The sequence below is a fragment of the Oncorhynchus keta genome, chromosome 25 (genome assembly GCF_023373465.1).
Source record: "Oncorhynchus keta strain PuntledgeMale-10-30-2019 chromosome 25, Oket_V2, whole genome shotgun sequence".
NCBI lineage: Eukaryota > Metazoa > Chordata > Actinopteri > Salmoniformes > Salmonidae > Oncorhynchus > Oncorhynchus keta.
In genome coordinates this window covers 7,113,306-7,221,512 of record NC_068445.1, presented here as the reverse complement: position 1 = coordinate 7,221,512, position 108,207 = coordinate 7,113,306, and the positions used below count along the sequence as shown (strand labels likewise).

Below are 108,207 nucleotides of genomic sequence, written 5' to 3'. Positions count from 1 at the left end.
AATCCAATCGGTTAATTGGACTTTTGCAACCGTTACTGAAATGGTTGTTCCTGTTAAGTCTTGTGGGTTACCTTTTAGTCTAATCAACCCAGTCATTCATTCTAAATGCAGGTTGTGTGTAAGGCAACATTTAGAATATCTCAACTCGGGCTGGATTCCAATAGGAATTACACATCACTTTGCAAGCCAGCATAAAGTGACCTGCAGGGCTGATGTGGCCTGTAAACTTGTGATGTTATGGTTGATACCAGAGCTCAGAGGCATGCGTCAAAATTGCTAACGCCTTGATCACACCGACAGTGTCGTTGCACAAAAAGGTACGCAGCATCATCTGGATATGTGTAACAAAAGTTAAACATTTTACCTTCTGCTACCATTTCTGTCTTTGCATACAATTGGACTCATACTTCGATAAATCAAACGTACGCGCCACACAGAACGCACAGCAGCAAGCCAAATGCAATGTCTCATTGGAAATGAATGTACTTCTGGTGTACCAAAATGCAAGGGCGCTGTCGGTGTGATCGAGGCATTACGTCGAAGAAGCGTGTATCAGAAGTACGTCAATGACGTCCGACGCTTCATTTGATCACGTGCTTCTTCAAACCATGTTTTGCACTGATTGGTTCAGGCGCTTAAGAGTCCAAGCTGCTATTGGACAACGTACTTAAATCTAGTTAGGATTTTGTACAAAAAGGTAGTGTAGGGAACTATGGAAATTCAGGGATGTGACGGTATAAGGTCAGATCCAGTTGAAGGCAAACTATTTTGAAAATTGTTTTATGCGAAACACATTCAGCACTGTTGTTCATTTTTTTTTTTTTTAGTCTTAAACTGGGTAGTTCAAGCCCTGAATGCTGACTGGCTAACAGCCGTGGTATATCAGACCGTATACCACAGATATGACAACATTTTTACTGCTCTAATTACATTGCTAACCAGTTTATAATAGCAATAAGGCACCTGGGGAGTTTGTAGTATATGGACAATACGCCACGGCTAAGGGCTGTGCCTAAGAACTTCCCTTAGTCGTGGTATATTGGCCAAACACCACACCCCCTTGTGCCTTATCGCTTAATTAAGCATCCCAAATAATGCCATCGATATACATTTTTGAAAAATAGGTAACTTGAAGGCAAAAAGGGAAGCATGATGCGAACTTGGTTACAGGCTACTAAAGACAATTTACCACTGCACCACAGAGTTTTGATTAAAACAGTGGATATTTTTATTTTTAAAATCACACTGCCATATTGCTGGTCAGATGTTTCCCGTCACTCTTTTAGGAAAAAACTATGCCTTACGAAATACTTGTATTGTTCTAAATTTCTTTAGGATCTCACTTGAAGGCTACAAGACTGAAAATGGATACAGTTATGGGTAGTAACTACACTTCACCCAAAAGGCAAGGCACACTGGGAAATATGCAAATAAGGCTTTACACAAAGCAGTGTGTGAACCTATACAGACACTGGACCAGTTTTAAATGCAACGTTCTAGTTCTCAAACTGATCCCTGGTTTGTGATCGTGGTAGAAAATACACAGAACAATACACAGGATTAATCAGAAAACATTTAATTACCTTATATTACATTGTTGTTACAGAGTATAGCTTAATGTATAAGAGACCTCCTACTTTGAGGAAATGCAACACGTAAACTAGGCTTATCAGACGGTTGAAGAAAGACATTCTAGAAGTTATACAAGCAAAAAACAGGATACATTTACATAATTTAAGTATATTATATTGAAAAATAAATAACATCGGAAACACCAGTACACAAGAACCCTAATACATGTAGAAACAGCACCATTTCACAAGAACTTCAGTTGTGATTATTCCCTAAAGCTACATCGAAGACATACCCAAACTTTGTGTTTACAGTTTGAAACATTATTGCAAACAGCACACAGTGGAGGTATTCCGCATTGTACAAGTATAAATGACCCCAAAACAGGCACCTTATGAGGCCAATAAATATATATATATTCTATATACTGTATTCATTGAAGGCATTAAATGGTAAGTTATTTTACGTTTCACTGATCCAAAGACTAGCAGTAAGACAAACGGCATACTAATGCATATAATTGAGTATTATAACCAAGTACTACCAAACAAGGAGACATTCAGAAGGTGAAATACACATCAGTGCTTAGTCAGGGCTTCACTTCACAAGCAGGATTATAAACTGGGTGGGCCGAGCCCTGAATGCTGATTGGCTGACAGCCGTGGTATATCAGTCTGTATACCACGGGTATGACAAAACCTTTATTTGTGCTGCTCTAATTACATTCGTAACTAGTTTATAATAGCAATAAGGCACCTGGGGGTTTGTGATATAGGGCCAATATACCACGGCTAAGGGCTGTGTCCAGGCACTCCAAGTTGCGTCGTGCTTAAGAACAGCCCTTAGCCCTGGTATATTGGCAATGTGTCACACCTCAGGCCTTATTGCTTAAAAATACTTCTCACACCTTTCACTACGACTATACTGTGCTGTGTGAACCATTCTACATTCTGTATTGGGAATCTTTCTCATGAAAGGAAATAGGAGGCAGGAGAAAGCACTGACCGAACTGACTGTTCTATTTAATTTGCTAACCATGTGGAAGCAGTCTTGCTAAAAAAAGTCTGGTCTTTTAAAATAGAGTTGGTGTGTCTCCATATATTGCCATAAAATAGCATTCCCTGCCACACACACAGTGTTCTCACGTCATGATCATCTCTACCTTTGCATTCCCATAGAAAAAAATAAAATAATCGCTGTCGGGACACTCGTTAATGTTAATCAGCATTATGGAGATTTTTGATTTCTTGTCCAGAATACAGACACTTCTATTGATACTGTAGTTTGTAATACAACATATTCATTACAAAATGTCAAAGGATCCCCCAAGCACGTTCAAACGTTAGAATCTAAGATGTTTCAAAAAGACATCAAGAAACACCTTGCCAGCAAATTGTTTGCTTTTTAGCTTAGAGAGTCATTTAAGAAAGGTAGCCTATAAACAAGTAAACAGTCCCATACATGCTTTCAGATGTAAATACATACACGTCCTGAAAAAGTCACCAAAAATTTCAGATTGAGATACTTCTTAAATCACAGTTTTCCAAATAGAAAAGGCACTTTATATTTCTCTCACAGTTATATACTGTATCTCACAAATTGAGTTCTACACTGAACAGAAATATGAAAGCAAAATGCAACAATTTCAAAGATTTGACTCAGTTATAAGTCAATAGAAATAAATAAATTAGGCCATAATCGACAGAATTCACAGGACTGGGCAGGGGTGCAGCCATGGGTGGGCCTGGGAGGGCATAGGCCCACCCACTGTGGAGCCAGGCCCAGCCAATCAGAATGAGTTTTATTACAGAAAGAAATACTTCTCCCTCCGCCCAGTGGCATATAAATGTACCAGAAAGCTTCCAAAATTGTGCAATCCTAGGCATGTGAGCCCTTGATCAGTGTGATTAGGAAAAGACTTACGAAGACGTCCTACAAAACAATTAATCGACGAGAAAGTCCGGCATGTAGATTTCCGATGGATCCGCCCGCCCCTTATCAGAAGTCATATTCAGCAGCACACTGCGCGAGATACTCCTCGTATAGTTTTCCCTGTTGAAATAAGTTGAGAATGGAATACAGATGATATGTACCCAGTAGCGCATTTCATGCCTCAGAAATATATCTAAATCGACACACTTGATATACACAACTTCTTCGACCGAATTGCCGAATGAGAATTATTGCAATGAAATCGCACCTTCTTGGCTTTGACGACATCCTGGACGTAATCGCTGTACTCTGTGAGGCTTCTCTTCTCCTTCTTCGTAAGAGTCCTATTCCCTTGGCTGAGGACACAATCACATGACAACGGCTGTCAATCAAAGTGGGAAATGTTTTCCATGGGGGGGGACTGGAGTAAGAAATGGATTAGTGTGTGTTTTTTGTGCGTGAGTAAAAGAGAGAAACAGTGATTCTGCTTACCGGGCAAAGTACTTGGCAAGACAAAAGAAAAAGTAGCAGAGTACACCAAATATGATCACAAACAATATCTGGAAATCCTCTGGTATCCAGGTCCACAGAAAGACAACTACACCCTGTTGAGACGAGCATAACAACAGCAGTATTTAGAACAGTATTTTGAGGCAAACGGGATATTATTCTTATTCTGAGTCTTGGTTGGTCATGCTCATTAGAGCTGCGTCGTAATGCATCTACAGGAGTGCCTAGGGAAGAGGGGCTAGGGGGCGATTTGAAATTCAGAGTCTGAATGTTCGAGTCAGGGGTTAGGAGTCAGAGGTTACCTACCATGGAGAGCCCAAGGGCTTTGGCCAGCCCATCTCCCAGCAGCTCCTGCAGCTCCTCTGGAGTCAGGGTGTTGACGACGAAGCTGAGGAGGAAAAGGCACGGGAGTAGGATGCCCAGTGCCCCACACAGGAAGGAGTGCAGACGGACACTGCTGTTGAAACTCACGTCCGCCCTGCAGGAACACAGACAGAGGCCCAGGGGTTAATGGAGCTTTGAGAGGAATAGCCTGGTCCCCTATTTTTGGGGTTCAGTGCCTTGCTCAAGGTTACAAGGGTAGAATGACACCAGCAGCTCTCCAGTGACCAGTTCAAGCCCTACTTTTCCGTCACCCGGCCCGGGACTTGAACGAGCAACCTTTCGGTTACTGGTCCACCTCTCAAACCGCTAGGATACCTACTGTTTCCTTCTCTTACCTGTCCTGGGACAATTTGCTGTCGATTGTGGAGGAGATGAGGTCACAGTCCTTCTCCAGCTGGTCCAGTGTCTTCTGGACGGCCTGGTTGATGGTCTTCTCTATCGTCTGACACACTCCGTCGATCTGGTTCACACACCGGCTCGGCTGGACAACAGGACAGAGGAATAAGCAGCCAACCTCTTGGTCACACAACATCCTCCTCCATAAAGTACACAATGCATTTTGATCACTTCTGATGTTTATTTACTGTATGTGTTTTGGAGTTTTGAGAAGAAAAGACTGGAAAGTTTGGCCTCCCTCTCTAAGCAGTAATTCATTGGTGCAGGACAAATGCAAAAATCCACCGACCATCCATCGCACAGCCTGACGGCCATTGATTACCGGATGAGGGAGCGATTACTCAGGTCTGAAGCTGCTAAAGGTGGCTGATCAGGCCTGGTGGTTTATAACCCCTAGTCCCACTGAGACGGAATGTAACTCTCCCAGCTGTCATAACACAAGTGATTCATCCTGTTCTCAGCGATCCACAGTCATCAGATCTCCTGATCAGGAGGATTTACCTTCCACAGCAAGAGTGCCTTAAATCCAGACCTAACCAAACTACGTTCAACAGCTGAAGATCGATTACAGGGAGTAGGCTACACTTGACGGAAATGCTCTGAAACAACTTCCATAGCCTCCCTCCAGAGGACAGTGTCATGGGTTTACTATTTTAATAAAACTTTTTTATTTATTCTCATCCCATCCACATGGTTTCAAAATATAATTATTTTGCACATAAAAGCCTCATATATATCCTACTTGCCCTATTAATTATCAGTTCAGTAGAAATGTATAAAAAAAAAAAAAAACCTGGTAAAGTAGTAGCTAAAAAGGAAATCTTCAGCTTTACCACTACTTGATTGACTTTGTCAAATTAACTGTGAGGCAAGCTAAACGGGGCAGAGGGCGGTAAGGGCCTAAATATCCTGTGAAAAAACACCAAGACATTTTGTTCTCATTGTACATACACATTGAAATATCAGGAAATGCTTTGAGAATACTTTTCAACCTACATTTGTGACTTTGTGCAGAGTTTTATATTGAACGAGGTCTCTATATCGAACGAAGTCTCTGAGACAGACTTGTCTAGCCTTAGTCCGTGGTGTCTTACCTTCTGGGGGTTAGGGATGTATATGGTGGGCATCTCAAAGCCACACTTGTTCAGCCCCGGTCGGCGACACAGTTCCTGAACTATCTGCATCATGACACGCTGTTCATGGGAAAACAACAAAATGAAAACTCAAATCAAATCACATTTATTTATATAGCCCTTCTTTCACCAGCTGATATCTCATAGTGCTGTACAGAAACCCAGCCTAAAACCCCAAACAGCAAGCAATGCAGGCGTAGAAGCACGGTGGCTAGGAAAAACTCCCTAGAAAGGCCAAAACCTGGGAAGAAACCTAGAGAGGAACCAGGCTATGAGGAGCGGCCTGTCCTCTTCTGGCTGTGCCGGGTGGAGATTATAACAGAACATGGCCAAGACGTTCGAATGTTCATAAATGACCAGCATGGTCAAATAATAATAATCACAGTAGTTGTCGAGGGTGCAGCAAGTCAGCACCTCAGGAGTAAATGTCAGTTGGCTTTTCATAGTCAATCATTAAGAGTATCTCTACCGCTCCTGCTGTCTCTAGAGAGTTGAAAACAGCAGGTCTGGGACAGGTAGCACGTCCGGTGAACAGGGTAGGATTCCATAGCCGCAGGCAGAACAGTTGAAACTGGAGCAGCAGTACGGCCAAAACAAAAGGTATTCTAGAGAGATTTCATGTATGCAATATTCTAAGTTTGGAAAGTAACATGTGCTATAACACATATTATAAGCTGGTTGGTTTGAGCCCTGAATGCTGCTTGGCTGACAGCCGTGGAATACAGTGCATTCGGAAAGTATTCAGACCCCTTGACTTTTTACACATTTTGGTACGTTGCAGCCTTATTCTAAAATTGATTAAATCGTTTTTCCCCCCCTCATCAATCTACACACCCCATGATGACAAGGCAAAAACTGAAATATCAGACTTCCTTTACTCAGCACTTTGTTGAAGCACCTTTGGCAGCGATTACAGTCTCAAGTCTTCTTGGGTATGACGCTACAAGCTTGGCACACCTGTATTTGGGGAGTTTGTCCCATTCTTCTCAGCAAATCTTGTCAAGCGCTGTCAGGTTGGATGGGGAGTGTTGCTGCACAGCTGTTTTCAGGTCTCTCCAGAAAATGTTTGATCCGGTTCAAGTTCGAGCACAGCCTGGGCCACTCAAAAACATTCAGAGACTTCTCCTGAAGCCACTCCTGCGTTGTCTTGGCTGTGTGCTTAGGGTCATTGTTCTGTTGGAAGGTGAACCTTCACCCCAGTCTGAGGTCCTGAGTGCTCTGGAGCAGGTTTTCATTAAGGATCTCTCTTTCCCTCGATCCTGACTAGTCTCCCAGTCCCTCCCGCTGAAAAACATCTCCACAGCATGAAGCTGTGACCACCATGCTTCACCGTAGGGATGGTGCCAGGTTTCCTCCAGACGTGACACTTGGCATTCAAAGAGTTCAATATTGGTTTCATCAGACCAGAAAATCTTGTTTCTCAGAGTCCTTCAGGTGCCTTTTAGCAAACTCCAAACGGGCTGTCATGTGTCTTTTATTGAGGAGTGGCTTCCGTCTTGCCAATTGGTGGAGTGTTGCAGAGATGGTTGTCCTTCTGGAAGGTTCTCCAAAGAGGAACTCTGGAGCTTTGTCAGAGTGACCATCATGCTCTTGGTCACCTCCCGACTAAGGCCCTTCTCCCCCAATTACTCAGCTTGGCCGGGCAGCCAGCTCTAGAAAGAGTTTTGGTAGTTCAAAACGTTCTCCATTTAAGAATGATGGAGGCCACTGTATTCTTGGGGACCTTCAATGCTGCAGAAATGTTTTGGTACCCTTCCCCAGATCTGTGCCTCGACACAATCTTGTCTCGGGGCTCTACGTTCCTTGGACATCATGGCTTGGTTTTTGCTCTGACATGCACTGTCAACTGTGGGACCTTATATAGTCAAGTTTGTGCCTTTCCAAATCCTGTCCAATCAATTGAATTTACCACAGGTGGACTCCAATCAAGTTGTAGAAACATCTCAAGAATGATCAATGGAAACCGGATGCACCTGAGCTCAAATTTAGAGTCTCATAGCAAACGGTCTGAATACTTATGTATCTTTTTTATTTTTAAATCCTCATTGTGGGGTATTGTGTGTCGATTGATGAGGATTTTAAAAGAATGTAATCCATTTAAGAATAAGCCTGTAACGTAACAAAATGTGGAAAGGGGGGAGGGGTCTGAACACTTTTTGAATGCACTGTATCAGATTGTATGCTACGGGTATGACAAAACATTTATTTTTACTGCTTTAATTACATTGGTAACCAGTTTATAATAGCAATAAGGCACCTCAGGGATTTGTGAATATGGCCAATATATGGCCAATATATCATGGCTATCATGGCTAAGGACTGTATATAGTATTGTATATAGACTGCCCATTTTTTTCTACTGTGTTATTGACTTGCTAATTGTTTACTCCATGTGTAACTCTGTTGTCTGTTCACACTGCTATGCTTTATCTTGGCCAGGTCGCAGTTGCAAATGAGAACTTGTTCTCAACTAGCCTACCTGGTTAAATAAAGGTGAAATAAAAAAATAAAATAAAACTGTGACATAGGCAGAGTGCCTGGACACAGCCCTTAGCCGTTGTATATTGGCCATATACCACACCTCCTCGGGCCTTATTGCTTAATTATTATGTGATAAAAATAGTAGATGTAATTAAAATTGCCAAGTTAAATGAAATTGTTATACCATACAGCAACTTCCATAACGTGCTTCAAAATCTAATCCATTCTGAACCAACAAGCATAAACCAACACACATTGTTCTCCACAGACATCGATCCAGTCACTGCATGGACAGCAGAGGGATCTAGATGGAGGTTAAATGGAAAGTACATCGTCAAAGAGTAACTGACCTGTCTGTCCGTCTCCCTCCCGGCTTCATCTGCCTTGCTGAGGTAGAAGCGCAGCTTGTCCGCAACCTTATCGCTCAGCTTCTCCACAATGTTGAGCGTGCGCTTGCACAGCGCCTGGCCCATAGGGTCGAAGAACACAAAGACCAAGTCCGCCTGCTCCCCTGGAAAGAGGGACCCCCAAGTAGAATGCGTTTATAAAAAGATACAATCAAATCCGCCCAAAAGAATATTTGTCACATGCCCCCGAATACAACTGGTGTGTAGACTTTACTGTGAAATGCTTGCTTACGAGCCCTTCCCAACATTGCAGTTTAGAAATAGCGACACAAGAGGAATAAAATACACAAAAATGTAGCTATATACAGGGAGTAGCAGTACCAGATCAATGTGCAGGGGTAGGAGATATGAGGTCGATATGTACATGAAGGCAGGGTAAAGTGACTAGGCATCAGAGTGATTACAAAAGATCCTCTTTGTGCTATCCCATCCTCCCCCACGCACCAACATACCAGAATGATTACACAAGGTGATGCAGTCCTGCCTATGTGACGGGATCAGGGTGTGTGCGTGGGTGAGAATGTGTGCGTTAGCTGCATATCAAGCCACACCAGCGAAGGGAATGAGTCATACCAAACGAGGTGATCGCGCGGTTGACATCAAAGGGATAGACCATGTCCCCATCCACCAGGCCCGGTGTGTCCACGAACGTCACCAGACTAAACTTCTTCTGCTTGGAGGTGGAGATCTCAGCCGACAGATAGTCCGTAACACCTACAACACACACCGACAAAGTCAGCCGGACCCAATTTGCTCCCGGTCCCTCCCACCTTGGCCCGAACCCTTTAACTTGATCAGATCTGTAAGGTCTGGATAGGTGTAAGCAGTGTAATGGTGGAGCTTCCACCATATTGCTTCTGCCTTCCATATCTGCAAACATTGAATGGGCCAAGAGGAAGAGGTAAGGAGTGAATTGGGACTGTCTGTGTGCATACAGTGCCTTCAGAAAGTATTCCTACCGTATTCATACCCTTTGACATATTCCACATTTTGTTGGGTTACAGCCTGAATTCAAAATTGATTAAATATATTTTTTTCCCTCAGCCATCTACACACAATACCCCATAATGACAAACTGAAAACATTTGTTAAATTTTTTTTATGTTTGCAAATTAAATACAGAAATATCTCATTTACATAATTATTCACTGTGTCAATACTTTGTAGAAGCATCTTTGGCAGCGATTACAGCTGAGTCCTTCTGGGTAAGTCTCTAAGAGCTTTCCACACGTGGATTGTGCAACATTTGTCCATTATTCTTTTAAAAATTCTTCAAGCTCTGTCAAAATGGTTGTTGATCATTGCTGGACAACCATTTTCAGGTCTTGCCATAGATTTTCCAAGTAGATTTAAGTCAAAAATGTAACTCGGCCACAGGAACATTCACCGTCTTCTTGGAAAGCAACTCCAGTGTAGATTTGGCCTTATGTTTCAGGTTATTGTCCTGCTGAGAGGTGAATTCATCTCCTCGTGTCTGGTGGAAAGCAGACAACCAGGTTTTCCTCTAATATTTTGCCTGTGTTTAGCTCCTTTCCGTTTCTTTTTAATCCTGAAAAACTCCCCAGTCCTTAATGATTACAAGCATACCCATAATATGATGCAGCCACCACTTTGCTTGAAAATATGTAGAGTGGTACTCAATAATGGTTTGTATTGGATTTGCCCCAAACATAACACTTCGTATTCTAGACTAAAAGTGAATTGCTTTGCAGTATTACTTTAGTGCCTTGTTGCAAACAGGATGCATGTTCTAGAGTCTTTTTTAAAATTCTGCACAGGCTTCTTTCTTTTCACTCAGACAATTAGGCTAATATTGTGGCATAACTACAATGCTGTTGATCCATTCTCAGTTTTCTATCACAGCCATTAAACTCTCAACTGTTTTAATGTCACCGTTGGTATGGTGAAAAGCCCTTAACGGTTTCCTTCCTCTCCGGCAACTGAGTTAGGAAGGACACCTGTATCTTTATAGTGACTGGGTGTATTGAGACACTCATTTTAATTATTAACTTCACCATGCTCAAATGGATATCCAATGTCTGCTTTTCATTTTTTACCCATCTACCAATGGGTGCTCTTCTTTGCGAGGCATTGGAAAACCTCTCTGGTCTTTGCGGTTGAATCTGTGTTTGAAATTCACTACTTGACTGATGGACCTTACAGATAATTGTATGTGTAGGGTAGAGAGAAGAGGTAGTCATTCAAAAATCATGTTAAACACTATTATTGCACACAGAGTGAGTCCATGCAACTTATTATGTGACTTGTTAAGCACATTTTTACTCCTAACTTATTTAGGCTTGCCAATAACAATGGGGTTGAACACTTATTGACTCAAGACATTTCAGCTTTTCATTTGTAATTAAGTTGTTTAGAAAAAATGTAAAACATGATTCCACTTTGACATGATGTGGTATTGTGTGTAGACCAGTGACATTATTTGTGTAGACCAGTGACAAAAAAATCATCTAAATGTAATTCATTTTCAATTCAGGATGTAACATAATAAAATGTGGAAAAGGTCAAAGGGTATGAATACTTTCTGAAGGCGCTGTAAAGGAGGCTGGACTAAAGTATGGCCCTTCTGGAGAACTTGTGGGTGATAAATAAGAAGTGGAGTCCCGTTGAAGGCTGTCGGCACCAAAATCTGTTTTATTTGTTGCCCATAAACTTCAGTGCGGTCAATACTTGGAAAGCTGAGGACGATGCCCGCAGCGCTAGTCTGCAAGAATGCAAGGACGGTCTATTCTACATTTCTCTAAGATTTTGCATACGCCTGCAGACAATTATGATGAAACATTTGTAAACAATTTCAATAACATTTTGATTGGATCCAGAGCAAGTAGTACAGTGCAGTAGGCTACTTCACTAAAAACCCTCTACTCAGACAAAAACAAAACACGGCCTCAGATCAACCCTCAATTTGACTCGTAAGGTCTGAATTATGCCTTTACCATCCCCTTCTGTAGAGGTCTGTAGTCATAGTTACCCACAACAGCTCTTCAACTGGCAGCTTTACAGAGGGGAGTGAGACATAAAGCTAGCCAGTGAAGAACGACTGTGAAGCAACGCACAGTGGGGGTTACATGACACACACACAAACACACCATGCACTGCAGCTATGACTGACCCTCCCCCTCCCCCAACCCCTTCCCTCTCAGAATCAGAACAGGATGACTGTTGAGAGACACATACCCACCTTCCTCCCCCACTTGGGATGACACTGGGGCTTTATCATTGCGAGAGGCAGGTGTTACCAGCCAGTACAAATCACAGCCTTGTGCTGCTCTTGCTGTTGGTGCACATTAGCATTCCCAACATTCTCCTATATCAACGCGGCTGCTCGCTCCCCTAATGCGTCAATCTCCCTAGCGGCTCGAGACGAGATGAGACGTCTCCATAGATTTCCACCCACACGGCCCCGTCTCCAATCACAACACAACCAAGACTCAAGGACAAGGTCCCTTTCACGGCACAACAGAGGGGCATGTCAAACACAGTTAATGAGGTCCAGCACCCATTACTGCGCTCCAGTTGGGTTCGGTTCTAAGCCATTAAGGGTGCAGCGCAGACTCCTGTGCCTGTCCCTATAGGGGTTGACAGACAGAAGACAACTTGTGCTTTTACCATTGTCATTATGCAAGAAGAACATCTAAAAATAGCCAAATCAAATAGATTAGATACAGACATGCTGCCCCAGTATGGGATAGATTCCTTCATTGCAAGAGCCCCCCCCGGCATATCCGGTGCACCAGGATAAGGTCAAAGGCTGCAAGACAACGTGACCCTGCGGGGCAGCACAGGGCAGGGGGGTGTTTATATCAAGTGTCTCGAAGTAGAAGTGCCGATTTAGGATCAGTTTTGCCTTTTAGGTCACAATTAATACAATGGTAGGGACAGGGGGCGCTGATCTAGTTTTGATACATATGGCTCCAGAGCCGCCTGTGTTAAACCCAATCCAGGCAAACTCAAGCACTGTAGTATAGTATACCCGACCAGAGTTGGAACAAACTGACGGCTGTCAAAACGGATAACTTGACATGCCATTTTGATGCTGTACATCAAATTTGAGATCTAAACATGTAACCTCTTGACAAGACTTTGATTAAAGACTGTTGTTCCAAGACTGTGGAAATGACACTAAACATATTACTTGATTAAACACCTGTTTCTCAAGAGCAAGAGCACACACTCTTGTGCTGACAAGAGTATCAAGCAAATAGAGCAATTAGACTTGAAAGACAGTGTAAACCAGCAAACAAATGGCAATAATCACACGGAGGACAGATTTCGATGAGTCATCCTCCACCGCTTAATAACATCTCAACATGTCGTTGGAGTACGGCGTTGGTGTCGGTGGTGATGTGGACATAAATAGCTAGCTGTATCCAGAACAGATCCATCATGATTCTCCAGCGCCTCAGCGGGCGGCCTGTGGCTCCTCAGTCAGTGGCAGTGGCTGCTGCTGGTGCCTTGGCTAATCCATCTCTCACGGCTGTGACATTTCTCAGCTGCTCCTCCTCCTGTCCTTCTGACTCCACCGCACTGCCGTAGACGGGGCGTGTGACTCACAGCTCCATACAGTGCAGTGTGCACTCTGCACCCGGTGAACCCCACCCCCCTCTCTCAGTGTACACGTCTCGCTGTCAATGTGGAGACACACTGAATCCGCACTGCACAGGCCCTCCCCTGGGCTTAGACACCTTGGACACACCCACCAAGACCGTATCTACATTCATGTTGCCAGCTACCTTGTAGCCATCAAATTGGAGCTCCAACCTACTGCAGCTACTCAACAGGCACGTTTCCTAAGATGACAGCACGACTTTGTCTGATGGTCCTATGTAATCCCAGTCTCATCTCCACCTCCCCGAGATATAAATGACAGTGAGAAGCAACCTCACAGAGTGTGCAGCACAGATGAAGTGTTAAACCACACTGACGTCCCAAATGGCACCCTATATAGTGCACTACTTCTGACCAGGGCCCCATAGGGCTCTGGTCAAAAGTCGTTCGCTATATAGGGAACGGGGCTCTCGTCAAAAGTAGTGTGCACTATTATAGACATCGGAGACGCAACCAGACTATGATGACTCAGAATTGAGCGTTAGTCATCAAGACACACCACCTATAAGCTCTAGCTCCTATCAGACAGACACACCTTGTGGAGGGAACCAAGCAGCAGTATGTTTGAACCAAGACTTCAGTAAGAAATCAATGCATTCCAAGTAGATTTGATGCAATGTTCTGATACCGTGGACAAAGTCACTTGGATCAGATTTACAACTTTAAGAAAAAAAGGTCCAATGCAGCCATTTTTATCTCAATTTCAAATCATTTCTGGGTAACAATTACTGTGATTGTTTTCAATTAAAAGTGTAAAATATTATTTTAAAATGACTTCTTAGCAAAAAATGGCATTTCTCAAGCAACAATTGTGCTAGGACTATCTGGGAGTGCTCTGAGAGAGGGGCCTAATTGGAGGAGCCAAATGGGAGGGACGTGTCACCTGAAAACTATCTGTTGTTTGTTATTGGTCTGTTAAAAAATTATTTTCAAACAGCTCTTATATTAAAAGTTCATTATCATTATTTTCACAATTTCATAGAATCATTCCATCCTCAGTGTGAAAACATATATAAAACACAGGAAAATCATGTTTTTGACTGCACTGCCCTTTTAAGCCTATACACCAGCGAAAAGTTTGCATTAATTCAATTAAAACAGTTTAGCGTGAAATGTATGTTCTTCTGTATTTACTAACATGTGTGTGCTTTAGTCCTCCCTGAACAGAATAGATGAAAACTTAAGTAGCAAAATCTGCTCCAGACTAAACACTTTTCGGTGCACCAAAATGTGCCTCTACCATAAGAATAATGGACAGAAAAACACATACGTGCCATTAAGTTACAGGTGTGCAGACTCTCCTGCCGCTGTGAAAACGACAATGAGTTCAAAATAGGAAGACAGCATAAAAAACAACAACTGTGAAATAGGCAGAATATAAAGCTGTGGAAGTTAGACGGCAATCCATTTTACGCCGTAATTACTCACGCAAGAGATAAACATAAAATTGTGCCACAAAACGGACTCGTAAACCAGGCACACTGGAAAGGATTTCCAACGACAGGGGAAACCCTACCTTTAAACTCCAGGAGTGGTCGGAAATGGGGGTAGAGATGGAGCGTGGCATTTCCCTGTGGAAGATTAAAAGCAGATAGTGAGAGAGGTGGTAGGAAGAGACAGAAAATGTCTAGCTACGTATAGACTTGTCGGGAGCCCAGCTGGTCAGAAAGATGTCTTCCTCCTGGAGTAGCCAGGCGAGGCGATATTCTTGGTCTCAATGCCAGGGGCTTTGCTGCAGCTCGCGCATGGCTTTAAGCCCTTCCTGTATATAAAGCAGATAATCCTTACAGTCCTTCTCTATAATTACATTATTCATCTTCGTCTCCTTCACCAAGGTAGGGGAGGGAGAGAGAGAAAGAAAGAGAGAAGCTTGTTGCCTAGCCTGATGATACTGCAAATATGCCAATCGCTCTCTCTGCTCTCTCTCTCTCTCTCTCTCTGCATGCAGCCCAGGCACTCTGGGGATGGAGCAGCATGCAGAGTGAGCCATCACCACTGTACTACCATTACATTTACACAGGCATACATGCATCGCTTAAGCAAGCAAGAAAAGTGGCCTCTCATTGTAAAACTACACAGAGTTAAAATGATGTCAAAACTAGATTGAATGCGTGAAGCATTATCTGCGTGTTACATGGTACCTGCACGCTTGGTTTTTAAAACTAACCTAAATCACACGAGCGCAATTTCACTGCAGTGACATTATTCAAGTCATAAAATGAAAGTTTGTTCGATTTTTTTTCAGACCTCAAAAGTAGAGTAATATATCAAGATGCAACCACGTCCCAATGTAATATATCATATGTAATTCAGCAGAAGCTTTTATCCAAAACGACTTACATTCATTTATACGTGAATACAGTGCTCTCCATAATTATTGGGATAGTGAAGCATCATCCATATCGGGGGGGAAATTACATCACTTTTAATACATAGTCAACCCCATTTTAGGGGACCAAAGGTATTGGGACAAATTCACTTATGTGTATTAAAGTAGTCAAAAGTTTAGTATTTGGTCCCATATTCCTAGCACACAATGAATACATCAAGCTTGTTAACCTATAAGCTTGTTGGATGAATTTGCTGTTTGTTTTGGTTGTGTTTTAGATTATTTTGTGCCCAATAGAAACGAATTGATAAAAATACACCTTATGGAACAGCGGGGACTGTGAAGAGACACACACAAAGTACAGAAACATTGTATACGCACACAAGCGCTAGCACACGCACATACATTGTAGTAGGGTGGTATTATACATTTTGTATTGTAGATATGTAGTGATGTAATAATGTTATATGATGTGCTGTTTTATATTTTGTTTTATATGTAAATGTAAGTGCCTTAATGTGTTTGGACCCCAGAAAGAGTAGCTGCTGCCTTGGCAACAGCTAATGGGGATCCCTAATTAATACAAATACAAAAGTCAATAAATACAAATGGTAAATAATGTAGTGTAATTTTCAAGTCACCTTTATTGTAAATAAGAATATAATAGAATATAAGTCCTGAATTAATTGTGAATAACGATAATGAGAAAGTTAAGACACACAAATATCATACACCCAAAAATGCTAACCTCCCCTGTTATTGTTATGGTGAGTGGTTAGCATTTCTTAACTTTGACATGTCATTATTCACGATTAATTCAGGACTATCCGTAATCATGGTAGCATCCACATCGATGTAGAAGTGTTAAGAAACATATTCTATTCTTATTTACAATAGAAAAGGGAATCCAAAACACAATACATTATTTACCATTCATTTCTATTGGGCACAAAATAGTCTGAAACACAACCAAAACAAACAGCCAATATATCCAACAAGTGTGTAGAGTTTCAAGCTTGGTGTTATCATTACATGCTAGGAATGAGACCAAATACTAAACATTTGACTACTTTAATATATACCGTATAGGTTCATTTGTACTAATACTTTTGGTCCCCTAAAACAGGGGGACTATGTACAAAAAGTGCTGTAATGTCATTTATAAAACGGTTCACCCGGTATGGATGAAAATACTCTCAAATTAAAGCTGACAGTCTTTAACCTCATAGTCATTATATCATTTATACTTGAAAGTGCTGCAGTACAGAGTCAAAACAACAACAAGTGTGTCACTGTCTCAATACTTACGGAGGGCACTGTACATCAACGTGTAGATCCAGCTATATGCCTAAATCCCAAATGAGTGTAAAACGCTGTAAAGATTTCCTGAATATGTACCAGCGGTGACCAACAACAGGCTCCAGTGATCATAGTTATGGCTGCAATGAATGAGATTCATGGCGCCAGCGACAGTAAACCATTGGTAAGCAATTATTAGCATACCACAAGGCTTACTGTTATGGTATTCAATCGCCACTGGCTGAATACGAAGCAAGTTGTTTACGACATGGTTAAAAGAGCTTTGAGAGACATTCACGGCAGCGGTGGCGTGGTGCTACGAACTTACCGTCAGCGATTCTCTTTTGCGACCACTTGTTATAAACGTAAATCCCTGCGTTTCTATGGCAACGCCTGTTTTCTGTATATGTTCTTCCACATACCTGAAATGGCAGCAAGTGAAATTGAGTCAACAATTGTGTGAAATGCACTGCACATTGACAAATTCCACCACTAGGGATTTAAAATATATATATATATTTAAATCACAGAATCAAACTTGACAGTTATTATTAATTTCAAATGTATGTGTGACTATGAGATTCATGATATCCTTTAGGATACAGTGTGATAATGAAAACGTTACACAAAGCAAATGCAAAACAAAAACATAAATCTTTACATGTCATATTCATTAAAACAGACTCATACATCTACATTCTTAGATATTTCACATCACTAAATTGCTAGATTCCTTTCTTTCCATTAGGAAAGGGTCTCGGGTAAATAAATCACTGGATTGTTAGACCACAACGTCTAGGCTCATGCTGTATCTTGAGGCACCTCCAATCCATGTCCCTGTGTGGACATTCGTCAGCCACATTTTAACAAACATATTTGCCTCTTCCTTTCTCTTGCCCTCTTTCCTTCCTTCCTACACTCGACTCGGCTCTTGATTTGTGGCCTAGCCTATGCCGATCCTTAGCAGTGATACTAGGGAGCTATATTACCAATTAATAAACGAGCTTTTTCCAGCAGAGTGGTTCCCCATTATCATCACAATGATCTTCTTCCGTGGAGGAAGGAGCCGGAGACCCAGTCGGCTTGCTATCTTCACCAGCCCTGAACACACACAAACATACACAGGTCAGACGGCTTTCCTTTCTTTCGGACACTACCGTTTCAGTATGGGTCAGGCAAGCCGTGCTATCAAATCTAATCAAATTTGATTTGCCACATGCTTCTCTGACAACAGGTGTAGACTAACAGTGAAATGCTTACTTATTATGGGTCCTTTTCCAACAATGTTTTTCTAAGACCCCTTTTTCCATCTTTATCCAGATATCACAACATTTACTTATGCCACATTTTAAAGATGTTTTAATTTTTTAAATGGTTGAAAAATGTATCTATGCCTTCATTTCCCCAAATTGAACATATGATGTTATCTAGCTCAGGGAATAGGCCATGAACATAGAGTAGGCCCTAGGCCCTGAGAGCATGATCTGGCCAACAAACTGCAGTGGTGTAAAGTATTTAAGTAAAAATACTTCAAAGTACTACTTACATTGTTTTTAAGGGTATCTGTACTTTACTATTTATATTTTTGCCAACTATTACTTCACTATATTCCTAAAGAAAATAATGTACTTTTAACTCTATACATTTTCCTTGACAACCAACAGTACTCGTTACATTTTGACAGGAAAATGGTCCAATTAACACACTTAACGGTCATCCCTACTGCCTTTAATCTGGCGGATTCAATAAACACAAACGCTTAATTTGTAAATTATGTCTGCGTGTTGGATTGTGCCCCTGGCTATTTGCCAATAAATAAATACAATGAAAATGATGCCGTCTGGTTTGCTTAATATAAGGAATTTGAAATGGTTTATGCTTTTACTTTTGATACTTAAGTACATTTTAGCAATTCCATTTACGTTTGACACTTAAGTGTATTTAAAACCAAATACTTAGACTTTACTCAAGTAGTGTTTTACTGGGTGACTTTCACTTTTACTCGAGTCATTTTCTATTGAGGTATCTTTTACTCAAGTATGACAAATGAGTACGTTTTCCACCACTTGACAAACTGTAGGCTATATTTCTTATTTCAAATATGACAAGACCAATATTGTATTTCTTTTTAAATGCCAAATACACACCCAAACACTTGGTTAAAGACCTGGTTAAACCAACAATACAAAGAAGTTTGCCACTGTTAAAGACCCTGTTTGTTTGGGGTGTTTGAAATATTAGTGGATAGTGACAGACAGACAACGCTTGATGATCAGAGTAGAATATTCGAGCACGTGTAAACACAGGCATTAACTTTTAAATTAATTGCTACTTTGTTGAACAGCAGGCATGGCGAATATGCACGTTATATTGATCATATAGGCTATGTGTGTAGAAATAGCTTGCTATTTACCGTTTTCGCTGTCGATATATAAATTGTGGCATTCTCTCAAGATTCGTTCACTGGGTGTGGTGATCGCGGATTCCAGAGGGTTTGCCACAGAACGGGGCTTTCTACCGCCCGACATGACAGTTGTAGAACTACCTTCCACCATCTTTAAAATGACAGGGGGAACGTTTATGGTGATGCACAGTGTCTATGATTTGCTCACAGATAGAGCCATTTGCGTTTTATATGAGGTTACGGCTGGATTGAATACAGTTGTCAAATTGACGTCTAAAGTAGATTTGTTTTGTGCGGATTTGAGCTAACTCAACAGTTTTCCAAATAATAATTGAATTATCCTAACCTGCTACGTTAATTATCCTAACCTGCTGCATAAATTCGAACCGACTACGTAAAAAATATATTCTGTGCGAATCTGACATAAACCGTATCCCATCTAGGCTTGACAGCGCCGCCCTGAGACTAAAATATAGAAGTACAGCTCAAAAGAACAAGGAGGCCTATGTCAGTAGCACTGTTTACAGTAGTATTAATTTAGTAGACTATACATCACATAATATAAGTAAATAGAAGGGTCTCTTTTGTCTACAAATTGGGTAAGAATTTAGGCATTTTGACATTCCAAGTCCAATATGTTTGTGTAAACTTGTAAGGTTAGGCTACTATACAGTGGGGCAAAAAAATATTTAGTCAGCCACCAATTGTGCCAGTTCTCCCACTTAAAAAGATGAGTGCGGCCTGTAATTTTCATTATAGGTACACTTCAACTATGACAGACAAAATGAGAAAAGAAATCCAGAAAATCACATTGTAGGATTTTTAATTAATTTATTTGCAAATTATGGTGGAAAATAAGTATTTGGTCAATAACAAAGTTTATCTCAATACTTAAGTCTTCACAAGGTTTTCACACACTGTTGCTGGTATTTTGGCCTATTCCTCCATGCAGATCTCCTCTAGAGCAGTGATGTTTTGGGGCTGTTGCTGGGCAACACGGACTTTCAACTCCCTCCAAAGATTTTCTATGGGGTTGAGATCTGGAGAATGGCTAGGCCACTCCAAGACCTTGAAATGCTTCTTACGAAGCCACTCCTTCGTTGCCCGGGAGGTGTGTTTGGGATCATTGTCATGCTGAAAGACCCAGCCACGTTTCATCTTTAATGCCCTTGCTGATGGAAGGAGGTTTCCACTCAAAATCTCACGATAGATGGCCCCATTCATTCTTTCCTTTACACGGATCAGTCGTCCTGGTGCCTTTGCAGAAAAACAGCCCCAAAGCATGATGTTTCCACCCCCATGCTTCACAGTAGGTATGGTGTTCTTTGGATGCAACTCAGCATTCTTTGTCCTCCAAACACGACGAGTTGAGTTTTTAACCAAAAAGGTATATTTTGGTTTCATCTGACCATATGACATTCTCCCAATCTTCTTCTGGATCATCCAAATGCTCTCTAGCAAACTTCAGACGACACTGGACATGTAGTTGCTTAAGCAGGGGGCACGTCTGGCACTGCAGGATTTGAGTCACTGGCGGCGTAGTGTGTTACTGATGGTAGGCTTTGTTACTTTGGTCTCAGCTCTCTGCAGGTCATTCACTAGGCCCCCCTGTGTGGTTCTGGGATTTTTGCTCACCGTTCTTGTGATCATTTTGACCCCACGCGGTGAGATCTTGCATGGAGCCCCAGATCGAGGGAGATCATCAGTGGTCTTGTATGTCTTTCATTTCCTAATAATTGCTCCCACAGTTGATTTCTTCAAACCAAGCTGCTTACCTATTGCAGATTCAGTCTTCCCAGCCTGGTGCAGATCTACAATTTTGTTTATGGTGTCCTTTGACAGCTCTTTGATCTTGGCCAAAGTGGAGTTTGGAGTGTGACTGTTTGAGGTTGTGGACAGGTGTCTTTTATACTGATAACAAGTTCAAACAGGTGCCATTAATACAGGTAACGAGTGGAGGACAGAGGAGCCTCTTAAAGAAGAAGTTACAGGTCTGTGAGAGCCAGAAATCTTGCTTGTTTGTAGGTGACCAAATACTTATTTTTCACCAGAATTTGCTAATTAATTAATTAAAAATCCTACAATGTGATTTTCTGGATTTTCTTTCTCATTTTGTCTGTCATAGTTGAAGTGTACCTATTATGAAAATTACAGGCCCCTCTCATCTTTTTAAGTGGGAGAACTTGCACAATTGGTGGCTGACTAAATACTTTTTTGCCCCACTGTATACTGTAGGTCTAGTGAAAGGTTTGTAGTCCCTAGGGCTAGCTAGGCTCTATAGGCTATAGTCAATAAACTGAAGAAAGAGGTTTCAGTTTTTTTCCATTGTGAAAATTAATGTAGAAATGGAAATCATTGAAATTATAGCAAAGGCATGTAGCCTATCCGGAAACAGTGGAATGACCATCCTGCTGACCAAGAAGGGGCTTATGAGCTTTTCTGGTCACTTGACTTCACAAACAATGAGGTCTTTATAATCAAAAAGGAAAATTGCCACACTGATGACCATAAAATAGGTCAAATCCAATAACTCAATATACCTCTTCTTTGTTTTTGTGCATGGTTTTCAAGTAGGACCTGGGCTATACCTTTGAAATTGCACCTTTCATAGGCCTACTGATAGCACAGAGTAGCCTAAAGGAATGCTGTCAAGTGTTCATCAAACACCTTCATACAAGTGATAATAACACAGCCTAGGCTACAATGGAATCATCACACCTACAACTAGTATGGGTGTGACCAGACCATAAATAGCCTAGGTTTAATCCATAAGTAGGCTGCAGTTGCTTTACTTGAATAAATAGTGCCTTTTTAGTTGTTGGGCTCAATGAACGAAATTCAAAATGGATAGCAATGAAGTGTCTGCAGATTTAAAGAAAGAGGTAGGCCTTTTATTCATGAGAAATGTAAAAATAGCCTACTGCTTGATGAAGATATCCGCACAAAATGTATTATCTGTAACCGATGTGTGATAGAGAAATGTGTTTCATGGCATATTTAATAGTTACTGTGTCTAAAGAGTGCAGAGTTTCCCACTCGTAAAAAAGAGAGAAGTCTGTAATGCAATGTTATGCTCCGACGAGGGTACACTGGGTCATCCAAGGAACAACTGATCAATTGTATTATCCTCACCATATTTATGGGGCAACCCGACCACATCCTCGAAAGGCACTCCACTTGAGGATGAGTGGTCTACATTAGCCTTTGAGAGAGCAACTTTTGCACTTAGCCTTTGGCTAGACAGAAAAACCTGTGTACAGTCTGAAGTTGGACATACTGTAAGATAAAAACAAAAAGCAGGACTCAAAATGACTAAAGGAGATACGGAATATCAATTTTTGCTGGAAGGCAGCAAAGAAACAAAAGAGAAAATTAAGGTATGCATAATAATAATAATAATAATGAAGAAAAAGAAGTGTTACTGCTATATTAGTAATAATAACAACAGTAATAACACATGTATTGTTATTATTATTATTGGTGTTGTTGTTATTATTATTATCATTAGTGTGAATTATAAGTTATATTTAATCAATGATAAATAATAAATACATGTATTATAATGCATATCTTGTTTTAAACTTACCAAGCCCACTGTTTTTGGTGTCCTTCACCTGCAAACAGGGACTCCAATAATTACAAAGTTATTTAAAGAGACCAATAGCCTATTTCATTGTCTACACTTGGCTATTGTGATTATTAACCTAAGCTAAAATATATTTGATATGTATTTGTGCCTCATTTGAACGTCTAACAGGTATCTAATAGCAAAATATGACCGTGATTGGGCTACACCCGTGAGAGTTGTCCTTTTTCTGTTCAATGCTGAAAGTTGAAAAGCACAGCACAGAATCAGAACATATCATCTGATGCTCAACCACCAATTATGTGTGTTATTGGTTTCAGCGTCCGAACAAATCCCTTCTACTGGCAGTTTGTGCAGCTTGCATTGGAGGAACCTTTCAATATGGTTATAATATTTCAATCATCAATGCCCCCACCAAGGTAAGACATTATGGTCAATATGTGTCTACTTTAAAAAAAAAAAAGGGGGGTCTGAAGTTGCTACATCCACTTTGAGACTTAATTAAGGATATGGACCTACTTATTCCTTAAGAATGTAACTTGTAAATGCCCCCTAGTTCAACTGCTGTACCCCGTCACAACCCAAAATGTGAGATTTTATTCCAATGTTTGTAAACAAAGTAAATGTAAACACTGTATAGCCTTAAAACATGGTTTAAACTATCATCTGTATGTCGTGGATGGTCAGCCGTTGCATCAATAGCTCTGTCTATGAATTTGAGCTTGGTTACATTTATCCAGACCCCTCCCTCAGCTTTTTACTGAAACAGTGGAGGTTTATTACATTTTGTCATTGTTTCAATCGCAGATTGCTCCTTTAAGTTTAATACACTTAGATGGCTAAATAGAACATGTTTTGGTGTTATTGAATTCATGAGAAGGTGATACTGACATTGGATAATCATTTGTAGTCTGTCCTCATTGAACCATGTCTGTGTGTTCAGAAAACAGTCGGTCTAAGCAGTCACACACAGCCCTGGAGGCTCCATGTAAATCTTAGGGCACATTTACAAGGGAATCATGACAACAGCAAAAAATAACACTCACAAGCATGTAACATGTAACCCTTTTGAGTAAAAAGAGATGAATTCTACCATGTCATTTCAGTATTGTGCAACTGCTGTGTGTTGGTACATTTCTCAAACACATTCAGAGGTATAATACGTTCTTAAGTCATGCAAATTACAATTCCATTTCAGCTGTGAGCAGTGCATCTGCTTTTCAAGGCTATGTTGAGTTAGGGGTGCTTTTTCTCCAGTCTGTGCAGAATTTCATCAACCAAACCTGGCTGGAGCGCTATGATGAGGACATCTCAGAGCAATACCTCACTCTCCTGTGGTCCAACATCGTGTCCATTTTCACAATAGGAGGATTCATTGGAGCAACTATAGGTGGAACACTGGCCATTCGATTTGGGAGGTATAAAGAAGTGTTTCGTTAATAGTGGCTTGAATCCTCATTTGGATATTTGTGTTTACACATAGGCTATTACTGTTTTGGCAATAGCCATTAGACTGCATGCATTTTTTCCCCCGCCAAACAAGGCACTTTCAATACAAGTTTAATTAACGGCAATTATTCTGTGTCAAAGAAAGGGGACACTAATGATGAACAACGCATTTGCCTTACTGGCTGCTCTGTTGATGGGCCTGAGTTTCCCCACTGGATTATTTGAACTGCTCATCGTTGGACGATTTTTCACAGGAGTAAATGCTGGTAAATATGTTAGTCAAGGGAAGTGTTGACATCAGCAGTTTGCAGTCTTTATTTCATAGCTGGATGTGTTGAAAAATGTATATTTATTGAAGGTTTTGTCTTGTCTGTAAGTTAATGTGCCACACTTTGTTCTAATAATATGCTGATTGCCAGGTATCGGCATATGCGTTCAGCCACTGTATCTGGGGGAAATCGCCCCAAGGGCACTTCGTGGTGCCATGGCAATGGGGACTTCTATTTTCATCACCGGGGGCATCCTTACTGGACAGGTGATTGGGCTTAAGTAAGTTTAGATCATCCTGGACTATTGCCTACTAACTTCCAGAGTACTTTGAAATGAAGACTGCGCATAACGTCTTGTGTGCGTTCCTATAATGAGTGTCTATGATCCTGCAGGGAGCTCCTCGGTAAAGAAGAACACTGGCCCATCCTGCTCTCCACCACCTGTATCCCAGCGTTCCTGCAGCTCCTCATACTGCCCTGGTTCCCAGAGAGCCCTCGCTACCTGTTGATCGACAGAGGGGATGACGTTGGATGTAGAAAAGGTATGTTCCAATCTCATGTCAAAATATCTACCATAATATCTACTACATAAGGACTGACAACAGTCATCGTGCTGAAAACTATTGGGACAGAAAACAGTTGTTTTAGAGAAAAACCAGGATCCAAGTCTGCAAACCGAAATCGTAACGTAACCTACGATCATTCATCTAAAAAAAGAGAGCCGACCTGTGTCACTCCGTACCTGAACATTGATTTGACATGATGGAAAGTTTGGAGGGGGTGATGATTCTTCCTTTATCTGAGGTCAGAAGGGTCGGGAAACATAAATTATACAAATCTTTCCCCTTGAGAGACATACTGGGTCAAGCACATGACTGCAGTGCATACTGTAACAGCAAGTTACACTGCGAATAGGCAATGTCTCTCATTAGTCACACAATCCTTGCTAATCAAATAAATACCTCTGTGTATCCCACTGTGTCTGTCTGGTTTGGTTTTGTTACGCTGGCTGGGTGAACTCCTGTTATGAGTGTGAGGGATAATAAATGAAGCGTGGAGTGGAAAGAGACCATGTGAGCTGTGTCTTGTGTTTCCTGTGGACAGCGATGAAGCAACTCCACGGCACAGATAATTTTGATCGCGAGCGGGAGGACATGGAGAGGGAGAGGGTCAGCGCCATTGGCATTAAACCCAAGAAGCCCTGGCAGCTGTTCATGGACCGCAGCCTCCGCTGGCAAGTCCTCACCATCATCCTGCTCAACGCTGCCCAGCAGCTCAACGGCATCAACGCTGTATGTTAGCAACAGACCACATTTCCACACATGACCCTATGTCCCCTCGGGGGTGCAACGTTTATCAGTATGAACTCAAATCAGAAGAAGTTGGTTTAAATGTACAATATTCCATTCACAGAACTCTCATGTTAAATGAATATACATGCAGGACATACAGATTGTTATAGGGCATACACAGTGGCGGATCTAGCTTGTATGGCTCCCTGGGCGACCTTTTATTCTCTGTTCTGAGCGTACTAGACAACCAGTTCTTTTAGCCTTTAGCCGCACCCTTATCCTACTCCTCCTCTGTTCCTTGGGTGATGTGTAGGTTAATCCAGGCCCTGCGGTGCCTAGCTCCACTTCCATTCCCCAGGTGCTCTCATTTGTTGACTTCTGTAACTGTAAAAGCCTTGGTTTCATGCATGTTAACATTAGAAGCTTCCTCCCTAAGTTTGTTTTATTCACTGCCCTAGCACACTCTGCCAACCCGGATGTCCTAGCCGTGTCTGAATCCTGGTTTAGGAAGACCACAAAAAACCCTGAACTTTCCATCCCTAACTATAACATTTTCTGACAAGATAGAACTGCCAAAGGGGGCGAAGTTGCAATCTACTGCAGGGATAACCTGCAGAGTTCTGTCTTACTATCCAGGTCTCTGCCCAAACAATTTGAGCTTCTACTTTTAAAAGTCCACCTCTCCAGAAACAAGTCTCTTACCGTTGCCGCTTGCTATAGACCACCTGCCCCCAGCTGTGCCCTGGACACCATATATGAATTGATTGCCCCCCATCTATCTTCAGAGCTCGTGCTGTTGGGTGACCTAAACTAGGACATGCTTAACACTCCGACCATCTTACAATCTAAGCTTGATGCTCTCAATCTCACACAAATTATCAATGAACCCACCAGGTACAACCCCAAATCTGTAAACACGGGCACCCTCATAGATATCATCCTAACCAACCTGCCCTCCAAATACACCCCTGCTGTCTTCAACCAGGATCTCAGCGATCACTGCCTCATTGCATGTGTCCGTAATGGGTCTGCGGACAAGCAAACACTCCCTAAAACACTTCAGCGAGCAGGCCTTTCTAATCAACCTGGCCCGGGTATCCTGGAAGGATATAGACCTCATTCCGTCAGTAGAGGATGCCTGGTTATTATTTAAAAGTGCTTTCCTCACCATCTTAAATAAGCATGCCTCATTCAAAAAATGTAGAACCAGGAACAGATATAGCCCTTGTTTCACTCCAGACCTGACTGCCCTTGACTAGCACAAAAACATCCTGTGGCGTACTGCAGTAGCAACGAATAGCCCCCGAGATATGCAACTTTTCAGGGAAGTTAGGAACCAATATACACAGGCAGTTAGGAAAGCAAAGGCTAGCTTTATCAAACAGAAATTTGCATCCTGAGGCACTAACTCCAAAAATGTATGGGACACTAAAGTCCATGGAGAATAAGAGCACCTCCTCCCAGCTGCCCACTGAGGCTAGGAAACACTGTCACTAACGATAAATCCGTGATAATTGAGAATTTCAATAAGCATTTTTCCACGGCTGGCCATGCTTTCCACCTGGCTACCCCTACCCCGGTCAACAGCCCTGCACCACTCACTGCAACTTGCCCAAGCCTCCCCAATTTCTCCTTCACCCAAATCCGTTCAGCTGATGTTCTGATAGAGCTGCAAAATCTGGACCCCTACAAATCAGCAGGGCTAGACAATCTGGACCCTCTCTTCCTAAAATTATAAGCCGAAATTGTTGCAATCCCTATTACTAGCTTGTTCAACCTCTCTTTTGTATTGTCTGAGATCCCCAAAGATTGGAAAGCTGCCACGGTCATCCCCCTCTACAAAGGGGGAGACCTTCTAGACCCAACCTGCTACAGACCTATATCTATCCTACTCTGCCTTTCTAAGGTCTTCGAAAGCAGACAGTTCACCGACCATTTAGAATCCCACTGTACCTTCTCCTCTATGCAATCTGGTTTCCGAGCTGGTCATGGGTGAACCTCAGCCACGCTCAAGGTCCTAAACGATATCATAACCACCAAGAGACAATACTGTGCAGCTGTATTCATCGACCTGGCCAAGGCTTTCGACTCTGTCAATTACCACATTCTTATCGGCAGACTCAACAGCCTTGGTTTCTCAAATGACTGCCTCGCCTGGTTCACCAACTACCTCTCTGACAGAGTTCAGTGTGTCAAATCGGAGGGCCTGTTGTCCGGACCTCTGGCAGTCTCTATGGGGGTGCCACAGGGTTCAATTCTCAGACCAACTCTTTTCTCTGTATACATCAATGATGTCGCTCTCGCTGCTGGTGATTCTCTGATCCACCTCTACGCAGACAACACCACTCTTTATACTTCTGGCCCTTCTTTGGACATTGTGTTAACTAACCTCCAAACAAGCTTCAATGCCATACAACTCTCCTTCCGTGGCCTCCAACTGCTCTTAAATGCAAGCAAAACTAAATGCATGCTCTTCAACCGATCGCTGCCCACACCTACCCAGCCATCCAGCATCACTACTCTGGACGGTTCTGACTTAGAATATGTAGACAACTACAAATATCTAGGTGTCTGGTTAGACTGTAAACTCTCCCTCCAGACTCACATTAAGCATCTCCAATCCAAAATTAAATCTAGAACCAGCTTCCTATTTCACAACAAAGCATCCTTCACTCATGCTGCCAAACATACCCTCGTAAAACTGACCATCCTACCGATCCTCAACTTCGGCGATGTCATTTACAAAATAGCCTCCAACACTCTACTCAGTAAATTGGATGTAGTCTATCACAGTGCCATCCGTATTGTCACCAAAGCCCCATATACTACCCACCACTGCGACCTGTATGCTCTCGTTCTCTGGCCCTTGCTTCATATCCGTCACCAAACCCACTGGCTCCAGGTCATCTATAAGTCGTTGCTAGGTAAAGCCCTGTCTTATCTCAGCTCACTGGTCACCATAGCAGCACCCAACCGCAGCACGCGCTCCAGCAGGTATAATTCCCTGGTCACCCCCAAAGCCAATTCCTCCTTCGGCCACCTTTCCTTCCAGTTCTCTGCTGCCAATGACTGGAACGAACTGCAAAAATCATTGAAGCTGGAGACATATGTCTAGCTGTCTAGCTTTAAGCACCAGCTGTCAGAGCAGCTCACAGATCACTGCACCTGTACATAGCCAATCCATCACCATAGTGCTTCGACACCTGCATTGCTTGCTGCTGGGGTTTTAGGCTGGGTTTCTGTACAGCACTTTGAGATATCAGCTGATGTAAGAAGGTCTATAAAATACATTTGATTTGATATTGTTATATATTTCATTTATTTTGCTCCTTTGCGCCCCAGTACCGCTACTTGCACACTCATCTTCTGCACATCTATCACCCCAGTGTTTCATTTGCCATACTGTAATAATTTTGCCACTATGGCCTATTTATTGCCTCACTCATCTCATTTGCACACACTGTATATAGACTTTCTCTATTCTATTATTGACTGTATGTTTGTTTATTCCATGTGTAACTCTGTGTTGTTGTTTGTCGCGCTGATTTGCTTTATCTTGGCCAGGTCACAGTTGTAAATGAGAATCTCAACTAGGCTACCTGGTTAAATATAGGTGAAATTAAATAAATAAATACAATTTAAAAAGTTGGTTAGGACATCTACTTTGTGCATGACACACAAAGTAGATTATGACACACAAAGTAGATTATTTCACTTAATTTTTTCACATCATTCATTCTATCACAATTCCAGTGGGTCAGAAGTTTACATACACTAAGTTGACTGTGACTTTAAACTGCTTGGAAAATTCCAGAAAATTATGTCATGGCTTTAGAAGCTTCTGATAGGCTAATTGACATCATTTGAGTCAATTGGAGGAGTATATGTGTATATATTTCAAAGCCTACCTTCAATCTCAGTGCCTCTTTGCTTGAAATCATGGGGAAATCAAAAGAAATCAGCCAAGACCTCAGAAAAAAATTGTAGACCTCCACAAGTCTGGTTCATCCTTAGGAGCAATTTCCAAATGCCTGAAGGTACCACGTTCATCTGTATAAACAATAGTACGCAAGTATAAACACCATTGGACCACGCAGCCATCATACCGCTCAGGAAGGAGACACGTTCTGTCTCCTAGAGATGAACGTACTTTGGTGCGAAAAGTGCAAATGAATCTTAGAACAACAGCAAAGGACCTTGTGAAGATGCTGGAGGAAACAGGTACAAAAGTATCTATATCCACAGTAAAATGAGTCCTATATCGACATAACCTGATAGGCTGCTCAGCAAGGAAGAAACCACTGCTCCAAAACGGCCATAAAAAAACAGGCTATGGTGTGCAACTGCACATGTGGACAAAGATCATGATCTTTGGTGAAATGTCCTCTGGTCTGATGAAACAAAAATAGAAGAGTTTGGCCATAATGATCATCGCTATGTTTGGAGGAAAAAGGGGGAGGCTTGCAAGCCGAAGAATACCATCCCAACCGTGAAGCACGGCGGTGGCAGCATCATGTTGTGGTGGTGCTTTGCTGCAGGAGGGACTGGTGCACTTCACGAAATAGATAGCATCATGAGGAATGGAAAATGATGTGGATATATTGAAGAAACATCTCAAGACATCAGTCAGGAAGTTAAAGCTTGATCGCAAATGGGTCTTCCAAATGGACAATGACCCCAAGCGTACTTCCAAAGCTGTGGCAAAATGGCTTAAGGACAACAAAGTCAAGGTATTGGAGTGGCCATCACAAAGCCCTGACCTCAATCCTATAGAAAATTTGTGGGCAGAACTGAAAAAGCGTGTGCGAGCAAGGAGGCCTACAAACCTGATTCAGTTACACCAGCTCTGTCAAGAGGAATGGGCCAAAAATCACCCAACTTATTGTGGGAAATTGTGGAAGGCTACCCGAAACATTTGACCCAAGTTAAACAATTTAAAGGCAATGCTACAAAATACTAATTGACTGTATGTAAACTTCTGACCCGCTGGGAATGTGATGAAAGACATAAAAGCTGATTTTTTTTTTCTCTCTACTATTATTCTGACATTTCACATTCTTAATATAAAGTGGTGATCCTAACTGACCTAAAACAGGGACTTTTTACTAGAATTAAATGTCAGGAATTGTGAAAAACTGAGTTTAAATGTATTTGGCTAAGGTGTATGTAAACTTCCGACTTCAACTGTGGTATGATATGGTATACACCAGGTATAGGCAACTGGCTGCCGCCCCCCTTTTGTAGGCTTGCGGATCAACTCCCCCAACAAAATTTTACTTAGGGCCCCAAAAGGCTAGGGCTCGTTCTGACTGCATGATGAGTTCAGATTTCAGCTCACCCCCATCAAAGTTATCCATCCCTGTTATACACTATAGGGTATAGTGTGAAGGACCGGTGTTTAATTTGTTTTCTATCACTCTCTCTTGCAGATTTATTTTTATACAGATTATGTGTTTGAGGAGGCCGGAATTCCAGATGTCAACATACCCTACGTAACTGTGGGCACAGGAGCCTGTGAATGCCTCACTGCCCTTACCTGTGTGAGTGTCAACTATTGGTCATAGTACATACAGTACCATTCAACAGTAGGTCGTTTTTCATAGTTTTTCTTTATTTTTACTATTTTCTACATTGTGTTATCATAGTGAAGACATCAAAACTATGAAATAACACATATGGAATCATGTAGTAACCCAAAAAGTGTTAAACAAATCAAAATATATTTGGGATTTTAGATTCTTCAAAGTAGCCACCTTTTGCCTTGATGACAGCTTTGCACACTCTTTGCATTCTCTCAACCAGCTTGATTGAGGTATTCACCTGGAATGCTTTTCCAACAGTCTTGAAGGAGTTCCCACATGCTGAGCACTTGTTGGCTGCTTTTCATTCACTCTGCGGTCCAACTCATCCCAAACCATCTCAATTGGGTTGAGGTTGGGTGATTGTGGAAGCCAGATCATCTGATGCAGCACTCCATCACTCTCCTTCTTGGTCAAATAGCCCTTACACAGCCTGGAGGTGTGTTTGGGTCATTGTCCTGTTGAAAAACAAATGATAGTCCAACTAAGCTCAAACCAGATTGGATGGTGTAACGCTGCAGAATGCTGTGGTAGCCTTGCTGGTTTTGTGTGCCTTGAATTCTAAATAAATCACAGACAGTGTCACCTGCAAAGCACCCCCACACCATCACACCTCCTCCTCCATGCTTCATGGTGGAAGCACACATGCAGAGATCATCCGTTCACCTACTTTGCGTCTCAGAAAGACACAGAAGTTGGAACCAAAAAATCTCAAATTTGGACTCATCAGACCAAAGGACAAATTTCCACCGGTCTAATGTCCATTGCTTGTGTTTCTTGGCCCGAGCAAGTCTCTACTTATTATTGGTGTCCTTTAGTACTGGTTTCTTTGCAGAAAGTCAACCATGAAGGCCTGATTCACGCAGTCTCCACTGAACAGTTGATGTTGAGATGTGTCTGTTACTTGAACTCTGTGAAGCATTTATTTGGGCTGCAATTTCAGAGGCTGGTAACTCTACTGAACTTATCCTCTGGGTCTTCCTTTCCTGTGGTGGTCCGCATGAGAGCCGGTTTCATCATAGTGCTTGATGGTTTTTGCACTTGAAGAAACTTTCAAAGGATTTGACATTTTTCAGATTGATTGACCTTCATGTCTTAAAGTAATGATGGACTGTTGTTTCACTTTGCTTATTTGAGCTGTTCTTGCTACAATATGGACTTGGTCTGTTACCAAATAGGGCTAACTTCTGTATACCACCCCTACCTTGTCACAACTGATTGGCTCAAACGCATTACTTAATTCACTTTTAAACCAGCACACCTGTTAATTTAAATGCATTCCAGGTGACTACTTGTCACATATACTGTCACTCATGCTCATGATGGCGCACACCTGTCACCATCGTTACACTCACCAGCGCGTCATCAGACTCACCTGGACTCGATCACCTCCTTGATTACCTTCCCTACATATGTCACTCCCTTTGGTTCCTTCCCCAGGCGTTATTATTTCAGTTTCATGTCTGTGTGCTCTTCGTGTTTCTTGTTTTGTATTATGTTCCATTTATTAAATATTCACTCCCTGTAATTGCTTCGCGACTCTCAGCGCACTCGTTACACTACCTCATGAAGCTGGTTGAGAGAATGTCAAGTGTGCAAAGCTGTCATCAAGGCAAAGGGTGTCTACTTTGAAGAGTTTCAAATATAACATATATTTAGATTTGTTTAACACTTTTTTTGGTTATTACATGATTCCATATGTGTTATTTCATAGTTTTGATGTCTTCACTACTATTCTACAACGTAGAAAATAGTCAAAATAAAGAAGAATCCTGGAATGAGTAGGTGTGTCAACTTTTGACTGGTACTGTATATTTCCAAGTATTTAGTAGCATGCATGGAGTCCATCGTAGAGCGGAAATGTCATACAACCCCATGCCTCTTTGCATGGATTTATGAGTCTTTTAGAATCTTCGTTTAATGACTGATCGCTAATTTCATCATGTTATGCTGGTATGACAGTATTGTTCTCATTGAATGCTCTGCTATGATTTACGTTACTATTCATTGAGTGGATTAACATATTTAAGATGTGTTGACTACAGCTGTAGGATCTTAAATCCTGCAGCAACAGGAAATGTGAATTATGTGGATTTATAATTAATGGACATTTTTGTAGGAGTTGATACATATTTAGTAAGGGAAAATCAAGTTTGAAATTGTAAAGTCGAAATTACCACCTTCAGAAGCCTTTTTAACCCTGAAATACACTACGTTTTAAAAATCCTGCATTAAAGGAAAATTCTCTTGCAACAGGTTAATCAAATTAATATCCTACATCTGTAGGTTATTTTAACTCCGATCTTATATTTCTCCACGATCTTATTCTTCTGCTGGTATGCCATATGAGATGCTGTGTCTTTCAGGGCATGCTGATCGAAACTCTGGGACGAAAAGTGCTTATCATCGGAGGGTACACCCTAATGGCTTTCTGGTGCATTTGCTTCACTCTGACCCTCACCTTCCAAGTAAAGTATCTTTGCTCTAACAATTCCATTTCAGTCTCTTATTAATCAGAATAGGAGACCTGTGTTGCACTTAAGTTATGGTTGATTAAACCAACCCTTAAAAAGGTCCAATGTCGCCATTTGTATCTCAATATCAAATCATTTCTGGGTAACAAGCCCCAGTGCAGTCAAAAATGTGATTTTCCTGTGTTTTATATATATTTCCACACCATGAGGTTGGAATAATACGGTGACATTTGAAAAATGAGGATAATGAATGTCCTTTTGGTGTAAGAGTCGTTTGAAAAGACCGCCTGAAATGTTAGGCTGTTTTGGCAGGATGGAGTTTAGGCCTGGTCACATCACCCGGCAGTAAATTAGTTAATAGACCAATAAAAAAGAAAGTTCAAAACCTCTCTGCCAATAACAGATAGTTTTCAGTTTTCCACTCCACACTCTCAGACAGTCCTAGCAAAATTCTTGCTTTAGAAATTGCTCTATGCTAAGAAGCTATTTTTTTTTCTTTTTGACAATTGCAATTGAAAACAATCACAGTAAGGTACTTAATTGTTACCCATAAATGATTTGATATTGAGATAAAAATGGCTGCACTGGGCCTTTGGCTGGCCACTTTGGGAACACTAGTTTTCTATGATCGAATTGTTGTCTTCTTTCGTTGAACGCAGGGAGCAGGCGTATGGATGCCTTATCTTAGCATGGGATGCGTCTTTGCTTTCATACTCAGCTTTGGCTTGGGGCCAGGTAACCGACAGAACTTACTTATCGCTCATTTATGCCATTATTGCCAAACTTTGTGTGATCTGGCAACAATATTATTATCTGATTATAAATGTATTTGAAACTAACACTATACCTTCGCTTTGTCCTTGGAGGTGGGGTGACAAACATCTTGACCACAGAGTTATTCACACAAACCAGTCGGCCTGCCGCGTACATGATCGGAGGGTCCGTGAACTGGCTCAGCTTCTTCGTCATTGGCATGGTGTTTCCATTTATTGTGGTAGGTTCCAAGTGTTTACATCCGTGGTACTTAACCTTTAAATGAAGGAGTATGGTTAGTGTCGCAGCGGTCTAAGGCACTGCATCTCAGTGCAAGAGGCGTCACTACAGTCCCTGGTTCGAATGACTTAAATGTAATGTAATGCAGGCTGTATCACACCCGGCCATGATTAGGAGTCCCATAGGGCGGCGCACTATTGGCCCAGCGTCATCCGGGTATGGCCAGGGTAGGCTGTCATTGTAAATAAGAATTTGTTCTTAACTGACTTGCCTAGTTAAATAAAGGTTAAATAAAAAATAAAAATAAATTGTGTAACAGTAGGTTATACAATACTAGAGTAGTTTGATCCGTACTGTCGATTGATATAAAATTAGGAGAGATGGCTGTTTTGAGAGCTGGTTCTAGATGGGTTTGGTCTGCTCTTTTACCTCCACAGACTAAGTTGCAGCAGTACTGTTTCCTGGTGTTCTTGGTGATATCTGTCTTGGTGGCTGTATACATATTCCTGGTAGTCCCTGAGACCAAGAACAAAACCTTCCTGGAGATCCATACCGAGTTCCAGTCCGGAGATAAGAGGAAGGCTTCAAAAGCAGATGACGGCCCAAGGACAACATTGTTGTCAACCCCTCTGTGAAACACAGCTCCAGTGTTTGCTGAAAGGACTTGTCAAACCTGTACCACATTACTTATTATTCAACAACTGGCAGTGCTATGAATATCTCATTGTCATATTGATACAAAGTTCCAGAATGTGTGTTCTTTGTCAGGGATTGTGAAGTGTAGACATTATAGTAATTGGAACACAGGAAACAACTAAATGAACTAGGTACTGTTAAAGGGATACTCTGGGATGTTGGCAATGAGGCCGTTTATCTACTTCCCCAGAGTCAGATGAACTCGGGGGTACCATTTTTATGTGTCTGTGTGCAGTTTAACAGAAATTGCTAACTAGTGCTAGCGTAATTGCTAAATAACGTTAGCGCAATGACTTAATGTCTATGGGTATCTGCTAGCAGATACCATAGACTTACATACATTATGCTAATCCAGACATTATGCTAATCTGACTCTGGGGAAGTAGATAAAAGGTCTCAAAGCCAAAATCCTTAAGTATCCCTTTAATGTTGCTGATAAGTCCAAATCAATGATTTATATACAGTGGGGCAAAAAAGTATTTAGTTAGCCACCAATTGTGCAAGTTCTCCCACTTAAAAAGATGAGAGAGGCCTGTAATTGTCATCATAGGTACACTTCAACTATGACAGACAAAATGAGAAAAGAAATCCAGAATATCACATTGTAGGATTTTTTATGAATTTATTTGCAAATTATGGTGGAAAATAAGTATTTGGTCACCTACAAACAAGCAAGATTTCTGGCTCTCACAGACCTGTAACTTCTTCTTTAAGAGGCTCCTCTGTCCTCCACTCGTTACCTGTATTAGTGGCACCTGTTTGAACTTGTTATCAGTATAAAATACACCTGTCCACAACCTCAAACAGTCACACTCCAAACTCCACTATGGCCAAGACAAAAGAGCTGTCAAAGGACACCAGAAACAAAATTGTAGACCTGCACCAGGCTGGGAAGACTGAATCTGCAATAGGTAAGCAGCTTGGTTTGAAGAAATCAACTGTGGCAGCAATTATTAGTAAATGGAAGACATACAAGACCACTGATAATCTCCCTCGATCTGGGGCTCCACGCAAGATCTCACCCCGTGGGGTCAAAATTATCACAAGAATGGTGAGTAAAAATCCCAGAACCACACAGGGGGACCTAGTGAATGACCTGCAGAGAGCTGGGACCAAAGTAACAAAGCCTACCATCAGTAACACACTACGCCGCCAGGGACTCAAATCCTGCAGTGCCAGACGTGTCCCCCTGCTTAAGCCAGTATATGTCCAGGCCCGTCTGAAGTTTGCTAGAGAGCATTTGGATGATCCAGAAGAAGATTGGGAGAATGTCATATGGTCAGATGAAACCAAAATATACCTTTTTGGTAAAAACTCAACTTGTCGTGTTTGGAGGACAAAGAATGCTGAGTTGCATCCAAAGAACACCATACCTACGGTGAACCATGGGGGTGGAAACATCATGCTTTGGGGCTGTTTTTCTGCAAAGGGACCAGGACGACTGATCCGTGTAAAGGAAAGAATGAATGGGGCCATCTATCGTGAGATTTTGAGTGAAAACCTCCTTCCATCAGCAAGGGCATTGAAGATGAAACGTGGCTGGGTCTTTCAGCATGACAATGATCCCAAACACACCGCCCGGGAAACGAAGGAGTGGCTTCGTAAGAAGCATTTCGAGGTCCTGGAGTCTCCAGATCTCAACCCCATAGAAAATCTTTGGAGGGAGTTGAAAGTCCGTGTTGCCCAGCAACAGCCCCAAAACATCACTGCTCTAGAGGAGATCTGCATGGAGGAATGGGCCAAAATACCAGCAAAAGTATGTGAAAACCTTGTGAAGACTTACAGAAAACGTTTGACCTCTGTCATTGCCAACAAAGGGTATATAACAAAGTATTGAGAAACTTTTGTTGTTGACCAAATACTTATTTTCCACCATAATTTGCAAATAAATTCATAAAAAATCCTACAATGTGATTTTCCTGGATTTTTTTTCTTCTCATTTTGTCTGTCATAGTTGAAGTCTACCTATGATGAAAATGACAGGCCTCTATCATCTTTTTAAGTGGGAGAACTTGCACAATTGGTGGCTGACTAAATACTTTTTTGCCCCACTGTATGCATGAGATTTACATTTGACATTTTATTTATTTAGTGGACACTCTTGTTCAGAGAGACTTACAGTTAGTGTATTTTCCTCAATAATGTAGCTATCAGCAAAGTCAGAGCTAGTAAGGGGGGAAAAAGTAAAGTGTAAGTATTTGTTCACAAAAGGCTGTTTTTGGGGGGGGGGGGTGTCGGGGTGAGAGGGTCGGTGCTGTAGGATTATTTAAGATATTCTTCGAAGAGGTAGGGTTTTAGATGTTTTCTAAAGACAGAGACTCTGCTGTCATAGCTTCAGGGGGAAGCTGGCCCACCTTTGGGGTGCCAAGACAGAGAAGAGTAGAATGGCCTTGTAGTGGATGCGAGCTTCGACTGGAAGCCAGTGGAGTCTGCGGAGGAAGTTGAACACCAGGCGGGCTGCAGCGTTCTGGATAAGTTGCAGGGGTTTGATGGCACAAGCAGGGAGCCAACCAACAGCTAGTTGCAGTAGTCCAGATGGGAGATGACAAGTGCCTGGATTAGGACCTGCGCCACTTCCTGTGTGAAGTAGGGTCGTACTCTATGGCCGTTATAGAGCATGAATCTACAGGAGTGAGTCACTGCTTTGATGTTTGCAGAGAACGAAAGGGTGTTGTCCAGTGTCCCGCCAAGGTTCTTTGCACTCTTGGAGGGAGTCAACCGTGATTGGAGAGGACTTGGAGCGGGCAGGCCATCCCCGGGAGGAAGAGCAGCTCCATCTTGTCGAGGTTGAGCTTGAGGTGGTGGGCCAACATTCAAACTGAGATATCGGCCAGGCTTGCAGAGATGCGTGTCGCCACCTGGGTGTCATGAGAAGGAGAGTAGTAGCTCAGTGTCATCTGCATAGCAATGATAGAGAGACCATTTGAGGATATGACAGAGCCAAGTTACTTAGTTTATAGTGAGAAAAGGAAAGGGCCTAGAACCGAGTCCTTTGGACACCAGTCGTGAGAGTGTGGTGCAGACACAGATCCTCTCCACGTGGTTGGAGCGGCCATTCGGGTAGGATGCAATTCAAGAGTGTGCAGAGCCTGAGACATCCAGACCTGAGACGGTGGAGAGGAGGATCTGAAGGCAGCAGATAGATCTAGGAGGATGAGAACAGAGGAGAGAGTCAGCTTTGGCAGTGCGGAGAGCCTTCGTGACACAGAGATCAGCAGTCTCAGTTGAGTGACCTGTCTTGAAGCCTGACTGGTTAGGGTCAACAAGATCGTTCTGAGAGAGATAGTGAGAGTTGGTCAGAGACAGCACGCTAAAGTGTTTAGTAAAGAAAAGATAGAAGGGATACTGATCTGTAGTTTTTGACATCCAATGAGTTGAGTGTTGGTTTCTTGAGGAGGGGAGCGACTCGAGTCATTTTCAAGTCAAAGGGGATACAGCCAGTGGTCAGGGATGAGTTGATCAGGGAAGTGAGGAATGGGAAAAGGTCTCCAGGGATGGGGTCAAGCGGGCAGGTTGTTGGGCGGTGAAGGGAGGAAAGAAAGTGGTCAAGGTGTAGGGTAGCTCTATATGTGTGGGACCATTGGACTCAATAGGCTGAGTAAATGAGGAGTGGATGTCGTCAACCTTCTTTTCAAAGTGGTTAACAAAGTCGTCCGCAGAGAGGGAGGAAGAAGGGGGAGGGGTGGAGGATTAAGGAGGGAGGAGAAGGTGGAAGGTAGTTTCCCCTAGTGTTAGAGGCAAAAGCTTGAAATTTAGAGTGATAGAAAGTGGCTTTCGCAGCGGGTACAGAGGAAGAGAAGGTAGAAAAGAGGGAATGAAAGGATGATAGGTTTAATTTCCCTCCATTTCTGCTCAGCTGCCCATAGCCCTGTTCTATAAGCTCGCAATGAGTTACTCAGTTACTCATCCTCTCTTTCCTTCCTCGAATAACTCTGAAGATGAACTCGGCAGAACCATCTTAGTTTTGCGACGTGACCACCGCTGACACAACCATCGCTGTCACACCCGCCACTGACACGACTGCCGCTGAGGAAACAAATGACTAATAGGGGACGCTGTTTTGAAGCCAACTCCATCTTGGCACTCCCCCACCATTGTATAAAATATTTTAGAGGCTATATAAATGCATTTATTAATGTTTACATTTGTTTTTGCCATGTTTATTCTATTAGGCCCAGTAGTCGAAAACGTGATTTTCCTGTGTTTTACATATTTTTCCACACTATGATGTTCGAATAACTCAGGGTAAAGAGGAAGGAAAATGCCATAACGGGTATAGATACAAATAAAATAAGATACTACAGAAATTGAGGGATCCATTTTATATTGAAAACACAGATGGAAGATATATATTCCATGTGAATCTACACTGATTGAAGTGGATTTAACAAGTGACATCAATAAGGGATCATAGACTGACCAGGTGAAAGCTATGTCATGTTTAATGTTTTGTAAACAGGGTAGCCTAGTGGTTAGAGCTTTGGACTAGTAACCGGAAGGTTGTGAGTTCAAACCCCTGAGCTGACAAGGTACAAATCGGTCGTTCTACCCCTGAACCCACTGTTACTAGGCCGTCATTGAAAATAAGAATGTGTTCTTAACTGACTTGCCTGGTTAAATAATGGTAAAATTTAAAACAAGAAACCTAATATATTCATTCCTTGTCAATTAAAACAAGTAACTGATTCAGTCTGTGTTTGCTGCTATATATACAGACATTTGCAACGCTTTGATCTCAACTGATATCTCACAAACTAATGGCCAATTTTCGTAAAAGTACATTCTGAGAATGAGCCCCGTCCTGTTCATGCATACCTATTGCACTGACAAAAGTCAACCTGCGAGTACGTCACAGCTAAAGATGGTAAAGCACAAGCTGAATGACTACCAGTCGGCCATGTGCCCGGAAACTAGGTCGTTCCTGGAAAAAACTTAGTTCTCATTTAGAAGCCTAGTAAATCACGCCTTTGTAATATTCGCATGGCGTTATCGCGTAAATTCATTATCTAGGTTAAAGTAAATATACAATTTTAACTCGCGGTGTATAACTTTAAGAATGTTGTTGTTTTTACAGCCATAATGTAAACTTTAAAAAACGGAGCATGAACTACAAACATTTACTTACAAAATAGATTTTAAGCGTTCTTTTATACTAGAAAAAATGTCTTAAACCCTAAGCTAAAATGTAAAAAGAATTGTGGGTAATCTGCCGCTCGACCATCCATTGATCACGCCCAGCACGACTTTTGTTTTGACTCAGTTGGTGACTATGTAGCCTAAAGACCGTTCTCAAAGCAACAGAATATTGTGCTGGTAGCACGATCGTGGCTGTTTATTTTCAAAACAAGAGTCCCCTGCAAAGACACACTAAATTGGGAATATCTATTTTTTTGCAGTCTAGTGCAGTAGAACTGTTTTTGAACAGCCCTCAACCACCTTTGAAAAATATATAATTTGACGTATTTTATTGTATATTGGATTATTCAGGGGAATCATCCACCTCTGGCCTGCTCGCCTCCCTACCACTGAGGAAGTACAGTTCCCGCTCAGCCCAGTCAAAACTGTTCGCTGCTCTGGCTCCCCAATGGTGGAACACACTCCCTCACGACGCCAGGACAGCGGAGTCAATCACCACCTTCCGGAGACACCTGAAACCCCACCTCTTTAAGGAATACCTAGGATAGGATAAAGTAATCCTTCTCACCCCCCTTAAAAGATTTAGATGCACTATTGTAAAGTGGCTGTTCCACTGGATGTCATAAGGTGAATGCACCAATTTGTAAGTCGCTCTGGATAAGAGCGTCTGCTAAATGACTTAAATGTAAATGTAAATGTAAATTATTTATACAATCATTTATTTTGAAAGTTTACACATACTGATATGTTGAAAGCTACTGTGTAGACTACACAGAGTTTACAAAACATTAAACATGACATAGACTGACCAGGTGAATCCAGGTGAAAGCTATGATCCCTTATTGATGTCACTTGTTAAATCCACTTTAATCAGTGTAGATGAAAGGGAGGAGACAGGATAAAAAGGGATTTTAAGTCTTGAGACAATTGAGACATGGATTATGTATGTGTGCCATGTGTAGGGGTTTAATGGCCATTCAGAGGGTGAATGGGCAAGACAAAATATTTAAGTGCCTTTGAGGTATGGTAGTAGATGCCAGGTGCACCGGTTTGTGTCAAATACTGCAACGCTGCTGAGTTTTTCATACTCAACAGTTTCCCGTGTGCATCAAGAATGGTCCACCACCCAAACATCCAGCCAACGTGACACAACTGTCGGAAGCAGTCTTATCCAGAGCGACTTACAAATTGGTGCATTCACCTTATGACATCCAGTGGAACAGCCACTTTACAATAGTGCATCTAAATCTTTTAAGGGGGGTGAGAAGGATTACTTTATCCTATCCTAGGTATTCCTTAAAGAGGTGGGGTTTCAGGTGTCTCCGGAAGGTGGTGATTGACTCCGCTGTCCTGGCGTCGTGAGGGAGTTTGTTCCACCATTGGGGGCCAGAGCAGCGAACAGTTTTGACTGGGCTGAGCGGGAACTGTACTTCCTCAGTGGTAGGGAGGATGAGCAGGCCAGAGGTGGATGAACGCAGTGCCCTTGTTTGGGTGTAGGGCCTGATCAGAGCCTGGAGGTACTGAGGTGCCGTTCCCCTCACAGCTCCGTTGTTAATATCAAGCACCATGGTCTTGTAGCGGATGCGAGCTTCAACTGGAAGCCAGTGGAGAGAGCGGAGGAGCGGGGTTTGACGTGAGAGAACTTGGGAAGGTTGAACACCAGACGGGCTGCGGCGTTCTGGATGAGTTGTAGGGGTTTAATGGCACAGGCAGGGAGCCCAGCCAACAGCGAAATAGCAGTAATCCAGACGGGAGATGACAAGTGCCTGGATTAGGACCTGCGCCACTTCCTGTGTGAGGCAGGGTTTGAAGAACAAATACTCTGCGGATGTTGTAGAGCATGAACCTACAGGAACTGGCCACCGCCTTGATGTTAGTTGAGAATATCGACAGGGTGTTGTCCAGGATCACGCCAAGGTTCTTAGCGCTCTGGGAGGAGGACACAATGGAGTTGTCAACCGTGATGGCGAGATCATGGAACGGGCAGTCCTTCCCGGGAGGAAGAGCAGCTCCGTCTTGCCGAGGTTCAGCTTGAGGTGGTGATCCGTCATCCACACTGATGACTGAATGTCTGCCAGACATGCAGAGATGCGATTCGCCACCTGGTCATCAGAAGGGGAAGGAGAAGATTAATTGTGTGTCGTCTGCATAGCAATGATAGGAGAGACCATGTGAGGTTATGAAAATTCAGAGCCAAGTGACTTGGTGTATAGCGAGAATAGGAGAGGGCCTAGAACAGAGCCCTGGGGACACCAGTGGTGAGAGCGCGTGGTGAGGAGACAGATTCTCGCCACGCCACCTGGTAGGAGCGACCTGTCAGGTAGGATAGCAAAATCAATATTTTCGTGGGCCGTGCTGGAGATGCCCAACTCGGAGAGGGTGGAGAGGAGGATCTGATGGTTCACAGTATCGAAGGCAGCCGATAGGTCTAGAAGGATGAGAGCAAAGGAGAGAGAGTTAGCTTTAGCAGTGCGGAGCGCCTCCGTGATACAGAGAAGAGCAGTCTCAGTTGAATGACTAGTCTTGAAACCTGACTGATTTGGATCAAGAAGGTCATTCTGAGAGAGATAGCGGGAGAGCTGGCCAAGGACGGCACGTTCAAGGGTTTTGGAGAGAAAAGAAAGAAGGGATACTGGTCTGTAGTTGTTGACATCGGAGGGATCGAGTGTAGATTTTTTCAGAAGGGGTGCAACTTTCGCTCTCTTGAAGACGGAAGGGACGTAGCCAGCGGTCAGGGATGAGTTGATGAGCGAGGTGAGGTAAGGGAGAAGGTCTCCGGAAATGGTCTGGAAAAGAGAGGAGGGGATAGGGTCAAGCGGGCAGGTTGTTGGGCGGCCGGCCGTCACAAGACGCGAGATTTCATCTGGAGAGAGAGGGGAGAAAGAGGTCAGAGCACAGGGTAGGGCAGTGTGAGCAGAACCAGCGGTGTCGTTTGACTTAGCAAATGAGGATCGGATGTCGTCGACCTTCTTTTCAAAATGGTTGACGAAGTCATCTGCAGAGAGGGGAGGAGGGGGGAGGAGGATTCAGGAGGGAGGAGAAGGTGGCAAAGAGCTTCCTAGGGTTAGAGGCAGATGCTTGGAATTTAGAGTGGTAGAAAGTGGCTTTAGCAGCAGAGACAGAGGAGGAAAATGTAGAGAGGAGGGAGTGAAAGGATGCCAGGTCCGCAGGGAGGCGAGTATTCCTCCATTTCCGCTCGGCTGCCCGGAGCCCTGTTCTGTGAGCTCGCAATGAGTCGTCGAGCCACGGAGCGGGAGGGGAGGACCGAGCCGGCCTGGAGGATAGGGGACATAGAGAGTCAAAGGATGCAGAAAGGGAGGAGAGGAGGGTTGAGGAGGCAGAATCAGGAGATAGGTTGGAGAAGGTTTGAGCAGAGGGAAGAGATGATAGGATGGAAGAGGAGAGAGTAGCGGGGGAGAGAGAGCGAAGGTTGGGACGGCGCGATACCATCCGAGTAGGGGCAGTGTGGGAAGTGTTGGATGAGAGCGAGAGGGAAAAGGATACAAGGTAGTGGTCGGAGACTTGGAGGGAGTTGCAATGAGGTTAGTGGAAGAACAGCATCTAGTAAAGATGAGGTCGAGCGTATTGCCTGCCTTGTGAGTAGGGGGGAAGGTGAGAGGGTGAGGTCAAAGAGGAGAGGAGTGGAAAGAAGGAGGCAGAGAGGAATGAGTCAAAGGTAGACGTGGGGAGGTTAAAGTCGCCCAGAACTGTGAGAGGTGAGCCGTCCTCAGGAAAGGAGCTTATCAAGGCATCAAGCTCATTGATGAACTCTCCGAGGGGACCTGGAGGGCGATAAATGATAAGGATGTTAAGCTTGAAAGGGCTGGTAACTGTGACAGCATGAAATTCAAAGGAGGCGATAGACAGATGGGTAAGGGGAGAAAGAGAGAATGACCACTTGGGAGAGATGAAGATCCCGGTGCCACCACCCCGCTGACCAGAGAACACGTGGGCGGACGAAGAGAGAGCAGTAGGAGTAGCAGTGTTATCTGTGGTGATCCATGTTTCAGTCAGTGCCAAGAAGTCGAGGGACTGGAGGGAGGCATAGGCTGAGATGAACTCTGCCTTGTTGGCCGCAGATTGGCAGTTCCAGAGGCTACCGGAGACCTGGAACTCCACGTGGGTCGTGCGCGCTGGGACCACCAGATTAGGGTGGCCGCGGCCACGCGGTGTGGAGCGTTTGTATGGAGTCCAGGTCCTGACGAATTGAGGCTGTTCTGGGGGGAAAAGGGGGTGCAACTCAATACTAGGAATGTGTCCTTAATGTTTTGTACACTCAGTGTATATTTAAAGAAATACACTTTAATCAAATACTAATATTTGTTATTGGAATTGCTCAATAGAGTCTGCAAAACTTAAATGAGTCAATTGTGCTGGGCAACAGGTTTAATACAGAGTACTGGTGACTCCTAACTCCACCCACTCCATTTACTGCAATGCAATACACGGTATATGGGATACTTGTTGGCTTGTAGAGAGACATTGTTTCTCCCTGTCTCAGCTAAAGTAAGGTGGGAAATACTCAGTAGGGTCTTTACTAACCAAATATGGTTCGTTTTGGAGGGGGACACATATTTGTTTAGTAGAGACCCTACTGAGTATTTCCCACCTTACTTTAACTGAGACAGGAAGAACAGTTCTTTCTACAAGCCAGTATGTATCCCATGTACAGTCTATTACAGTGCATTGCATTGGGAGCTATGGACGGGCAGAGTGAAAAGCCAGCAGCACGCCGTGCGACACAGTCCCCATCCAAAACTAACCATATTTGGTTAGTAGAGACCCAACGGAGTATTTTCCACCCCACTTTAGCTGAGACAGGTAGAAAAGCTACAGCCCAATATTCTGGACATTTTTACATGACACTCTTATCCAGAGCGACTTACAAGACCAATTAGCGTTAAGTGCCTTACTCAAGGGCACAGCGACAGATGTTGTACCCAGTCGGCTTGGGGACTCGGACCAGCAACCTTTTGGTTACTGGCCTAACGCTCTTAACCGCTAGGCTGCCTGCCGCCACATTTTTTATTTGTTTTCATAAATTACTTCTTGCATTTTCATGTTGACACAATTAAAGTGGCCATTGATTAAAATTCAATACAATTTGAATTAGTTATCCACATGGCAATGGTTTCAAACGGGGGCTTTTACTTGGAAGGTTTCGTCATTATCCTACAAAGTGACAATTTGTGCTGCTGGCAAAATACTAGTAGTCTACAGTGCCTAGCGAACGTTGGCAAGCAATACAAATACGTTTATCATGGCTGGTAGAAAGGCCGTAGAACTAGAAGTGTATTTAGATTTATTGTCTCAACCATGTAGAGCAATACATATATTTCTTAACTGCAATAAAATTCCACACAAGGTGAAAACAGTTGCAATACGAAAAGGTGAGTTTCAAGCGGGCTAGGCGAACGTTAGCTAACGTTTAACGTTAGTTACCAACATAATCTAGCTAACGTTAAACATGCAATCAATATATGTATCGTTTTGGTTGCTACTAAAGCAAGATTGTTAATGTTAATTGGAAATGCATATATAGGTTTGATATATTGATAAAGAGACTGAGCGCGACATTGTTTAAAAAGTTAAATGTATCTGCTCTGTCCTGCATTGAACTTAGACCTACTGTACCTTGAACTTTGTCCTACTCTGCACAGCAAAATGCGTGTTTTCTGTTGATAGTTGTCGCGAATGTGTACTAGCTAGCTAACTATCTATTCATTCTATTTATATGTCAAAAGTGGATTAAAGGGCACGCTCATTACACAGGTGCACCTTGTGCTGGGACAATAACAGACCACTTTACAATGTTTAGGTTTTGTCACACAACACAATGCCACATGTGTCTCAAGTTGAAAGAACATGCAATTGGCATGCTTAATGCAGAAATGTCCACCAAAGCTGTTGCCAGAGAATTGAATGTTAATTTCTCTACTATAAACTGCATCCGTCATTTTAGAGAATTTGGCAGTACGTCTAACCCGCCTCACAGACCATGTGTAACAACACCAGCCCAGGACCTCCACATCCGGCTTCTTAAAAACGTTGAAATTGTTGCATATTGCATTTATTTTTGTTCAATATTGCTCCATGCATAAACCAATACCTCAAAGAAATGTAATTAACATACTGTATATCAATACCTTTGTTTATATATAGGGGAGAATAGGACACCAGAGTATACAAAACTCAATCCCATGCAGAAGGTCCCTGTGATGGTCGACAATGACTTTGTTCTGACTGAGAGGTAACACTCTTCATTCACTCTGTAGTTTAACATTTTTTGTTGAAAATGAAAATAAATAAAAGGGGCATTTCCCCTCCCTCATCTTGTTACAGTGATGCCATATTAAAATACCTGGCCACCAAATATGATGTCCCAGGTAACTGGTACCCACGCCACCCAGAGAGGAGGGCGAGAGTGGATGAATACACAGCCTGGCACCATACCAACACCCGGCCACATGCGGCCAAGGTCTTTCTCATGGAGGTACGGCTTGCTCATGGAGCACTACTGTCACTTGGCAGGTGAAATATAGTCTAGCCCCACAGCCATCTTTTTGCAGGGTGTTACACATTTATGCAATATAATTGTACTGTTATGGAACATGTCATATCTCATGTTCTGTGGTTGTTGTTGATGGCACGCATCACTGCTTTGTGCTGTAGGTTTTACTGCCCCATATGACAGGGCAGCCAGCAGACCCACTGAAGGTGGAGCGGGCGTTGGCAGACCTGAGTGACACTCTGGAGAAGCTGGAGAACATGTTCCTCAAGAGACAGCCCTTCCTCTGTGGAGATGACATCAGCCTGGCTGACCTGCTGGCCATGTGTGAACTCATGCAGGTGAGGAGCAGTGGGTTAACTGGTCTATCAGAGCTTAGCCACTGGGTGAACCAGCCACCTCTGCTGAGAAAATGGTCCTACAATGTAGTCAGGAATATGTCAAATCTCACGACTGTCTGTTCGACCACTTACAATACATTTTGATGTATGGGTTGCTACCCATTTCAGCCTACTAAATGAATTGACTGCTTTGTTCTCAGCCCCTAGGTGGCGGCAGAGACATCCTGAAGGATCGTCCCAAGCTGTTGAGCTGGAAAAGTCGTGTCCAGTCTGCGCTGGGTGATTCCTTTGGCAAGGCACACACAGTGCTGTACAGTCTCCGGGACAGGTCCAAAGCAAAGCTATGAAATAATCTCAATATGATTTGATATAAAAGCTTGCACGATGCTTGAAAGCAACACTACTACCAGATGTCTTTACTGATTATGTTTGTGCTGTCCATGTTGACCTCGAGATTGTTTATAGGCTCAATGGGAGAGTGATCCGTGCCTTACATTAACCTCTGTGTGATATGCTACAAAATTACTAGCTAGATGGTTCAGCATTATGAACCTTGATCTGGAGTGGAGATGTTGAAGAGAGTAAGATAATATAAAATATTATCTAGAAGAGTAATATATTTTCAATGACATACAACTGCCTAGAATGAATGGATGCATAACAATAAAAACCAGTGGAAAATGTTTGTTTATTCAACAGTAGCTGTACAAAGACAATTATTTACAAAACAGGAGGACATTTCCAGTAGACATTGCTTAGTATGTGCCCACAAGTTGGAAATCAACATGTACACTGAACAAAAATATAAAACGCAACATGTAAAGTGTTGGTCCCATGTTTCATGAGCTGAAATAAAAGATCCCAGAAATGTTCCATACGTACAAAAATATTATTTCCCTCAAATGTGTTGATAATCCATCCACCTGACAGTTGTGGCATATCAAGAAGCTGATTAAACAGCATGATCATTACACAGGTGTACCTTGTTCTGGGGACAATAAAAGGCCACTCCAAAATGTGCAGTTGTCACACAACACAATGCTGTTGAGGGAGCGCGCAATTAGCATGGTGACTGCAGGAATGTATACCAGAGCTGTTGCCAGAGAATTGAATACGAATTTCTCTACCAAAAGCCACCTCCGTTTTAGACAATTTAGCAGTACGTCCAACCGGCCTCACAAACGCAGACCACGTGTATGGCGTCGTCTGGGCGAGCAGTTGTGAACAGTGCCCCATGGTGGCGGTGGGGTTATGGTATGTGCAGACATAAGCTACAGACAACAAACAAAATAAAATTGTATCGATAGCAATTTGAATGCACAGAGACACTGTGACGAGATCCTGAGGTCCATATTTCTAAAGGTATCTGTGACCAACCTCTATTCCCAGTCATGTGAAATCCATAGATTAGAACCTCATTTCAATTGACTGATTTCCTTATATGAACTGTAACTCAGTAAAATCAAATGGTTGCGTTTATATTTGTGTCCAGTGTATAGTAACGTTAATCAAGTAAATTTCAGATGATTGCACCATGATGTAATGGAAACGGCAGCTATAGATGACATCTTTTTATCTGTTTCGACATTTCTCGAACTTGATGGAAAAGTTGTTTTCGAATAAATGACGATTGCCGAATTTGGAAGCTCCACTTCACATTTAATTCTAAACGCCTACTGCTTGCTCAATCTGTTTTTCAACTATAAAAATAATGTTTCTTTGCAGGACAATTGTCTGTACTTTCAAGAAAGCCTGAATTGCTTCGCCTTGCTATTCTGGTTAGCTGGATGCAAGTTTCACCATGGTGATATGTTGGCACATGAGAATTATTAAAATATGTCAATTCCTGCATTCTATCCATGCTGGCCTTTGTGGGCTACCTGAGACATAAAACATATAGGTGGGAGGGCATACAGGCTGTGGCCAATTTATTAATGGAAACACTTCAACCACCTCATTTTTATTATAAACGTATGTGTAACCATTACATATAGCTGTTTCTATAGTCAAAAGAGTTCAATGAAAACGCACCGCAGCAGGCAATTGCCGCATCTATTTTTCTATTCAAACGTTCTAAAATCATTTGACAAGTTAATGGAAATGTAGCTATAGAAGTGTGATAAAATACAATATACCGGTAGATTTCCAGGGGGCCAAATTGCCGGTGGAAAACTACCTGGGGGGGGGGTCTCATGTTGCCTCTGTGGATGGGCCTGGTCTCCTCTTTGCCGGCTGCTGCTCGTCATCATCTTCTCTTGACCTCTTTGTAGTTGAAGCCTAAAGTAACAAGAGACATAGTTCAATTTTGTTAGCAACACCCCTCTCTCTCTCTCTGTGTGTGTGTGTTCTAGTCCTACACGGAATCACCAAGAACTTTGTTAAATCAGCTGTGTCAGTGCAGGGCTACAACAAAAATATGAACTGTCTAGTGGTCCCCCAGGAGAGGGATGGGAAACACTGCTGCAGTAGAATGACATTGTTTCTCACTACTGTGGTGTCTACGGAGTCTGCTGTGGCATCAGCTGCTGTGGCATCTCCGGAGTCCTTGGGGTACATGATGCATTCAGCAGTCTCCTTCATGGCCTCATCCTGAGACGGACATTGATGGGACCAGAGATTATTCACTGTTGCCACTTACAACACTGCCTAGCCCCAAATACCCCTCCATCCAGTAAAGGTACCGCCTTGATGGCAGTAGGACCAGGCAATGAGAGACGGCAATAAAGCTCTTACCATCAGCCAGGGATGGTGTAAAGCCTCCTCAATGGTGAGGCGGGCATTGGGGTCCACTACAAGCAGCCTCTTCACGACGTCTTTCGCTAGACATGATTGGATAAGTAAAATAACTATTGGGACAGCATTTAAGGAATTATCAATACGACTGTAGTAAAGTACCCAAAGTTCTTTCCCAACCTGAGACAGGAAGAATCTGTTTTCGAATTTCTATGTGCTCTAACACACATGACAGAGTCAAACAGGATTGACAGTAGTCTCTTACCATCATCCGAGATGCCGTCCCATTTGGATGGAATAAATGTATAAATTCCCTGCGTGATCTGATCCCTGACTGACAAACCAGTTTGTGCATTAGGGTGGAACGGGGGATAGCCTGCCAAGCTGTGAGGAAGACAGGAAGTAAGCTCCAGTTTAATAAATTATGTGAATCTGTGAACAGGAAAACCTTGCGTGCTGTTGAAAAGTAATCTTGGCCCAAGTTATTTGCAAATTAATTGAAATAATTGCATTACAATTCCTTTTAAATGTTGACAGAAACAAGTTACATGGCACTTCCTACTAGTCAGAGCACGCAGCACTGTCGTTTATGTTACCCTGCCATCAGTAGTATGGATCCCTACCACACAAACAGGACGACCCCTAAACTCCAGGCGTCTACGGCTCTGCTGTAGCCCACGGTGACTGCGTCGGTGAACACCTCAGGTGCAAGGTATGTGGGTGTTCCACAAAGGGTCCTCATCAGGGCAGACTCCTCCAGTATCTTGGACTGATTAAAGTCTGTGATCTGTCACATAGAGAGAGAGAGAGAGAGGCCTGTCACTCTTCAACCAAGCTTTCATTCCCCCCCACTTCAGGAAGACAATGAGTTTCCAGGTGGATAACTATCTACCCTCACTTACACTTCATCTACCACGTTCAATTATTGTGGGAAAATTACCCACATGATGACTTGACAAATCTTACCTTGATGACACAAACATCATCCTGAGACGAAAGCAGCACATTTTCAGGTTTGAGGTCTCTGTGGATGATGCCATTGTTGTGAAGATACTAGTGGAAGGAATGTGAAATAAACCAGCATAAGGAAGCAGTGTAAAACTACTCAAGTGACAGTAACTATCTCCAGTATAAAACAAGATAGTTATGGCGTATTTTGACATCACAGCAGAGCCTATTTAATAAAGCCTACCACTCTTCTAGAAATTCAAATTGAAAAAAAAAAAAATAGGAGAAATACATCAATCCACCCACCTCTACTGCTTTCAACATCTGGTAGAAATAGAGCTTGGCAATTGACTCCTCTATCTGGTTCTTGCTTTTGACCCTGTCAAAGAGTTCCCCACCCTCCATGCTGAAACACATACATGCGGTCAGTTGAAACAGAATAAATCGAAGGGGAAAGGAAATACGATGCTTTGTGAAAATTGTACTTCTGAGATAGATGGGCTACAGAAAATATTACACGCAATGTAATGATACTGGTTTGCCATTGATACAAATATATATAAAAAGTGTCGGCTTGAATTAAATACTAAACTCACAGCTCTAAAACAATGTAGTATGAGTCGTCTGTTTGGAAGAAGTCTTCTGTTTTGATCAGACATGGCTGGAATAGACAGGAGGAAAAAGTTACACAGAAACATTGCAGGCAAATACTACAGGTGTTTTTGATACATAGTGGTTGAATTTTCTTTTTTTAAAGTGTTATGACTGTGGCTTTGTCCAGTAGAAAACACAAGTTGAAAATGACTACTTTTATGGTACTTGACTACCCCCCAAAAAAAAAACATTTACTAGGCTCCTTTCCTTGGGAGTCAGTACAGCATAATACAGTATAGATGTACACTGAGTGTAAAAAACATTATGAAGACCTTCCTAATATTGAGTTGCACCCCACCTTTTGCCCTCAGAACAGCCTCAATTCGTCAGGGCGTATACTCTACAAGATGTCGTTCCACAGGGATGTTGGCCCATGTTGACTCCAATGCTTTCCACAGTTGTGTCAATTTGGCTGGATGTCCTTTGGGTGGTGGACCATTCTCGATACACACAAGAAACTGTTGACGGTGAAAAACCCAGCAGCGTTGCAGTTCTTGACACTTACTACCATACCCCGTTCAAGAGCACTTAAATATTTTGTCTCGCCTATTTACCCTCCGAATGGCACACGTACACAATCCACGTCTCAAGGCTTAAAATTAAAAATCCTTCCCTAACCCGTCTCCTCCATCGACACTGATTGAAGTGGATTTAACAGGCGACACCAAGGGATCAAGGCATTCACCTGGATTTACCTGATCAGTCATGAAAAGAGCAGGTGCTCATAATGTTTGGTACAACTCAGTGTATAAACAGGCTATTAAAAATGACAATGATTACTTACTTACATGGTCTATCCTTTGGAGGATCTGGATCTCTCGTTCCGCATTCCGTGTGGCAGTCTAGAATTGCACAAAGAAGAGTTCCTTTTATTGCAGTAACATTCATCAACTAGAAAACGGGGAAAATGGCAAAAAGACTTACGCCGACAGATGCTGGGAAGTCCTTCTTGTTGATGGTCTTCACAGCCACCTTTTTGCAAGTGGCCCTCTCAAAGGCCAGCTTCACTTCCCCGCACACACCACTGGTACAACAACTCGTTATCAGCCACGTTTACACACATTGATCATACTAGAATGTCACTCTGTAATTCAAAACGAAAATCTGGATTTTTGCAGAAAATACACAAGTTCAAATGAATCAAAATGCTCACTTACGCTCCAATCTTTCTGGTAATCAGGTATTTCTCACTGAACTCTTTGGGGAGGTTGGACTGTTCATCCGCCATGAGATCAATGAACACAAACACTAATGAGGGAAGAAACTATCAATCTCATGGATTGTAAATGCAAAAACTAAAACCGGCATCACCAAGAAGGGAATGATGCTGCTCTATACTTAATGTTGAGAGCGACAGGGAATAAATATAGTGGAATGCTAAGACTTTTGAGTATCAGTGACCTAAAACAGAATTGACTTGAAAATAAAAAAAAAACTCTGTAACAAGGTTACCTTTATGGCGTTCCTCAGCTAGGGACAGCACCGCATTGTTTGCTAGAGGCAAAGTTTTTCCTTTCCCAAGAATTGTACCGTCAACAAACGTGCCATTGCCGCTGTTGTCAAAGACATAGACAATGTTCTGCTCCTGCAAGGTAACGATCTGACCGTCATCACTTGAGCAAACATTGGGAACAAAACTATTTTACTACTGTTAAACAAAACATGAAATACATCATTTTGTCAAATGAATAGACCTACTCGGAATATTCGGAAGTGTTTTTTGCTGTACGTAGCAAATCTGGGCGATTTCTTCAGTATGGGGTCATCAAAGCAATAGTTACATTTACTGTCCCGGCCAAACCAAGTGTCGTCCTCAACACAGTCTGAAAAAAAAATGTCAAACACCATCACTTCAATAGAGAAGAGAATACACAGATGCTAATGCTGCTAGTTGAGAAATACAAAGAATCTCACACAAACAAAGCAAACTGCACACAGGCGCACACAGTTCCCACATGGACCGCGTTCAGCAGGACACAACGTTGTTCAATTGAACGGAAACAGTGCTGTTCTAGAATGACCAGTTGAAGAACATTTTTGATGACGGCGGCTCAGAGGGCGATTTTGTACAGTGTGCTGCAGCAGTAGTTTGACATTTCAAAAATGGTCACACCCATATTGAGCAGATCCCACCCCGCCACACCCAAACGGGATCAAAGATACCTCAGAATGTTGAGGAATGGTGCGCACCGTGGTGGGAAAACATTTTGTTCAGTACAAACTGTAGCAAAACGTTCAATAACTAAAACGTGCCTCTGTATTCACTGCCTAAAGTAGCGACGGAATTGTAGCGCGATATGCGACGGCTCCATATCTGGGTTGACAGCTTAGCTAATAGAAAAAAAACACTGCTACATGTTGTTTTTTTTATTTTTTTTACCAAGTCTTGTTGATACACTTCTCTTCTAAATCAATAACTAAGAAAGTATCTTAGAAATGTCCGTGTCCAGTTGCAAGTGGTTCTTCAAAAAAACAGAGAAAATTCAGAAAGATTTTAAAATCCATGTTTTTGTATCGAGTGAAAAATGGCATGTGTGTGTGACGCACGGTCATCTACTTCTACACGTTGGCCGCATAGAACCGACTAGCGCAAAGATGCTGGGAAACGCTAGATGTGCAGCGGCTAACCTCCTCGCACAGTACAAAAACATGAATTTTTACAGCTTCCAGAATTTTCCCGTTTTTTTGTTTGTTGGTAAAAACCACCTGTAACTAGACACAGACATTCATAAGATACACCTTTCTTCTGAATCAAAATGAAGAAAGTATTTCCAAGACCAGGTTAGTTGAAAAATGTGGAGCAGCATTTTCCAGAAGCTAAGCCATAACGCCAGATAGATATGGAGCCATCACATATCGTTTTACAATTCCATAGCTAATCCTGAAGGTAAGGCTGGCACAATCACTGTATAACCGACGGTTATGGATGAAGACCTTAATGAAAATGAACAGTCATAATGGCGTTAAAAAAAAATTGCCAGCCGAACATTTGTGCAGTTGAGTCCGTTTCTGCTGTAACATGGACTCTACAACGTGATCAAACCTAGTTGCCCCTTGCTGAAACCATAGAATTAGGAATTAGAATGGATCTCTATGGCTGAAACAGCAAGGTGTCGTAACAAACAGTCTTCGGTTTCCTTGGGCTACGCCCCCATCCCTACTGCTGCAGTAGCACATACAGTCAGGAGCAGAGCAGAGGCGAAAATGTGCGTCTATTCTTTTGGCTATTCAAACGATTAAAACGGTGACCCCGATCATTTGGCTGACCCAATATCGGTCATCCAAAATTCCATGACTGTCACAGGATACCTTCAGTTTGGGCTATCTACCCAGAAAACCAGGGCATGTCTTGTGGTTGCACTCACCGTGGGCTCTGAAGCCTCTCTGCATAGGCAGCAGGCGACCCCATGGCTGTGGCTCAGGCTCTTCTGGTATGGAGCCAAGATCCCGAACAGGGATGGTGTCCACTGAGCTGACAGTGCCTGACCCAGAGGAGGAGCTGGAGCCACTCTGGGACTGAGTCTGGGACTGAGTCTGAGGCTGCGACTGTGTCTGGCTGCCAGCATCTGGCTTCTCCTGGGACATGGTCAATATTTCTCCTCAGTCTGAGTCTATTAAAGTAAATAATAACACATCATTCAGGTTATCATGACATCTTTCAATTTTCCACATCCGTAAACTAAGCAAAGTCCTCATGTATAACTTGCATCGGAGAATCCTAGCCCCCCCGTGCATTATGAATATGAATGAAAGATTGATTGATTGATATGAATGATCTGCCCATGTATTCATCATGCGGCAGGGTAGCCTAGTGGTTAGAGCGTTGGACTACAGGCAGTTAATCCACTGTTCCTAGGCCGTCATTGAAAATAAGAATTTGTTCTTAACTGACTTGCCTTGTTAAATAAAGGTCAAATAAAATTTCAGAAACGCACTGAGTCTGGAAAATCCATAATCGTGGCAACTCTTGTAGCTAGCCAGAATATTCTAACCCTATGCCACTGTCCTCCAAATTGTACCTTTATCCAAACTGATACATAGAGAATAATACTTTTTTTTTTTTTTAAACCTTTATTTAACTAGGCAAGCAAGTTAAGAACAAATTCTTATTTTCAATGACGGCCTAGGAATAGTGGGTTAACTGCCTTGTTCAGGGGCAGAACTACATATTTTTTACCTTGTCAGCTCGGGGATTTGATCTTGCAACCTTTCGTTTGAGCGTTGGACTAGTAACCGAAAGGTTGCAAGATCAAATCCCCGAGCTGACAAGGTAAAAAAAAATCTAAATAAAAATAAAATCGCTCTCGGCTACCTGCCGCCCCAGATAGATATTTCTAGTTTTTACAGAAAAGAGTGTCCTTTTTGTCCTCATGCCAGCTAGTAGCCACCACAACCATCTTGGAATGGCAGTTTCAGCCAGTCAGCTCCTTTGTTGTTCAAGGTGACATGCCATTCCATAATGGCTGCTGTGGCTACTGTTAGCTAGCTTGAAGATGATAAAGGTCAGTTTTCCAGAAAAACTAGCAGTATTTCAATCTTCTCTACGTATCAGTTTGGATAAAGGTCCAACTGGGAGTACATTGGCATATCCAACCCCTGCATTGAAATACATTTTCCGAAAATATCTCGCACCAGCTCTGTAATGTCTTACTCATAACCATGATGGCGTTCAGACCTCAGTAGTGCAGCTAAGTGTAAACAAGCATAAAGGAAGGGTCAGAATCTTCTGGCTACCTAGCTAGCTGTGTGTAATTCATTCAACATGCTCCATCTATTTACAAATACGTCTATCGTTTCTTGCCAACAGTGCGTAGTGTTATTGACTAACCTGTCATGCGAGTTAACTGTATTTTTATCCTCACCAAGCCCAAATAAAACAAATCAAAATCAGTTTCACAAGTGCCCTAATAATTTCCGTTGTAGTTAGCTAGCTAGTCTAGCTAGCACGACGGCGAAATTAAGTGGTTGTTTACTAACCGAATAAAGGTGACGACTCGCCGACCATGACGTGTGCAACTGATCAGGGCAATATTTTAAACATGTATGAGAATGACAATTTAATCAAATACACTTTTACACTTACCGGGATTTCGAATGAATCGCGGCACGTGTAAAATTTGCCGGGAAATCGGATCGACTCCTGGGAAATGTTGTTTATTTTCCCTAAAACGTCATCTGAATCGTACCCAGTGAGAAGTTTAGGATTGTCCACGTGATTTTCAGCAGCTAGCAAACCTTTGGCGCATCGACGCACACAGCTGACGAACAACAACCACATCTAAAATATGTCATTTTGATCAATTATCTTTGGTATGACAAGTCATTTCGTCTACATCCAGTAATTTGCTAGTACATTATTTCATTGTTTTCAGCAAGCTAGCTAGGTAACGTAAACGGTCCGTGTTAGCTAGCTAACAACGCGTTAGCCGCTGAAGTTAGCTGACAACCGCTCATACCATTACCGATTGACTGGTTCACCGTCAACATGGCAAAGCATAAAACCTCTGAAAAAAACAATACAATCGAAGTTGGTAAGTTGTTACTTCCACAGCAAATCCATCTGTCCAATATTCAGTTCTAGGTTATAGACTAGCTATATCTAGCTGATCCAGTATTCAAATGACATGATGCATGCAACCATAGACATAGGCTACTTGATATTCACATCATTGGATGCAAAAACACACATCTCATCATCTACCTGAGACAGGGGCACATCTGTTCAGCACCATCGAAGAGTGATCAGCAAGTGATGGTGCAATGGTTCATTCATTTGTGTTACAAGTGTCTAGTGCTGGGTTTGGCATGGTTGGTACCAGGATCAGAGTTATTTCTGCTGGCATGGTGTTGGAGGGCCATTAGTGAGGCACTCTTACCTCTGGTCTAAGAACTCCATGACCCAGGCACCCTGCCCTGGCACAGTGCTGCCCTTTAGTGAGACAATCTGGATTTACAAATTCCATGGCACTTGTTGTTGGAGTAGGATGGGGTATTGGCCCCTACACATCCACAACAAATTCCAACTCGTGTATTTCTCCAATAATGTCAGCCAGACAGTTTGAAAATAACTATCATCCAAATATTTACCGACATGTCTTATTTCATAGATGAAGTCAGAGAAGATGGAGAGGAGATGAATCCTTTCTCCTTCAAAGAGTTCATCCGCAGTAAAAACCAGTACCCAGATATGAAAGGGGATCCAGATGAGAAGAATTACTCAACGCGAAAGGTGCTGAACATTTAAAATGAACCAGTCTTGCATTAAACCCCAGAGATTAACTGTTACAAAGCCTATGCATGAAATGAGGTGTTATGTCCTTGGGAAAAGTCACAGCATGATATACAAGGCCTGGTCAGACTGTTAAGAATATTACTTTTGGTGGAATTTTGGTGTGAATGTGACTTACCTTACTGCTGCTTATTGTGTTGTAGAAGGCATATGGGAGCACATTCCTGGCAGAGGGGGCATATACTGCCCCGAAGAGCTTCGATCAAGACTTCCAGGGTCAGTTTTACATGGACCACACACCGTTTCCTCAATTTCTGGAAAATGACACTAAGGAGGAGTGGGCTGGGAGTTACCAGCCATCAGCCATTGAGGAGGCACATGAGTTTGGACTGTGTGGCACTGCAGCAGCAGACAGCAGCACGTACTCTGGTCAGTCCTCCCTGTGCACAGAGGAAGAAGAGGAGACTTCATCCTCCCTATGGCAGGTGGATGAAGAATTCTCACCAGAGGCACATCAGTCCAAACGGGCCCCAGTGAATTATGAGGGAGATGACGAGACATCAATGGCAGAGCTCACCTACAAGACCAAGAAGAGTAGTACCGAGAATGGCAATAGGGATCAACAAAAGGTCATTTTCCTCTCTCAAGGCTTTGCTTACAGATGTGTGATTGGATATCACGTGGGATTAGTCACAAGTCCTTTATTTTGATTATTTCTGTTTCTCTTTTTAAGCTGAGGGAGGAAAATGCGCAGCTCAGGAAGCACATTAAAGATCTTGTGAAAAAGTCTGAGTATGATGATCGAAGGTAGGTGGATAGAATTGCCAGTTGATATGGTCTGCAGAGTACAGACCTACCCGGTGCATGAGCAGTGTTGAAGGGACGGTGTTAAAGCCTATATTATGTTATGGCATGGGAGTAATGCTTTGAATATTACTTTTTAGATGTACATTTAAGATGTCAACTGTACACATACAGTCTAAAGTTTGGACACACCTACTCATTCCAGGGATTTTCTTTATTTGTACTATTTTCTACATTGTAGAATAATAGTGGAGACATCAAAACTATGAAATAACACATGGAAACATGTCAAACAAATCAACATATTTTATATTTGAGTTTCTTCAAAGTAGCTACCCTTTGCCTTGATGACAGCTTTTACACTCTTGGCATTCTCTCAACCAGCTTCATGAGGTAGTCACCTGGAATGCATTTTAATTAACAGGTTTGCCTTGTTAATTTGTTGAATTTCTTTCCTTAGTGCATTTGAACCAATCAGTTGTGTTGTGACAAGGTAGTGGTGGTATACAGAAGATAGCCCTATTTGGTAAAAGATCAAGTCCATATTATGGCAAGCACAGCCCAAATAAGCAAAGAGAAACGTCGGTCCATCATTACTTTAAGACATGAAGGTCAGTTGATATGGAAAATTTCAATAACTGAGTGCAGTCACAAATAAGTGCAGTCACAAAAACCATAAAGCGCTATGATGAAACTGGCTCTCATGAGGACCGCCACAGGAAAGGAAGACTCAGAAATCCCAGACCTCAGAAATTGCAGCCCAAATAAAAGCTTCAGATACATCTCAACATCACCTCTTCAGAGGAGACTACGTGAATCAGGCCTTCATGGTCAAATTGCTGCAAAGAAACGACTACTAAAGGACACCAATAAGAAGAAAATACGTGCTTGGGCCAAGAGACACGAGCTATGGACATTAGAAATCTGTCCTTTGGTCTGATGAGTCCAAATTTGAGATTTTTGGTTCCAACAGCCGTGTCTTCGTGAGACGCAGAGTAGGTGAACGGATGATCGCCGCATGTGTGGTTCCCACCATGAAGCCTGGAGTAGGAGGTGTGGGGGTGCTTTGCTGGTGACACCATCCCATCTGGTTTGGGCTTAGTGGGACTATCATTTCTTTTTTCACAGGACAATGACCCAAAACACACTTCCAGGCTGTGTAAGGGCTATTTGACCAAGAAGGAGAGTGATGAGTGCTGCATCAGATGACCTGGCCTCCACCATCACCTGACCCCCACCCAATTGAGATGGTTTGGGATGAGTTGGACCGCAGCGTGAAGGAAAAGCAGCCAACAAGTGCTCAGCATGTGGGAACTCCTTCAAGACTGTTGAAAATCATTCCAGGTGAAGCTGGTTGAGAGAATGCCAAGCGTGTGCAAAGTTGTCATCAAGGCAAGGGGTGGCTACTTTAAAGAATCTAAAATATAAACTATATTTTGATTTAACACTTTTTTGGAGGGGGTTACTACATGATTCCATATGTGTTATTTCATCGTTTTGATGTCTTCACTTTTATTCTACAATGTAGAAAATTGTTTTAAAAAGTTAAGAATAACCCTTGAGTGTTTAGGTGTGTCCAAACCTTTGACTGGTACCGTATGTTAATGCTGTTTAAAGAGTGTTTAACCTATGCTCATCGTCATGTCTCTCTGACTGCCCCATAGAATTCGCCACGTCACAGATGAGTTGCACAAGAGAAGAGTGCAGGAGGAGAGGGAGGCTCAGGCTTTAGAGACCATGGTCCACTCCGTCGAGCAGAACCTGCAGTTAATGACCGTGCGCACCTGTCCCTTTCTCCTAGTTCATCCGTTCGATAAAGATGAAGAATAATTTTTGTTCACTGATTATCTGAAATGTGTCTCAATAGGATTTCAAGCAAATTGTCATGATCGGTTACTAAACAAAAGTGTGTTGAGATATGAAGTCTTAATTCATGATTTTGACCTTTTTCTTCTTGACAGAAACGAGCAGTTAAGGCTGAAAACATTGTATCAAAACTCAAACAGGAGCTGCATCAATTACAGGTTTGACCTTTACTGGTGTTGCTGGCGTTACTGGGATGGTGAGCTTCAGTGACATATGATTGCATAATGTGACCCTCTTTATATTGCAGGGCCAAGTAGAGGGGTACCGGTATGAAAATGAGAGACTTCGAGCCGGAGAGACAGCTGCCTTAAATACAATGAAACATAATGCGCAAGTGGCCTCAGAGTACCTCAACAAAGCAGCACTCAATGCAGAGACTTCCATCAAGTGAGTTCTCTCTCCCATAGTGTCATCTACATACAGGCGGGATAAAAACAGTCCCTCATATTGATTGTGTGGGTATTGGGTAATGTGCAATTTCATAGTGTTTTCTACATAACCCCTAATTAAACATTGTGGTATTTGCTCCAAGTTCAGGCTATCCGTTTGATTCTGTCCACAGGCAATTACTTACAAGTGCAGAGAGTCTTTGTCTAGTATCTCAACTGCTGCAGTCCATCGACAACCTATCTGAGATTCATAATGAAGGCTGATGGCGTTTAAAGGACACTAGAGATTTCAGATCTAGTACCATCCAGCAACAAGGAACTGGAAAGCAATTATGGTGTGATCACTCAAACAATAATTTTAAGTTGTGGTGGGTGCACTGATTTGTGACCCCCCCAAAAAAAAAAAAATAGTGCACATCTTTTTTTTACTTGTACATCATAAAATGTTTAGTTTTAAATCACTTTAACAGGTGATTTGAAAACAATATATACTAACAGATGTATTTACCACTGAGGCAAATATGACTCAAATATTGTGATTTAATAAACATGTGACTAGATATCCTTCAAAGTTGGTAATTTTTATTTTGTGAGCATTTTACACTGCATTTGTTCCACAAACTTTGCTTGAACATAGCCATTCTATGCGATCAGAGATCGTTTGTAGCTAGCTCAATTACTGGCCAAGTTTTCCGACCTCTGATCCCCTTTTAATGTATTTGTATTTCATCCAGTTTTTCCTGAGACTGTCTGAAAGTCTGGTTAGCAATGAGCGTATTTGCGATGAGTGACTTTGATACAGAATCCCTACGAGGTCCGGATCCTGCTGGTTAGAGTTGAATACTGCTGCTCTAAACCATCTCTGGTATCATGTATTATTTTAACCACTGGAGGGAGGCAGAGAGCAAAACAAGAAAAGGTCATACATCTCAATCCTCGATCTTATTACTGTAGCTCTGTGACCCCCACCCCCAACACATAATATATGCCATTTAGCAGACGCTTTTATCCAAAGCGACTTACAGTCATGTGTGCATACATTCTACGTATGGGTGGTCCCGGGGATTGAACCCACTTCCCTGGCGTTACAAGCGCCATGCTCTACCAACTGAGCTACAGAAGGACCACGTATACAGAGGAGGCTGGTGGGAGGAGCTATAGGAGGACAGGCTCATTGTAATGGCTGGAATGGTATCAAATCTCCACCCACCAGCCTCCTCTGGTGATTTCTTCCCATTTCCACCCCTGAATACAACTATATCAATTTGGTTAGCTTATGACTGAACTGTGCATTGAAATCTTGGTAGGTTAGTCTTGCTATGGAATCGCCTATAACCCATGTTACCCAGTAAGTTAGCCTACCCACGTTACCATTTATTGTATATTCGTAAAAAGTAGCCCAAGAATAAGAACTTACAGATTTTGTAGCCTACTATGGACGGCACAACACCTTGTTTTGTTTTGCCCACATTTGACTTAAAGCTACAATGCTTATTTCAGCCAAAGGGCACGGGAGCCCCAGCACACTTTTTTGTTTTTTTGCTGTAACAGGAATTGGACTGCGCTTGAGAGGGCCGCTGTCCTCTGCACTGTGGTGCTGAAAGTCAGATCGTGAAATTCTGATTCAGTCGCTGTCCGGTAGAATGGTGCTGAATCTCTGATCGTGGCTATTTGTTGTTGCATCTAACTTTTAAGCATAGTCCTGTGACAAAGTCACCACACAGGTCTTCAAAATAGTGCATGGACATGGATGAAGACAGAATGTACAAAATGGTGAGTGAGGAATAGCAGAAGTCTTTAAAAAAAAATCAATGACCAAGTTTAACTTTTAAGAATAGGTTGACTTGCGAGTGATGAAGGAAATATTGTCACATAGGCCTAACTGTGTAGAACCAGTTATTGGGCCTATGCCTACAACAGGTTGAGTTGTTACAACATTAGTAGGCTAATTTAATGGGACATGGTTGCATGCATGCAAGTTCCTGTCAAGGGCCACTATTGTCCACTATGACAATGTCCACTATGACATCAATCATTATGATGTCAAGGTCAACATGGGCTTATCCTTAGGCTACTTTGGTTTCTGCCGTTCAGACCCTCTGCTGTGTCCACGGTATATACAGCACATGTTTAGCTGGACTAGCACTAGCACACATCTGCACTTGTTGGTTTTGTTTTATAAACGTGATTTAATGTCAGACGAAAAAGAAGGTAGGTCTATTTTGGCAGCTTGGAGTTCGTGTTTTCAACAAAAATGGTCTACAATGTCTACAAACATTGTAAAAAAAAAGCTTCATTTTGTATAGGCTATGATGATGATTGTAACAACACTTGATTATAACAGGACTTGGAAGATAGTCACCAGGAGAAACAGATGGAGAAGGAGGTAAAGTAAAAAGAGCCAGTTGCTCAGCTTAAAATAAGAGAAGAAGGAGAAGTCTGGGAAGGTAAGATTGGTTTTCTGGTCATTTGGATTATTTGCTAGGTTTTAATCTATCTGTCTATGGATTTGCTAAATAATGGGCTGCTTTGACTTGATGTTACTCTGTTTAGTATGATTAGTGTGCCATTTCTTATGCAGATTCAGTATTTCAATCAAAACCACTTAAAAGTCACACAATCAATTCAAAGGAAGATTCATTTGATAAAAGGGCAGGTGGCTTTCATTAATGCAATTAATATCCTATTTTAGCCAATGACAAAAATGTCAAATTGATTTGGTCTAGTAGTAGTGAGAGTATTGAGATCATGGTTAACTTTGTATAGGTATTTGGATTAGACCTCAGTCATTTTGCTTGTTGACCTTTAGGTCCCCATGTAGTGTTCTGTTCATCCAGAGCTCAGTCTTCAGATCAATACCAAAACAGAGTGACAGTAAATTTAACTCTTAGAGGAGGAATTACGCAAGAGTCAAAATCTTTCAGTACTATGCATTCTATATACAACCTGGCTCATCACGACAAAACAACGGAACATGTTTACTTTTGTTTTCTTTATCAGGCAGTGGAAGGTGATTTAAGAGGGCATGAGAGATCGGGTAAGTTTATCTGTGATAATTTCATAGAAAGTTGGACAAAGTGTATCACGTTGATTACTAAGCACTTGACACCACAATCTCTCAAAAATAAATATGTTTTATATTGAAACAGATGACCAAAGTACACCTTACCAAAATGGGATAGCGAACATGGTTTCCCATATGGTGATTGAGATCCTCATTACCTTGCACACATATTAAAGATTGACGCCGCTAAGCAAGCGGCATCAAGGGCTATCTTTTTGGATCAGAGTGCTGCACCATTACAAGCATTCAGGAACGTGTGGTGAGGTTTAATGAAGAAGGTCTACCAAAGAGGCTTGGCAATGAAAAGTCTCTGTGCAGTCAAGGGATCAAGACTCCCCACTCCTCATCCACTCACTTGAAGCAGTCACGCATGGTGACGTTTAATGACAAAGCTCTACCCACAAGGCCTAGCAGTGGAAAGTTTCTGTGCAGCCAAGAGATCAAGACTCCCTACTCCTCATCCACTGAATTTGAACAGAGCTTGGTGTTGATCCGCGAACACAGTTACCACAGCAAAGCATTGAGGAAGGGCAGCAGTGGCAGACATTATTTTAGCTCCCGCACACCCACCCTACATTCTTCTTCTAGAAGGGACTGTATGTTCACCAACCACACCTCGACGGTGTGCCTGACCCAAATGGGCGGCAGGTAACCTAATGGTTAGAGCGTTGGGCCAGTAATCGAAAGGTAAAAATCTGTCGTTCTGCCCCTGAGCAGAACAGTTAACCCACTGTTCCCCGGGCGCTGAAGACGTGGATGTTGATTAGAGCAGCCCCCTGCACCTCTCTGATTCAGAGGGGTTGGGTTAAATGCAGAAGACACATTTCAGTTGAAGGCATTCAGTTGTACAACTGACTAGGTATCCCCCTTTCCCCAGTACTCCATTCAGGTTAACTTTTTCACACATTACACAGCATTTGACAGTTAAGGTTACAAAGCGAAGAAACTAAAATGTTTATTGTAAAAAATGCAGACACCACATACACCGAGTATACCAAACATTAGGAACACCTTCCTAATATTGAGTTGCACCTCCCCTTTTGCCTTCAGCACAGCCTCAAATCATCGGGGCATGGACTCTACAAGGTGTCAAAAGCATTCTACAGGGATGCTGGCCCATGTGGACTTTCCACAGTTGTGTCAACTTTACTAGATGTCCTTTGGGTGGTGGACCATTCTTGATAAACACTGGAAACTGTTGAGTGTGAAGAACCCAGCAGCGTTGCAGTTGTTGACACAAACCGGTGTGTCTGGCACCTACCATACCCCGTTCAAAGGCACTTAAATATTTTGTCTTGCCCTTTTACCCTCTGAATGGCACACAATCCATGTCTCAATTGTCTCAAGACTTAAAAATCCTTCTTTAACCTGTCTCTTCCTCTTCATCTACACTGACTGAAGGGGATTTAACACATAACATCAATAAGGGATCATAGCTTTCACCTGGTCACTCAATGTCATGGAGAGAACAGGTGTTCTTAATGTTTTGTACACGCAGTGTATAAACACTTGAGAACAAACTATTACATATTGGTTAGATAATGAAGTATTGGTTAATTCAAAGTAGCAATTGTTAGAGAGATCAATATGTAAACATCAGACAAGACTGATCAAGTTCCCAGACCTCGTTGCAGAGGGTACATGGAGGAGAGGCTCCCCTGGCAAATCCTTTGAATGCCCTCTTTGGGATCGCCGAGGACACAATTCTTCAGGCACTGGGTGATCAATCCAGCTCTTCTGGCTCACCTGGATTGTCCAGGACTGTGGACAGCGATGTCGTGGGTCAGGTTAACTGACCCTGTTCCAGCTCAGGTAAATCAAGCCCTGTGTGTTGTGACACTGGGAGGCGATATGCCATACAAGCCACTGAAAAGATGGCGTCTGTTGTCTCTGCGGCAGTTTGAAGTCACTGGCCAGACTGCACCTCAAACCAAGATCACTGCAGCTAAAGAGGATAGGGACATTGAGGCCTGCCTTGCACCATTGACAGGGGAAGTCATTGCTGCCATTTTGGACTCAGGAGAATTCCAGGGAAGAGAGCAAGGAACAATGGATGAGTTTCATGATTCACACACAAATTTATTTTAGCATCAAGGGATTGTGTTGGTGGTCTTAATCTGGTAGACTCTGCATCAGAGAAAAACATCTTCGAAAAGAGACAGTATCCTCTGGCAGCATGGTGAGTCTAAACATGCTCATACCTTCACCCTCTGACACAAGGATTGGATGTCTTTTATATAAGGGCACAAGGCGAGACCCAGATGCAGACACAGGAGGCAGATGGTTAGAGTCCAAGATGTTTATTAATAATCCAAAAGAGGTAGGCAAGAGAATGGTCGTGGACAGGCAAAAGGTCAAAACCAGTTCAGAGGTACAGAATGGCAGGCAGGCTCGAGGTCATGTCAGGCAAAATGGTCAGGCAGGCGGGAATGCAGTCCAGAAAAACAGGCAAAAGTCAAAACCGGGAGGACTAGTAAAAGCGAATAGAAACGCAGGCGCACAGGGAAAAACAGGCTGGTTGACTTGAACATACAAGACAAACTGGCACAGAGCGGCAGGAAACACAGCGATAAATACACTGGGGAAAATAAGTGACACCTGGGGGGGGGTGGAGATAATCACAAGGACAGGTGAAACAGATCAGGACGTGACAGTGTAATGTCAACCATTAAGAAACTAGTGTTGACCTGAAGTCAGAAGCCAGTGAAGCAATTATCGAGGTGTAGCAGATGTCTACCTGCACAAATTTCTGCGTGCACACCTGAGCCTCCTACAAGTAATCTGGCCAGTCAAACAAATATGCCAGCTATGCTAGAGGAACATTTAACTACTACAGTTAATGTGGGTTCTGAAGCCTCTGACATTCCTTTGTGCGATACACTTCATATGGCTCACAATCAGTTTTTACAAGAGTGAAATCTCTACCCTTAGGCTTGCTAAAAGGTCACAGAATATGCTGAGGGAATTTACTCTCAACTTTTGGCCACCACAAGCAGAGATCTTCATGATTTTCCATCCAGAGCATCAAGCCGCTGTAGCTCAAGTTTCACTACCTCTCAAGCGACTGTTCTTGATGGTAGTAGCTCTCTAGTGTCTGGCAGTTTCTCGCAGATTTACAATAATACCGTGATCTGTTCACAAGGGCGATCTGTCACACACACATAAAAACGTATCTGGGACCTCTAGTCCCAAAATGGAGGCCGAACACCATGGAAAACTGACTTTCCCAGCTGAAGTTCTTACAGTTAAAATGGCTGACAACATCCTTGACAGAGAGGCATTTGTCATAGCCACTGGGTCTGAGGAGCAGGCCTGGAGTGATTCCACGTCTCCACAGGCAGTGAAACAAGGCAAAGGGAGGTTCAGATTTCTATCAAAGATCACCACTTTCAGAATCAACCTCAAGGTACACCAGACATGCTTCTGGTTTAAGTTTCATTATTAAGTATTGTTGAAGGTAGGCCTATTTGTTATCTTGCTCCACACTATGAAACGTATCAAACTTTGTACTAGTTTTCAATGAACAACCCTTTGAATTGTTGTTGAAAAAGTTATGGTGTTTTAAGCATTCCATTTGTGATTATTTACATTATTTTTCTTTTGAAACAATTAGTGCTTCAAGTGGAGCAACATAAAGGGAGGTCCAGCCATGAAAAGGAAACACAGGACCACATTATGGTTCCCTGTGAGGAGGAGCATTGCACACATAAAAGTCTATGAGCTAATCAATGTTGTCACTTTTCTATATTTTCCAGTGCCTCAACATTAGCAACGTGTTCATGTGAGAAAAATGTTTGATGAACACGAAACATAAAAACATTAAATCTTTGTAGGCCTACAGAAGTACCTGATAATTTTCTGTATCTAGCAGGCCAAATAGTGCCAAAAGCTGTCACGGCTCCACTTGAGGAGAGTATTCCGTCCACCACACAACCTGAGAAAAATAAACAAAAAAAATCCATCTCTGTCAGGATGTTCTCGGCCATCACAGCAAAGGCCTTCGCAAAACATTAGAAAGTTAATCCCAACGTCATACAACAATACACAAGATCTGTGTATCGACACAATCTTGTCTCGGAGCAGTACATACAATTCCTTCGACCTCATGACTTGGTTTTTGCTCTGAAATGCACTCAACTGTGGGACCTTATATTGACAGGTGTTTGCCTTTCCAAAACATTTACCACAGGTGGACTCCAATCAAGTTGTAGAAACATCTCAAGGATGATCAATGGAAACAGGGTGCACATGAGCTCAATTTTGAGTCTCATAGCAAAGGGTCTGAATACTTATGTAAATAAGGTATATATATCCAAATATGTTGTTGTTTTTTAGGTGCAAAAATGTCTTAACTGGTTTTTGCTTTGTCATTATAGGGTATTGTGTGGAGAATGTTGAGTTAATTGAATTGTTATAGCAATGTTTTCATTTAATCCATTTTAGAATAAGGCTGTAACGTAACAAAATGTGGAAAAAGTCAAGGGGGTCTGAATACTTTCCGAAAGGCACTGCACCACGACTAAGGGCTGTTCCTTGTACAACGCAACGCGGAGTACCTGGACACAGCCCTTAGCCGTGGTATGTTGGCCATATATCACAAACCCCCGAGGTGCATTATTGCTAGTATAAACTGGTTAGCAACGTAATTAGAGCAGTTAAACTAAATGTTTTGTCATACCTGTGGTATACGATCTGATATACCACGGCTGTCAGCCAATCAGCATTCAGGCCTCGAACCCCAGTTGACAATGATAAGCATAGTGCATAAGGGAAGTACCAAAACACTTCTATATAGGGGAGGCGCATGCAAGCAGATGAGGAATTTGGCTAGAATGGAAGAAATGGTATAGTAAAAACTGCAAAAGAGTGAATGTAAACCAGGAAAAAAAACACACTAGCCTCCCCCTGTGCCCAATAAGGTTGAACTGCTCTAGGAATTTGTCACAATCGTGTGGTGGCTTTGATAAGCTTGTGCTGCAACAGAGAGGAAGAGAGAGGCTGTCTCCCTCTAGCATGTGGTGTTTTTTCAGCGTTTCGCCCACCGAAGCATTCGTTTTTAATTTTTTTATTTTATAATAATAATAATAATATATGCCATTTAGCAGACGCTTTTATCCAAAGCGACTTACAGTCATGTGTGCATTTTATTGAATATCCAAAACATACAATATACTTGCAGTGAAGCCGCTCAACAACTACACCACACCAGTCATCCAACAGACTCCCATTCAGATCGACACACAGAAACATTTCCGGTCAATGCCTTGCTCAAGGGCACGTCGACAGATCTCCCACAAGGCAGAACACTCCCAAGATTTTTGTATGGAGGCCAACGAGAGTCGAATTGGTCAACAAAGTAATGAATGGCTTATTTGCTACATGAGGTTTATTTGCAGTAATAGACGTTTCATAATGCTTACGTTATGAGTTTACTGACATAAGTAGGACACGTGATATCCCGGCAACTTTGAGGAAAAAAACATTTATATTCGAGTTGTCTATGTGTATTCATGGATTGAGGCTAGTAGCATACTAGCATCTCTCCCATTGAATTACATGCGTCAACAACCATTATCGAATAATCGAGAACTGATTACAATAATGAGATGTATTCACCAATCAAAATCAAGGATAGGCGGGAGCTGGACAGCCCACCGTGCCTCTGTGGACAACGACTCCCATTGTTATAGCGAAGAGACATGTGATCTTGTCAGTTTATCGATAATCTTTGTCTTCAACAACGGAGTGACTCTGTACAAGGCTGTGACGTTTACTGTGATACCCGCGTTGCATTGTGGGTATTCGAATATTGCAACGTACCATTTGATTATTTTAATCAAGTAACAGTATTTGAGTAGGAATATTCGGTGAATATGTGTCTAAATTGTTTATGCATGATAAACAATAATATAATTTTAAAAACAACATAAACGTTGATTATTTCACAGTTGCATTCTGGGAAATATGTTAATATTCCAGCAGAGTCGTTTGTAGCACGTAGAGATCTTAAGTGAAATAGGATGTCAGACAATTTCATTGGGATTTAGAAAGTTAAATATATTTGTTTCTACATAATATTTTATGTATAACATAAGAAGACACATCTGTTAACTTGGATGACAGTCTTGGTAAGAAGCGTTTAGCAAGCTTTCAGATGCTCCTCCTGGTCAAGACTGCATGGCTAGCTAGCTAGCTACATTAGAACACTTTTGACTGCTGAAGTTGAGGGACGTTGCTTTTTTCTGCACGTTGGGTTTAGTTCAGGTGTTGTTTGCTAGTTACTAAGTTACGTTAGCTACCTGCAAATGTTGTGTTGCTGCTCGCGAATGGGTTTGGATTCCAGCACGCTCCCCCTGCTTGCTTTCAATGTTGTCAGCTAACTACTGTAACGTCCTGTATTTTCAATGCATATTGTCCTATAATAAATGGATCCCTGGTTTTGTTATCATTCATTTTACATTGTTTTTTTTAAAAGGTGACTCATCCATTATGTCCTCGGATGACCTTCTTGCACAGAGGGAGAAAGTCGAACGCCAGATTTTGGTGCTCGAGCGCAGCCTTGGTCCCGAAAGCAACTCCATTGAACTATCTTCAGACAGTTGTTCATCTGGTGGGTATCTGAAGTATATTAAAGCAGTAAGTTAGGGGTGCGTGTGTAAAATCATTAGGGAAGCCATATTACAACCTATGTGTTGTGATAACTGCGTTGTTTGCTCTATAACCCTGTGAATTCATATGCCTTGCGACCAGGATATATATATCTATACACACACACCAATGTAATGAAACAGGCAGGGAGCAGGTCTCGAACCCTCGACCTTCTAGCCCGAAGTCCAGTGCAGATATCAACTCTGCCGCTCGAGCATGCTTTTGTGGCACAGTCGATAGCTCACTGGGCTAGAAGGTTGAGGGTTGGAGTTCTGCCCCCTGCCTGTTTCATTATATTGGTGTCAGAAGTGATCGGACCTTGCATCCACGACAGTGCGTGTGCTTGGCCGGTGAGCGCGTTCCGGTAAGACTTAGTCGCAAGCTAAGTTAATATTCCAGCAGTGTCGTTTGTAGCACGTAGAGATCTTAAGTGAAATAGAATGTCCTTTGAAAGGAGGGACTAGTGTAAGGACCCTGGGTTTATAAGCTCTGATATCGACTCTGCCGCTTGCGCGGCACAGCCGATAGCGTGCTGGACTTTGGGCTAGAAGGTCGAGGGTTAGAGACCTGCTCCCTGCTGTTTCATTACAATATCTAGTAATGAAACGGGTAGGGAGCAGGTCTCGAACCCTCAACCTTCTATCCCGAAGTCCAGCGAGCTATCGACTGTGCCACAAAATAATGCTCAAGCGGCGGAGTCGATATCCAAGCTTATAAACCCAGGGTCGTTACAATATATATAGGGCCCGGCGAGACTATATGTAGACAGTTGCAGAATAAATTCAACCACACCTTGATTTATTACAAAACCGGTAGCCACCTCTGTCCCGTGAAGTCCACACAGCATATTGCCAGTTACATGACCTAGCAAGTTAATGTTAACAAAATCTTCAGACCACTAAATAACTATTGATTTAGAACCACCGAGTTACCGCAAGTCGCAAATTTCAACATCACAAAATCTCCTCTGCTTAGTCTAATACAGTGACTATTTAGTCCAATTAATGTCAGCTAAATATGATGTGGCTGTCCATGGTTCTGATTTCTGGTAATTTGTGCAAGTCGAAAAACATGTTGACTCACCCTACTTGTGGAGAAAGGCCAATTACCTTTTTTTCATGTTGACGAAAAGGTCTATCACTGTCATACAGTACATGCTTATGTTATTTTGTTGTCCTAGGCTACCTGGCTAAAATGCTTGCTCACTAGCCTAACTTCTATTGATGGGCAACGTTAGCTAGTTAACATTAGCCTTCTACAGATTGAACGTCCATCCTCTAAGGCCAGGGCAACAACAATGTATGAATTAATGGTTGGATCCGAATCGACATTATAATCATTGACCAGTACGAAGAATTAAGTAAAACCACAAGTCCAAATCCCTATCCCCATGGCTAATTTAGGAAAGGGTCAATTCTAGCCAGCTAGCCACCGGAGCACAACAACACAATGATGCAACTATTCATGGTTTTCTGTCAATGAGGTATGCTCTCAATGGGATTTGATAGGAGTGATGCCAAATCCACGCTGGCTTCCCTTGACACTTTTTTGGTGTGCCAGGACCATTCACTGTTGAGCTCGCTCAGATTAGCTCAACACTGATTGGAACATTTTGGTCAATGGAGGCCAGATGCTCGCTGGCTTCCCATGCCTTCAATGTTAAGGGCGACAACAATGTCATACTCGTTTGGACCAGACCGTATCAGATAGATGACTTCCACGTAGAGAGACAGAGGGGCGCTTTTTCACTCGCTTGGATGCTTTCTCTTGTGAAGTACATTCAGCCTCTTGCGAATTGAAGGAAAATGATGAAACACAGAACTATTATGTTTATTCATTATTTTTTTGGGGGGGGAGGTTGTTTCTGCGTTATTGTTGCAGTGAGCTTGCAGAGAGAGACCCTGACCCCCAGTTTTTCTGAAGTTATCAATCTAGGTTTCGTCTATGGGTAGTATTAAATGTATAGCAATTACAAATCATTGACATGAATGGGAACTTCCATTCTATGAATTCTATTTCTATGCTTGTAATCCTATCGATAACTTGAAAAACTGGACCTTAGTCTAATCATAGAATACAATTTAGTCTCCAACTCCTTGGCTGTGTTTGCTTGGCTAAGGGCTTCCTAAATGTACTTTAACATTTTTATTTTTTACTGTTGTCAGATGATGGATCAGACGATAATGCATCTCAACCAGAAGATTTGGTAAGACTCATTGACATTACCAATAGTACCTCGTGATTTATCTCAGATGAATTGAGAAATAATGTTAACCTGCTCTTCTAGGGTCCTCCAGGGGACCTGGAGGCAGAGCGGGAGCAAATACAGAGAGAGATTGAAGAGTTGGAGTGCACTCTTGGCCCAAATGCATCTAATGCTGAGATTCTGTCAGGTAGCCATTGCCCTTGCCTTGTGTTCTTTAAACAGGTTATGCATTGTTTCATGAATATGTTTTCCTGCTAATATGCATTTCTACCACATGTGACTTCTTTTATAATGTATTGAAACAGATGAGGATGTCCAAGGAAGTGAAACAGAATCGGTTCGTATTGATTACCATTTTCACTATTCTATGACTCCAGTTTTCAGTTTATCACATGATGTAAATAATACAGTATGTAAAGTAAGATGTCTGTAAAATGCCTGCCCTCTCCTATCTCCTACATCTGGTAGAGCAAAGAGGACAGTGCTGAGGAGCTGGATCTACCCCAGAACACAGATACATGTCTGCAAATGAACCTTGTTTACCAGGAAGTGTTGAAAGAGAAATTAGAGGAGCTGGAGCGACTGTTATCAGACAATCAACACCAACAAGTAAAAGGCCAACAACTAAAAGCATACAGCTATTCTTAAAGGTGCCGTATGGAATCTGTTAAATGAAGCTGTGCGATGTAATAATGTCTGTCTTTCCCTACAGAAAGAGATTATGACTCAGCTGTCTGCCACAGGAACTCCCCAGGCTACCACATCTGGACAACCCACACTGAAGTTTTTCTTGGGGAGCTTTCTGAAGCCCTATTTCAGAGATAAAGTCACATGTCTGGTAGGTATCAGACTGCAGATTCAATACAATATGAGCAGGGTCAGGCGGATATAGCCTTGGTCAAATATATAGTACCAGTCAAAGGTTTGGACACACCTATTCATTGAAGGGTTTTTCTTTTTGACTATTTTCTATATTGTATTATAATAGTGAATACATAAAAACTATGAAATAACACATGGAATCATGTAGTAACCAATAAAGTGTTAAAGAAATCAAAATATATATTTATATTTCAGATTCTTCAAAGTAGCCACCCTTTGCCTTGATGATGACAGCTTTGCACACTCTTGGCATTCTCTCAACCAGCTTCATGAGGTAGTCACCTGGAATGCATTTTATTTAACAGGTGTGCCTTGTTAAAAGTTAATTTGTCAAATTTCTTTCCTTAATGTGTTTGAGCCAATCAGTTGTGACAAGAGTCCTAATTTGTAAAAGACCACATCCATATTATGCCAAGCACAGCTCAAATAAGCAAAGAGAAAAGTCCACCATTATTTAAAGACATGAAGGTCAGTCAATCTGGAAAATTTCAGGAACTTTGAAAGTTTCTTCAAGTGCAGTCGCAAAAACCATCAAGCGCTATGAAGAAACTGGCTCTCATGATGACAGCCACAGGAAAAGAAGAACCAGAGTTACGTCTGCTGCAGAGGATAAGTTCATTGGCGTTACCAGCCTCAGAAATTCCAGCCCAAATAAATGCTTTTCAGAGTTCAAGTAACAGACACATCTTCACATCAACTGTTCAGAGGAGACTGTGTGACTTAAGCATTCATGATCAAATTGCTACAAAGAAACCACTACTAAACGACACCAATAAGAAGAAGAGACTTGCTTGGGCCAAAAAACACGAGCAATGGATATTAAACCGGTGGAAATCTATCCTTTGGTCTGATGAGTCCAAATCAGAGATTTTTGGTTCCAACAGCCGTGTGTTGGTGAGATGCAGAGTAGGTGAACGGATGTTCGCCGCATGTGTGGTTCCCATCGTGGAGGTGTGGGGCGCTTTGCTGGTGACCCTGTCAGTGATTGTATTTAGAATTCAAGGCACACCTAACCAGCAAGGCTACCACAGCATTGTGCAGCGGTACACCATCCCATCTGGTTTGCGCTTAGTCCCACTATCATTTGTTTTTCATCAGGACAATTACCAAACACACCTCCAGGCTGTGTAATGGTCATTTGACCAAGAAGGGTAGTGATGAGTGCTATATCAGATGACCTGGCCTTCACAATCACCGGATTGCAAACCAATTGAGATCGTTTGAGATGATGATGAGTTGGTCTGCAGAATGAAGGAAAAGCAGCCAGCAAGTGCTCAGCATATGTGGGAACTCCTTCAAGACTGTTGGAAAAGCATTCCAGGTGAAGCTGGTTGAGAGAATGCCAAATGTGCAAAGCTGTCACCAAGGCAAAGGGTGGCTACTTTGAAGAATCTCAAATATAAACTGTGTTTTGATTTGTTTAACACAATTTGTTTGTTTACAACAATGATTCCATATGTGTTATTTCATAGTTGTGATGTATCCACTATTATTCTACAGTGTAGAAAATATTAAAAATAAAGAAAATCCAGGAATGAGTAGGTGTCCAAACTTTTGACTGGTACTGTATATCTCCATGTTTTTACATTGCCTCTCTGATTCCCACAGGGCCCACCTGCTAATCCAGAAGCCAGAGAGAAGATGAGTAAAAGGATCGGACCTACTGACGACGTCAAGATGAAAAGATGTGAGTACAAAAATAATAATTGTTAGACCTTAAGTGCTTCTTGCACCCTTGTTATGTGACATCACTATCAGAATGTGACGTGGCGTCTTGATTACTTTTTAAATAGCCGGTTTTGTATTTTCAGGGGAAGGCTGGCAGAAGACTCTGCTGATAAATGCTGTCATGAAAGACAGCACGAAGCGCATGATACAGCCCAAGCTGTCCAAGTAAGTAAAGGGTTGTTTTCCCCTGAAGAGTATTTTATATATTTTTTAAATTCATCATGTACAGTGCCTGTAGAAAGTCTACACCCACTTGAGCCTATGGAAGCAGAATCGATAACCCAAATTTCAACTGCAACATTTGAACATTTTTCACATTTTGTTGCTTTTTAAAGTCGGATTGAAATAGATGTGATTTTCTTTTTTTGGGGGCATTGTTCTACATAAAACACACCATAGTGTCAAAGCGAAAAGAAAATGCATCTTTTTTTTTTAAACATAAATAACTCAAGTATAGTTGTTGTATAAGTATCACCCACCTTGTTTAGGCAAGACTAAATTAGTTCAGAAGTCAAATTTGGCTTAAATCACAAAAGTTGTATGGATTCTGTGTGAAATAATAGGGATTAACATGATTTTTGAATGACTACCTCTGTCCTCCATAAATCCAACATCTGTAAGGTCCCTCAATCAAGTATTGAGTTTCAAGCACAGATTCAACTACAAAGACCAGGGGGATTTGCGAAAGCCTCATAAAGAACGGCAGTGATTGGTAGATGGGTAACAATAACAAATCAGACATTTGAATATATCTTTAAGCATGGTCAAGTTAATAATAATGATGTTGTGGATGATATATTAAACCACCCAGACACATACAGTTCTTCTGAACTGAGCTTCAGGACAGGAAGGACATTTCTTAGGGATGTCACCCATGAGGCAATTAGGTGATTTTAAAAAGGCTACAGGTTGTGGCTGTGATGGGAGAATTGAGGATGGATCAACAACATTGTAGTGACTCAAAAATAATGACCTAAAATACAAAAAGAAAAATATGCAGAATTTAAAAAATATTCCGAAACATGAATGTGTATTTAACAAGGCACAAAATAACGCATTGCAAAGCGTTATGTTTAGGGAATGGTGGTGGCTACATCATGTTATGGGTATGCTTGACATCAACAAAGACAGGCAAAAATCCTAAAGGAAAACCTGCTTCAGTCTGCTTTACCCCAGACACTGGGAGAGGAATTCACCTTTCAGCAGGACGATAAACTACAACACAAAGCCAAACCTACACTGGACTTGCTTACCAAGAAGACAGTTTATGTTCCTGAGTGGCAAAGTTACAGTTTTGACTTAAATCTTAAATCTATAGCAAGACTGGAAAATGTACATCTAGTCATGATCCCCAACATCTTGACAGAGCTTGAAGAATTTAGAAAATAATAATCGGCAAATATTGCACAATACAGGTGTGCACGAGCTTTGCACACTTGCTAAAGGTTTTTCTAACGTGTATTGACTCTGGGTGAATATCTATTCATGCTATATTAGTGTTTAAGTTTACATTCATCTTTAAAATGCATTTTTTTCCTTCTACTGACATGAGTATTTTATGTAGGTCATTGACAAAAAATTACAAAAAATGTCAATCTTCCTTTGTAAAGCAACAAAATGCCAATAAAAAGTGTAGATGGATTTTGAAATGGTCATGTGTTATTCGCTCCTGTGCTTTTCAAAATGTAGCAAAACTTCTGATTTTTACACAGGGTGTATGAAATGTAGCTTAACATTTATTGAGGATTGGTGTCGGCCCATCTGGAGGCTTTAACAACTGAAAACGTTCTACTCTGGCGGAAAATAGTAGTGTAGACCTACTATGATAGCTGTTGTATTTTTATTTCTCTTTGTTTTGTGTTTTCAAGCACTTTGAGATTATTTCTGTAAAGAAAAGCGCTGTAGAAGTTGAATAGATTAGGATTATTAACCCAATGGCCTTCATGAATGACATGAAGTTTCTTTTGTCTCATAGGGTGGAATACCTTACACAGAAAATGGTCAGCTCTGAAAATGTGGAAAAGCAAATCCTGCGGAAACAAATCACTGAAATTGAAAAGGACATTGAGGCCATCAGGTGATTACCGTCATAACTCTGTAATGGGAAATAATGACCTAGCCTATTAAATCCAATAAGCGTCAGGTTATCTTGTCAGACAGGTCTGTTTTGTTCTCACTTAGTACGAAGCTGTTAAATGGATTCAAATTGTTTAATCAATATGTATTGTCACGTTCATTCCTGAGTCAAACCATTGCTGTATGACTGTTTCCGGATCTGCTTTACCTTGCAGTGCACTGAAGGAGGATGAGCTGATGGGTGGCCGCTATGATGACCATGATTGGCAAAAGATTTCCAATATTGATGTGGGTTGAGTAACTTCGGTCATCCCCCCACCCCCACCCCGTTTGTTTTCCTATTGTTAAAAAGGCTTAAGTGTTGACTCTGAAATCGTATTCCTATCCAGTTTGAAGGCATCCGTGAAGCTGAACACATAAAAAGCTTTTGGCAGAACTACCTGCATCCCTCCATTAACAAAGCCAGTTGGAAGGAAAACGAAATTGAGATGCTCAAGAAAGTCGCTCTAAAACATGGGCACCACAACTGGGATCTGATTGCTGATAAACTTGGGGTAAGAGCAGACGTATAGTATTGGCCAATCATGACTCATGGTCATTACCCCTTCCTATCAGTGGGATCCAGAGGTGTGATTTCCAGTCCTGATTTGCACAGTTTGATTGGGCTTTGCTTAGAGATAAGTGCCTGACTGAGCGGTTAAAGTTTCTCGGTAGTAGGTAGATCAAGTGTAATTCCCCGAACGTCTTAACACAAACCATTTCTTTGAATGTGTAAACGATTTGGCGTTATCCATTCTGAACTCATGTCCCCCCCCCTGTCTGTCACACACAGACCAACAGGACAGCCTTCATGTGTCTCCAGACGTACCAGCGCTACATCTGTACCGACTTCAGGAGGAGGAGGTGGGGCGGCATGGAGGACGAGATCCTTCGAGAGCTGGTGGAGAAGATGCGTATCGGGAACTACATCCCGTACACCCAGAGTATGTTCCCGCCTCCCAGTGTACACCCTGGGGTTTTACACATGAACATGTTTTTATTGTTTGTACACATCGATGACAGTTGTTGTTATTGATGTCCACTTTACTGTTATGCTCCAGTGGGGCGAAAAGCTCTCGGGATACTACTTACTGTCCACTCCTCTAGTCTACTAACTAGTTTCTCTAGACAAAGTGCTTGTTCAATAAAAGATACTGTAGCTTGTCGTTGTAGTGCGTCGTGTGTTGGGTTCTGGAAATTTCACTTGCTTTTTCTGTTTTACTCCAGTCTCCTATTTCATGGAGGGCCGGGATTCATGCCAGCTGATGTATCGGTGGACTCAGGTTCTGGACCCCACCCTCAAAAAAGGCTATTGGTCTAAAGAAGAAGATGAGGTATGGTCAGGAGGGTTTGTGAATTTTTTTTTGTAGGGAAATTGATTTGATTCATCGAATCTGTTACAAGGGCAGTTTGAGATGTGCCGATATGTACACTACCGTTCAAAAGTTTTTGGGCCACTTAGAAATGTACTTGTTTTCCATGAAAACATACATGAAAGCAGTTGCAAAATGAATAGGAAATATAGTCAAGATGTTGACGAGGTTATAAATAATGTTTTTTTTTTTTTGTTGAAATAATAATTGTGTCCCTCAAACTTTGCTTTCGTCAAAGAATCCTCCATTTGCAGCAATTACAGCCTTGCCGACCTTTTGGAATTCTAGTGGTACATTTGTTGAGGTAATCTGAAGCGATTTCACCCCATGCTTCCTGAAGCACCTCCCACAAGTTGGATTGGCTTGGGAACTTCTTACATACCATATGGTCAAGCTGCTCCCACAACAGCTCAATAGGGTTGCGATCCGGTGACTGTGCTGACCACACCATTACAGACAGAATACCAGCTGACTGCTTCATCCCTAAATAGTTATTGCATAGTTTGGAGCTGTGCTTTGGGTCATTGTCCTGTTGTAGGAGGAAATTGGCTCCAATTTAAGCGCCGTCCACATGGTGTTACAAAATGGAGTGATAGCCTTCCTTCTTCAAGATCCTTTTTACCCTGTACAAATCTCCCACTTTACCACCACCAAAGCACCCCCAGACCATCACATTGCCTCCATGCTTGACAGATGGCATCAAGCACTCCTCTAGCATCTTATAATTTTTTCTGCATCTCACGAATGTTCTTCTTTGTGATCCGAACACCTCAAACTTAGATTTTTTCCAATCTTCCTGTGTCTGTTCTTTTGCCCATCTTAATCTTTTCTTTTTATTGGCCAGTCTGAGATATGGCTATTACTTTGCCTAGAAGGCCAGCGTCCCGGAGTCGCCTCTTCACTGTTGACGTTGAGGCTGGTGTTTTTTTGCGGATACTATTTAATGAAGCTGCCAGTGAGGCATCTATTTCTGAAACTAGACACTAATGTACTTGTCCTCTTGCTCAGTTGTTTACCAGGGCCTCCCGCTCCTCTTTCTATCCGGGTTAGAGCCAGTTTGCACTGTTCTATGAAGGGAGTAGTACACAGCATTGTACGAGATCTTCAGTTTCTTGGCAATGTTCTTGGCATTTCTCAGAACAAGAATAGACTGACAAGTTTCAGAAGAAAGTTATTTGTTTCTGGCCATTTTGAGCCTGTAATCGAACTCACAAATGCTGATGCTCCAGATACTCAACTAGTCTAAAGAAGGCCAGTTTTGTTGGTTCTTTAATCAGGGCAACCGTTTTCAGCTGTGCTAACATAATTGCAAAAGGGTTTTCTAATGATCAATTAGCCTTTTAAAATGATAAACTTGGATTAGCTAACACAACGTGCCATTAGAACACAAGTGTGATGGTTGCTGATAATGGACCTCTGTACCCCTATGTAGATATTCCATAAAAAATCTGCCGTTTCCTGCAACAATAGTCATTTACAACATTAATGTCTACACTGTATTTCTAATCAATTTGATGTTATTTTAATGGACAATTTGATGTTATTTGAATGTGCTTTTCTTTCAAAAACAAGGATGTTTCTAAGTGACCCCCAAACTTTTGAACGGTAGTGTATAGCTGTTTGATAATATAAGTTGTGCTCCGATTTTTGGTTGTTGCAGATGCTACTGAGCGCAGTGGCTAAACACGGGGCGGGGAACTGGTGGAAGATCCGTCAGGATGTGCCTGGCAGAAATGATGGCCAGTGTCGGGACAGGTGAGGACTAATATGGACTGATCGATAGAGCTAATACATTGACTACACCCTCACCACATTCCCTGACCATTTCCCTGTTGGCCAACCCATTTTATTTAACTCAAACTTAAAAAGTACTGTCACTGACAAACTATTGTTTTACCCTGTAGGTACGTGGACGTCCTGGTTGGGAATGTGAAGAAGGGGCCCTTTGACGAGATGGAAAAGGCACAGCTCAAACGATTGGTGGAGAAATATGGACGTAGGAACTGTTATAGAAAGCTGTCTCGCACAGAAACTGTATCAAAATAATCCATCGTCTTTCTTGATAATAATCGTCTAACGGTTCATTTTATCCTTTTTTATAGGTAAATGGTCTAAGATAGCTGCCGAGATTCCCAACAGAATTGACTGCCAGGTCCTTCAACAGTGGAGGAGAATGACTGGGTACAAGGTCAGTGTTGACTATGTAGCGTTCATGTCTCTCTCAACTCAATCTGTGACACTGGACACAGTTAATTCTTCTCTTGTTTTTGTAAACAGCCCAGAGAGAGGGACAAAAGTAAAAGAGCATTGCAGCGAAGGAGAAAGATTGCGGCTGTGGGGAGCATCAAGAGTAAGCTGATGAGGCGAGACGATGATGAGCACTCAAGCTCCGACGAGGAGGAGAACGTCGAGATTGAGTTTATGGACAGTGACGACGAGAAGCAACAGAAGTTCATTGAACCGCACTGGTCTGATCAGGAAAGTGACATTATCAAAGACTACACCCAACCAGACATGGAGCAATGGATCCCCGTGCTAGAGAAGGAGTTTGAAGGGCTGGGGAAGGTGAGGAGCATGATGGTTGAACGGCCCAGCAAGAACACAACGCAAGAGCAGGCAACGACGGACAGCCAGGATGCGGCACGCAAGGTCATAGTGGTACGTTCCACTATCCTGGACCGCTTCGGCAAACCTGCTGCCACTGTCATCGGACAAAACCCCCCAATCCTAGCAAAGAAGGTACCAGCATGTATTTATTTCTAAACAATCATGTGTTGCACCATTATGTGTTTACCTTAAGCACATTTTCAACACCTGTCCCTATTGTCATTTTGTTCCTAAATAGCACTCATCATAACGCATACTGTGGACCTGCATCGGTAACCATAAATATTTACTTAATCAGTGTATCACAGAACAGGATCATTTAAGATAGGCAGTTAACGTTAATCAGCGGTTTGGAGTGTGGCGTCAATTACACCATGCTCATTTTGAAGTGGGTGTCACTGTTTATGACCTGAAATATGATGATGATTTTAGAGTATGTTGGAAAGTTAGCAAGCTAACCCATTGAGCCGGCTTTGTGACATAAAGTAGCATGTGACGTTCTCTGTATGTGTTCCTTCTAAAGGATTACAACAGTGACCTGGCCATGCTGAAGGTGTGCTACGGAGAGGTGAAAAACCTGATCGCTTGGAAGAAAACCAATGCCAGAAAACATGTAAGTCGCCAGGTGACACTCTCCTTGTGTTGAAACAGGCATTTCAATTGCTTTAAAAAAATCCAAAACAAAGTTGTTTCCAGTGGGTACATTTTTATTAATTTGTCTGTATACATTATAATAAAAATATGTATTATTATTATTATTATTACAATCCATCAATACATCTGACCGTTTCATACAAATACGTAGATATAAACTGTTGAATGAAGGTTTAGAAGGGAGTGAACAAAATATGTTGTCATAGTTGTGTGCTCAACGCTTTAGTTGCATGGCCCATCCAGCTCAATCTATGACACAGATTGAGCTTTGTTAATACAGAGGTTTTCTCCTTGTGAAGTCTGATTACAGGTCTTCTGTTTTCTATCCCATGCATTTGTCTCTGCAGAAAAACAGTGGGCCTATCAGCGGTGACCAGGGGACAGCCCACAAGTCCTCAAGACAAAAGGAGTCCTCTGCCAACAGTGAAACCTGCGTCACTCTCAACTATTCCCTTCAGTTGGCAGTCACTCCCTGGGTGGGCAATGTGCTTATGCCCCCACCACCCTCTTCAAACAAGCGCCGTGAAGGTACTTTACAAGATGTCAAGGCAATAAGTCACAACTTCTCTCTCACTTGTAGAAAACGACAATTTGCATTTTGGTGGTTTCATAATGGTTCTTTCAGGACTGAACCGATGACTTGATCCTATGATCTCTTGTTGTTTTTTAGCGGACATGGTGCGAGAGAGAGCAGAGAGCATTGGACTCACCAATAGCCCAGTGTTTTTGTTCTTTCTGCAGGTAGGGAATGAACCCACAAATATAACACTTTCTATGAATGGACACAATTATGTCATTTCAAATTATGCCAGTCAGGTTTTACTTAAGGATGCAAGCTCCTAGGCCAGCGTTTCCCAAACCAGGGGTCGAGATTGCCTGATTTGAAAAGTGTACAAAACATTAAGGACACCTGCTCTATCCATGATATAGACTGACCATGTGGAAACTGATCACTTGTTAAATCCACTTCAATCAGTGTAGATGAAGGAGCGAAGATGGGCTAAAGAAGGATTTTTAATCCTTGAAACAATTGTTGACATGGATTGTGTATGTGCGCCATTCAGAGGGTGAATGGGCAAGACAAAATATTTAAGTGCCTTTGAACGAGGTATGTAAGTAGATCGGTTTGTGTCAAGAACTGCATCCCTGTGGAATGCTTTCGACACCTTGTTGAGTCCATGCCCCGACAAATTGAGGCTGTTCTGAGGGCAAAAAAAAGGGGGGGGTGTTTTTTGTACACAGTGTATATTTACCCACAAGCCAAGCAAGGCTCATTAGGACAGAGTGAACAGACCAGGCACTAACTCGGACTGGGGGAATAACATCAATGATGTTCTTTTCTACACAAAAGATCATTATAAATTCTTGCCTGATGATCGTCTGTAATTCCCAATACCTTTCTGATGCATTTCAGTCATTTAAACCATACTACCTTCGTATTGAAATACTGTACTGTCAAAAGTAGTGTCAGACTGATTTGTAATAGACTGAATAGAATTCAAAAGTAAACTTTGGCTGTTGATTACATTCACTTTTTTATATTCAAATGGTGTCGTGGGCCAAATAGGTTTGCGATCCCCTGATGTAGGCCTATGCAGATATTCTGGCCAGTATAGTAACATACACTACCGTTCAACAGTTTGAGGTCGCTTAGAAATGTCCTTCTTTTTGAGAAAGACGCCTCACAAGTCTTCAACTGGCAGCTTCATTAAATAGTACCCGCAAAACACCAGTCTCAACGTCAACAGTGAAGAGGCTACTCCGGGATGCTGGCCTTCTCCCAACCATCCAGGAACAGTTTGGTGACGAACAATGCCTTTTCCAGCATGATGGAGCACCTTGCCATAAGGCAAAAGTGATAACCAAGTGTTTCTCGGGGAACTAAACATCTATTTTGGGTCCATGGCCAGGACACTCCCCAGACCTTAATCCCATTAAGAATTTGTGGTCAATCCTCAAGAGGCGGGTGGACAAACAGAAACCCACACATTCTGACAAACTCCAAGCATTGATTATGCAAGAATGGGCTGCCATCAGTCAGGATGTGGCCCAGAAGTTAATTGACAGCATGCCAGGGTGGATTGCAGATGTCTTGAAAAAGAGGGGTCAACACTGCAAATATTGACTCTTTGCATCAACTTAAAAACATTTGACACTTTGAAATGCTTGTAATTAGACTCCAGTATTCCATAGTAACATCTGACAAAAATATCTAAAGACACTGAAGCAGCAAACTTTGTGGAAATTCATATTTGTGTCATTCTCAAAACTTTTGGCCATGAGTGTACACTGTATTTCTAATCAATTTGATGTTATTTTAATGGACGTTATTGGATGTTATTTTAATCTCTCAAAAATGAGGACATTTCTATGTGACCCCAAACTTTTGAAAGGTAGTGTACAGGAAATATTTTCTTTATTGGCATATCAAGAGCACATGACTAGTTATTATGGTACACAATTAATGCGTCATAACATCAGCCCAGAATTTGTGAAAAAGGTTAACTGATTATAATACCATATTTTGAAGCCGTTGTCAGCGTTCCTGATAGTATGACCAATATATAATGCATTGCTCATTTTCTAATGTTTTGATCTGAAACAGGTCCTCCGTTTAGATGCAGAAGGCTGTAAGCAGATCATTAAAATGCGTAACAACCAAGTGAGTATAATTTACTATAAACAAAAAGTTCTCCTACTTTTACAACCTTCATACGGTTTTGCATTTTTGCATCTAAAGTCATTTCTACTTATAATCAATTTGAACAGGGCTTATTGTAACAATTGTGACGTCAATTTATCTGTTTCAGGCTGTATACCTGGAAAACAAATCTTGGGAAGCGAAACAGGGTAACATTATATTTGTATATGGCCTTGAATATGTCGTACCCTGTGAAAGTGACGGTCACTTCCGTTGTACTTCCGTATCGTTTACCATGCTGTTTTGAATTGGCTTCGTGATTGTGTAATGAAATTCATGTTAACGCTGTCAGTTATAAAATGGTGTGTGTTTGTAGAGGAACTTCTACAAGATGCCTTTTATGAAGTTCTGTGCTTGAAGACCAGTGCGCTACATCTTTGGGCATTGAAGACCATTAAAAAATATTTTAAAAATTAAGTTTTAAAAACTACAGTGCTGAGGGGCAGTCACTTCCTGGTTACTTTTAGTGTATTTATACCACCCAAAATAACTTATACATTAGCTAAGAGACTCAGTACTCAGATCAGTGATGGTCAACTGCACAGTATTTTTAAATTTGTTTTAAATACATCTATTCATCGATATTACATTTTAATGTAAATACCCCTGTTTTATTTACTTTTTCTAGCTTCATTGAAAACCCCAAAGCAACGCCATGGTCCCAGAACAGTGGCCAGTATGCTAAACCAGAAGGGAAACGAGCAGCAGAAGAGGAAGCAGAACAATCAACTTGTGATGATGATCCCTCAGACCTTTGTCATTGCACCGCCTGTAGTACAGTCCATCCCACATCCTGCGGTCCCCTCCACTCCAACTTCCAGACAACAACTCATGCCTTCCGCACTTACCCAACTCAGACCCTCTACCCCCAGCCGACCTATACTCTCCACACTTGGTCAACCTGTACTCTCTACCCCCAGCCTACCCATACCCTCCACACCTGGTCAACTTATATCCTTGACCCCCAACCGACCTACACTCCCTGTTCCCCTTTCCATCCAATCCTCAACTACAATAGGCCGGGTGAATGAGGAGGCTAATGAGAATCATTCAGGGAAAAAACGCAATCGTAAACCTACTGAGAAAGCACAGGCCCTCAAGGATGCTGCGAATGCTAAAAAGTCAGTGGAAGAGTCACCCAAACGCAAGAAAGCCCGTACCAAAGAGAGCCTAGTTGTCCAGCCTTCTAACGTGGTTATGTCCCCTCCACAAACTGCCTGGGTCCTGATGCCCGTTGGACTTGTGCCAATCAGTGGCATTGGCATCCAGATGACACCTCAGAATCTACCACGAAATGCTCTTGCACCTGCTTGTCCATCCCCTATTATTATCAACCAGCAAGTCCCTCTAACACTAAATGCTGCTGCAACACAAGCCTCTCCCAATATGACCTATGTCTTCCCATCTCCCTCTAAAGACCCATCTGCCCTCATGCTATCTCCTGCCTCATCCGTAGCACAGGGAACTGCCTCCCCATCTGTAAACTCTCTCTCCACCTCCATTACCATCACAAGCAACACTGCTCTAAGAATGACCAACCCAGTGAAACGCATGAGAATAACTAACCCAGTCATGCAGGCTGTGGCAACCACTTGTCCTCAGCTCAATGCAGTTTCACCTATTCCCATGAACACGGTCATCTCGGCTCCCATCAGACCGCAGACTGGCCCTCCACAGGCTTTAGTCCTCAACGTCCCTCCAGGCTCCCTTCCAGCCTCATTCCCACAGGGAGCCCTCCGAATCGTGCAGCTTAACCACCCTAAAAGTGTCCCTCCACCCCGCAATCCGGAGCTAATGCAGTTTGATCCCAACCTGATGTTCATGGAGGACCCGGCACAAGTGAGAGAGTGGTTGAGCGGCAAGCGAGGAGTTGCGCTTCCGGATTTGGGCGTCACTCTGCCCTACTTACCCCCTTTTGTCAGCAGTCTTAATACCCTCTCAGGTCTCCTGAAATGTAAAAAGACATTGGCAGTTCGTGCAATGCAGCTCCTACCCCCAGAGGAGAAAGAGAACCAGGAAGAACAGCAACAGGTAGCTGCAGTGCGGAGCTTTGTGGCGGAGCGCTTCAGCCATAACCCAGGCTACCTTCTCCTGAAGGCTCGCTTCTTGTCCTGTTTCACCATGCCTGCTCTTTTGGCTACTATCAATCCGGTGAAACTCTCCAAGTTCCCCACCCCGGACCACGGTGATGTGGAGGAGGAACCTTTCAGGAACCGTCCAGTGGAACAGACGGATACTGGGTTTGAACAGCCAACAACACTCCAGGTGAGTTCAGTCTCAAACCAAGTGTTCGTAAACACTGCCATGCCGTCCTCTTCCTCTCACTGAACCGCTGCGCTTGTGTTATGCTCTTTTCTCAGGCCCCTCTGCTAAGCACAGACGGAAAAGGACCTCCTGCCGCCTCCTTCTCTGGAATCACCACAAGAAATAAAAGTCGCTACCTCAACACGGCCACAGAGTAAATGGAGTCGTTTTGGAGTGACGTGTGGTCTTACGGGTTAACCAGGTTTTGTGTTTGAAAGTTCTTGCCAATTTTGTGATGTTACTGGAATTGATAGAAGATGGCAGTGGATAGCTGTATTCTATGTCACTCAGTACAGAATAGTTCAGACTAATTTTAAGCTGTCGAATTTGCACTAAACCAGTGGTCACCAACCTGTTGTGAGTCAAGGTCACTGAGTCCAAATGCAAGCCGATCTACCGCTCATATTTTAAATAAACGTGACTTAAGAAATGTAAGCCTACGCAACATTAGCCAGTTAAAAACAGATCTGTAGCCGTGAAGTTAGTGCAGTAGGCTATAGGCCCCAATACATTATCACTGCATATTTGTCCTGCTTGAATTTCCCTGGCAATGTTCTTCTCAGACCATTTTGAAAATAAATAAATATATATAAAACACACATTTGCTATATAATCACACTGGTAATAGATAATTTGTTTGAGGCACAGCTGAGTGAGCAAAATGTGCTTTTATTTTTTTACTGGACTGATGGCCTGCATCCGATGGTCAATCTGAGGAGAAGGAGCAGCTCTTGAGGCTTCCTCTCACCCGACTCGCCATCCCTCCGCTCACCTGCCCTCTGCTGAGAAAAGGGGACACAGTCTTCCAGCTGATGGCAAAAGTCAAGTTGCACTGCATTATTTCTGCCTCGTGCACAAATTAATGTTACTCCTATGACCAGAGAAAGTGAAATATTCCTCAATATTAAAGACAAGCAGCTAATAATAACACAAGCTTATCGGAATGCTTTTCTATACTCGTTCATTGCAGCTGCAGTGCTGATTGTGGGGAGATTGGAAGTAGGGGGAATGTGCATTCTATGATGGCTTATAAAAGTGTTGACAGGGCTGAATAACTTGAACATGAACTTATAAAAACTGCAGCTCTTTGCGGTACTCGTTGAGTCTCTAGTCATGGTTTTTAAATCTGACAGTATCAACTTTGCTGTGGGTTCAAGGCTTCTTTTTACAGTCTTAAGGCACAAGGACACTAGACATGGTGGTCTGAGCTATGATTGGTCAGTGGCAGGCCTATCGGTCCACTTGATTTGCTCTACCTTCAGACACATGAAATTGTTAAAAATGGGAACACAGTCTTCCCTGTGCTAGGGCTGCTGAATCAAGTGCACCTACTGTCAATAGTGGAAAATAAACAAATAGCATGGCTTAGTTTTTAACAATCGACCTGTTGGTGACCACTGCACTAAACTAATGGTTCATATTTGTACTGGTTTTTGATCATAATTGTATTTTTCTTATATTGTGAAAAGAGAAAGTTATGTTGACCTGTACATATTTTGTAATAAATCATTCTACTTGTTTAAAAATAAATGTCTGGATGGATCTTCAGAGCACTTGGCTCAGGTTGACCGTCAATGTATTTGCAGATCACAGTCTTATTTACCCATTTTCATGGTCCATAATATACTGAACAAAAATAAATGCAACATGCAAAAAGGTCAAAGTTCATATAAGGAAATGGTGTAAATTTACATTTATTAGGCTCTAATCTATGTATTTCACAGATAACTTTCAAAGAAAGTAGGGGCGTGGATCAGAAAACCAGTCAGTATCTGGTGTGACCACCATTTGCCTCATGCAGCGTGACACATCTCCTTCGCATAGAGTTGATTGTGGAATGTCCCACTCCTCTACAATTGCTATGCCAAATTGCTGGATATTGGCGGGAACTGAAACACGCGGTCGTACACGTCGATCTAGAGCAGGGGTGTCAAAGTCAAATGGACGGAGGGCCAAATAAAAAATTTAGCTACAAGCCGAGGGCCGGACTGTTCGAATGTTCATTGAAAAATTTTTAAATGACGCATATAGTCTAGTGAACCTAATTGAACCTACTGAAAACCTAACAAATATATTCCAATATGATCAGATAAATAAAGCAATATTTTCTTATGGCTCTGTCAGTAATCTTTAATTTTCAACAGACACAAAAGACAAATTTCCTTTATATAAAAATCCCCATAACATGAACATTAAATGAAAGAAACCGGTATTCAAGGCACCATCAGTAGCCTATATTTTCTATTTTAGCAAAAGTGGGCTAAATTTACTTCAAAGAAAAAAACAATAATAGCAATTTTCTATCATCCACTCAACTGAAATATTTTTAAAATATAATTGGATTGAAATACAATAAAATAAAGTGCAAAAATCTATTAATCAAAAACAACACTTTGTTTAAGGAGAAGTAACATGCAGTGAAAACAAATATTAAACTTTAACTTTTAAACTTGAACTGAGTAAAAACTCTAAATATGTGATTGCACAGTAATGTTCACTTGTTTGAGGTTGAGGGTGATACTTGGTGGTGTCCCATCTTTTCCACAAGTTCATCAATGTTCGGGGTAAGGCTCTGAGCTGAGGAAATCCTCAGAATTGAGTGGAGGTGTTCAGCAGTAAGTCGACTTCTGTGTGATGTTTTGTTCAAGTTCATCAAAGAAAACAGTTGTTCACACAGGTATGTGCTGCCAAACATAGACAACGTTTGAGCAGCCTGGATGCGCAGCTGGGGCATTGTGTCGGGGAGGAAACGGGCGAACTCCGCAGCACCCACTGCCGCATATTTTGCCCTCAGTGCATCACTGCATTGGAGGTCAATCAACTCCATTTGGAGGTTTGGTGGTGAGCTTTCCACGTCAACAGCAAATGGGTTACCGAGCAGTTCCAACCTGCTTTTTTGTGCTTCAAAGTCAGCAAATCGGCGTCGAAAGTCAGCGGCAAGCATACCTATTTTATCAGCCAACTGTGCGCTCGGGAACGCACTGGTAGAGAGCTTCTCTTTCATGGTCTGGCAGCTGGGAAAGTGGCTCAAATTTTCTTTCCGCATCTGCGTCTCCCACAGAGTCAGTTTGGTTTTAAATGCCTTCACTGTACTGTACATATCAGAGATGACACGATCCCGACCCTGCAGCTGCAAGTTCATTGCATTCAGATGACTCGTAATGTCACACAGAAAAGCCATTTCACACAGAAACATTTAGTCTCGGAGTTGTGTTGTGTCTTTCCCTTTGCTGTCCAAGAACAGACAAATCTCCTCACGAAGCTCGAAACATCTTTGAAGCACCTTTCCCTGGCTTAGCCATCGCACCTCTGTGTGATAAGGCAAATCACCATGCTCCGTTTCTAACTCCGTCAGAAATGCCTTGAACTGGCGGTGATTCAAACCTTTGGCTCTGATAAAGTTAACTGTGCGCGTGATGATGCTCATTACATGCTCCATTTTCAAGGCTTTACCGCACAACGCTTCCTGGTGTATGATACAATGATAAGCTGTCAGCTCACCTGTCGCGTTTTCCTCTTGCATCTTTTCCCGTATCTTCGCCACCAGTCCGCTCCTGTGTCCACACATCGCAGGTGCTCCGTCGGTTGTCAAACCCACGAGTTTTTCCCAAGGCAGCTCCATCTCATTTACACATCTTGACACCTCTTCATACAAATCATGCCCCGTAGTTGTGCCATGCATAGGACGTAAAGCCAAAAACTCCTCTGTCACGCTTAGGCTGGAGTCCACTCCGCGGATGAAAATTGACAACTGGGCAATGTCAGAAATGTCGGTGCTCTCATCCACAGCCAAGGAATATGCAATGAAATCTTTTCCCTTTTTCACAAGCTGCTCTTTTAGATTGATGGACAACTGGTCTACTCTCTCGGCAATGGTGTTTCTTCTCAGACTCACATTTAAAAAGAGTTGCCTTTTTCTGGGCAAACTTCGTCACAAACTTTAATCATGCAGTTTTTGATGAAATCCCCCTCCGTAAATGGCCGGGCTGATTTAGCGATCTCTTCTGCCAAAATAAAACTGGCCTTGACAGCAGCCTGGCCTTGTGATTTGGCTTTTTTGAACAGAGCCTGTCGAGATTTGAGGCCTCGTTTTAATTCCTCTGCCTTTTGTAGCCTTTGTTCCATGTCCATATTCTTGTTTTTGTCCGCGTGTTTCGTTTCATAATGTCGTTTCATAATGTCGTCTCAGATTATACTCTTTCAGTACCGCCACACTTTCTCCACACAGAAGACACACAGGTTTTCCAGCTACCTCCGTGAACAAATACTCCGACTCCCACCTTGTTTGAAACCCCCGGTTCTCAGTGTCCACCTTCCGTAAATATTGAAATGAAGCAGCCTACTGCTCGGTGCGTCACCGTTGCATTGTGGGAAATGTAGTATTGGTGCGTGTAAAAGATCTGCGGGCTGCCGGCTTGCTGCGGTCTGCGGGCCGGTTCTAATAATAAATCAAGATCATCCCAGGGGCCGTAAAAAACCTTCTCGCGGGCCGGATGTGGCCCGCGGGCCTTGACTCTGACATATGTGATCTAGAGCATCTCAAACATGCTGAGTTTGTCTGAGTATGGAGGCCATGGAAAAACTAGGACATTTTCAGCTTACCGGAATTGTGTACAGATCCTTACGACATGGGGCCGTGCATTGTCGTGAAACATGAGGTGATGGCGGCGGATGGATGGCGTGACGACAATGGGCCTCATGATCTCTTTACGGTATCTCTGTATTTAAATTGCTATCGATAAAATGCAATTGTGTTTGTTGTCCATAGCTTATGCCTGCCCATACTATAACCCCACCGCCACCATGGGGCAACCTGTTGAAAACGTTAACATCAGCAAACCACTAGCCCACGCGGCGCAATACACATGGTCTGCGGTTGTGAGGCCTGTTGGACTTAATGCCAAATTCTCTAAAATGACGCTGAAGGCGGATTGTTGTTGAGAAATTAACATTCGATTCTCTGGCAACAGCTCTGGTGGACATTCCTGCAGTCAGCATGCCAATTGCACACGCCTTCAAAACTTGAAACATCTGTGGCATTGTGTGACAAAACTGCACATTTTAGTGTGGCCTTTTATTGTCCCCAGATATGCACACTTTCAAAACTAGTGTAATTAAGTCGTTTTATCACCAGAACTGATTTAGCAACAAACAAGATGGAAGAAAAGGATTGAGGGAGTGAGTCAGCCATTGCCTCAAAGTCATTAAAGAAGAGAGTGAGTAACTGCAGATGTCCGTACTACTGCCAATACTCTTATCACTCTAATCACTCCATAATTCTGTGTTGGCTTATTAGGAAAAAAGGAAAAAAATAAGTTGTTACATTTGTTACATTTTCACTATTAAACATTTTCTTGAAGAGTTTGTCTCAGCACAAATACTTGTGAAATGGGGGAAATGGAAAAACTGAAATAACTCCTACAAATAAAGGAACTTGACTCTTGCATCATACAACAGCAGTTCCACATAACAGTTCCACATTTGGATTGTAGCCACTTTAACAACTAGAGTTCACTCCAAGTTGATAAACCCTCAGTGAAGGAGTTATTAGACCAGCAGGGACCCACAGACAATTGGGACTGACAGTCAGAGTGTGTCAAATATGGAGGATGATGAGTGCTGGGTCCAGCTGGAGGAATACAGACTGCTGCTGACAAAGACCATTGAGCCGTCGCAAATCACTCCCTACCTGCGGCAGTGCAAGGTGCTAAGCTGTGATGATGAGGAGCAGATATTCAATGACCCCAATCTGGTCGTCCGCCGACGCAAAGTAGGTAAGGCACTCTCTTCTATTTCAGGTTATTGAGAAAACGGTCAAGTGTTCCACTTTTTTACTTTGAACTACAAGAATTAAGTTGCATTCCAGGTCATCCTTATTGCAATTGCACTGCGCATCTCAGAAGATTGCTATATATATCAATTCAGCCATTGAGAGATGTGATAATCTGCTAAATAACGATGACCTGAAATGAATGTCCATACCTTACTTTTAAACCTCAGATTCATGCTCACAGGTGCACTATTGGATATTCTTCAAAGAACTGGACACAAAGGCTATGTGGCATTCCTCGAGAGCTTGGAGCTGGACTATCCTCGACTGTATCACAAAATTACTGGCAAAGAACCTGCCCGGGTCTTCTCCATACTAGTTGGTGAGTAGCTATGAACCATCTTTCTGTAGAATAGTTGTGTTTCCCATTCAAGCTTTTATGCATTTTTTAAGTTACAAGTTAAATGTATTGCTAAGATCCTTCAAAGTGCCAATGTCTGACTGTGACAATGGATTTGTCCATAATATAACATCACAAGAGGTTGGTGGCGCCTTAATTGGGGAGGACGGAATCGTGGTAGTGGCTGGAGCAGAATGGTATCAAACACATCATACGCATGGTTTCCATGTGTTTGATGACATTCCATTTACTCCTTTCCAGCCATTATTATGAGCCGTTCTCCCTTCAGCAGCCTGCACTGCATAACATACTCTCTCTGACATCATAGACACGGTGGGTGAGTCAGGACTGACTCAGTTCTTAATGAATGAGGTCACACGTCTGCAGAAGGGACTGCAGGAGGAACGCCGGCGCAGACAAGAGGCCGCTGCGGCTGCAGCCACGCAGGAGGACACTGTCCGCCAGCACCAGGTTAAGGAGAGGGAGCTGCGGAAGCAGCAGGAGCGCGTACATCGTATGCGGGAAGAGAAGGACCGGCTGTGGGAGGAGGTACGCCACCTGAAGGACGAGAACTACAGCCTGATGCACGATGTTACCAAGCTGAGCGAAGAGAAGAACAGTGCCCTCATGTCCAACCGTGATCTGCAGCTGGAGGTGAGATAGTGAGGGGGAGGGGGGGTTACAGCTCTGGCAAACCCAAACACAACAACTTATAAAAAGACCTCTGCAGTCATACATGTTGAAACATTTTGTTAGAGGACAGCACAAACTCAATCAGCAACAGCGAATACAGTTTCTATGGGATTTTTATTGATCAATAGATAGAGAAGCTGAAGCACTGCCTGATGAACGCGGAGAGCGACTCGAAAATCAGAACTGTGAAACTGAAGAACGCCATGGAGCATAGACCCAGCCAGGACAGGATGTTGCAGCTCCAGAGACACAATCATCTGCTCGCAGCGCGCCTCCAGGAACTGGAGGCATCTGCTCAGGTACGTTTGATCCCTCCTCAGTCAGTTTCAGTGATCATTTCTCAACAAATGTTTGGATATGCAGTGAAATAAAAAGGACAATGCGCCGTTTTGTGCGCCGCAAGAAAAATGTATTTGCAAATAAAGTACATGTGATTTTTCAGATGCACAAGTGTTCCCTTTTCACACTTCTGAGCCAAGTCGTGCTGAGCTGAGCAGTGCTGAGCAGTGCAGAGCAGTGCAGGCTGCTGCAGAGCTGAGCAGAGCAGTGCTGAGCTGAGCAGTGCTGTACTGTGCTGGCTTGGTTACACATCCACTGTACTTTGAGGGAACTCTGATGAAAAGGACAAAATGAAAAGAAAATATCTGAATCTGCACAGTGTGATTCAGGCCGGTACAGTAGTGCGGTAAAAGTATTGTCTTGAGTAGTGTGACAGGATTCATCTATGTTCCAACAGGGGACAGCTCCAGCCCCCTTGGATCAAGAGAGGCTGAGCGCTGAAAGTCTGGAGGACTACAAGCAGCACTCTCAGGCTCAGCACCAGGAGCTGGTCAACAACATCTACACTCTGCGTAAAGATCTGCACGATGCTGAGGCACTGCGGGATAGGGTATACATCACAGCCTGATATTTTCCACAACAATGAGCACTGTTTAGGGTTAGTTGTAAGAGAAGACTACTGATTATATTAGCATCTTTAAAATATAAGTTATTAAACTGATTTTTCAACACAGGTGCAAAATGTATATCACAAATCACGTTATTTCCTCGGAATGCTGATCCTCAGCATCGGAATTCATAAATGTCCTTATTTTTTTGTCATCTGCCCCGGCTTGTTCCTCATTCATTGGAATAGCTGTGTTAAATTGTGCAAGTTGGGTTTTCCCGTGATGGAGCAAGCTCTGTTGTTCCAATTGTAACAAGTAGGTTCGATTTATTCTTTCAGTACTTGGAGGCGAACGAGGTTCTCGACTTGAAATGCACGACATTGAAGAAGGATGCCAAAATGTATCGTGACCGAATGGAGGGTATCCTGAAACAGATGGATGAGGTTATCAGGGAGAGAGACAAGGTGAACATGGTTGTGATTCTCGGACCGTGTCATACGAGGACTTCACTGACTTGGTGGCAAATCCTAACTTCCCCTTTCACTTTGTCTCCCATTGGCATCAATGCAAGACGAAGTGAACATTCAAGTGAAGGTTAAGATTCGTCCCATGCCTCCCAGGTGGCACAGTGGTTAAGGGCCCTGTACTGCAGCCCCAGCTGTGCCACCAGAGACTCTGGGTTCGCGCCCAGGCTCTGTCGTAACCGGCGGCCACTGGGAGGTCTGTGGGGCGACGCACAATTGGCCTAGCGTCGTCCGGGTAAGGGATTGTTTGGCCGGTAGGGATATCCTTGTCTCATCGCACACCAGCGACTCCTGTGGCGGGCCGGGCGCAGTGCACGCTAACCAAGGTCGCCAGGTGCACGGTGTTTCCTCCGACACATTGGCTTCCGGGTTGGATGCGCGCTGTGTTAAGAAGCAGTGCGGCTTGGTTGGGTTGTGTATCGGAGGACGCATGACTTTCGACCTTCGTCTCTCCCGAGCCCGTACAGGAGTTGTAGCGATGAGATAGTAGCTACTAACAATTGGGGAGAAAAGGGGGTAAAAAAATAAATAAAAAAGATTTGTCCCATAGTGCTTATTTTAATTTGATCCGGAAAGGAGTTTACTTCTATTTTGATCAAAATGAAAGAATTGAACTGTGTGTGGTCCTTCTGTCCTTCTGTAGCTCAGTTGGTAGAGCATGGCGCTTGTAACGCCAGGGTAGTGGGTTCGATCCCCGGGACCACCCATACGTAGAATGTATGCACACATGACTGTAAGTCGCTTTGGATAAAAGCGTCAGCTAAATGGCATATATTATTATTATATTAACTATCTGTGTTGCTTGTGATCAGATGTTTATCCAACCGCACTTGCCATCTGTTTCATATAAACCACTACAGTAAAGCAAACCAAAGCCCCTGTTTTGTCTTTCATCTATTGTTGCGGTAGGCCATCGCCTCACGAGAGGAGTACCACCAGGAGAATTGCCGGGGCCTCCAGGAGAAGGACAAGTACCGGAAACAGATTCGGGAGCTGGGTGAGCGCTGTGATGAGCTGCAGGTCCAGTTGTTCCGGACAGAGGGAGAGGTTATTGCGCTACAGACCAGACTTCACAGACACACCTGCTCCCAACATGATGTGAGAATGGGTTCCACCAAACCGCTTCCATTCAGATCTGTTTTAATTCAAAACCTAGAATGTTACTGGATTCACTGAATTGCAAGCTTCTCAGATTCTCTCTTCGTTTAGTTGTTTCCATAAAAAGTTTTTGGGAAAGGATAGCCTCGGTTAGCCTTTTGATTTTGGAAACATATTTACATGAAATAACGTCTTTCGATCTCAGACGTCAGACTTTGAGGATGGTTCCTTGCAGAGACTAAATGTAATGCGCTTCCTGATTTATAACAATGTGGTATTATTACTTTTGAACTCTGTTTTTCTGCTTTGGCAACTCATGTGTTTTCCTGTCTCTGCAACCCACTTTAGATTGAGTGTGTTTTTCCCCCTGTGTGTTCTCTGCCACAGAAAAGCCAGACCAGTGAGGAAGACTGCAAAGATAAATTAACCAAAGGCAAGAAATCTATGACAAGTGACAAATAACCATCACAGCACAAAAAAAGATATTCAACAACAGTCTAGTTCTAGTTATTGTGCTCTGGCTAATCATGACCTTAGCGAAAGATGCGATTTGACTGCTTTTTTGAAATCCTAGCTATTTTTTTTTAATATTTTTTTTTTATCACAGCTAGTAGCGTGGAGCTGCAAAGTCCGACATCAGGGGAGTATGATGTGTGCATTGCTTCGCAAGACCACCAGTTGTGTGCAGGAGGGCCCAGGGAGGAGAATATCTCAGCAGTAAGTACCTTCAATTGTTTATCTGTTGACGAGTTGAGGTCTTGACCACTTATCGCGCCAACTGAACTCACTTCTCTCCATCTGGATGTTGTTTCAGTTTAAAAGGAAACCGATGTGAAGTTAATGTGTATATTGTAAATGTATTTTTCTTTGTGCCAGGAAAGAGCTCCATCAGTGGATGAGGTCTTAGGTTGTAGCAAGCCCAGATCGAGGTGTAACATCTACTACAGAAGGTTGGCAAGTTCATATGTTTTAGAGAACATTTGTTTGAAATCTGTATTTTGTCATAGTCTCCATAGGGGTTATCCGTGGGAGTGATTTTGGTATGGCGAAGAGGCTTGTTTTATGCTGCTTGTTTTTTAGAATTTTTTAAAATAATAATTGAATTCTTCAACAACAGGAAACGTGTCCTTAGGTCAAAGCCCACATGGAAGGAACACACACCTTGTCACCTGGACAACAGCAGTGGAAGTGACAACACTGACACGGATGGGATGTGACTGAGAGAGGGGGAACAGAGGAGGGGCTGGGTGACATGGCAAGGACCTTGAGACACAGGCTAGTTTACATTCTTAAACCAAACATGTTTCATTATTAAATCAATTGAAATAATCATTTTGTTGATATCATGAATACGTTTAATCGTTATATTTTTCCAATAATATTTGTATATTTTGAACCGTGATTGCATGATGAATGTGTTTCTGTATTCAAGTTATTTGTACGAGAGACGGTATCAACACCTTCCTCTGATGTCTTTGCTTGTATCTCTTCATGTGCATTTTAGAAGAAATGCAAAAGCAGAGGAAAGTGGGGATAATGAATGGCAAAGAAAAGTAAAGATACAATTTGTATAGAAATCTTTGATAGAGGCACACTTGCACTTTGTCCACAAAATGCAGACACTGTTTGGAATTTATGGACACAAGACGTTACAATCTTTGCATTTTGTGTCACGGAATAAAATGTTTTCACAAAATGTTACATGTTGCAAATGGATAACTTGGAGCAGGGATGAGCAACTTTGATGGGGGTAGGGGCTGAACTCATCATGAGGGGCTGCAGTGGCTTGTGGGTCTGCGAACCCACATCCATACCCACACATATGCAGTCAGAGCCGGCACTAGCCATTTAGGGGCCCAAATAATTTTGTTGCCCAATCCATTTTAGTGGTTAATTTCCTGCAATTCTACAGTCGTGGCCAAAAGTTTTGAGAATGACAAATATTAATTTTCACAAAGTCTGCTGCCTGAGTTTGTATGATGGCAATTTGCATTTACTCCAGAATGTTATGAAGAGTGATCAGATGAATTACAATTAATTGCAAAGTCCCTCTTTGCCATGCAAATTAACTGAACCCCCCAAAAACATTTCCACTGCATTTTAGCCCTGACACAAAAGGACCAGCTGACATGTCAGTGATTCTCTCGTTAACACAGGTGTGAGTGTTGATGAGGACAAGGCTGGAGATCACTCTGTCGTGTTGATTGAGTTCAAATAACAGACTGGGAGCTTCAAAAGGAGGGTGGTGCTTGAAATCATTGTTCTTCCTCTGTCAGCCATGGTTACCTGCAAGGAAACACATGCCGTCATCATTGCTTTGTCAAGAAGGGCAGCAAAGAAGCCACTTCTCTCCAGGAAAAACATCAGGGACAGACTGATATTCTGCAAAAGGTACAGGGATTGGACTGCTGAGGACTGGGGTAAAGTCATTTTCTCTGATGAATCCCCTTTCCGATTGTTTGGGGCATCCGGAAAAAAGCTTGTCCGGAGAAGACAAGGTGAGCGCTACCATCAGTCCTGTGTCATGCCAACAGTGAAGCGTACTGAGACCATTCATGTGTGGGGTTGCTTCTCATTCAAGGGAGTGGACTCACTCACAAAGTCACAGCCTAAGAACATTTTCACAAAGTCTGCTGCCTGAGTTAGTATGATGACAATTTGCATTTACTCCAGAATGTTATGAAGAGTGATCAGATGAATTGCAATTAATTGAGTGGCCCAGTCAGAGCCCGGACTTGAACCCGATCGAACATCTTTGGAGTGACCTGAAAATAGCTGTGCAACGACGCTCCCCATGCAACCTGACAGAGCTTGAGAGGATTTGCAGAGAGAAACTACAGTTATGCCAAGCCTGTAGTGTCATACCCACGAAGACTCGAGGCTGTAATCACTGCCAAAGGTGCTTCAACAAAGTACTAAGTAAAGGTTCTGAATACTTATGTAAATATGATATTTCAGTTTTTTATTTTTAATACATTTGCAAAAATGTCTAAAAAGCTGTTTTTGCTCTTTCATTATGGGCTATTGTGTGTAGATTGACGAGGGGAATTTTTTTTCATCCATTTTAGAATAAAGCGTAACAAAATAACGTAACAAAATGTGAAAAAAGTCAAGGGGTCTGAATACTTTCCGAAAACACTGTATATACAGAATACTATATGGTGTCATTTTTAAAAATGTGTTTAACCTTTTATTTAACTAGGCAAGTCAGTTAACAACAAATTCTTATTTACAATGACGGCCTACCCTGGACAAACCCTAACCTGGACACTGCTGGACCAATTGTGCGCCTCCCTGTGGGACTCTCAATTACGGCCGATTATGATACCGCCTGGAATCGAACCAGGGTCTGTATTGACGCCTCTAGCACAGATCCACTGCCTCACATACTGACCACACCGCTTGCGTCGCGTGTGCGAGCGTTGCAAAATAAAGTTAAACATACATGTTGTTCAATTATTACACCCACACTGTTCGCGCATGCCAACGAGCGTCTGCGTTGTCAAGGGCTAAAATAGAAGTCCGTTCTATTTGTGACACTGATCGCGGTGCAAGTCCTGCCTTTCCCATCTCCTCATTGGTTTATAGAAGATAATACCCACGCGCCATCTCCTCATCTCCTCATTGGTTACATGGGTGATTGAAAGACGAACTGAGGTCGGTCGTGGTCAAAGTAATACTATTAGATGCCAATCGCCATATAAAGTCCAGAGAAGAAAAATCCTGAAAGGAGGAGTGATGACTAGAAATGATTCGGTTGGCCTTTTTATGTGTGGATTAATTGTCCGAGTAGAGGACCTTGTGCATTTCAGGTAAAATAACAACTCAACGTTTATATCCCAGGACAAATTAGCTAGCAACAGCAAGCTAGCTGAATAGGACAAATTAGCCAGCAACTGCAAGCTAGCTATATTGCCATAATTGTTTAATGTTTTTCGACCTGTCTCCAAATTAATATAATTGGTTCAGAGTTTGTTTCGATATTTCAACCTGCGCGCGTGCACGACCGGTTTGGGTAAGGTGTCCTGTGCCACTCAGGAGCCCCCTTTTACTCCACGCATTCCATTGGCAGCGGAATCAAATCACATGTGCTTACTGCACTACAGAAAATCTGCTAACCAAACAACAGTGCAGGGCATGCTCACTGAATTATAAGGCAACTACACTCAAAAATTGAATTTGGGAAGAAAACATAAGTAGGCAACAACAAAAAAAAAGGATGTTTTTCGCTGTGCATGACTGCACTTTAGAATGTGTGTCATCTTGCAGGACAGCATTTTGGGGAAAGTTGAGGGCCAATATTGAATATGCACCCAAGAGTGAAGAGAGGTTGGGCCATCCTAGAAATGTTTTAGTGACATGTAATATAATATATACAATTTAGTAGACGCTTTTATCCAAAGCATTTTTACTTATGCCTGGGAATAGGACCCAATATCCTGGCAATGCAATGCAAGATGCATGACAGGGTTATAAATGCTTTGTGAAGCCTCAATTTAGTATTATTTATATGGCCTTTATTAAGAGGTGCTTATGCCATCCTTTATAAAGCACAGGTTTAAGTTATATTTGACATAGTGGGTTGTCACATGTGACATTGGTTGTTATGTCACACAGTTATGCCAGATTTATGAACCTTTTATAAACCATGACATATGGTTATAGATTTATAACACATTTATGTAGTGTTGGTCGTTCGGTTCGGTTCGGTTGCCAGAGATGCGACCCATTCGCTGTCTTTTTTTTGTTGCTAAATCTATATGGACGTTTTATTGTAAAACATGATGACTTGCATTTAATAAAAAGCAGTAGCACTTTATTTAAAGTCTAATAGATGGCTAATTCGCTTATGTGTTCTAAAAGTCAATCTACCAACTTCTTAAGCTATTGCAAGTTAGTGCCTGTCATATGTGTTCCCCTGAATTCCCCCTTCCCTAATTAGTTAGCCTACTATTTCATATAAAATACAGCCAAAATATTAACTGGCATCAGTAGGCTTAATCTGTGCCATTGTGTGTGTCTTTCTCTGTTTTCTCCAGGGACGCAGCTTTCACTTGGGACATTCTGAAATTGCATTTTTGTCCCCCATAGTTTTATTATTATAATGTGATACAAACCAAGGCAGCGGTGTGCTTTAGTTTCTCTAACCATGTAGTCAACTGTCCCTCGGGTTGTTTGAAGTTACTCAGCCACCTCAGTGAGCTTGGATCAGTTCTCAGTAGAAATATCCTCTCCAGCAAAAAGTGTGGAGAGGAAGAAATGCTACCACAGCAAGAAGCTCCTTCTTGGTAGTTGAATACTTCCTCTTCTGTTTTGACAGTGCCCGACTAGCATATGCTACTACTCTCTGTGCCTGTATCACATGCCTCAGTATCTATTATGAAATCTAGATTTGGGTCAGGAAAGCAAGGATGGGGGATGTGGTAAGCTCAGACTTTAAGTGATTTAAAGCCCCTTCACACGCTGCTTTCCACTCAAAAATGTTCCCCTTATCTGTCAATCTGTACAACGGCCCCCCGCCATGGCTGCAAAATCTGGTGTGAACCACCTGTATTATGATGCCAGGCCTAAAAAGCTTCTTGCCTCTGTGAGTGACTCGACGCTAGGCCATGACCTGACTGTCTCTGTTTTCATGGGGTCAGTGGACCCTCCCTCAGCCCGAGATGATGTGTCCCAGGTAGCTCACCTGCGACCTGAACAAACGGCACTTAGATGGCTTCACCTGAAGTCCCGCCTGCTCCAATCCGCTGAAAACCTCGTCTAAACGCTTCACATGCTCTAGGAATGTACGCACCAAACATGTTGTGTAACTTCTGCGTAACCTAGCGTTTTATAGTGTCTAATACATGCATTACCATTAATTGAAAGGTTGGTTATCCTCCCACAATGCACGGAAGAAATGTCAAGCTATCAGTGTCGATTTTAGCATGTAAATCTTGGTGGGGCCAAAAAAATACAAAATATGATTATGCATGCCAGCAAAGCCACAACACAAAACAATACATTTAATTGCACTATAACGGTGACAAACGGTGCCCACAAACTGCTCGAGCCAACATAAAGCTGTCCCAACAGCTGAGTCCCAGCAGCATTCCCAACACCTTACCACTGTTACACCTGGCTTTCTGTGCAGCCTTGTCTGGCAGCGAAACATTTAATTCAGCCTCATTTTACTGCCTTAAAAAAAAACATAGCTGATATGGCTGACTTATTTAAACAAATGTGGTTTCTAATGACAATTGAATGTACAAACTATGGCATAAGGGAACGACGAGCGGATAAGAGGCAATCCGTAATTTTGATAAGACATTAATGAGCGAGCAAGGACGGACGTAACATCGGCCGTTCTAACAGTATTCTACCTGTACACTGTCATAACTCTTCCGTGCCGTGACGATCTGAAGGATCAGGTTACAGTGGGTCCACTCTACAGCGTGCTCTCTCTCGTAGAGGGGGGAGAGCGGGAAGTCGGTTGTTTTATGGGCGGTCGTAAAAGACGCTGCCTCTATGCTCTGTAGTGTTCGAGATTGGAAGGTAAACTGTGGAACACAGAGAGACCATTGGACATCAAAAGTTTGAATAATGAAACAGTATTTCTATTTTTGAGAATGTGGGAGTGGTCCGTGGACACTTAAAGGGACAGTCATGTCGAGTGTGTTTCATTTGGCGATCTCATGAAGGACAGGAAACACACATTACAACATCTCTGGTTGTGTCCACTTCTCAATTATGGGGTTTACATCTAAATGCTATGAAACGTATATGATTACATGTGAAACTATTTGTGAAAAGATTAAATGTGATGTGCCTTCTAAATGAGAATATGGTTTTTCATATAAAGTTTAACAAGTCAGTGACCACGCCCCCGTGAGTACAGACATTTTCATCGAAAGCCCCCCTTTAAAACCACCCGTGACAAAATTGACATTTTATGCCAAAGAGACCCACGGTAAGCTGGACGTCTTGAATGGTTAAAGAGATCAGAAACCATGAAGCGTTGAAATGGCTAAGGAATCGACAAACTAAAGAACAATTATTCAGACTGCAGCTGTTTAAATACTTTAGTCTGGTAAACACAGTCGATCTAAGAACATTTCCAAATGGTATTCTGAAGTATCCATTATAACGACTAAAACCACGAAAGACCTTGGGACTTATGGGGAACGCAAGCAGAGACTCTCTGATGAACTACTATCCAGCAGACGGACAAGGATTGAAAAGGATTTGCCAGTAGATTGTCGACATGATTATGATTGCTAGCTAAGATTTTGAAAGTAAGATGTTGACATGATCAGTACAATCAAAGCTACTGTACATATAACGTGATTTGACATCATTTTATCTGTGGCCAATGACCTTGAGCCTTCTTGGATGGGCACTTCTAATGTATCTCTATGTCAATACCCAAAGAACTCAAATTCTCACGGTCACCCCTTAGACTTCGTGGTGACATTGTTTCCCCATGACTGACAGAACACTGAGCCAATCACGGTGCAAGCCTGTATTTTCTGCTGGCTTGCCCCACCACCACAGAAAGTACTGAGCTAGGCTGAAACACCTGCATTTTGAGGCTGCCTTACTCAAGAAAATAAAAAAAGAGACATGTTTGTATGCGGCTTTATTAATTCAATGATATATATATATATTTAACATTGTTTGCAAACTGATATGTGACACCTATAAATGCCAAAATAATGTGCAAAACAGGCAAGCCCCCCCCCCCCACATAAAAAAAAAACAGGTCGCCAGGTGCACAGTGTTTCCTCGGACACATTGGTGCGGCTGGCTTCCGGGTTGGATGCGCGCTGTGTTAAGAAGCAGTGCGGCTTGGTTGGGTTGTGTATCGGAGGACGCATGGCTTTCGACCTTCGTCTCTCCCGAGCCCGTACGGGAGTTGTAGCGATGAGACAAGATAGTAACTACTAACAATTGGATACCACGTAATTGGGGAGAAAAGAGGGGGTATATATATATTTTTTAAACAAAAATAAAATCACTCCCTGTACCTGCTCATCTCCAGCGTCAGTTCTTACACCAAAGCTATTTTATATAATATTTCACAGTCTTTTTTTGTTGTTCTTAATTATACATATTCATCGACATGTCTAAATGTCCACATATGCCTTGATGATACTCAGAAACATGTATTTAACATGACTTTTGAAATTATCTTAAGAACAATATAATATACATGTGAAAAATCATTAATATCAATTAGAATTTAATACACCTTTGCCTCAAAAATATGTACCGTGACAGCAATGACTAAGCATTGTGGTAATAACTGAGTGTGGTGGAAATTACATTTCATATAAAACTGATGAAAAATATCTTTAAACATTTTGTCACAGTTGTACATGTTTAATTTGATTAAAGATCTAGAACAGACCATTTGTTCCTATTCATCCCAAAGGTGTTCGATGGGGTTGAGGTCAGGGCTCTCTGTGCAGGCCAGTCAACAACTTCCACACCTGTAACGTATACGCTGGGAGTTGGAACGCAAGTGCAGGTGGTGAGTTTAATCCTAAACGGACCAATACAACAAACATGAGTCGTGTATAGACGTAAAACACATAGTTCCATTCCCCAGGCAGTATTGCCTAAGGGAGTGACACATATAGGGGAGGTAATCAGTGAAGTGATGGAGTACAGGTGTGCCTAATGATGAATGCCAGGACCGGTGGTTAGTAAACCTGCGACGTCGAACGCTGGAGGGGAGGAGTGAGAGTAGATGTGATAACACCGATCTCAACAAACCATTTCTGTATGGACCTCGCTTTTTGCACGGGGGCATTGTCATGTTGAAACAGAAAAGGGCCTTCCTCAAACTTTTGCCACAAAGTTGGAAGCACAGAATCATCTAGAATGTCATTGTATGCTGTAGTGTGAAGCTTTCCCTTCACTGGAACTAAGGGGCCTAGCCTGAACCATGAAAAACAGCCCCAGTCAAGTATTCCTCCTCCACCAAACTTTATAGTTGGCACTCTGCATTGCGGCAGGTAGGGTTCTCCTGTCATCCGCCAAACCCAGATTCGTCGGTCGGACTGGCAGATGGTGAAGCGTGATTCATCACTCCAGAGAATGCGTTTACCACTACTCCAGAGTCCAATGGCGGCTAGCTTTACACCACTCATTGTGCATGGTGATTTTATGCTTGTGTTCGGCCATGGAAACCCATTTCATAAAGCTCCCGACTTACAGTTATTTTCCTGACGTTGCTTCCAGGGGCAGTTTGGAACTCGGTAGTGAGTGTTACAACGTAGGACAGACAATTGTTTTTCAGGTCTTAAGGTAAGTAAAAATGTATGAACTAGTACATTTTGTCATTAACCACCACATTCTGCCTTTACATCACAGCTCATTATGTGGTGGTAATGACATCTGGTGGGAATGATATTTTAACAGTATTTGGTCATAAATAGCAGGGATTCTAGCGTGCCAACTCCAGTTGAAGGGCTAGCATACAATGTATCCTAAAATACACATAATTAAAACATAATTTCAAAAATCTAAAATTATAGCCTATTTGCCAATCACATACAATAAAAATATGATGTTCTCAAGTCATATTTACCTTTATATTTCTATAATGTCCTGGCATCAAAATTGGAATTCCCCTCATGACATCCATGTGCTCCACTGTCACTATTCATTCCATGGTAACCAAGTAAAAAAACTTGAAAAAAGATTATCATGTAATTTACTATTATTCTGACATTTCACATTCTTAAAATAAACTGGTGATCCTAACTGACCTAAGGCAGGGAATTGTGAAACTGAGTATAAATGTATTTGGCTAAGGTGTATGTAAAACTTCCGACTTCAACTGTATATATATATATATATATATATATATATATTGTAATGACCTGACTAGATCATAAATGAACAATTGTCCAGACAGAGGCTTGAGTTTATGAATTGACGGTTTATTACACCAACTTTACACAGGCTACTGTTTGGGCCGTAGCACACGCCAAATAGATGACAGATAACCCACAAGCCAATCGTGACCTTCTCTTGTGAAACCCAGACGTAAGAGAGAGAGAACAAAGGCTGAACCTGGTCTTAACTTCCAATGCTCCACCCCCTGCCCAACCCCCTCCACGCCACTCCGCCAACCACCAGGATGCCCGGCATCAGAACATTCCAGGCATTCCCGTGATTGGCAGATAGCAGGTTGATTGACAGGTCGGACCCCGCGAACACCGGGTACTGGTCAGTACAACACAACCACCTCCTAGCCTAACACATAACACACAGTTGTCTGTGCGGGTCGCTACAATATATAAATATATATCATTTTTTTATTACATCCCCCACCACTTCTAAAACCGAAGTTGCGCCCCTGATTTTCTCCCTACCTCGACTGCACCGTTTTCTACAGCAGCTGCTGATCTGTCGGTGCTAAGCCTAGCATCATTTCTCAGCACAGTCACATCACTTGGACCAGCAGAACCAGAACTTTTACCAAAGGAGTTGGTTAATTTCACACACTTAGCAGCATTGGTATCAAGATCCGTTGTTTTTGTCTCTAACCATTTCGGTACCACCTTTTCAGTTTTTTACGATCCTTGATCTGGGCTGACTGATGACATTGAGGCAATGCAGGTCTGTTTGCTGATGCGTGTTTGAATGTGAATGTGAATTTTTGCACAACCTCAGCCAATCAGAAAACGGGGCCGGCCGTTGTCCACTGATCAGGCAAAGGTTGAAATATACAATGAACTCAAAAGTATTGGGACAGTCACATTTTTTTAGTTTTTTTCTCTTTGAAATGATAGACTGCGGTCAAAATGCAGACTCAGCTTTAATTTGAGTGTATTTTCATCCATATCTTGTGAACGGTTTAGAAATGACAGCAATTTGTGTACATAGTCCCCCCCAATTTATATGACCAAAAGTATTGGGACAAAATTCACTTGTGTATTAATTAAAGTAGTCAAAAGTTAAGAATTTGTTCCCATATTTATAGCACGCAATGATTACATCAAGCTTTTGACTACACATTTGTTGGATGTATTTAAATGTGAATAATAAGTGAGAAAGTTACAGATGCACAAATATCATACCCCCCCAAAATGCTAACTTCCCCTGTTATTGTAATGGTGAGAGGTTAGCATGTCTTGGGGGT

At 42.4% G+C, this 108,207-nt stretch overlaps 7 protein-coding genes across 15 annotated transcripts; 5 read left to right on the top strand and 2 right to left on the bottom strand.

Moving 5' to 3' along the window:
• Positions 1–1,555: 1,555 nt before the first annotated feature.
• Positions 1,556–19,657, bottom strand: si:dkey-98f17.5 (uncharacterized protein LOC569123 homolog). Its single transcript, XM_035735444.2, has 12 exons — positions 19,483–19,657; positions 18,059–18,170; positions 17,398–17,491; positions 14,958–15,012; positions 9,389–9,529; positions 8,759–8,919; positions 5,889–5,987; positions 4,734–4,879; positions 4,321–4,492; positions 3,997–4,109; positions 3,773–3,860; positions 1,556–3,624 (listed from the first exon to the last, which is right to left on the bottom strand). Exons 1-12 carry the CDS (start codon positions 19,622–19,624, stop codon positions 3,571–3,573), a joined length of 1,377 nt encoding a protein of 458 aa, XP_035591337.1. The 5' UTR covers positions 19,625–19,657; the 3' UTR covers positions 1,556–3,570.
• Positions 19,658–22,657: 3,000 nt separating this feature from the next.
• LOC118357894 (solute carrier family 2, facilitated glucose transporter member 11) lies at positions 22,658–35,755 on the top strand. Its single transcript, XM_035735203.2, has 12 exons — positions 22,658–22,850; positions 23,380–23,478; positions 24,317–24,477; positions 24,650–24,774; positions 24,928–25,057; positions 25,171–25,319; positions 25,882–26,069; positions 31,499–31,609; positions 34,015–34,116; positions 34,782–34,857; positions 34,989–35,116; positions 35,553–35,755. Exons 1-12 carry the CDS (start codon positions 22,782–22,784, stop codon positions 35,748–35,750), a joined length of 1,536 nt encoding a protein of 511 aa, XP_035591096.1. The 5' UTR covers positions 22,658–22,781; the 3' UTR covers positions 35,751–35,755.
• A 10,393-nt stretch (positions 35,756–46,148) lies between these two features.
• gstt2 (glutathione S-transferase theta 2) lies at positions 46,149–48,492 on the top strand. The gene is made up of 5 exons (XM_035735443.2): positions 46,149–46,337; positions 47,110–47,197; positions 47,290–47,440; positions 47,620–47,796; positions 47,997–48,492. The coding sequence occupies exons 1-5, from the start codon at positions 46,208–46,210 to the stop codon at positions 48,141–48,143; spliced, it is 693 nt and encodes a 230-aa protein (XP_035591336.1). The 5' UTR covers positions 46,149–46,207; the 3' UTR covers positions 48,144–48,492.
• On the bottom strand, positions 48,393–57,359 carry chek2 (checkpoint kinase 2). 3 transcript variants are annotated; one of them, XM_035735439.2, is made up of 15 exons: positions 57,215–57,359; positions 55,497–55,742; positions 53,830–53,954; positions 53,584–53,716; positions 53,289–53,379; positions 53,056–53,155; positions 52,920–52,973; positions 52,074–52,138; positions 51,784–51,883; positions 51,496–51,582; positions 51,153–51,316; positions 50,795–50,913; positions 50,530–50,615; positions 50,284–50,385; positions 48,393–50,073 (listed from the first exon to the last, which is right to left on the bottom strand). In XM_035735439.2, the coding sequence occupies exons 2-15, from the start codon at positions 55,714–55,716 to the stop codon at positions 49,987–49,989; spliced, it is 1,533 nt and encodes a 510-aa protein (XP_035591332.1). In that variant the 5' UTR covers positions 55,717–55,742; positions 57,215–57,359; the 3' UTR covers positions 48,393–49,986. The 3 variants fall into 3 exon arrangements, with proteins under 3 accessions (XP_035591332.1, XP_035591333.1, XP_035591334.1); XM_035735440.2 differs by having other exon boundaries at positions 57,109–57,254; XM_035735441.2 differs by lacking the exon at positions 57,215–57,359 and adding an exon at positions 56,960–57,082.
• Positions 57,352–61,993, top strand: entr1 (endosome associated trafficking regulator 1). The gene is made up of 8 exons (XM_035735442.2): positions 57,352–57,662; positions 58,239–58,360; positions 58,564–58,989; positions 59,094–59,167; positions 60,829–60,940; positions 61,126–61,188; positions 61,278–61,417; positions 61,593–61,993. The coding sequence occupies exons 1-8, from the start codon at positions 57,617–57,619 to the stop codon at positions 61,681–61,683; spliced, it is 1,074 nt and encodes a 357-aa protein (XP_035591335.1). The 5' UTR covers positions 57,352–57,616; the 3' UTR covers positions 61,684–61,993.
• An 8,259-nt stretch (positions 61,994–70,252) lies between these two features.
• snapc4 (small nuclear RNA activating complex, polypeptide 4) lies at positions 70,253–89,258 on the top strand. Of its 4 annotated transcripts, none has more exons than XM_035735437.2 (25): positions 70,253–70,277; positions 70,959–71,093; positions 73,297–73,337; positions 73,419–73,524; positions 73,643–73,674; positions 73,806–73,946; positions 74,050–74,175; positions 75,828–75,906; positions 76,031–76,112; positions 77,923–78,024; positions 78,239–78,311; positions 78,413–78,577; positions 78,856–79,006; positions 79,290–79,396; positions 81,096–81,190; positions 81,340–81,431; positions 81,538–81,623; positions 81,713–82,174; positions 82,566–82,655; positions 83,044–83,224; positions 83,367–83,437; positions 85,302–85,358; positions 85,507–85,546; positions 86,026–87,662; positions 87,758–89,258. In XM_035735437.2, the coding sequence occupies exons 2-25, from the start codon at positions 70,973–70,975 to the stop codon at positions 87,857–87,859; spliced, it is 4,239 nt and encodes a 1,412-aa protein (XP_035591330.1). In that variant the 5' UTR covers positions 70,253–70,277; positions 70,959–70,972; the 3' UTR covers positions 87,860–89,258. The 4 variants fall into 4 exon arrangements, with proteins under 4 accessions (XP_035591330.1, XP_035591331.1, XP_035591328.1 ...); XM_035735438.2 differs by lacking the exon at positions 70,253–70,277 and adding an exon at positions 70,333–70,350; XM_035735435.2 differs by lacking the exon at positions 70,253–70,277 and adding an exon at positions 70,447–70,611.
• A 3,923-nt stretch (positions 89,259–93,181) lies between these two features.
• Positions 93,182–101,966, top strand: LOC118358047 (caspase recruitment domain-containing protein 9-like). Of its 4 annotated transcripts, XR_008078804.1 has the most exons (12): positions 93,182–93,475; positions 93,716–93,853; positions 94,200–94,525; positions 94,693–94,863; positions 95,301–95,453; positions 95,790–95,915; positions 96,885–97,073; positions 97,422–97,506; positions 97,681–97,790; positions 97,950–98,023; positions 98,191–98,348; positions 99,230–101,951. XR_008078804.1 is itself a non-coding variant. In XM_052478553.1 (11 exons), exons 1-11 carry the CDS (start codon positions 93,304–93,306, stop codon positions 98,288–98,290), a joined length of 1,644 nt encoding a protein of 547 aa, XP_052334513.1. In that variant the 5' UTR covers positions 93,182–93,303; the 3' UTR covers positions 98,291–101,963. The 4 variants fall into 4 exon arrangements, 3 of the variants coding, with proteins under 3 accessions (XP_052334513.1, XP_035591327.1, XP_052334514.1); XM_052478553.1 differs by having other exon boundaries at positions 98,191–101,963; XM_035735434.2 differs by having other exon boundaries at positions 93,186–93,475; positions 97,461–97,506; positions 98,191–101,955.
• Positions 101,967–108,207: the final 6,241 nt, after the last annotated feature.

Excerpts from the sequence above, each read along its gene's own strand:
- si:dkey-98f17.5 (XM_035735444.2), bottom strand. The coding sequence starts at position 19,624 with ATGGTGGAAGGTAGTTCTACAACTGTCATGTCGGGCGGTAGAAAGCCC. Across the intron at positions 9,530-14,957 it reads ACCACTCCTGGAGTTTAAAG|GTGTTACGGACTATCTGTCG; the intron begins GTAGGGTTTCCC and ends TGTGTGTTGTAG. Across the intron at positions 4,493-4,733 it reads AGCAAATTGTCCCAGGACAG|GGCGGACGTGAGTTTCAACA; the intron begins GTAAGAGAAGGA and ends GTGTTCCTGCAG.
- LOC118357894 (XM_035735203.2), top strand. The coding sequence starts at position 22,782 with ATGACTAAAGGAGATACGGAATATCAATTTTTGCTGGAAGGCAGCAAA. Across the intron at positions 25,058-25,170 it reads GGACAGGTGATTGGGCTTAA|GGAGCTCCTCGGTAAAGAAG; the intron begins GTAAGTTTAGAT and ends ATGATCCTGCAG. Across the intron at positions 35,117-35,552 it reads TGGTGTTTCCATTTATTGTG|ACTAAGTTGCAGCAGTACTG; the intron begins GTAGGTTCCAAG and ends TTACCTCCACAG.
- gstt2 (XM_035735443.2), top strand. The coding sequence starts at position 46,208 with ATGGCTGGTAGAAAGGCCGTAGAACTAGAAGTGTATTTAGATTTATTG. Across the intron at positions 47,198-47,289 it reads GACTTTGTTCTGACTGAGAG|TGATGCCATATTAAAATACC; the intron begins GTAACACTCTTC and ends ATCTTGTTACAG. Across the intron at positions 47,441-47,619 it reads CCAAGGTCTTTCTCATGGAG|GTTTTACTGCCCCATATGAC; the intron begins GTACGGCTTGCT and ends TTTGTGCTGTAG.
- chek2 (XM_035735439.2), bottom strand. The coding sequence starts at position 55,716 with ATGTCCCAGGAGAAGCCAGATGCTGGCAGCCAGACACAGTCGCAGCCT. Across the intron at positions 53,955-55,496 it reads GAGAGGCTTCAGAGCCCACG|ACTGTGTTGAGGACGACACT; the intron begins GTGAGTGCAACC and ends TTTTTTTTTCAG. Across the intron at positions 51,884-52,073 it reads TACTACATTGTTTTAGAGCT|CATGGAGGGTGGGGAACTCT; the intron begins GTGAGTTTAGTA and ends TATGTGTTTCAG.
- entr1 (XM_035735442.2), top strand. The coding sequence starts at position 57,617 with ATGGCAAAGCATAAAACCTCTGAAAAAAACAATACAATCGAAGTTG. Across the intron at positions 59,168-60,828 it reads TCTGAGTATGATGATCGAAG|AATTCGCCACGTCACAGATG; the intron begins GTAGGTGGATAG and ends ACTGCCCCATAG. Across the intron at positions 61,189-61,277 it reads AGGAGCTGCATCAATTACAG|GGCCAAGTAGAGGGGTACCG; the intron begins GTTTGACCTTTA and ends TTTATATTGCAG.
- snapc4 (XM_052478555.1), top strand. Across the intron at positions 75,907-76,030 it reads CGACGTCAAGATGAAAAGAT|GGGAAGGCTGGCAGAAGACT; the intron begins GTGAGTACAAAA and ends TTGTATTTTCAG. Across the intron at positions 78,025-78,238 it reads AAGGACATTGAGGCCATCAG|TGCACTGAAGGAGGATGAGC; the intron begins GTGATTACCGTC and ends TTTACCTTGCAG.
- LOC118358047 (XM_052478553.1), top strand. The coding sequence starts at position 93,304 with ATGGAGGATGATGAGTGCTGGGTCCAGCTGGAGGAATACAGACTGCTG. Across the intron at positions 93,854-94,199 it reads GGTCTTCTCCATACTAGTTG|ACACGGTGGGTGAGTCAGGA; the intron begins GTGAGTAGCTAT and ends CTGACATCATAG. Across the intron at positions 97,791-97,949 it reads GGGAGGAGAATATCTCAGCA|GAAAGAGCTCCATCAGTGGA; the intron begins GTAAGTACCTTC and ends TCTTTGTGCCAG.